The 136,068-nt window shown below is 39.0% G+C and overlaps 9 protein-coding genes, 2 long non-coding RNA genes and 2 pseudogenes across 24 annotated transcripts; 6 read left to right on the plus strand and 7 right to left on the minus strand.

Annotated features, from left to right (window-relative positions):
* Window positions 1-1,779: 1,779 nt before the first annotated feature.
* On the plus strand, window positions 1,780-5,708 carry LOC103722670 (uncharacterized). Of its 2 annotated transcripts, none has more exons than XM_088717069.2 (5): window positions 1,780-2,070; window positions 2,190-3,161; window positions 4,247-4,351; window positions 4,434-4,481; window positions 5,130-5,708. In XM_088717069.2, exons 2-5 carry the CDS (start codon window positions 2,895-2,897, stop codon window positions 5,367-5,369), a joined length of 660 nt encoding a protein of 219 aa, XP_088573195.2. In that variant the 5' UTR covers window positions 1,780-2,070; window positions 2,190-2,894; the 3' UTR covers window positions 5,370-5,708. The 2 variants fall into 2 exon arrangements, with proteins under 2 accessions (XP_088573195.2, XP_008811529.2); XM_008813307.6 differs by having other exon boundaries at window positions 1,921-2,070; window positions 2,825-3,161.
* Window positions 5,709-5,850: 142 nt separating this feature from the next.
* Window positions 5,851-9,382, plus strand: CNX7 (co-factor for nitrate, reductase and xanthine dehydrogenase 7). 4 transcript variants are annotated; one of them, XM_039118091.3, is made up of 2 exons: window positions 5,851-8,082; window positions 8,693-9,382. In XM_039118091.3, exons 1-2 carry the CDS (start codon window positions 8,064-8,066, stop codon window positions 9,019-9,021), a joined length of 348 nt encoding a protein of 115 aa, XP_038974019.1. In that variant the 5' UTR covers window positions 5,851-8,063; the 3' UTR covers window positions 9,022-9,382. The 4 variants fall into 4 exon arrangements, with proteins under 4 accessions (XP_038974019.1, XP_088573196.1, XP_008811531.2 ...); XM_088717070.2 differs by having other exon boundaries at window positions 8,723-9,382; XM_008813309.6 differs by having other exon boundaries at window positions 8,731-9,382.
* Window positions 9,383-12,761: 3,379 nt separating this feature from the next.
* On the minus strand, window positions 12,762-18,660 carry LOC120105526 (polygalacturonase At1g48100-like). The gene is made up of 7 exons (XM_089929257.1): window positions 18,307-18,660; window positions 14,454-16,644; window positions 14,202-14,369; window positions 14,069-14,113; window positions 13,741-13,948; window positions 13,569-13,650; window positions 12,762-13,471 (listed from the first exon to the last, which is right to left on the minus strand). The coding sequence occupies exons 2-7, from the start codon at window positions 14,847-14,849 to the stop codon at window positions 12,970-12,972; spliced, it is 1,401 nt and encodes a 466-aa protein (XP_089785383.1). The 5' UTR covers window positions 14,850-16,644; window positions 18,307-18,660; the 3' UTR covers window positions 12,762-12,969.
* Window positions 18,661-22,442: 3,782 nt separating this feature from the next.
* On the plus strand, window positions 22,443-59,351 carry LOC103698078 (uncharacterized). 2 transcript variants are annotated; one of them, XR_016399622.1, is made up of 3 exons: window positions 22,443-22,644; window positions 56,904-57,412; window positions 57,486-59,351. It is a non-coding gene; the product is annotated as an uncharacterized LOC103698078 (long non-coding RNA). The 2 variants fall into 2 exon arrangements; XR_016399621.1 differs by lacking the exon at window positions 22,443-22,644 and adding an exon at window positions 43,427-43,489.
* On the minus strand, window positions 30,076-34,857 carry LOC120105522 (putative disease resistance RPP13-like protein 3; annotated as a pseudogene). The gene has a single exon (XR_016399619.1). The product of XR_016399619.1 is annotated as a putative disease resistance RPP13-like protein 3 (transcript).
* LOC108511168 (uncharacterized) lies at window positions 53,627-55,476 on the minus strand. Its single transcript, XR_015988039.2, has 3 exons — window positions 55,343-55,476; window positions 54,710-54,816; window positions 53,627-53,789 (listed from the first exon to the last, which is right to left on the minus strand). It is a non-coding gene; the product is annotated as an uncharacterized LOC108511168 (long non-coding RNA).
* On the minus strand, window positions 58,947-63,505 carry LOC103723730 (putative disease resistance RPP13-like protein 3; annotated as a pseudogene). Its single transcript, XR_016399620.1, has 2 exons — window positions 60,526-63,505; window positions 58,947-59,202 (listed from the first exon to the last, which is right to left on the minus strand). The product of XR_016399620.1 is annotated as a putative disease resistance RPP13-like protein 3 (transcript).
* A 6,059-nt stretch (window positions 63,506-69,564) lies between these two features.
* LOC103723720 (shaggy-related protein kinase alpha) lies at window positions 69,565-74,703 on the minus strand. Of its 7 annotated transcripts, none has more exons than XM_088717075.2 (13): window positions 74,427-74,703; window positions 72,919-73,111; window positions 72,701-72,793; window positions 72,429-72,488; window positions 71,955-72,227; window positions 71,580-71,654; window positions 71,190-71,246; window positions 70,965-71,105; window positions 70,613-70,663; window positions 70,416-70,511; window positions 70,222-70,305; window positions 70,014-70,116; window positions 69,565-69,922 (listed from the first exon to the last, which is right to left on the minus strand). In XM_088717075.2, the coding sequence occupies exons 2-13, from the start codon at window positions 73,030-73,032 to the stop codon at window positions 69,840-69,842; spliced, it is 1,230 nt and encodes a 409-aa protein (XP_088573201.2). In that variant the 5' UTR covers window positions 73,033-73,111; window positions 74,427-74,703; the 3' UTR covers window positions 69,565-69,839. The 7 variants fall into 7 exon arrangements, with proteins under 7 accessions (XP_088573201.2, XP_088573202.2, XP_088573208.2 ...); XM_088717076.2 differs by having other exon boundaries at window positions 72,919-74,270; window positions 74,427-74,676; XM_088717082.2 differs by having other exon boundaries at window positions 72,329-72,488; window positions 72,919-74,270; window positions 74,427-74,676.
* Window positions 74,704-77,779: 3,076 nt separating this feature from the next.
* LOC103723721 (Galactosyltransferase family protein) lies at window positions 77,780-83,142 on the plus strand. The gene is made up of 7 exons (XM_088717083.2): window positions 77,780-78,763; window positions 78,965-79,200; window positions 79,284-79,562; window positions 80,972-81,100; window positions 82,049-82,225; window positions 82,318-82,425; window positions 82,535-83,142. The coding sequence occupies exons 1-7, from the start codon at window positions 78,025-78,027 to the stop codon at window positions 82,739-82,741; spliced, it is 1,875 nt and encodes a 624-aa protein (XP_088573209.2). The 5' UTR covers window positions 77,780-78,024; the 3' UTR covers window positions 82,742-83,142.
* A 1,257-nt stretch (window positions 83,143-84,399) lies between these two features.
* On the minus strand, window positions 84,400-90,798 carry VIP3 (Transducin/WD40 repeat-like superfamily protein). The gene is made up of 2 exons (XM_088717084.2): window positions 90,280-90,798; window positions 84,400-85,380 (listed from the first exon to the last, which is right to left on the minus strand). Exons 1-2 carry the CDS (start codon window positions 90,619-90,621, stop codon window positions 84,757-84,759), a joined length of 966 nt encoding a protein of 321 aa, XP_088573210.2. The 5' UTR covers window positions 90,622-90,798; the 3' UTR covers window positions 84,400-84,756.
* Window positions 90,799-97,171: 6,373 nt separating this feature from the next.
* On the plus strand, window positions 97,172-102,880 carry MTLPD2 (lipoamide dehydrogenase 2). The gene is made up of 2 exons (XM_008814739.5): window positions 97,172-97,689; window positions 101,393-102,880. The coding sequence occupies exons 1-2, from the start codon at window positions 97,432-97,434 to the stop codon at window positions 102,641-102,643; spliced, it is 1,509 nt and encodes a 502-aa protein (XP_008812961.3). The 5' UTR covers window positions 97,172-97,431; the 3' UTR covers window positions 102,644-102,880.
* A 1,978-nt stretch (window positions 102,881-104,858) lies between these two features.
* LOC103723724 (uncharacterized) lies at window positions 104,859-113,324 on the minus strand. The gene is made up of 7 exons (XM_008814740.6): window positions 112,800-113,324; window positions 109,765-109,864; window positions 106,777-106,872; window positions 106,645-106,697; window positions 105,528-105,576; window positions 105,370-105,417; window positions 104,859-105,272 (listed from the first exon to the last, which is right to left on the minus strand). The coding sequence occupies exons 1-7, from the start codon at window positions 113,024-113,026 to the stop codon at window positions 105,177-105,179; spliced, it is 669 nt and encodes a 222-aa protein (XP_008812962.3). The 5' UTR covers window positions 113,027-113,324; the 3' UTR covers window positions 104,859-105,176.
* Window positions 113,325-117,302: 3,978 nt separating this feature from the next.
* LOC103723725 (short-chain dehydrogenase reductase 3b-like) lies at window positions 117,303-118,410 on the plus strand. Its single transcript, XM_008814742.6, has 2 exons — window positions 117,303-117,440; window positions 117,558-118,410. The coding sequence occupies exons 1-2, from the start codon at window positions 117,427-117,429 to the stop codon at window positions 118,333-118,335; spliced, it is 792 nt and encodes a 263-aa protein (XP_008812964.4). The 5' UTR covers window positions 117,303-117,426; the 3' UTR covers window positions 118,336-118,410.
* Window positions 118,411-136,068: the final 17,658 nt, after the last annotated feature.

Consider the following 136,068-nt stretch of genomic DNA (forward strand, 5'->3'; position numbering starts at 1 on the left):
GCACACAGATGGGCAGGCTGGTGGACCTCATAGCGCAACGAACTTCTTGTGAGAATCTGTGTACGTACATGCGTGTGTTTAGTCTTACATTGGTTATTCACCGAAAAGATCTTAGATACATATACAGAATGAAGAAATTCAAATAATATCTTCCGAGTAGCATTTTGGGTGGAGTCTTGGATTATTACAAATGGTATCAGAATGAATCTGGCTAATAACATATGTAGATTAGGGGATACTGACGTTGGAGCTTGAACGGAAGAGTATGTGAGGATTCGTGTGAGGAGACATATGGACATGATGATGTGGCAAACCAGAAGAGAAGAAAGTGCCTGTAGAGATGACAGCACTAAGAATGCTCTACACCCTCCTTTAATGTATGAGATAAGATTTTCATGGAGTCATTTTTACTATTGAAACATTAGGTCCCGTATTTGATTCTCGATAAGTTTTTCTTGCAAGTGCAACACATGTAATTAAAATAATGCAGGCTAGCTGGCTTTGTGTTTTGTCCAATGGAGCATGATATTGTCCAATGTGGACATGGTTTTAAATAAATTGGTGCAATTTGACATAGTTCTTGATATTTTTCAAACTACATATATACAACCATCATGCCCTACGTAAGTCGCCACTAATAAAGCACCTAATAAAGTTGCTTATGATGTTATCATTGAATCTCCTGCCGCACGAGCTTTTAGCCAGAAATTTCTAAAAAGAACAAATATTTCTCTTTCAGTCGCGATCAATTCCATCATGATCAAAGGATGGCAATGTAAGTTTGCAACCACGAGCCTTTTGGGCAAATCCCATCGTCAAAATCGATGGGTCCAAAAACTGGCGCCCTTGTAATCCATCGGACATGAAATAAAGAAAAATTTTATATACGCCACACCGCCATTTTTCCCTCTTTCAATTCCATACAACGTGGCATTGATGCCACTGCCTTATGAAATCCCAGTCCCAATCCTCTCATGCCACATCGGATGGGAACCTTAGTGGTGCACAATCGTGTCCTCCAAAGTCCAGAAAGGATTTGCATTATTCCTCTCAACAACGTGAAGTTCACGTCAACAGATAGAAAATAATAAAAAAGATCACGCCTGCGTTGGTTGTCAAATAATCAACATGTAGTGGTCATAATAGAGACCAGTTTTGATACGTAATTATTGATGGCCTGTTGGTTTTATTGATAGGTGTTAGCTTTTTAGTTAGAGAGATGAGATCAAATAACTATGTGGTGTAGAATTGTAGGCGCATGATGTGAGGTAGGTGGGCACACAAGGTGGTTAGATTGACATCCCCACAAAAATGTTCACACACACACACACACACACACATATAGCTTAGCATGTGTGGCCATTGAAACCTAATCCACTCGTTGGCCCATAGGAAGTTTTTTTTTTAATTGGAGACAATGGCGCGTCACACATAACAGATGTGAATATAACTAACAAAATTAGAAAAAAGAAAATGGTACAAAGGAGATACAACAAACATGTAGTTGTTCTAGAGAAAACCATCAAAATGATGAGTTGCATAGCATGCAACTCAGTCGGCTGCATAGGGAGCATTGACTGTTGTATTGTATGAAGACACTGTGACTACCCTTATCTCGCCTCTAAGAATTACATCATTGTTAAGAAAAAAGAAGTAGAATCATTAATGCTCATTAAAGTTCAGCTAAGCAATCTTACATAAAATATAAAAAATGAAAAAAAAATCTAAAAAGGAAATAAAGGAAGTAATAAAGTAAAGGAATCATCCAAACAGTCACTTGATTCAAAGGAGGTTTTGCACTGTTCTCCTCATCTTTCTACTTTTCTATATTATTAAGATCTATTGATCATTTTTTACAATTACAATGGTCTCTGGCAGAGGCCCACAGCCACTACCATCTCTATCTCTTTCCCTTTTATATTATTGCTTTCCTCCGTCATCATAGTATATATCAGTTCTAAGCTCTATCCTCATCATCCCACCAAGCCAATCTCTTTGAAAAGGATTCACTTCCTTGACAGCCAACCCCCTCCCCCCCCAACCTCTTTCCCTTCATCTGAATCGTGAAAGGTGAGAGCTTTCATCATTTATATGTTGTTTTGCTGCTAATTGTTCTGTTTCATGCCTTCTTTTTCTTGAATTTTGGGTATTGGGATCTTTCATTGGACTAATTTGGTTCATCATTCCAGTTGGCGGTGGATCCTTCTGATTATTTGGAAATTTTTTGGCTATGGTCCTCTTCAATTATTCTTGTTCTGGATTGGGTTTTCATCCTATGATAAAAATTATGCTTAATAATTCCTGGGTTTCAAATGGCCGTCCCTTAATTTGGGTTGTGTTATTGTGTAGCCAGGCTTACATACTAATTCAATTTCAGATTTTGATTATGGTCTTAGCGAGCCCTTTCTTAGAAAAATATTGTGGCTTTGGTAACAATTTATCTTCTTTTTTTTTTTTTTCGTGAAGGAAACTTATTTTTAGCTTATTCTTCCTGTCATCTGACCTCTTGAATTTTATGATTGGTATTACTTTCAGCAATTCTTAATTCTTATATGATGGATTTTTTTTTTTTAAATTTCTCTTCTAATGATATTTTTCCATCACCTTACTTATATGTTTACTGGGACCCTTCTTTTTTACAATGTTGGCAACAATGTTTTTACCCTTTCAGATAGCCTGGTGTACCAATTCCTCCTCCATTTTGGTTTTATTGGTTGAGAGAATGCAATCAGTTCTCAGATGATATTTTTCTCTTTGATATCATTTCTATACTGCAATATTTGTACTGCTATACTAAGATTTCCCCCTTTATTTGCTGGAACAGATTTTTTTTCATTTATAACCAAGTTGCGAATAAAAAATACACTGTCAAGCATAGTTAATATTATCGATAAATGGGTTCAGAAGGGACTTCAGTGACAACAATTCATGTTACTGGATTCAAACAATTTCATGGGGTGTCAGAGAACCCAACAGAAACAATTGTAAGAAATCTGAAGGGGTATATGCAGAAGAAAGGATTGCCAAAAGGCCTTGTTCTTGGGAGCTGCAATGTTCTCGAGGTTGCAGGAGAGGGGGCACTTGGTCCTCTTTATAATATCTTGAAGTCAGCTGCAGCGGGCCTAGACGGTGAATCCTCAAATGCTGGGCGAGTTATTTTGGTCGGTTATCTATTTTCTTTCTTATTTCTTTAAGATCTAAGGCTTTCTATGATCATGATGATATTGGGCAAATAAGTATTTTCCAATGAAGTATAAAGAAAATAATTACCCTTAGTTTTTCTTTACTTTGGACAGCCTTTTTTTTTTGCTTCCTGTGAAGTTTGTTTGAAATTTTGTCTGCATCTAAACATGATAATTTATCCGGGTGTACTGTGTATCCTAATAAACAGGATTAGGTATAGAACCTTGACAGTTATTATGCACCATGAAAAGCTGGTGGTAGGCTGCTACCATTATGCACCATGAAAAGCTGGTGGTAGTGATTTTTTACACTTTACTTGGAAGGGAAGTGACCCACCTCCCAATTGCTTGTCTGCTTGCTTCTGTATGGGAAAACATTACAAACATCATAAGATTTATCACTTTTGTTACTTCGCTTCATTAATGCATCATGATGTTTTCAAGCCTGCCAATGTGCTTGACATAAACTATGTTCCAAAAAGATTTGAAGGTGCTATGGGTTTAAATTTCTGTCATCAGTTTAGTCCTACAGCCTCAGAACTTTCAGTAATTGCTATATGCAACTAACTGCTGAATTTTTGGACATACTGGCATGTTAACTTCTTCACTCAGAAAGTTTACTTCACCGTTCGGCCAACCCTGAGAAATTTTCTCCACCATAATCAAGATATGAGAACAACCTGGGCCTGTACTTATAAGTTATAACCTTTTCTAACTCCAAGACACAAAATGTGATGAATTTTAGGAAAAAAACATGCTCACTTTTTATCCATTTTTATACTATTTGCCCTGCTGACTTCAAACATATCAAGCATACCATCTTACTGTGCAATTCCTTGATAATCTGATTTATTTCAGTTGTCTGGGAAACTTCAATCAAGAACTAATATTTGCAATCTCTCACTGTCTATGTATTGGAAAATTTGTTCCTAAATAGCTATCTGCAAATGATGTTTCCCACATTAACATTGTGCATCGAGTTTCTTTTTTTTTTAAAAAAAAAAATATGCATATATTTAATTTTAACACATGCATGTTTTGCTTATTAACTGGTTATCCTTCAGATCCATTTTGGAGTTAACAGTGGTTCAACAACGTTTGCTATTGAGAACCAAGCAATCAATGAAGCTACTTTTCGTTGTCCAGATGAATTAGGATGGAAACCTCAGGTAAGATATGCATATCTTGCTTTGGTTTATCATTGAATTCACCAGTTATGATACGGACTTTGGCTCTTATTTTTTCTTGCAGAGAGTCCCCATTATCCCTTCAGATGGAGACATTTCACGAACACGAGAGGTATGGTGGCTATTACGGCTCATTTTAAATGTATCATCACTATAAACTCATGAATTATTAAGGAATGAAGATTCTAGCTTAAGATCATAAATTATTTCCTTGGAAAGGGGAGTACGCTATTGTTTTATCATTATTCTTATCTTACTATTATTTTCTTTGAAACAGCGGTAGCTTTCTTTCAGATGGTAGTCAGCAATTATTTAGGATAACTTGGAAATGCGTATTCTGCTTAAGCATTACATAAGGTCTCTGTGTTTTTTTTGCAAAAAAAATAAAAATAATGTTTCTTTAGATATGAATTTGAATGGATCAAGCATAATTTTGTTCCTTGACCAAAAAAGAAAAGAGAGTTTTCAGTAAGGCTTGAGTCCTCAAAGTTCCTTTAAGAAGTATCATTCTAAAATAAAGTATGTGAATACATTTGTCATAGTTCAGTCTAGATTAAGTTATCATCTCTTTTTTATATCTAATGCAGGTTCTGTCTATTTATGAATAGGGTCAAGTAGTTTAAGTGACTTGGCAATAATATATCTCGGCACGTGAATTCTAGGCTTCGATTGGATTATACTTATCATCCTTTCGCATACAGGTGAAATATTCTTTCTGTTTGGTAGCTAACAATGTGAACCTCTTGTTAATTAAATGCAGACTTCTCTTCCAGTGAATGAGATTACCAAAGCCTTGGCAAAAATGGGATACTTGGTGATACCATCAGATGATGCTGGCCGATTTGTGTGCAACTATGTTTACTATCATTCACTCCAGTTCGCAGAACAACATGGCATTAAGTCTCTTTTTGTACATGTTCCTCTTTTTCTGACAATCAACAAGGAAACCCAGATGCAATTTGCTGCTTCCCTTTTGGAAGTACTCGCTTCCTTGCCCTAGTACCTTGATCATCTTCTGTAACATTAGTTCCCTCTTCAAAGCTGTTGGGATTTATGGCGAACCAAGGTGTCAGGCATCATAGGTAAGGATGCTCATTTGCTTGTTAGGCCAAAATTGTCTCTCTTGAATATAATAATCGTGATTTGGTTGATTTGGTCAGTCTTCTACTCATGTGTCTTGGATAGATGGTCAATGGAATATTCATGTTTGATACAAGCAATGTACGGTTGCTTGAGGGTGTATATATTTGTGATCAGATTTTGCTCGAGTTTGTGCATCCTGCAAAGAACTCTGTATTTGCAGAAGCAAATGTGGAACAAGTTGTGTCATTTCTGCTGAGTTCCTGCTTATGGTTTGTATGAGTGCTAAGAATTCCCATCTAAGAGCTCAAATTATTGTTTTTTTTCAAGTTATAAGCAATAAAGTGAGGAAATTTCAGAACCTAAATTAATAAACTATAATAATAAATAAAATCAGCTGCTCGTAATCCTTTTACAAAAGCATATCGAACTTGTTCCTGTGAATATGGTCAAATAAACTCCATGTACATGGACAACTATAAGCTGGCAAATTTAAAAATTTCTGCTTGATTTATTCATTAGGACTTGTTGCTGGCTTATGGTAGATGCTTGGTGGAATGTTAAGCTCTAAAACATGTAATGGAATCCTAGGAAGATTATTATTGGATGAAACCTTCAAACCCAAGACTTCATAAGTTGTTTATGAGATACTCAACATTAATAGCCTACTGCAGTGCATCAAATACATGTGCAGAGAAAAATGCTTAACTATGAACACAAAGCCCCTGCAGTTGCCTAGGAGACCTAAGGTTTCAATCATCCAATAACATCAGGATTACTGCTTATAACATCAAGTCATTCTTCATGAGTTGCTGCCTTTGAGAGCAATTGCTTAATGCTTGGCTCTTCTTTGGCAGACTTGCCATTGAAAGTTCATCAAGGTAGGTGTCTGGGTGGTTCAAGTTTTGGTGATAAACAGTACTTATCAAGGAGACACCTGTGTATTTGGAGCTGCAGGTATAACTAAGTCTGGTTGGATGTAGTTCTTGCCTCATTGTTGTTTGAGAAAATTCCCCCCATCTTTCATTTGGAATGATTGCATATCTACGGTGGCAATCCAAATATCAAATATACTCCAGAACCCCTGCCTGAACAGTTAAAGTATCAAAAGGATACCATTAAAACAAGGGAGTTATAAAAATTTCTTTTGTTCAGTTCTCTCTCCCTCTCCAAAAACAGGAAAAAAAAATCTTTTGCTGATTTTATTCAAGTTGTTTATTGGAGCTATATAGCTTTCGGGAAAAAGGAAAATGTTGAAATCTTTATCATGAATTCAGTGATATGCAAAAATACGGTGTTATTTGAACAATTAAGTATCAAATGGATCCCAACAAGCAGAACAATCAGCATCTGAATATCAAAATATTAGACTGGAAATCGGTTGTAAGGCTTTTATTCCTGGTGATGGAAGCATATGAACCATTTTTCCTGAATTAATGATTATGTTCTGAAATTATTAGCAGTTTTTCATTGGCCCAGTGATTCTCCAAACTATTCTTTGGTAATTGAAATTGTCAGGGATTATTAATTGGTTTATGAATTTTACAATTTATCCATGGATTATCTGCGACTTGTTTAAGGGATACATTTGGATTACAGATTTGTACTGTTATCTGAACTGTTGGTGGTTCAATTGTTGCTTCATTTTTTCAAAATATCTAAATGTAGAAACATGTCAATTGAACCCACATTTTTTTTCTTAATATTCTCTTTCCTTTGTTAACCAATTTTCTTTTCGAAACTTTGGTGAAACTTTGAGATTTTATTCGAACTCCAAATCTTTGCCCTCAGCTGAATTTTTCCCAAAAAACAAAACTTGTGAATATGGTGGTGCATGTTGCAAAAATTCACATTATGAATGATAGCGGACATATTAAAGTAAAGCAAAAGACTTAAAATAAAGTAAAGCACTCCAATAAATCCAGCTTTTCCAACAACGATTTTTTTTTACCATGTGGGTATTTAGGTGATGAATGAATTCACCTCAGAATTATACTTCTTACACAATATTTCGATAGTTTTTCATAGATAACTAGAAACATTATAAAGGAGGGGTATAAAACCTAGATAGATAAATCAACATTTATACATCAAAGGAAGGGACAAAAATAAGAGCCATGAAATCAGAAATTAGTGACATTTTCTCTTTTTATATAAATCAAAGAGTAATGAAGATTTCTCACAAGTACCTGAATTCAATTGAGAAAACTCTAGAATGGATAATTTTGTACCTTCCAATGCATCGAAAAAGCCCTAAATCGAATCCGAGAAAAAGGGGCACGCGAAGTTGGGTGAAATGGAGAGAGCCAACCGAAAAACTAAGGGAGGTGTTTGTAATTTTTTCTCTTTAAATGGAGTTATATTTAAAACGTTCCATTCATAGGAGCACTAGTGGGAATTACATGGGAGTACTTTTATTGTTTACTCCCTCGATCATATAAAAATTACATATAAGTGGGACGTACTAGTCCGAGCTTTATAGGAGTACTTTTACGAATATAAATATTATACTCAACTTAGACCCGGCTAGCGGAGTACCGGAACAAAGGCTATATGCGTGATTTAAATATCACATCGGTTATTCCCCTTTTCAAGAGCGAGGGAGGTTGCGTCCATGGCAGAAGAATCCAAAGGTGAGATTTTTATCCTATTATCTCAGCTCAAATTCTAGGTTTTTCAGTTCCATGTCTTTCCCTTCTACCCTATATCAAGTTTCTCTTTTTGGTTTCCAGTCTCCATCGAATTCTAGGGTTTCCATTTGATTTTCGAATTTCCGGTGGATTATAGGGTTTTCATTTGATTTCTGATTTCCAGTCAGTTTTACGGTCTTGTTAACAAATATTTTTTATCTTGTAACTCGCCTTCAGATTTTTCTATCTATCTTGATTGCCCGTTAGCTTCATTTTTTGTTTTGTTCCCGTATTTTATTGGGAATTTATCCGTGCAAGCAATTTGGTGATTCTTATACTGATCTTTTAGCTTCCTTTCTGTTAGATAGTTCTTGATTATATGAATTCCAGGCTTTTGTTTTAACTTCTGGACCTTTGTCTGGGCTGTAGGATCTTTTAATCCTTTTTTCATCTGGATTATTAGGTCGTGGTTCATGGATTTAGTTATATAACGGACTGAAACATGAGAAAGTTATCCACTTTAATGTTTCTTCTTTAAAGTTAGTGATATATCAGATTGAAACATGATAAAGTTACCAACTTTAATGTTGCTTCTTTAAATTTATGCAACCAGATGCTTGTGATGCTAATAAAGCTGTTGAAGTGATCAAGATGCAGAAAACAAGCGACATGGCGGAGATGGAAGTGGGTCCATTGATCCAGGTTAAGGTCCTCTTCTTTGCGAGAGCTCGAGAACTTACTGGATTGACTGATATATCTCTTCTAATGCCACCACGAAGCACAGCCAGAGACTGTATGAGTAAGCTTTTAAATAAGTTTCCTAAATTAGAGGAAATATATAACTCCATGGTTGTGGCACTGAATGAAGAGTATGCTCCAGAATCAACAGTTTTGAGAAACAGTGATGAGTTAGCAATTATTCCACCAATTAGCGGAGGCTAAATAACATCATGGGAACAAATGCTTGGTTTTTGTATCATTGTTGAATCTTATTGCAAATGGTTGCCGTTAAAAGATTATGTTCTTTGATCATATCTATTAATTCTGTTATGTTCTCATGAAGAAGGATTGTCAGAATTTACCTTCCATCTTGTAATGGAAATTTGCTCAAATACTGTTGTTTATAGAAGGCAAATATAATGTGGAGGATTTCTTCTTATTTTTCTTTTTTTTTAATGAGGCATTTTTAAAAAGCTTTAGTTAAGTTTTTCATGTCATGCTCAAGGCTCTTGCAAAATGCCTTGAGGCTTATGAAAAATGATACAAGGCAAGTTATAAATATCATAAGAGAGGTTTGTGTGAATTTATGTCGAGTACACTAATTATGACTGATGTCTTGTTGTAATATGAGAGGAGGCATGCACATTAGGCTGGGAGTTTTCTCATTCATGCCCTTTTTTATGCCAAAGATGGGAAAAAGCTTATAAAACCAATTGTTAATAAAGATGGGAAGAAGCACTTCAAACCATTTGTCAATAAATTGAAACTTACGCCACAAACCTGCCAATGCATTAAGAACAAAAGGTCCCGGTGTATGGGCCAGGACTAGCAGTAGGTTGAAAAGGAAAAAAAAGAAAAATAAAGTAGAACTGAAAAATCAGGTGTCTGGGATAGGCATTTTTGAAAACTAGGATCTTCTTCCTTTTCCAAAGGCAAAATACTTCCATCCACAGTAGTGTAAAACAGTTGATATCATCAACCACCTCACTTTAATTCTTGTTTGATTATTGTATCTAGACTCGTGTTTCAAACTTAATGATGTAAAATATATGTTGGTCGACAATGACAGTTTTCATCGGGCATTGTAGTTTGTGATCTTGACAAAAGTTTCTGCAACCTAGGTATTATGGGTTCAAGACATGAAAACAATCTTTTCACATGCGGAGGTAAGGCTGCGTATGTCTGACACTCCCAAGACCTTGGAGTGGTAGGAACCTCTTGCACTAGGAGGTCTTCTTCTTTTTAAAAGAGATATAGAGAGAGACTTCTAATTGCCAAGCAGAGAGATGTTACCAATAGGATCAGTCCTAGGTCACATATAACCAAGTGTACGACAACACCTATTTTCCTTACCCTGCCCTTCTTTGATGTGTTCTTTTTAGATTTTCAAATCTTTCAGGAAAATCCATGAGGTCTATGCCTCGTTTCATAATGAATCTGAGTTCCTTTGCATTTTAGAAATTGGCCAAAGGCTTATACTTATTTCATATCTCATGATAAGGTAATGAAAAGAAAGCACTGGCAATTTCTTTTCTAAGGATCAATTGGCTTATAGTTTTGATGGATTTTGGTATAATAATCTTTGAGAAGATTTGACGGGCTCTTATTTTAGATATATACTAAATTGATATGTCAGTATTATGCAATTAATTTTTATTTATATAACCTTAGGATCTATTTTCTTTCTTTATTGTTCAGAATAGGACATCTAATTGTTTACCTTAAAAAAAGGTGACTTCATGAATAAGGAGGGATTCAAAAACATTTAAATGCCAATTTGGACCCCTTAAGAAAAAAAACTCTAAGAGACCCTTGACTTGCATAAAATTCTTTCAACCTTTTAGGAGGCTGCATGTAATTTTGTATTAATCATAAAAATCCAAGAGTCTTTCTTTAATTCGTTTTCAATAACATTCAACAGCTTTTTTTTTTCTTAGTAGTTTCTTCTCTGTCCGTCTTGTCTGATTTTTGTCACCCATTTGTTTTAGGCCTGTTTATATGTGCTTCTCTCTCTCCCCCTCTCTCTCTCTCTCTGTCTCTGCGCGTGCATTCATGCGTGTTCTATGTGTTTCCATATTAGATTTTCTGTGCTTTTCTGGAGGTGTAATTCTTTAATCTCTTTGTTATTCAGTAACTTTTTGGTTCTGTTAAGTTTCTTAGCTCCTGGTTTCCATTCTGTTTGTGCCCCTGCACTCAATTGTACAAGGTGGTTCTAAATGATTTTTTCGGTTTACTCTATACATGCAGTACCTTTCTTTATCTTAGGTGTGATTTTTTCTGTTTGTAATATATGCATAGGACAGAATCGAACAATATATATATATATATATATATATATATATATATATATATATATATATATATATATATAATTCCTGGTTATTTTTTAAAAGTTGCTTACTTTTTCCTCAAACACTTGGCATTTGCTAGCTACCAGTTGATGGTAGGATCCAAATAACTGATTGGAGCTAATGCTATAAGATTTGTTGTAGTATTGTTTATGTCTATTATTTTTTTCTTAATTGTTAAAGGCTTAAACCCTAATGAATGTGATCATTATGAACAAGTTAGTCTGCTGAATTTGAACTAGTCCCGTCATGCAGAGCGCCGAGACTAGTTTAAAGATGGGTGCTAATAGAACCATCAGTCAATATTAATCAGTAACAATATGTACAAATATATGAGCAGAAAAAATAGAAAAAATAAAAACTACTAGTCATATACCATGGACTAACACATAGACTAATTTTAGATGATTAAAGTGCGCGATTGGAGCTGCTTCTACTTTGAATTTTATTTTTGAAAATAATGTCAACTCTTCAAGCTAAAGAATAGCAATTAATGATGTGCAAAAAATAGCAGAGCTATCTGAATAATTAAAGTATCAAAAAGTTAGGAGACGCTGTTGTAGTTTATCATCGGAGGACTTACATGTAAAAGTTCTCGCGTTAAGTTCGAACTTGTCTCGGCAGACAGATTGCCGAGGCTGCTTCGAGCTTTTGGTCTAATTTTATGGATAACCCGCTAGGGAATGTTAATATTGCATACAAGTTAAGGAGTTAGATATGAACTAGTGCTTGCCAGGCCTAGCACAATCTTTTTATGAGTCCTTTTATGGATTAAACCCTAAAGAATATGCATTGTACAAATAAGTTGGTCTGTCGAACTTGAGTTAGTCTTGGCATGCGGAGTGCCGGGATTAGTTAAAAGATGGGTGGCAAAAAAATTATCAGTCAATACTAATCAATAATTATAAATACAGCTATTAGTAGACAAAGTAAAATAAACCATATATATCTAATCATATACCATGGACTAACCCGTACGGTAAGAAGTTTCCTAAATGCAACCATGTAACTAAGATAAGGAAAATTTTAGATGATGCCATGGGTTTCTTCGAGTTGCTTCTACTTTTCTATTCTTTTCTTTCCTTTTTTTTTTTTCTTGAAAAATACCATGGGGAAATCTCTACTAGAGATTGAATCTTGGGCCTCTCTAGGTGTGAGAATCTGTACGGTCGTGTATATAGTCCCATATTACCTATGCACTGAGTAGATATTGGATACTTCTACAGAGCTAAGGAACCTAAATAACACCTTCCGGCTAATCTTTTCGGATGAGGTCCTGGGTTGTAACAAATAACTTATGCGGGCTGGGGGACACTGTAGTATGGGTTCATGAGAGCTAATCACAGACCGATCATGGTGTTTGTGATTAGATTTGAATGGATTTGGGCCTTTAGATGAGGATGTCATGATTTAAATGGAAGGAGTGTGTGAGAATCCGTGCGGGAGTCCTACATCGGGTATACGTTGGATAGATCTTGTATACTTGTATAAGGCCAAGGAATCCAAGTAACATCTTCTAGCTAGTCTCTTTTCGGGGGTTGTGATAGGAGGATTGAAGTTGCTTCTACTTTTCTCTGCACCTTCCACAGGTGCACAAATATTTGCTGCTCAAACTACCTGAACTCATGACTCTTTGCAGTAAGCCCATACATAATATGTTCCAATCAATACATGAAAACGAACTCCATGAGGGCGCCCAAGCATGACTAAATCCCCACAACAGTCACACATATGAAAAAAATAAAGGGCTGACCATATGGGTCTTGAGCTCTGTCCATGTTTATTGTGTCTCTAAATTGCTATAGCTGAAGCACTAATAAGTTCAGCAAACTAATCTAAGGTTCTCTTTGACGGACTGAGGCTCCCCTTCCTGCAAGCAAGAGATAGGTGGAATTGTTAGTGTCTCCATGCTCCCATAGGCATTCCAACAAAAGGGGTCATCCACCAACTCTCCATCAAATGGGAGCAGCTCCACCTCAGACATGGTGATGTTGGTACACGGCACGGTGTCGCTGCATGCAAAGTGTATCGGCGGGCTCCTAACATCATACGTCCCCTTTATGTTCATGTACGAGACGTCCGTTACGTAGACCGCCGATGTTTGATTCATGCACTGCTTGGTTAGGCAGTAGTACTGGTCTATGATGATGCAGTTCCTTACATTCTCCATGATGATGTTCTCAAAGCTAATGCTTGTTACTGAGCCCATCCCACCCTGCCATGTCTTGATCCTGACCCCATTATCAGAGTTCCTAATCACTGCATTCTTGACGCTTATGTTCGAAACGCAAGCCTGCGAGTTGTGCACGCCGAGGCTCCCGATACTGTGTGATATCATTTGGATAATTGGATTGCAATGAGAAGATCATAGCAACAGATAGGTGGCAAAGAATTTAAATTCTGTATGAGAAGTTGGAGTACCTTATGCCATGGCTAGGCCCACAGGTAACATTTTCTATGTCGACATTAGAACAACCAGTACCGATGGAAATGCAGTCATCACCTGTTTTGATCGTCGAACACTCTGTTTAATAAATAATGTTTGCCGCTTGAAATGAATTCATTGTGTGATTGAGCTAAGGAGAGCTGTTACCATTGCCTATCATGGAATTGTAGATGCTGACAGACTTTGTGTTCTCGATGTGGATACCATCAGTGTTAGGACTAAGGGCTGGGGAATTTATTTTGATGCCTTCTATGTGCACTCCTTCGCAGCCATCAAATTTGATATGGAATTGAGGGCTGTTCTCGATCCGTAGGTCCTTCACAGTAAGATTACTGCTCATGAAGAACCTAATCAACTGTAAAAAGGAAAAGAGAAACCAAAAGTTTAACAGTTTTTTACACTGTTAGAATGAAACCCAATATGATTGGAAAGATCCAAAGAAACAGAAACAAATTATACTGAAATCGGTGCTTACCGCTGGGCTATCGCAAGGTCCAGGCAATGTAGTACCATGTGGCCCCTGATTTGGTATTAGATTACAGCATTAGTTCTCAATGAGGCTAGACTCCTACTTACATAATTTGCATGAGATCAAGAGTGTGACATACTCTGTGTGGTTTACATGGGAGGTTCCACCAATCCTCGCCATTGCCTTCGATGGTTCCTTCTCCCCTCAGAGTCAACCCGTCAAGTTTATAGAACACAAGCCACTGGTGCTTGCTATCAGATGCCGGCCAGCAGTCAGGACCATCAGGGGGCATCAGTACTCCATCCACCTATACTAATACAGCTACTATAAGATCTCAGTTCAATCTGAGAGAATGAAGCATTGCTGAGGGAGTTAAAGTCTATATGCTTACCTGAAACACAAACCCGGGCTTGCATGGCCCTGAAAAGATTGTCGAAGTGATCATGAAGTCACCATCTGATGGCACAAGAAGTATGCCGGATTCAGCGGCACACGCAGCCTTCCAAGCCGCTCGAAAGGCTTGAGTGTCATCGGTGGAACCATCGCCAGCAGCCCCGAAAGTCCTCACATCAAAAACACATGGCTCTGAACTAGAATTATAGAAGTCATCACTAGCTGTTGGAGGATCAGCAGGGGAGAGCTGAGGGGGCTGAGAGATGTAGTTTCCACTCTCTTCATGACTTTTCTTTTGCTTGTGGAAATGTTTCCTTCCACTTGAGCTCTGAAGACTTAATAGCAGGAATGTGATCGCAGTCAGAAGGGAAAATGACACTCGAAATATCGCCATTAGCTCCAGAGAATGAGAGGAACAATAGTTAAGGGACTTGGAAGATTTGAATTGAACGAGAGAAAAGGAGAGGAGGGAAAGAAAGTAGTATAGCTGGTAGAGGGGAGTAAATTGAAGGGAAGGAGTTTAGAGCTGAGAGGTGAAGGCTATCACAGGGTCAGGGTGCTATGTATGCCTCTGGGGTTTATAAGGGGGCAAAAGACTCCCCATGAGAGGGCGACATGTGTCTTATTGATTGGATCATCATTGTCTAATGTTCTGCTCCACTTCACATGAATCTATAGAATCTCTCTCGCTCTCTGCGCTTTTAGGCCTTGGTCTGAATGTGACAAAGACTATTCGCCATTCTCTTGGCTTCCAGACAAAAGACTACGCTTTCCAACTATAGACTTGTGTTGAAGAACAGGGCATGAGGTTATATTATTAGTAAGTGGTGGTACAAGACGACTCATATAGGTTATTTTCAAAATTTGAGTAGAATGGTAGAAGCTTCTAGGGATTCACAAGTGGTTATTATAGTTGGCTTTTTTGTTTTTCTTTTTGTAGTATCACGTTTTAGAATAATATTTCAAGAGGAAGCAGAAGATATATAGAGCTCATGACACACTAAAGTTGCACTGCCTTCATTACAATTTAGGAAACAAATTGAACAAGTTAAATTGGATATGCTTACCAGCAAGTGATACGTATTAAAATGCAATGCAGTGAAGTTCTTTTTCTTGTAAATAGAAGTTCTTCATTTAAGTTTCGCAAGCATGGCCGACTACATTTTGGTTTTTTATGAACGTAAATGATTAAAAAAAAAGGCATGCAACTTTAGCATATAATGACACATCTTTAAGGGTAGTGTCATCATTTACATAACACTGTCATCAGTTTATATCATTATCATTATCTGTAAAATTGCAGTTCATGTAATATTTTTAGTCTGGCCATGTATCATGCTCCCATTACCCATTACACTGATATGAACTGAGGTTACAGTGTATGCTGCTGCTGCTGCTGATGAAGCTATTACTATGACATATATTGAGAAGCAATTACCTAACATTTTTTTTTGATTGAAATAGTGCTGTGCACCAAAGATTTATTAAAATCCAGCATATTTCAAGGCTTGGTATTGTCATTTGAAGAGAAACGTAGGAATATAGAGGATTCCACAAAGAAAGAATGAAAGAGATCGACGGGGGGCCCTCTGTATTAGAAGAAACAGTGGTGGCCAAGTAATATAAGCCAGAGAGTCCCGTGACCTTAGGTCGTACTTCTGCCTCTCTCGTGGCCGAGAGCGCAGCAAAAGGTGGCAAGAAGAGACAACAGAATTGAACGAGTCACGGGCCGGCGGGGTCTCCGCATGACGAGATCCACTGAAAACTCCTTTACCTTGGCCTCCCCTGACATGCCCTGACACAAAAAGACTAATATACGTGATTAACAAAAAAAGATCGCGGAGAGAGAGAGAGAGAGAGAGAGAGAGAGAGAGAGAGAAGGGGGAAAGGCAATTCAATTCTTGAGGATGACTCGGCTACTGTGATAGACCGGATCCGAAGTGGGAGAGCCAAGACATATCTGCATTCTCTAGTTCGTGATATCTGCCGTATTCTAGAGGAGTCAAACTTTTTCAGTGTCGGGCATATATTTCGGGAGGCGAACAGTACTGCAAACTGGGTTGCCTCCTTTGCTTCACATCATATTGAAGCAGTCATATGTGGGACCTTGGAGCATGTGCCATTGGCACTAGAGCGTATTTTGTACTGTGATTATTCGGGGCATACTCACAGATGTATGTAGTGAGACGCTGTTATACCAAAAAAAAGGAAGTTAATCATGAGAGAATGTAGAGCTATAAATGAAAAAAAAAATATAATCATGTAGGCTTCTCTCATTAAAGTAGTAGACATGATAACAATAATACTGATGCAGCCACATGCAACGAATTTTACAACCACAGTGTGATGTGTGGATATCTTCTAACTTTAATTCAATCAAAGCTTGTCCAGGAGCATGCACTGGGATCACAAAGATTCTTATTCTCATAAACACTACTATTTTTTTTTTTTTTGTTGAGGAAAGAACTACTATTTTCCAGTACTATCTGCATCCACCACCTTTTGTTTGAAAAATTGAAGGGGTCAGGTGCATATTCTTTATGTAGCCAAAGATATGGGTGTGGTCTTTCTCACGGATGCTAGAGGTCCTGCATAAAATGCTTGTGTCTGTTTCTGAAGGTCACGGATGAATTGGATGATGTTAGGGAAGATGCTTGTGATTTTTTCCCACTTTTGTTGAGGAAATGCTTGTGTAGCTATCACCAATGGGCTGTCATGGTGGTTGGGCTCCCTCTCCTTTATTTAATAGCTCTAAGCTTAGCTTTTCAAGAAACTGATTCTTCCTCCCATACTTCACATGAAAGATTCTGAAATTCCAAGCTGATCTCTCTCACCCACCAACCATGCTGGTGCGGTCTTTTTGGTTCACGGGTCTAAGTGATATGGAGTTATGGACAGGTAAAAGGACAATAGGAAGGGTATCATAATATAAGGCTGGAACTCTTCATTTCAAGACATTTAGTAGTACATCAGATTGCCACAAAGCTAGTTTTCATTAGCAGTGTTCAGAGGGAGGATCTATATATATGCCTTCAGTTGTTGAAGCATAAGGTGGGGGGTGGGGTTTGGTTGTAGCTATGGAAAGTATGTAGGTCCATTTAAGGATATGTCATCTATTCACATGGACGGTGATTGATGTCGGCAATGCGCACTCTTCTGACATGCATATCAGAGTACTACCATTCATTTGATGATTCAGGACTTATATGGTGCTTGGTACATTGATCATGCTATGTATTCCAAATTCCAATGCTTGAAATCAGAATTTTGAAAAAAAAAATAAATTAAATGATCGATTTAAATGCTCAACAGGTGGTAGATCATAGGTGGGTGGGAGTAATTAGATTCCTTAATTATGTTACAAATTAATGTCAAATTGATTGTATATATATATGTTAGGGGTACCTGGGTTTTGTCGTAAGTGGAGGTAAGAATTTTCTTTGCATACTTGTATGAATGTTTAATTCTTATATATGAATGTACAGTTCCGATATATGCATTATAGAAAATATATGAGCTTGATTATGCATAGAAAATGACAGTAATATTGCATGTTGTGATGTGAACATGTTGTGAGTTCTGTTATAAAAAATATAAGTGTAAAGGCCCGCATGTGGTTGGGCCGGCCTCCAAGCAAGGCGGCCCAACGCATGAGAAAGGGGGGAGGGAGACTCCCGATTGGCTCCCTCCCCTGTTTTCAAACCCTTCTCCCCTCCTTCCGAATCCATCGGAGGGGAGGTTAGAGGGCGATAAAACCCTACCAGCAAGGATCTCCTCCCTTCTCTTCCTAGGGCATCAGCCGACAGGCTTCCACACACAAAAAAAAAGGGAGAAGGGAGATTGGGTTTTACCTTGCCGTGGGAGGAATCGAAGCGGTCGCCGTCGATCCGGCCGGGAGGATCTCGCCGGAGGCAAGGTGAGTCGTCCCTCCTCCTTTCTCAACCTCTGGATCCTTGTTCCTCTTGAATCCGGCCGGCGAGCCGTTGGATTTGGAGACAAGAAGCCCCGGTTGCCGACCGTCGGCGAGCCGTCGGTTTCTTCTTCCGTTCCGGCAGGCCGTCGCCGGGCATGGCACCGCCGGCATCGCCACAGGCCGATGACCAGGGGGCGTCGCCGGCCGTGGGCCACCGGCGGCCGAACCCCCTTCTCCCCTTTCCGTCGGGAAGAAGGAAGAAGAGAGAAAGAGAGAGGGTCTTTCCCCTCCCTTTCTCTTATTATATATTTTCTCTTATTATATTATTTGTTGTTGGGTTCCCTTCTTACACTTGGATCCGGGGAGATCATGGCTTTGAGGACTCTAAATAGTCTTGGGATGCTAGATTTTAGAGGACCCTTTAGAGGATTAAACAGGGGTCCTAGATCATCATATATCTTTGATAAATTTTAATAATGACTTGGTTCTGTAGGGGAACAATCAATTGGACGAGAGGACGCTGAGCAGAGTCCTGTGCATTCCGGTTCATAGATCACCGTGAGGGCGGGTGATTAGTTGTATGAGTTTTCAACAAAGGGTAAGGATCCTTGTACGCCAATCCTGCATGATATAATATTTTTATGCTTAGATATGTATGATATGCTATGATCCAGACAAATCAAAAATAGTTTTATATTAAATTATATTTTGATCGTGTTGGCTTGTGATTGGTAGTATGATGGATGCATGTATGTGTATAACTTATACCTGCATAATTGAATTTATGGATGTGGTGGTATGGACTAACCATGTTATATTGATTGCCCTGTCACGGGCCGGAAACGTGACCATGGTTAGTCTAGGCCGGAAATAAAGTGGAAAAGGGAATGGATGTGTGTTTGTGAATTGATTAAATGAACAGGGGCTTTGGGCTTATCTCGTTATTATTGATTGCCCCATCACAGGCTGGAAATGTGATATTATCGATTGCCCCGTCACAGGCTGGAAATGTGATACTATCGATTGCCCCATCACAGGCTGGAAATGTGATACCATTGATTGCCCCGTCACAGGCCGGAAATGTGATACTATCGATTGCCCCGTCACGGGCCGGAAACGTGACCGGGATGTAGCCCAAAGTCGGAAAGATAATTGATCCGGATCAAGTTAATTTAGAATGAAAAGAAAAAGCATTGAAAACAGAAATGAAGAATTATGAGCTATCATATGCTATATTATTCCTGTGACTGGACTTTCATTGATGTTGATATACATACATATATTGATTTTTGAGTCTTTTGGAAACTGGTTATGATTTCATGAAATGTGCATCGATTTGTCGTGGTTTTCAAATCTATATTATTATTGTGTTGGTGTGGATGTGTAGGGATTCTTACTGGGCTGTAAAGCTCACCCCCTTTTCTTCTTTTTTTTTATCAGAGTTGCAGGATGCATAGATTTGGATGGGATGGGCGCAGAGTGCGAGTACCAGAGTCATTAGTTAGTTAGTTAGTTTTTTTTTTTTTGATGTCGATGAACATTTGAAGATATTGTAATTGAACTAATGTGTTTATTTGGGCATGTCGGATTTGTCTATTTGAATTACTAAATTAGTTGTGGATTTATTGGATTTTTGTTTATCTTAGGCCTTGCATGATCTTTAGGGCACTGCTCTAGGGCTCATGCGGCCGGTCGCGTACCGGACCTGGATGCTGGGTTCGGGGCGTGACAATAAGAGTTCACAATTATGCTTAGAAATTGATAATATTTTACATTCTATAATATAAGCATGCCCAGGTACTTAACTAATAACTGAGACTTACTTAGCTGGATTATTGGATGGGTGATTTGACTGGCTAAGTTATTAAATTTTTATATTAATGATATTATTGTATAATAATATGTTATATATTATTTAATTACATTTTATAGTATTCATCATAATTCTTAATTATTATTATACTATTCAAACAGATTATTACAGTAATAATGTTACTATAATTATTATTACAATATTATATTATATTATTACACTGGATATGATATTATATTTATATTATTATTCTAGATATTAGATTTTTATTATCATTAGGATAATATAAATATTATTTACTGATATTATGATATAATATTATATCAATATTAAATATAATATTATGATAAAAGAATAAAGATTGTTGTTAATAACATTAATATAAAAAGTATTAGTACAAAATATTGTTTTGGTTGTAATAATATTAATACTATATTATATTTAATAGTTTAATATTATTATACCAATACGAACACTGATATAGTAATACTTACATATTACGTTATATGCTACCTATTTATTTTATTTTTTAGAAATTTACTTATCATACCCAAACACAAGAATCGAGCTAATTATTCTTGACGATGGATTTCTAGGAATGAGGAAACCATTTCTCCCCCCAGCCGAAGCACACACAAAAAAGAAAGAAAGAAAAAAAAGAAAAGAAAAGAAAGGATAACGAATGCTAACAAAGAATACAATGCAAAATGCCTTAATAGACAAGTTAGAGGAAGACATCAAATCAAGCACTTTTAAACAGATAATATGTGTGAGGTAAAACTATTTAAAAATTGAACATAATCGACACATATTTATGTGGTAATTAGAAAGTGGGAATAAAGAGATGTTATTAGGCATCCATATCACCTTTTAAGTAACAATAGAAAAGCCATCTACAAGTACTAAGATGAGGTTTGCATGTATCCAAATATTGGAATAGAAGTGCAAAGGCTGTACATAAATCTAAGCTTCCAGGAGGCCAGGAAGTATTTCCTAGCTATTCAAAAATACCTGGATGATTACAGTGATATTTGTTAAAAAAAAATATGAAAGTTGTTTTAGTTTTATCAGTAACCTGCTGGAAGGGTTTAGGGCTTATTTTGAGCTTCCTCCTAATGCACTTTTTAGCACTGTCAGAGAGCTGTTTTGGGGGGGTGGTTCTATATACACCCGGACACCCCCCAAAAATTAAAAAAAAAATTAGATACTCTCTACACCCCCCCATTTGCTAAGGACACCCCTAAAAAATTAAAAATTCCTAAATTACCCCCCACCCTCCCCACCCCCTCACCTAAATTGCTCTCTACACCCCCCCAAACCCCCCCCACCCCGCTTTTCCCCTCCAAAACACCCGCCGGCTTCTCCCTTCCGCCCAAAAAACCTCGCCTCAAGCACCTCGCCGGCGGCCAAACCTCCTCCGTCTCCCTTTGAACTGTTCCGCCCAAAGCACCTCGCCAACGCCCAAAACCCCCCCGTTCCCCCTTCTCCCTCTCGTCGCCGGCATTCTCCCGATCTCCGACCACCTCGCCGGCTTCTCCCGGAACCACCTCCCCGGCCATCTTCCGAGCAACGAGCACCTCGCCGGCGCCTCCACGACCACCTCGAGGTAGCTTCCCCCCCCGCCTCCCCACGACAAGCAACTAGTGATTTGGGACGAAGAATCGGCCGCAAAGGTACGTGTTCCAACTTGTTTCGAAATTTTTTTTTTCACGGTTCGTGCTCCGTTCGGCACTGGATCGCCGAACAAAAGGCTTCTGTTCGGCTGCACAGTGCCGGACAGAAGCCTTCTGTTCGGCACTGTGCAGCCGAACAGAAGGCTTTTGTTCGGTTGAGGGTTGCCGAATAGAAGGCTTCTCTTCGGCACTGTTCAGCCGAACAGAAGCCTTTTGTTCGGCGATCCAGTGCCGAACGGAGCACGAACCGTGAAAAAAAAAAATTTCGAAACAAGGTGGAACACGTACCTTTGCGGCCGATTCTTCGTCCCAAATCACTAGTTGCTTGTCCATGCTTCGAATGGGGCTTAAATCTCTTTCAAAGATCGCCTAAACGATGTAAATGGATCGAGGGGTTTAAGGGGGGTTTGAGGGGTGTTTTTTTTTTCTTTTCAAAACGAAACGGAGGAGGAGGAAGGGGGGGGGGGTGTACTGAGAAAATTTCAAGGGCAATATGGTAATTACACTAAAGGTTAGTTTGGGTATTTTCTTTTTGGTTTTTGGGGGTGTCCTTAGCAATAGGGGGGGTGTATATAGAACCCCCCGTTTTGGGGTAATGAAATTTAACTTTTTGACCAAAATGCCCGCAACAAATCTTGTAATCACAGTTATGCCCCCTTAAAACATAATGCACGAAATAGACTAGATTTTGCGAACGAAAGGAGGAGAGCGCCCTCAGGAGTTCTCAGGATCCCTAATGCACGAAAGAACCCTAATCAGCCTTGGCTCCCACCCTTCCCACGCGATTGAGGTATTGTTTCTTTCTTAATTTCTCTCCGGTTATTTACCTGTTTGGAGATTCCAATCTCTTCCTTTGAAATTCTTGATCTCAACGTTTCTTTCGGATTGTTCTTTTTTTTTTTTTGGAAAGAATTTTTTCAGATTGTTCTGGCTTTGTTCCCGTTTTATTTATCCGAAATAGTGAGATGCTTGTGTTTCGAGATGATCTCAATTCTCATGCTGTTTTAGATGAATCGGTGCATGTTTTCTGGGTAAGGTGTGGATGTGGAGTTGGTCTCGTAGTTGAGTGGTATTGTGCTTCTTTGAGACGATCTCGAAGATGAGTGATTGCTGGGATCCTGGTATTTATCTCAAGATTAAGTTTTTTGGCTAGTTGTGAAGAGTAATTTTTCTTCGAGAGCTGATGCGGGATCATCCTTGAATCACCACTACGATTTTGGTATTGATAACTTGTTTTCTTGAAGTCAACATCTTTCTTCTGAGTGTTTTTTTTGGTCACTTATGGCTATAAGTTTCAGATGGATATCTGAATTCATCTTCGGTATTATTAATCAATGACGAGATAAACATTATGGATAGGGATAAACAATATTAAAATTTTGACAACCTTGTCATCCAGCTTAGGAACTGTTGCGGGGACGGACGCTTTGGCCGGAGCCTCGCGCAACAGCCTAGCCCACATTAAGCTAGCAGAGAAAGAGGACTGCGTTCCTCCCGAGGAATTGTCCGTTTTGGATACTCCGGCCCGTGCGTCCAGCGCAGACGGGGGGAGACTAGTGTCCTCACGGTTTTGTCCCACAAAAGGGCCCTCAAGAGGAAAGGATTTCCACCCAACATAGCCCCCACGGCGGAAAGGTTCCGTGCCGGTTTTACCCGGAGGCCCCCACAGCCTGGAGGGTAGTCAATGGAGAGAGGAGGCGCCCCTACCTGGCGCGCCATCTGTTGCGGGGACGGACGCTTTGGCCGGAGCCTTGCGCAACAGCCTAGCCCACATTAAGCTAGCAGAGAAAGAGGACTGCGTTCCTCCCGAGGTATTGTCCGCTTTGGGCGCTCCGGCCCGCACGTCCAGCGCAGACGGGGGGAGACTAGTGCCCTCACGATTTTGTCCCACAAAAGGGCCCTCAAGAGGAAAGGATTTCCACCCCCCATTTAAGGCACAGAACCTTTCCGCTACTAGCCGATGTGGGACTAAATTCAAGGCCCCCTTCCCTCCCCACAACATAGCCCCCCAGCGGGAAGGTTCCGTGCCGGTTTTACCCCAGGGCCCCCACAATGCTGGAGGGTAATCAATGGAGAGAGGAGGCGTCCCTACCTGGCGCGCCATCTGTTGCGGGGATGGACGCTTTGGCCAAAGCCTTGCGCAACAGCCTAGCCCACATTAAGCTAGCAGAGAAAGAGGACTGCGTTCCTCCCAAGGTATTGTCCGCTTTGGGCGCTCCGGCCCGCGCGTCCAGCGCAGACGGGGGGAGAATAGTGCCCTCACAGTTTTGTCCCACAAAAGGGCCCTCAAGAGGAAAGGATTTCCACTTCCCATTTAAGACACAGAACCTTTCCGCTACTAGCCGATGTGGGACTAAATTCAAGGCCCCCTCCCCTCCCCACAACAGGAACTATTACTATGGCATCTACCAAGAGTGCGTGCTAAGATTCCAAACACAAAATACATCGAGGTGTATCTAAGTGAAATAGTGAAAGGCAGATGGCAGCTGTCCACTAAATTTCTGTGCTCTGAAGAGATGTTTTATTTCAACTAAGGTTTGGTGTTCTCCCCCTGCATCAAGATGGGAGGCAACTTGGTACAACTGCTGTAAAGCACAAACTGAGTTTCCACTGAAAGCCTGCCTACGATCTAAAGGCTGATCTGAGATTCATACGACGCTCTGTGTAGCTGAATATTTCAAAACATATCATATATTGGGGGCAAATATCGAGCAGAAACCCAGTAGCTATATAAGTAAAATAATTCAACAAAAACAAAAAGAGAAAAATCTTGTCATTAAAGATTTAAAAGACTCAAACAGAAATAGTTTTTCAGAAGGAACAGCAGCAGAGCAATCCATCCAAGTAGATAAAATTTCAGATATTAGGAGACGTCATGGTTGCCGAGACCTGCTCATCCTTAGCTTTCTTCTTCATTGCCGGTGAGTATCATCTCAAGAGTGAATTGTTGCATGGTGGTTGTCTCATTGGCCATGTGGATAATATTATTATGAGTTTGGGTCTGTCATTTTTGCATTTTGATTGTGTTTGGGGACATTAAGTGTTCACTGATATTGCTGAAGAACATTGACACTGCATACCTACATATCCACTAGTATATTGATATATAAGGCTGAGTTACAAGGATATGCCATCTCAGTATACTATATCAATGTTACCTTTTTTTCAGTGCTATGCCTTTATATGTTAAAGTCTGATATCCATAAGCTCACTCTATAGGCGTAGCTTGCAAATTCAAGTTAGCGAGCAGACTGTCTTGTGTTATGAATGGATGTGCTACATAGTACATGAGTACTACACTATAGTTTTATGCTTATTTTTAAGTGATTAATATCGAGCAGTTGTGAATTATCAATATGCTGATCTCAGATATTTCTTTGAATGGATATGTAGATGAAATGGATACGTATGTAAATTGGTGTGGCCAATGGTGATTTCTTGACATAGCAAGCCTAATGCTGCAAGGAATACACGGTGAAACTCAACTTGCAACTACCTCAGAAGGTTAGTTGGTGTGGGTCAACCCTGAAGGATCACATGGCTGTCCTCATCAAGTGCACATTTAGAGCCATTAGCCATCTTATGGCCTTTTTAACTTGCTCGCCTTGTATCACATTCAGTTTTATTGCCTTCTTGGCCTGATACCGGCTGCTTGTATCATATGATTCTTTCTTTGGTAGGATTCATATTATTCTTGTAGGAAATTGTGTTTGAAACTAAAATTTAGTAAGGGTGGGCCTTTGTTGAGCTAAGTCAAATACAAATTTGTAATGTTGGAAGGAAAAACAAAGAAAATTATAACCTTTGAATGTGGTTGCAGGCTGTATCCATGCCTACGGCCTCATATCTGAACCAATCAACAAAGGTCCCGGATTGAGTGGAAAATGGCAAATGGCAAACTGTAAGTAATTCAATGTTGAAGGATTTAGAAGGGATATCTCATCAATATGACTAAGGGCAGTTGATCCATACAGCGATACATCCTAAGCTTGGTGCACTTAATCTGCATGATGGTATCACCAATACTTGGTCCATGCTTCATCAAGGAAAGACTAACCAAGTTATTGGCTTGTCAGCTGGGATTAGGGTGTTGGTACTAGATACCCCATGTCAGTGTCGTGCAGCGTGTCGGGATTTAGCTATAGAGTCAAAGGTCCTAATAAGGGCAGATATAGTTTCTCCAGAAAAGTAAAAAAGGGAAAAAGAGGGCAGACTAAGTACAAGGCCAAAACTCGAAAATCACCTTAGACCAACTGATCATGCATGGTAGCATTTGTCTGAATTATTTCTTTGTTGATAGAAATGACAAGGTTCTACCTTACTAGTAGCAACAACAAAAGTGAAGGGCGGAAAGAATATGCCGATTACCTCGAAAATAGGAGACTGCATATCAGTCTTTTAAAAATGAGAGGAAGGAAACCAAGGTTCATGTTTTCTTTTGATTTGAGGTGTTAAAGGTCACCATCCAAGATATGCTATGCCTTCTAGCCTCCAAGTCTATGATGACATTTTGTGTCAGGACAGGAGGTATTCCCTCTCAAAGTCTTCCTTGGGCAGGGCTAGCTCCCCACAGAGCCAAATTCCACCTGCGTAGCTATTTGAAAAACTCAGTAGTCTCACCTTCTCCATAGTGTGCGTAGAGTCTCCAGTCTTCATATTTTTCCCCCCCCCGGAAGGATCCCGTCATCCTCCATTTCAAGTTAGAGTCCAAGCCGTCCACATGAACTTATATTAGCAAGAATCACCATAACCTTGTGAAGGAAAAAAAAAGTTAAAAAATCGAACCATTAGAAATTTGTCTGTCCATGGGCCATTGGACAAGTAAACACTGGAATAATAGATAAGCATCTTCTCGAGTGTTTTATCTCTTAGCACTGCATCAGAGCTTCTAATTACCCAAGCATAGCCTGTCTAATACCATCACCAATCATTCAACATCCTACCCAAACACCAATGCATGCCTCGGTGCTTGCAGTCACCAAGTATTCCATAGTCCTGAATCACCCTAGGTATTCTGTCAATCATGAACAGTGTAATGTTTTTAAGTGGATATGTTCTTGTTGATTTTCACAATTCCATTTAGATGTCACGATAAGACAGCCATTAGTCTCTCTTTCTTTTAACTTAGCAGCATCTCTTTATGGGTAGGATAAGGTCTCAAGGCTGTTATCTCAATCAACTAAAGAGCAATATTATCAAGGTTCATTTTTGTGATATTTTTCCATATTCTCTTCCCCTCTTCTGTTAGACTTCCACATCAGCTTTTTCATCTCTGTCATGCTTATCTCTTCATTGGTCCCTTCGGTCCAAGTCCAATCCCCTGATTATTTGTTCCTATGTATATTACCAAGATCTAAGACATGTCCTCTTGGGTACCTCTGAAGACGTGCCATTTAAGGTCACCAAGGGTCCCATCGTATACTTGTAAGACGGTGTTAGAATGTGCTTCTAGGGGCACTAAGGCCCTGTTTGGGGGAGCTTTTGGCACTTTCTGGCCCTCGAGCGTGGACCACGAAGAAGAGCCCCTGGACCGCGGAAAATTATTTTATGGAAAATTATGGAAAATAATTATGAAAAATTATTTTATACTAATAATTATAATATTTTATACCTTTATTTTTGTATTATACTATAAATATAATATCATATTATATTATATCATAATACATTAATATGTTATGTTAAATAATTTAATATTATGTTATATTATGGAAAATTAATTTATACTAATAATTATAATATTTTATACCTTTATTTTTGTATTATACTATAAATATAATATCATATTATATTATATCATAATACATTAATATGTTATGTTAAATAATTTAATATTATGTTATATTATGGAAAATTAATTTATACTAATAATTATAATATTTTATACCTTTATTTTTGTATTATACTATAAATATTGTATTATATTACATTACATTATAATACATTAATATGTTATTTTAAATAATTTAATATTATGTTATATTATGGAAAATTAATTTATAATATTAATTATAATATTTTATACCTTTATTATTGTATTATACTATAAATATTGTATTATATTACATTACATTATAATACATTAATATGTTATTTTAAATAATTTAATATTATGTTATGTTATGAGAAATTAATTTATAATATTAATTATAATATTTTATACCTTTATTATTGTATTGTACTATAAATATTGTATTATATTACATTACATTATAATACATTAATATGTTATTTTAAATAATTTAATATTATGTTATATTACCAAATATTAATTTACTCTAATAATTATCTTACTATTATGCTATATTAACATAATATTATTTTATATTACAATAATATTATACTATATCGTATATTTATGTATTAATTTATGTTATGTTTTATTATGTTGTGTTGTATAATACTATGCAATGTCCTTTATGGTAATTTTGTCATATAAAAGTACTTTCTCAGTTTGTTTACCAAACACAAAACAAAGTACCACAGCACTTTACGAATGTAGTTACCAAACAGCAAACAGCTTTTTATAACAGCTCTACTTCAGACAGCTCTACTTCCAACAGCTCTACTTCCAACAACTCTACTGCCAACAGCTCCCCCAAACAGGGCCTAAGACACCCTGCATGCACCAAGTCCGGTGCTTCGGACTGGGGACATGTTTGTGTTCCGCTGGCAGGCGACTAGATTGATTAATGACAACTAGATTGATTATCGCATGAATGTTAATTTTGATTGAGGCCGCTTAAATTTCTGTTGATCTTGAAAGTGCATTCAGTTTGATTGAGGCCCTTATCTTTTAAAATTTTGTCAGCATGTTTTGAATTTGGATTAGGGCTGGAAGTGGGCCGGGCCGGGCCGGGCCACACCTCTACCCGAGCCCAGCCCGAAATTATTTTCCGGGCTTCGGGCCGGGCCTAGGCCCGAACAGTTTTACAGAAACTCGGCCCGAGCCCGGCCCGAGCCCAATTGGGCCAGCCCGATTGGACTAAAGTCCGCTAGGCCCGATCACGAGCCCGAGGAGTAGCCCACTTCCTCCGCTAGGCCCGATCAGACGGATGGCTGTGATTGGCCGATCGGAGTCGGTCTCTTTAAATAACTCTCCTCTGTCCGTGTCTACGGTCTATCGCCCGATGCTGCCTGCTGGGGATAAAGCGATAAACTTTGGAGCTCGGAGACGAAGCCGCCATGGCAGCAGTTGCTTCCTGCCTCGATCTTCCTTGCAACCCGGCGGTGGAGAGACCCAGGTCTTCGCGGAGGTCCATCGTGTGCGAGGCCGGTACTCTTGCCTTTCCCCCACCGACCTCCTCCTTCTCCGCTCCTCCCTCCTCTCCCTCACCTCCGACTGCCCCTTCCCACCCTCATCCTCTTCCTTCCTCCGCAACAAGCTCGCTCAGGTCATCACCGCCCTCATCCGCTTCGAGTACCCCACCCTCTGGCCCTCCCCCTTCCTCCAACTCCTCCCCTGCATCCCATCCCCCGACGGCCGACCCTCTCGCTGTCGACATGTTCCCCTGCCGACCTCCTCCTTCTTCGCTCCTCCCTCCTCTCCCTCGCCTCCGACTGCCCCTTCCCACCCTCATCCCCTTCCTTCCTCCGCAATAAGCTCGCTCAGGTCATCGCCGCCCTCATCCGTCTCGAGGACCCCACCCTCTGGCCCTCCCCCTTCCTCCAACTCCTCCCCTGCCTCCCATCCGCCGACCCTCTTGCTGTCGACATGTTCCCTGCCGACCTCCTCCTCCTCCTCCGCTCCTCCCTCCTCTCCCTCGCCTCCGACTGCCCCTTCTCCCCGCCGACCTCCTCCTCCCCCGCTCGGGCTTGGGTTGGGCCCGGGCCGGGCCAATGAGATACCCGAGCCCGGCCCGAAATAGACATGGGCTTAATTATTCAGCCCGAGCCCGGCCCGAAATAGGAATGAGCTTAATTATTCAGCCCATAGCCTGGCCCGCGGGCGGCCCGACCCGATGGGCTTCGGGCCGGCCCGAGCCCACTTCCAGCCCTAATTTGGATTAACCTAGTCAGGGGCAGCGTTGAGGATGAGGGAGACAAGAAAGCCAGAGGGACTGCGATAACCATGGGATGAGAGGAAAGAATAGCTGCATCCACTGATCTTAATTTTTTGGGTTCTTGGGTGAGCGGGTTGGGGCATGGGGGCTCCAATAGTCTTATGTACCAGGATCAAAATTTTGTTGATCAGAGATTTTATGAACTTTGAAAACAATGCCTTCCCTCTCATTAGCTTTTCTTGATTCCTCCACTTTTTTAGGTTAAATAATACCTCCATTTATTGTGGATGAAACAAACTCTAATTTGAGTGTCGGGCCATTTGACCTATAATAATGTATACTTGATTCCCAACTCTTTGATAAGTTTTATAATGAACTGCAAATAAGTATATTTTAGGTTTTTCTCTCTAAAGGCAAATTTCTGCAGCAACAACTTTTATTTCTGTTTTATTAAGGTCATAGCATTGGGAAGCACGAATTCTAAACATTTGGATCCAAAAATAATAAGATAAAGTCAATTTCACTTGTTATTTAATTAGCTCTAGGTTTTATTGCATCTTAATTTTTGCATTTCTTCTTCTAATCTATTCAATGGATTTTTCAAATCCTGATTCAGATGTTTTTATGTCTTGTGGTTTCAATCGTATGGTTATTTTGTTTTGTTTATTATAACACCTTTTTTGGGCAGAAGGAGAAAGGAAACAAACATTCTGGCTTAGGAAGGTTGATGATATGTTCCCAGCTTCCATTAAAAGCCTTTTGACAAGCAGTATCGTTAAACAGCAGTTACAAGAACTACTTGTATCTGATACTAAAGACTAAGAAATGCATGCATGTTTCGAAACCCATTTTAATGGATGCCAGATCAAAGCCAAGGGCTAACAAACCCCGCATGCCTTCAAGGTGGACCTTATAAGCATGGAAGGCTACCCGATTAACCAACTAAATAAAATCTCAGTAAATTCAATTTAAAAGCAAAACTCACTCAATCTTCCAGGTATTAGGTAAGGAAAAATGTAAATAATAATTTATGCTCAACAACAATAATCCCAAGATAATAGTGTCACAATGTTCCAGCACATAATTTGATAACCAAACCAAATATAAAAGTAACATATACAGAATCCAACTAAATAACTAAAGAAAACTATATCTACTAGGAACTCGGAAGCAAGTCTATGCGTGCACTCCCCAAGCCCCATGTGATTCATGATTTAGAATCTGAAAATAGGAAAAAAAGAAAACAAAGAAAAAAGTTAGTGAGCAACACTAGCTCGGAAAGTAACATAATATTAGAAAATAGTGTCTAGATATGCTAAGCAAATGATAAACCAAAACAACAGTTTACAAACATAATATTAACTAGGAAAAAAAATTTATTTTCATTAAATCTCAATGAATGTCCTTTAGAAATTTACTTTTCATGAACTATTAATAAACTCAACATCAGATAATGGCCACATAACTTAGTGGCATGGATTAGATACTGAATAATAGGCATAACAGATATAAAGTACACTAGGTACCAGATAACAGATATCAAATAACAAGCATTACTCTAATTACTTGTGGCTCGATATTAAAATTAGTTTATCAAATTACAAATCGATAGAACAAATTAATTTAAAGCAAATTATTAACAAAAACACTAAGAAGTGTTATGTTACTTACTTGCCATAGCGAGAAACTCCAGCGCTCTCCTTCGCATGCGAAGCCTAGCATGTTCAATTAATCAATACAAATTCAGTGCATCGTTCATCAACCATCATAATAAATTATTTCTAAATTCCTAATTTCACCTTTAATGTCCAAATTACTTTTAGCTTTAATTTTTTATCCCACTTAATTTGAGACTACATAAATGAATAAAAAATTAGAGTTTTGACTAGAGCATAAAACAAGTAGATATAGTACGTAAAGAGTAATCACTAGCAAGGTCAGCAGTACTTCATTGAGTTAAATAGTCTTTTATCTTAATCTAGAGGAGGTAAAGAACTTTACAATCAATTTTCTTAAGTTCTGGATCAAAAGTGTTAAAACTCAATCAGAATTTGAGCAATTAGAACATTCAATCATGCAAGAAGTTTATTCCATTAGCAGTATCTCAAGGGATGGATATAACATAGGAAAGGGAGGGGAGAGGGAGCGACTTACATGAATTCAATTTCGTTCGGCAAGTCAAAATGAATGGAGGGGATGTGTCGGACCTTGTACGCATCCTCATTTCTGACCCTTTTGTTGAACTCATAGGACATATCTCTCAGGTCCAGTTCTCGAAGTGTGGTCACGTGCTGCAATCCCTCAGGAAGCATCTTCAACTTCTCGCATTTTGCGATAGTTAAGTGGGTTAGGCTAGGCATCGCCCCAGCCTTCACTCTCCATTCCTCTAAACTATGGACACCGAATAATACCAATTGTTGTAGTTGAGGAAAGCCTCTAGTAGAAGAACATGACATGCTCTTCCCTTTGTATGCATACGCATTTAGTTGAAGAAGCCTGAGGTTTGGTAGCTTGTCCAGCACCGGCATTGGGTCTTGCTCGAATTCAGAATGAATTAATACGAGCTTGGTGAGGTTTGGCGGGAATTGACTGCTATCAGGGCACTGCTGCTGTTGTTTGAGTAACAACCGTCCCCATAATGTCAATGAACGGAGCTGGTACAGGTTTGGTGTCTGAGCAAAAAGGACATCCCCAGGGATTATACGTTCGAGCAAAATCAGAGACAACGAGACGAGGTTGTCCATTTGCTTGAGTGCTTTTTCGAGTGACTCCTCAAACATTCTATCAACTGCTTTGTGAATCTCCTCTGTAGTAAAGCTTGGCGTAGTAACCGATTTTTTGATGAATCTTATGCCTCGTAAACGGACAATATCCATAGCATCCAGACCAAATTCAGACTCCTCGATTTGCAGAGTCTGCAAGTTTTTGTGATCACCACCTATCGGTGCGCTTAGAAACATGTGTAGATTAATATATACGTGCCTCAGTGTCCGGATTTTCCAAAATGATTTCGGAAGCCAATAAATGTATGTACCACTCACATCCAGAGTCTGCAGATTCAGGAGATGTCGGATGGAGGATGGCAGTCTCTTCAAACTAGTGTTTCTCAATCCCAGATATCGTAGATGAATCATGCTGCCGATCTGTTTCGGTAACTCCTTAAGATCTCTTGTGCCCTCGAGATCCAGCACCCTTAATAAGTTTAACCCATTCAAAAATCTTCTCCCATTAGTCAAAATCAAATTGAAGCCCAGCAGAGTGCGGAGATGTGGTGAGGAAACAGCAACCTCGTCATTTATACGATTGTGGAAAGCCGCACGATGACTCCATATAGATACTGCCATGTTGTCACTGCTGCAAATTTGAAGAAATCCATCCCTTCTGGCTTCCGATTGGCCAAATTCCCGTAACAGATCATGGATGCGTATGCTCTTAACCCGCCCGCCAGCCTTGCTTCTCTCGACAACCTGGATCATGCACCTCTGGACCAAATTATCCAACCAAACTCTAGCAGTTTCTTCCATTGTCCTTCTCTGCTCTTCCGGTATGAAACCTTCGGCGACCCACAACCTCACTAATTTGGAAGCAGAGATAATGGAGTCCTCTGGAAACGCAGCGATGTATAGAAAACATGGTTTTAACAGATACGGCAAGTCATTGTAACTTAAGCCCAATATATTGAAGCACTTCTTTCCATCTGGACCATCTTCCCAATTCATGCTCTGAGCTACACTCCACCACGCATCATAGGTAGAATCTTTTCTTGACAGAAGGCCCCCTAATGCCACCAGTGCAAGAGGAAGTCCACCGCACCTCTTTGCAAGTCTCTTGGCCAATTCCTTCAAATCAGCGGGGACATCTTGTTTTAGTGGAAATGCCTTCCTACACAAGAGTTCCAAACTCTGTGTCATCCAGAGTGTGCAGTTTATATGGAGGAAAGCTTGACCTGGCACGGTTTGCAACTTCCATCTCACGGGTAGTAAGCAGTATTCTGCTGCCGTTGTTTCCATTAGGAAAGAATGGATGCATTTGTCCCCAAACGTCAACACTCCATACATCATCCATCACGACCAAATACTTTCTGTCTCTTAGGAAATCACGGAGCTTCTCTCTCACTTCTTCTTCACCCATCTGCTCTAAGTCTTCTTCAGTAATTTCTGTAGTTGTTTCTTTCTTCTTTTTGATTCCCATTACTTTTTTCATGATGTCCTTCGCTAGCTCGATAACTCGGTAGCTCTGAGAAACTGAAACCCAAGCAGAGGTATCAAAATGTTTTTTAATTGCAGGGTCATTGTACACTTTACTTGCCAGGGTGGTCTTGCCTAGTCCACCCATACCCACTATAGAAATTACACATCGTGCTTTCTCATTCCCATCAAGCAATGGACACACTATTTCTTTCTTATCATTCTCGAAGCCTATAACATCAATGTCATCATCATCAGAGTGAGGAGAGGATTGTCTGAGTGATTGCGAAATTTCATCCACCGCACTACTTTTACCTAGATTAGCAATGCCATATGTGGCTCTGCTCTCAGAGATACCACGGATCTTTTCCTTTATTTTTTCAAGTTTACCACCAATTTCATGTAGGGTAATCAATTCACGAGGTTTGTGAGAGTACCTTGACATGGTGCCCATGAAGCCTCTCCTTTGGTGTCGCCTCTCGCCCATGTACTTGATGGTGCCTATGACGTCTTCTATTTCATATGCTACACCGCTCATCTGCCTTATCCAGATCTCCACTCTTTCGTCTCCCCTCCTCCTCCTGGACTCGGCATCTTTGAGGAAACCTTGCAATAGCTGCAGCTGTGGTTTCACCCATTCGACCTGATCTCTCACCCCACGCAAAAAAGCAGCTTCTTGTACGAGAAGGTTGGTAAGCTGAAAGACGACTCTGGCAACCAGAAACTCAGCCATATCTCCTTCCCTCTCTCAGCCCAGATGCTATCCGCCACTAACCCTCCGCCTGGGGGTTTTGGGGAGAAAACAGAATAAAGAAAAACTTTAATAAAGGGGGAAAAGAAAAGTAAGGAATATAATAAATTTTCTTCTCCCCTTGTTTGGAAGTTTTATACGGAAAAAGAAAGTATTTTCCTTTCTCTTATTTGAGAGTTCGGAGAGAAAAAAAAGGAAGGGGTAATTAATTCCCCACCCTCCAAAAGATCCTGCTATAACAAAAAAATCTAGTTGACCGGTCTTAAAATCTTCCGTCCAATATCATTACCAAGTTTAATTCCCGTTCCTTGAGCCCCTTCTATTTTAAAAAAAGGTCAAAAATGCCCCTGCCCTCCTCATCTCCCATTCTCAGAAGGAGAAGAAAAATACCCTCTCCTCCGACCACGGCCCGCCCCCGCCCGAGCTCCCTCCTGCGACCGCCTCCGACCCCCCTCCGGCGACCCCGCCCCCGCCCGAACCCCCTCCTATGGCCGCCACCGGCCCCAGCTCGCCCCCTCCCAAGCTCCCTCCTGCGGCCCCGCCCCTTCCCACGGCCCCGCCCCCTCAAATTACTGATAATCAACTTAAAAAACAATTATAGGAATTTTTACTAGAAAAGAACCCAAATAACAGAGAGTCGTCTAAATTGATACTCCCAAATAAAGGATATCAATTTCATGAAGTTATAAATAGACTTAATAAATTTAACATAAAAAAAAAACCTGCTTCTTTAGCAGACTTAAAATATGAAATAAATCAGTTAAAATTAGAAATATCTATGTTAAAACAGGAAAATAATCAGTTTTCTGCTAGAATAACCAGCTTAGAAAATAATAGAGAAAATCCTCAAAAAGAGTTTCTCTTAAAAGAAAAGAGAAAGGCTATAATTCAGGAAACAGATGACCTTCCTGAAAATTTAAACATATTGAATCAAATTACATACCAAAAATGGTATATAAATATTAATCTAGTAATAAATGGAACGTTTGTATTAGAAAATTCTAAGGCCTTAATTGATAGTGGAGCAGATTTAAACTGTATCCAAGAAGGACTAATTCCTACGAGTTATTTTGAGAAAACAGTACAGGCGTTAACCTCAGCCGGAGGAAATAAATTATCAATTAAGTATAAAATACCAAAAGCATATATATGCAATCAAGATATTTGTTTTAAGACGTCTTTTATTTTGGTTAAAAATTTAACACAAAATATCATTTTAGGAACCCCTTTCCTTAATGATATCATGCCAATAACAAAAATAGATAACTCTGGAATTTATACAGAGATACAGGGAAAAGAATTAGTGTTCTGGTTCATCACAGATCCACAAACCAAGATGGTTAATGAAATCAAGGACATACTCATAAAAAAGGAAAATCAATTAAATTTCTTAAAGAAAGAAATAAATATGTATGATATAGAAGAAAAATTAAAAAATTCTTACAATAAGAAGAAAATTAGAAAATTAGAAAATCAGTTCAAAAATGAAGTTTGTAATGAGCTGCCCAATGCTTTTTGGGAAAGAAAAAGTCATCAGGTTAGTCTACCTTATGAAGAATCATTCGATGAAAAGAATATTCCTACTAAGGCTAGACCAACCCAAATGAACCAAGAATATCTTAGATTATGTAAAGAAGAGATAGAGACACTCCTAGAAAGGAGACTTATAAGAAAATCTCATTCTCCTTGGAGCTGTACTGCTTTTTATGTCAATAAAAATGCAGAAAATGAAAGAGGAAATCCAAGATTAGTAATCAACTACAAGCCACTGAATAAAGTATTAAAATGGATAAGGTATCCATTACCAAATAAAAAGGATCTATTGGATAGATTGAATGAAGCAATTATGTTTTCAAAATTTGATTTGAAATCAGGATACTGGCAAATCCAGATTAAAGAATCTGATAAATATAAAACTGCATTACAGTACCATTTGGTCATTATGAATGGAATGTAATGCCCTTTGGATTAAAAAATGCACCTTCTAAATTTCAGAAGTTAATGAATGAAATCTTTAATAATGAAGAAAATATCATTGTCTATATAGATGATGTTTTGATATTTTCCAAAAATATAGATGATCATATCAAACAACTTAAACATTTTAAGATGTTAGTCCATAAAAATGGCCTGGTCATATCAGAGAGAAAAATGAGTTTATTTCAGACTAAGATAAGATTTTTGGGACATTATATTTCTCAAGGGAAAATAGTTCCAGTAGAAAGAAGCATAGAATTTGCATCTAAATTTCCAGATGAAATAATAGATACTAAACAACTTCAAAGGTTTTTAGGAAGTTTAAATTATGTATCTGACTATTACAAGAATTTAGCAGAGGATACTGCAATCTTATATGGGAGACTGAATAAAAGTCCAGTTCCATGGAGTAAATTGCATACCGAACAGTTAAAGAAAATCAAGTTAAAGGTAAGAAGTTTACCTTGTTTAGCAATAGCTAATACTAATTGGTTTAAAATTGTCAAAACTGATGCATCAGATATTGGATTCGGCGGTATTTTAAAACAATTAGATCCAAATCTCAATAAAGAGATACTTGTGAGATATACTTCTGGGAAATGGAATCCCACTCAAATGAAATATTCTACAATCAAAAAAAAGATGCTTTCAATAGTTAAATGTATTTTAAAGTTTCAGAGTGATCTGTTAAATCAACAATTCGTGTTGAGGATAGATTGCACAGCAGCAAAACAGATCATAGAAAAGGATATTAAGAATCTAGTTTCTAAACAGATCTTTGTTGGATGACAGGCACAATTGTTGTCTTTGATTTTAATATCCAATACATAAAATCTGAAGAAAATTCTCTTCCTGACTTTCTAACACAAGAATTTCTGTAGGGATGATTCCTCTCAGAGGAACATATGCTCGAGGAAGAAATTCTTCTCGAGGAAACAGGGGACGGAGTGCCAATGCACTTCCCATGAATACAGCGAATTTGCTGTTTCATAGAGAACCAGAAAGAGTATCACAGATAGTGGACTTAGCAACCTATCTTAATCAGCAAAAGCAAAGAGAGGTTGAGCAACAGCAAAATGCTACAAGAGAAAATCTCTCTTCTACATCATCTTCTAAACCGACGATGAAAGAGGTGCTTCAAGAAAGTACTATTGACACCTCATTCTTGCAAAATAGTTGTGAAAAGATTATCATGTATTTGGGTCAAAATGATATCCCGCAAATGGATGACCCATGGTGCATACGTCAAAAATATTTTGACGATGAAGGATATCCTTTAATGGATGGTAAAACCAGACAGATGATGGAGAAGATATTACTCCTCACTGAATCTGTGGAAATTACTCATAATTTCCATAATAATAATATAAATAATTTTATTAATTATAGTAAGTGTACTATCTGCAGGATTATACAACCACAAGAATGGGGACTGGATCCTAATAGGACTATGTTGATAAAAAAATATGGTCATGAAGCCACAACCACCTACTGGGACTACATCGAAGCTTTTACTAACATGTTCTATTATGAAAATCCCAAGAAAAAGCATTCTTGGTTTTTGCAGGTACATCCTGATGTCCTGGCCAAACCCATTCCAGGATGGTTCAACAAATGGTGGACTTTCTTTGGGCCTGAGATAAAAATATTGCCTAAAGAAATATCTAAGTTCTTTGAAGAATGGGTTGATATTCATCCAACCATCAATAAAATGATAGATGACCAGATATGTACTGGAACTTGCCCGATGATCTATTTCATTGAAAATAGAATCCCGTGGATATGGAAATGGACTTTGTCCACTGAATTTGATTGCGACAATATCCCAGTATTAAAAAGGAATGCTCTTTACAAATGGTGGGTTGGCATGCCCAAAGATAAATTAGATGGTATAATTATTACCATTAAGGAAAATCTTTCAAGGAGAAAAAAATATTTGATTCTCCTCAAAATTCCAGCCACACCGTCCGCACCTCCCAGCGTCCACGGCATCTTCCCATCGATCCCGGATCGCCTTCCATTCCATGTGCGATCCCGGATGAACACCTCCTCCTCCAGCAACTGTCGCGTGATCCCTGCGTCTTCCGTCCGTTCCAAGCCGCGTCAAATTTCCAGCAGCCCAAGATGTCATCCTCAATCCCAAAAGTCTGAAATCAAGGAGCTGCTCCAGACCCCCTCCATGGATCAGGCTCCCGTGTCCGCTTCGTGTCCTTGCAAATCCCCCCAAAACCCGCGACTGTTACTCCTCCATCAGCTCGAGCGATCTATAAAAAGGGGGGAGGTTGAGGTGAGGAGGAGAGCTGGGGGGGTAGCCAGCTGGTCCAAGGGAAGAAGAAGGGAGCTCGGCTGGTTCACAAGAGAAGAACAGAGCATTGCTCTGTTTCTTTCGGGAAGAAGAAGTAAAAAAAAAATTATTATTTTATGTAGTGGTTCACTGTGGGAGAGAAAGGGAAAGAAAATGATTTTCTTGTTTTTCTTTTATTTGTAGAAGGAGGAAGGAATAGGCTTCCAATCTTCATTTTATTTTTGTAAGTGTCCTTTTATGCAATCCATTATTGTAATTTTCTTTTAAGCAATTTTTGTTCTAGGGTCAAGTTAAATTCTGTTTTTTTAAGCAATACATTAAATGTTCCTTTATGCAATTTGTGTTCGCTTCAATCTTCTTGTCTTCATCCGTTTTAATTTATGCCAAAGCTTTTCTTTTCCATTAAATATATAAATACTTTTCGAATTTAAGTACCTGTCTTTTTGTTAATTTTAATTAGTAAATCATTCCATATCCCCAACATAATGTTTTTCTTTTATTATTCAAAAAATCGCTTTTGAATCCGAGTGAGCATTTTTATTTTTAAGCAACTCCAATTGCCTCCCTGTGGATTGACCTCTTACAACCACTATTCTTCAAGTAGGAAAGGTAAGAGTAAAATTGAATTTAAACTTTATTCGTCGGTTCTAACAATGATCTGTTTAGCATATTTTTAGGTAAACAGAAATCAGACGAACAGAATTTTGGCGCCGCTGCCGGGGAGGCAAATCGAGAAGCAAGAACGATCACGAAGATCACATCGAATTTTGGATTCCCGGAGTGAACGCACTCTGGTAGTAAGTTTTTATTTTTATTAATTTTTTCTATTTGGATAATTTCTAGTTCATAATTTCGTAGTTATTAAATTCTAAAATTTAAAATTCAAAAAAAGAGATAAAAAAATAAAAAAAATTCAAAATTCAAAAATTTAAATTCAAAATTTGAATTCTGAAATTCAAAATTTGAAATTTAAATTTAAAAAAAAATAAATAAAAAAATAATTAAATTAAAATAAAAAAATAAAAAAAATGAAAAATGAAAAAAAATATTATTTTTGCTAGTAATTGATAAGGTGCAATCCCTCAAGGTTATCATACCTCTATTGGGGCTCCTCATGGAGTAATCTCCATTTCTGCCTTTCAGTCTGTTTTCCTCTGAGAGTCGACTCTGGCATGATTAGGGTGTTAGATGTATGCCCTAGAAGCCAATCTGGCTGACACATTGTTAATTCTAGGGACATAATTTTATTTTTGACTATTTATTATTGAATAAATAAAAGGCATCTTTTCATTCATATTATTTATGTGTCTATGAATCGTCCAAGAAATTAATAAGATGATGATGCATATTCTCAAGAGTTGAAAATTTGAGCCATATATCATTGGTGATTAATTTCTAAATGCTCCTGATCCATGGATCATCACGAGGACGGTGATCGATCCGATCAGTGCACAGATCACTTTTCTTCTGGATGGACGAGACTTGAGTCCACAGTGTAGGGACACTGAAGTGATAGTGCAGGTGCTTGTTAGAGAACAAGGGTACTGAGCGTGACCAAGACAAGAAGTCACTTGGATGTCTATCCATTCGTCAGTGACTTGCTTGATGTTGCAGTAGTATGACTGGTCCTTTGACCTGCGGTGCTTCAGCTACTCACAGTGAGGTTATTGTAGTTTGACTACACGTATACATGGTCTCTAGTCATATGGGTCCTTGTAGTGTAGATTGGCTGCAGTAAGTTCACTGTAGGAGTAGGGTATGCACTCACATGGAATCTATCGACCTTGATAGAAGAGGAGTGATCCTATGTGATTTGTTAGACTGAGTTCTAAGACCTTGGCTAGGGCAGTAAATATAAAGTGGAGAAAGAGTTTTCCACTAACGAACTCGAGTCGAATAAATCTTGACATATGACAGACGAATGGGTTTGACGAGTTATCCATGACCTTCGTCCAGTAGGGATCCACGATAGTAGGACTGTATCACATGATAACTGCACCTAGAGGTTCATCATTCTATTCTACTGGATAGCCACTACATGCTGCTAGGTGTCACTGGTGGATGGTGGGACTCACAGGGATTATCTCGATGATCGATAAACCCTAATGAGTAGTGTTGGAATCGTTCCAATCCATTGAAAGGAGTTTTCAATGATATTATGATAGAGATCATAATATATCTCACTACCAGTCAGAGTAGAACCTATGGGGTCACACACAGTAGAAGTATTGACCGATCCGATGGTTGAATCGTGATTAGAAATCACAAGTAATTAATTAGATTTATATTCAGTTGAAGAAGGAACAAAGAGAATTAATTAATTAGACTTAAACACAAATCCTACTTCGAGTAGGATTCCTAGAGTTCTAATTGGATTAGGACTGGGAATCCTAGTTGGAGTAGGACAGGGATTCCTACTTGGAATAGGATTCCTACAATCCTAATGAGATTAGGAGTTTTGAATTAAAATTGGATTCCTACTTGGAGTAGGATTCCTAGAGTCCTAATCGGATTAGGACTTCGGATTCAAATTAGAGTTCTAATTAGATTAGGACTAAAATTAAATAAGTCCTAATTGGATTAGGGTTTCTTAAGTCCTAATTAATTATTAATCCAATGAATCAACATGACTCCTAATTGGGTTAGGATTGAAGAGTTCAATTGAGTCATGGTTCATTCAAGTTCTAATTGGATTAGGACTAGTATAGATTGAACCCAATTGATTCATGACTTGGTTAAACCCTAATTGGATTAGGGCTAAGCCAGATTAGAGCCACCCAATCCTCATTAGATGAGGATCAGGGCAACACAACTCTTGCTTGGTGCGGCAACAAGAGGGGCCGGCGCCCCTCTTGGAATTAATTCAAGGGAGCTCCTAAAAGTTAGGAGCTCCACTTGTTATTTAAAGGGGGCTTTTGGGGGGCTGACCTAATTGATGAGGAGCTCTCCCCTTGTGGCCGTACGCCCCCCTTCTCCTCTCCTCTTGGATCAGCCGCCAGCAAGAAGAGAGGAAGACCCTTGGCGGTCTCCTTCTTCCTCCTCCGTTTGGGATTCAACGCAAGGGAAGGGAAAGGCTGCATCTAGCCTTTTGGATCTTCTTCCTTGATCCTTTCATCTTCTTCCTCCTCCCTCTAGCATTCAAGGGTTGATTGAAAGGGAGAAAATCAGCCATCTAAAGTTGTCTCTGCAAGGGAGCTAGCACCCCGGGGAGACAAGGAAGCTTTGATCGGTTTCTGCTTCGTGTGGATACCTGTAGAGACCGGACACTTGAACGGCTTCAAGCGAACCTTTCATCCTAAACCACGAACATCAGTTTGCGGTGATCATCTACCCGCACAAGGTGAAGATCTGATCTTCTAATGTTTCAAAAAGGTTTTTAATCCTTATCTATCTACGAACGGTTTTTGAACAACGTTCATGCGATGAACGGTTGATCCCGCACATGCCTCTTCCGCTGCATCTGAATTTTTTTGAATTTCAGCGGCATGATCGGGGTATTCTAACAGTGGTATCAGAGCCTAGGCTTCGTAGATTAAGGTAAGGATTAATTATTAGTAGGCTTATTAGATCTGAAAATTGAAAGATTATGCATGCTGAAAATTTTCTGCATGCAGATTTTTTCTAGGATGCTGATTTTTGCATGCTGATTTTTATATGATAAGATGATGATTCTAATTGCATTGTTAATGGGATTACAAAGTTTAGAATCATGATTAGCATGATCAGCAACCTATGTCATAAGATAATCAATTAGTTTTCAGATCTGAAAATTATAATTGCTGCATGTGGTGATGATCATAGGATTCAAACCCTTTTGGTATCAAATGTAATGACCTGCGATGTGATCTGTAATGTCATGTAATTTTTCAGATGCTTGCATGCATCTTATTTAATGTTTTGAGAGGCCTGCGTGCCTCCTAAAAGGGAGATGTAATTTATTTTTGTTTTTATTTTATATCTGGTTGTATTTCTGTGATGTGATGTACGTCAACGATCAAGTCGAAGATGATGCATGAGATGAGCAGGGGTCTAAGTGGTTAATGGCGATTGGATCAAGAGTTGGTCAAGGATCGAATCAAGGAGGCTTGGAACCAATTCAAGAGTTGAAGACCAATTGATCGATTGACGTGCATGTGCTTGTAATACGACCTAATTAGAATCCATGATCATCACCCATTTAAAGTTTAGCTTTAATTATTGCTGCGATTATAACTGCCTGCAATGTGCCGTTTGCATGTGATGTGAATGAGAGTCGGGTAGATAGGTTTACATGTGATGTAGCAAACCCAATTGATACCTTAATTAAAACCTCCTCAATCAAGTCGAGAGTGAACCAACATGAGCAAGTCATATTAGATTAATTGATCTGAACCCTAATCAGCCTTGGCTCCCACCCTTCCCACGCGATTGAGGTATTGTTTCTTTCTTAATTTCTCTCCGGTTATTTACCTGTTTGGAGATTCCAATCTCTTCCTATGAAATTCTTGATCTCGACGTTTCTTTTGGATTTTTCTTTTTTTTTGGAAAGATTTTTTTCAGATTGTTCTGGCTTTGTTCCCGTTTTATTTATCCGAAATAATCAGATGCTTGTGTTTCGAGATGATTTCGTGTTGTTTTAGATGAATCGGTGCATGATTTCTGGGTAAGTTATGGATGTTGGGTTGGTCTTGTAGTTGAATGGCATCGTGCTCCTTTGAGACGTTCTCAAAGATGAGTGATTGCTGTGGTCCTGGTATCGATCTCAAGATTAAGCTTTTTGGCTAGTAGTTAAGAGTAATTTTTCTTCGAGAGCCGATGCGGGATCATCCTTGAATCACCACTACGATTTTGGTATTGATAACTTATTTTCTTGAAGTCAACATCTTTCTTCTGAGTGCATTTTTTGGTCACTTATGGCTATAAGTGTCACGCCCCGAACCCAGCACCCGGGTCCGGTACGCGATCGGCCGCATGAGCCCTAGAGCAATGCCCTAAAGATCATGCAAGGCCTAAGATGAACAAAAAATCTAATAAAATCCACAATTAATTCATTTATTCAGATAGACAAATCCAACATGTCCAGATAATCAAATTGATTCAATTACAAAATCTTCAAATGCTCATCATCATCAAGAAAGATAAACTAACTAGCTAGCTAATAACTCTGATACTCGTTCTCTGCGCCCAACCCATCCATGTATGCATCCTGCAACTCTGAAAGAGAAAAAAGAAGGGGGTGAGCTTTACAGCCCAATAAGAACCCCTACACATCCATACCAACACAATAGTAATATGAATTTTGAAAACCACGGCAAAACGATGCACACTTCATGAGATCATAAACCAGCTATCAAAAGACTCAAGTAATCAATATAAGTTTGTACGTCAAACATCAATGAAAGTCCAGTCACACAAGAATGATATAGCATAGGATAACTCATATATATTCATTACTGTATTCATTTTTTTTTTCCCATTCTATATTAACTTGATCCGGATCAATTATCTTTCCGACTTTGGGCCAAATTTCGGTCACGTTTCCAGCCCGTGACAGGGCAACCAATAGTGTCACACTTAGAGCCTGTGACGGGCAAACCAACATTGTCACACTTAGAGCCTGTGACGGGCAAACCAACATTGTCACACTTAGAGCCTGTGACGGGCAACCAATAGTGTCACACTTAGAGCCTGTGACGGGCAAACCAATATTGTCACACTTAGAGCCTGTGACGGGCAAACCAATAGTGTCACACTTAGAGCCTGTGACAGGCAAACCCATAATAACGAGATGGCCCAAAGTCAATATTCATTTAATCAATTTCACATCCACACATCAATCCCTTTTTATTTACAACTATAGACTAATCCGGTCACGTTTCCAGCCCGTGACGGGGCAACCAATATTAACAAGGTTAGTCTATAGCACCACATCCATAAATCCAATTATACAGGTGTAGGTTATGCACATGCATGCATCATAATATCAATCACAAGCCAACACAATCAAAATATAGTTTAATATAACAATTTTGATTTGTCTGGATCATAGCATATTAATTCGGATCGTAGCATATTATACATATATAAGTATAAAAATATTTATATTATGCAGGATTGGCGTACAAGGATTCTTACTCTTTATTGAAAAACTCAGACAGACTAAACACCCGCCCTCACGGCGATCTATGAATCGGAATCCGCAGAACCCTACTCAGCGTCCTCTTGTCCAACAGATTGTTCCCCTACAGAACCAAATCAATATTAGAAATTATCCAAGATATATATATATAAAAACCCAAAACTCTCTATGGATCCTCTTAAAGGTCCACTAGTATCTAGCGCCCCAGGACTAACCAACAGTCCATGATCTCCCTATATTGAACTAGAGAGAAAACAAAGCAATAAAAGGGAGCAACTAGAGAGGAAGAAAAAAAAACAAAGAATTGTTCTCTCTCTCTCTCTTTCTTCCTTCTTCCCGTCAATAAATTAACAGAGAAGAGAGAGTTGGCTCTCTCTCTCTCTTTCTTCCTTCCTTCCTCCCGATTGGAGGGCAAACTCCATGGCGGCAGCCCATGGTCGGCACCATCCCATGACCGACGGCCTCGGCAGTGCCGGCGATGCGCCATGGCCGGCAACGGCTGGCCGGAATAGAAGAGGAAGAAGTCGCACAGGGGCTCGGCTTCTCCATCAATCCAGCGGATTACCGGCCGTATTCCCAAAGAAACAATGGCCCTTAGACAAAGGAGAAGGAGGAGAAGGACCTTACCTCGTCTCCGGTGAGCTTCTCCGGCAAGCCCGACGGCGAACAACCCAAGCCTCTCACGGATCGCCTAGAACTCCAAATCTCTCTCTCCCCTTTTTTTTTTTTTGAAAGGATCTCTCGGTTGGTGCCCTAGGAAGAGAGGGAGGAGGTCTTGGAAGAGGATTGGCCCAAAATAGTAGGGTTTGATCCCCTCCTAAATCTCTCCTTCCGGTGGATTCGGGAGGAGGGGAAAAAAATTCCCGAAACAGGGGAGGGAGAGTATTCAACCGGAAGACTCCCTCCCCCTTTTTTTTCACATGTTGGGCCGCCCTTGCTCAGAGGCCGGCCCAACTCAAACGTGGCCTTTACATTCTCCCCCCCCTAAAAGAAAATTTCATCCTCGAAATTGACATACCTGAGGTTTCAAAAAGCTGCGAATACTTGACTCTCATCTCTTCTTCGAGCTCCCAAGTAGCCTCTCTTTCCGTATGATTATTCCATTGTACCTTCACAAAAGAAATAGTTCGATGTCATAGTACCTGATCTTTTCTGTCCACAATTCGTATCGGGATCTCCTCATAGGTCAAATCTTCTTGAAGATGTAATGGCTCATATGCTACCACATGACTCGGATCTGGAACGTATTTCTTCAACATTGACACATGAAAGACACTGTGCACACTGGATAAAGTCGGGGGTAAAGCCAGTTGATATGCCACCTCCCCAACCTTGTCCAAAATCTCAAACGGACCAACATACCTAGGGCTCAATTTGCCACGAATCCCAAATCTCATCACACCTTTTGTGGGTGACACTCTCAAGAAAACATGATCTCCAATTTGAAATTTCAGTTCTCTCCTTCTATTATCAGCATAACTCTTTTGGCGACTCTGAGCTGTACGAAGTCGTTCTCTGATCACTTGTACCTTTTCAACAGTCTGTTGTACTATCTCTGGGCCTAACAATTTTCTCTCGCCCAAGTCATCCCAACAAATAGGCGATCGGCACTTCCGGCCATACAACGCCTCAAAAGGAGCCATTTGTATACTTGCTTGATAGCTATTATTGTAAGCAAACTCTATTAGTGATAAGTGGCCATCCCACGCTCCTCCTAGATCCATGACATAGGCTCTCAACATGTCTTCCAAAATCTGGATGGTTCTTTCTGACTGTCCATCGGTTTGGGGGTGGAAAGCTGTACTGAAGCTCAATTTGGTTCCAAGAGCCTTATGAAGACTCTTTCAAAACTGTGATACAAATCTACTGTCTCTATCTGACACAATGGTAACTAGGACCCCATGCAACTTCACAATATGCTCTACATATAAACCTGCCAATCTCTCTAAGGAGAAACCGACTCTGAAAGGCAAAAAGTGTGCTGATTTGGTTAGCCGGTCAACAATTACCCACACGGCATCATTACCTCGTAGAGTTTTTGGCAACCTGGTCACAAAGTTCATGGTGATATGCTCTCACTGTTGGGAATTGTGTCCTAAAGCCAATTTTTTAGTTGTAAGAAATTGAATTATGTATATGTTTTATTAAAATGAATAAAAATTTATTCTGGCAATTTTCTATTCATCACAAGTATTGCATCTTCAAATTGAACTCCTGTGTATTGTGATGAAGTCCTTAGGACTAATTTAGTGGATAAAAGAGGTTTTATCATTTAGTCCTTAAACTAGTTCGCGACCAAATGATGAGCTGTCAATTGGACGATAGCTATGTCAAGTATAGGTTGTTGTGTGCCATTTAGTTGGTTGTCCTCTTAAACCAAGGAGTGTGGAGACACTGTATGGCATACAGGTGAGATGTAGGAGTACATCGTCACTGAATAGTGACTCACCTACGTAGCACTCCACTGTCGGGAGTTAGCTCGTAAAACGTATGGGCATAAGTACCCCTTAGACCTGAGACTGTCACGGTGACTTGCAAGCAACTCACTGTACTTAGGCACTGGATGACCTGAATTTCTAATTCAGGGATCGAAAAGATGCTGGGTGCAGTCAAGTACTCGCGAAGTCTGTGTATAAGTCAAGATGGGATTGACCGCTCCAGATTTTAGGAGTTGATGTCTCACTGTATTTCAATTCAGTAAAACCTTGGCCAGGGTAAACCAAGTGATAAGTCACTTGATTTGATTAATTGAAATACACTATGAATGACCGGACCCAGAGTTCGACAGTCCACTCTGAGGTCATCTTGAGCATCGATGGTCATAGGGATGAATTATGCAACAACCATACGTCTAGGTTCTTGAATGTTGCTTTGCATATTCGACCTATCCGGACGTCGGGTATCATTGCTAGATGGTCACCTCGATTAGTGCATGGAGTAGTCCATGTACTACCGGCTTAGTGTTCGAACCTATCGGAGTCACGCACATTAGTCAAGCTAAGTAGGAAGGTCTTGACCCAATTTAATTAAGAATTAAATTGTGGGTCATTTGGAATTTAGTTCTGTCTATGTTCCGCTAGCACTGAACATGAGGTACATGCTAAATTTCATGGATGAACAACTATTTAAGTCTGTATTTCGGGTCAATCAAGTTTCAATTAATGTAATGGAACTTGATCAGGACTCAATTGTTGAGATTGGATTTGATTGGGTCTAAATTACTGTAATTGGGCTCGATCATGATTTAAGTGGGATTTAATTTCGTATTTGTTCTGATCTAAGTCGGATTTGGATTGAGCCGAAACTGGACCCAATTGAATTCTCCATGAGTCGGACTCATGTGGAATTTTTTCTGAGTCAAAAATCATTTAAATCGGCTGTCAATTTGGATTAGAACCAAATAGGCTTGTTTTATTACAAAATAGGCTAACCCATTTCCTATTTGGCTAAATCCATTTCAATGGTTAACGGCTGACTTGGTTTTTAAATCCCATGGACCCGTGGACCACTTTCCCTCATGGACCCTTAACACTTTTCTTTGTGAGCCGCGATGGAGAAATGCTGGGAGGAGAAAACAGAGCCTTCTTCCTCCCAGCTTCGTCTCCACACAGCGCCACCGTCTAGCCTCCGTTTGGCTTGCCGTCTGGACCGGAATGTTCGGTTTTGAACTGGCTACATTCCGGTTCATTTAGATTTTTGAAATCTGGCATGTTTTCATGGATTCACTAGTTTTTTTCCACCGTTTGTTTTGAAACAAGCGTTATGAAATTCATCCATAAATGAATTCTTTAATGCTCGGTCAATAATGCCTCTTAACTCCTCTTAGCGTTGGCCTATTTGAGGCCACCGTATCATCTTGAAGATGTGAGGATGAGAATTTTCTTGAGAAAAAAATTGTCAGACAGAAGGGGAGATTTGCTTCTGTGAAGAAGAAGAAGAGAGAGAGGGAGTCCTTTCTCCTCCTTCCTTCCATTCCCTCTGTGATCTAGGGTCGGTCTAGGGCCGGTGTCCTCTCCTTCCTTCCATTCCCTCTGTGATCAAGATCAAGAGACGGGCATCAGTTCAGCTCAGGCGTATTGTGAAGAAACGGGAGGAAAGAAACCGAAGGAAGAAAGAAAGAGAAGAAATAAAGAAATAGGAAGGTCCTTTTTCTAGATTTCCTTTCTTCCAAGGGTCCTTTTGTAAAAGATTGTTTTGCACGAGTAAAGACATCATCCAACCTTCTTGCGAAGCTTGACGTGCGTGCGAAGTAGAGGGCTTGCAGATCCAGGCCTTGCAGAGCTACCTTCAGGGATCTAGATCCAGATCCAGATTCAAATTACCTCGACCAACTTCCGCTACGGACTTGAGGTAATTTTACATAAAAGTTAAATTTAATATTTATAATTGTTATAAATAAAATAAAAAAAATTTAAACTGATTTTTCATGCCTAGCGTTCGATTTTATCGGACAACTCGGGACATTTTCCCTTCACCCACTTCCATTGAGGGATAAGTAGAGACTGTAATGGTCCCGCAGGTCTCTGATGTTCTGCCTTTACCTGTTGACATACTAGACACTGAGCTACAAATTGAGCAATATCCTTTTTCATACCACTCCACCAAAAATGTTTCTTTAAATTCTGATACATCTTTGTGCCTCCTGGATGCATCGTATAAGCCGAGCTATGAGCCTCCTTTAAAATTTCATTTCTTAATTCTGGAACTTTAGGGACGCACAACCTGCTACCGAATCTTAAGGAACCATCCTTATGCACATGAAATTCGCTTTGAACACCAGACTCTACTGTTCCTCTTATCCTCTGTAATTCTGAATCCTCTTTTTGAGATGACTTAATCCTCTCAATCAGGGTAGGCTGCACCATAAGATTAGCAAGTCGTACTTGAGGATCATGCAGTCGTACTTCAATTTCATATCTCTCCAAGTCCAACAAAATGTTTCTTTGTGTAGTGATCAGAGCTGTTAATTTACTTGAAGATTTTCTGCTTAGAGCATCAGCCACAACATTTGCTTTTCCCGGATGGTAATTTATAGTTAGGTCATAATCCTTTAATAGCTCTAACCATCTCCTTTGCCTCAAATTCAGCTCTTTTTGAGTATAGATATACTTCAAACTTTTGTGGTCCGTAAAAATTTCACAATGTTCACCATATAAATAGTGTCTCCATATTTTTAAAGCAAAGATCACAGCTGCTAACTCCAAATCATGAGTAGGATAATTCAGCTCATATAATTTCAGCTGTCTAGAAGCATAGGCTATCACTTTCTCATTCTGCATAAGAACACAACCAAGGCCCCTGCGTGATGCATCACTATAGATGTTGAAGCCTCCTGTTCCAGATGGAATGGCCAATATCGGAGCTGTCACCAATCGTCTTTTCAACTCCTAAAAACTCTGCTCACAATCCTCCTTCCATTCAAATTTTACTTGCTTTTGGGTTAGGCGAGATAGAGGCATGGCAATTCGAGAGAATCCCTCAACGAATCTCCGATAGTATCCCGCCATTCCCAAAAAGCTGCGCACCTCGGACACATTAGTAGGTCTACTCCAATCAACTACTGCCTCCACTTTCTTTGGGTCGACAGAGATGCCATCCTTAGAGATCACGTGCCCAAGAAAGGTGATATTGTTTAACCAGAACTCACACTTCTGCAACTTGCCATAAAGCTCGTTTTCTCTAAGAGTTTGCAATACTATCCTCAAATGTTCCTCATGCTCTTGTGGGCTCTTTGAATAGACTAGAATGTCATCAATAAACACCACCATAAATTGATCCAGGTAGGGCTTGAACACCCGATTCATAAGATCCATAAAGGCTGCCGGTGCATTTGTTAACCCGAAGGGCATAACCAAAAACTCATAGTGTCCGTATCTAGTTCTGAATGCTGTCTTAGGTATGTCTTCAGCCTTTATTTTCAACTGGTGATATCCAGAGCGTAAATCAAGTTTTGAGAACATTTGTGCCCCTTGCAGCTGATCGAACAAATCATCAATTCTCGGTAGAGGGTATTTGTTCTGTACTGTTACTCCATTTATTTCTCGATAATCTATGCAAAGCCGAAAACTGCCATCTTTCTTTTTCACAAATAGTACAGGAGCACCCCAAGGAGAAACACTAGGCCTGATGAAACCCTTGTCCAACAGCTTCTGTAGTTGTTCCTTTAGTACTTTTAATTCAGCTGGAGCCATCCGGTATGGGGCCTTAGAAATCGATCCAGTGCCAGGAATCAAATCAATGGAGAATTCAACCTCTCTATCAGGAGGTAATCCTGGCAAATCCTCTGGGAAGACATCAGGGAATTCCCTCACAATAGAAATGTCTTCTAGTTTGAGTTCTTCCAGTTGAGTGCCCATTACCATAGCTAAGAATCCTTCATCACCTTTTCGAAGGAGTCGTTTGGCTTGTATAGCTGAGATTATTTTTGGCAGAGGTAACATTCTGTTGCCACTAAAAGTAAACTCTGGATGACCAGGGATTTGAAATTTTACTGTTTTTTTGAAGCAGTCAACAGTGGCATGGTATGCCGCCAGCCAGTCCATCCCAAGGATCAAGTCAAAATCCTTCATCTCTAGGACCAGTAAATCTGCTTTCATCTCCCTGCCTCTCATATTCAAGATACAATCTTTGCAGATAGAGTTAACTAGAATTACATCTCCACTAGGGATGGAAACACAAAATTCAGTCTCTAATGGCATGCAAATCATTGTATTATTTCTTCTAACAAAATCGACAGATACGAAAGAATGAGTAGCTCCAGGATCAATCAAAACATAAGCATTGGTGGATGAGACTTTAATCATACCTGTCACCACAGTGTTAGAGGCGTTGGCATCCTGTTGTGTAAGAGCATAGACTCGCCCTTGAGTTCTAGGCCTCTGCTGCCCTCCTTGTGATTGTCCATCTTGAGATACTCGATTTTCTGGTGCTCCCGAAATAGGCTGAGGTGTCCGTTGAGTCTGTTGCCCACTATTATTAGGGCAGATGTCCGCCTTGTGGCCCTGTTGGCCACACGAAAAGCAATTCCCTTCGAACCAGCTGCAATCCTTTCGATAATGGGGGCCGCCACATCTATAGCATCTTATAGTACCTTTTTGTTGAGTTTTATCACTCGCAGTAGTTTGTTTCTTGGGCCTTGATTCAGTATTTCTGTCCTGCTCATTTTGAAAACCAACCTGTCTGTTCCTCTTTTTCATAATCTTTTTCCTCTCTTCCTGAGTGTCATTCAAGCCCCTTTCAACTACTAAAGCTTTGTTAACCACATCCTTATAGGAAGAAAGCTCGAAGGTAGACACCTGTTGTCTGATTCGGACTCTAAGTCCACTTTCAAACTTCTCAGCTCGTTCTCTTTCATTCTCCACCTGTCCTGGAGCATACCTGGCCAGTTCTTCAAACTTTGCAGCATACTCCGCGACCGTCATGTTCCCTTGCTCTAACCGGGTAAATTCTCGAAATTTCTGCCGCCTCACACTTTGAGGAACATACTTGTCACGGAAAATCTCCTTAAATCCTTCCCAAGTCAAAGATGTAGTGTTCTGTCCCATCTTTCCTCTTTCCACATTCCACCAAATATCCGCTTTTCCCAGCAGCATAAATGTAGCAAATGTGACCCTATCCTCATCAGGGCATTTCAGGGCATTGAAAACTTTTTCCATTTCATTCAGCCAAGTCTCAGCCTCTAAGGGGTCAGAAGTGCCTTTAAAAGCTGAAGGTGCAAACTTTTTGAATTCGGCTAAACTAACATGATGTTCCTGCCGACTTGCAGCCCCCTGTAGATGCTGAGAAGACACCTGCTGCTGGTGCTGTAACTGTTGTTGCATAAATTGTTGCTGCTGTTCCATGAAGCGTTGTTGCATCTCCATCATTCTCATCATGTCTGATCAGGAAGCAGCTTGTTGTTGCATCATTGCTTGCATCATCTGAGAAGCACTCAGTGGTTCATTAGGCTGAATTCCAGGCTCACCCGAGGTTCCTGTCCTCGGAGTTTCTGGGGTTTCCATCTCCCGAGCACTACCAACAGGGTTGACGTGGTGTTCCTGCTGGTGCACACTCCTGGCCGGCGAGGGTGGAGCACCTTCTTGTTGTTCGGAGGGCGTCCACGCAGCAGAGCCATCGGCAAAGCGAGTCGGCCTCCTATTATGCCCACGTCTACTCCCTCGTGCCATATCAACCTACACAAGTTACTTTCAACATCTTAAGATTGCAAGGAAAAATATATCAAGAGTGCATTAGATGTCCCCCCCCACTCACACTCACTCGAATCTAAATCCTAGGATACTTTAACCTTAAGCTCTGATACCACTCTGTCACGCCCCGAACCCAGCACCCAGGTCCGGTACGCGACCGGCCGCATGAGCCCTAGAGCAATGCCCTAAAGATCATGCAAGGCCTAAGATGAACAAAAAATCTAATAAAATCCACAATTAATTCATTTATTCAGATAGACAAATCCAACATGTCCAGATAATCAAATTGATTCAATTACAAAATCTTCAAATGCTCATCATCATGAAGAAAGATAAACTAACTAGCTAGCTAATAACTCTGATACTCGTTCTCTGCGACCAACCCATCCATGTATGCATCCTGCAACTCTGAAAGAGAAAGAAGAAGGGGGTGAGCTTTACAGCCCAGTAAGAACCCCTACACATCCATACCAACACAATAGTAATATGAATTTTGAAAACCACGACAAAACGATGCACACTTCATGAGATCATAAACCGGCTATCAAAAGACTCAAGTAATCAATATAAGTTTGTACGTCAAACATCAATGAAAGTCCAGTCACACAAGAATGATATAGCATAGGATAACTCATATATATTCATTACTGTATTCATTTTTTTTTCTCATTCTATATTAACTTGATCCGGATCAATTATCTTTCCGACTTTGGGCCAAATCCCGGTCACGTTTCCAGCCCGTGACAGGGCAACCAATAGTGTCACACTTAGAGCCTGTGACGGGCAAACCAACATTGTCACACTTAGAGCCTGTGACGGGCAAACCAACATTGTCACACTTAGAGCCTGTGACGGGCAACCAATAGTGTCACATTTAGAGCCTGTGACGGGCAAACCAACATTGTCACACTTAGAGACTGTGACGGGCAAACCAATAGTGTCACACTTAGAGCCTGTAACGGGCAAACCCATAATAACGAGACGGCCCAAAGTCAATATTCATTTAATCAATTTCACATCCACACATCAATCCCTTTTTATTTACAACTATAGACTAATCCGGTCACGTTTCCAGCCCGTGACGGGGCAACCAATATTAACAAGGTTAGTCTATAGCACCACATCCATAAATCCAATTATACAGGTGTAGGTTATGCACATGCATACATCATAATATCAATCACAAGCCAACACAATCGAAATATAGTTTAATATAACAATTTTGATTTGTCTGGATCATAGCATATTAATTCGGATCGTAGCATATTATACATATATAAGTATAAAAATATTTATATTATGCAGGATTGGCGTACAAGGATTCTTACCCTTTATTGAAAAACTCAGACAGACTAAACACCCGCCCTCACGGCGATCTATGAATCAGGATCCGCAGAACCCTGCTCAGCGTCCTCTTGTCCAACAGATTGTTCCCCTACAGAACCAAATCAATATTAGAAATTATCCAAGATATATATATATATAAAAACCCAAAACTCTCTATGGATCCTCTTAAAGGTCCACTAGTATCTAGCGCCCTAGGACTAACCAACAGTCCATGATCTCCCTATATTGAGCTAGAGAGAAAACAAAGCAATAAAAGGGAGCAACTAGAGAGGAAGAAAAAAAAACAAAGAATTGTTCTCTCTCTCTCTTTCTTCCATCTTCTCGTCAATAAATTAACAGAGAAGAGAGAGTTGGCTCTCTCTCTCTCTCTTTCTTCCTTCCTTCCTCCCGATTGGAGGGCAAACTCCATGGCGGCGGCCCATGGTCGGCACCGTCCCATGACCGACGGCCTCGGCAGTGCCGGCGATGCGCCATGGCCGGCAACGGCTGGCCGGAATGGAAGAGGAAGAAGTCGCACAGGGGCTCGGCTTCTCCATCAATCCGGCGGATTACCGGCCGTATTCCCAAAGAAACAATGGCCCTTAGACAAAGGAGAAGGAGGAGAAGGACCTTACCTCGTCTCCGGTGAGCTTCTCCGGCAAGCCCGACGGCGAACAACCCAAGCCTCTCACGGATCGCCTAGAACTCCAAATCTCTCTCTCCCCTTTTTTTTTTTTTTTTTTTTTTGAAAGGATCTCTCGGTTGGTGCCCTAGGAAGAGAGGGAGGAGGTCTTGGAAGAGGATTGGCCCAAAATAGTAGGGTTTGATCCCCTCCTAAATCTCTCCTTCCGGTGGATTCGGGAGGAGGGGAAAAAAATTCCCGAAACAGGGGAGGGAGAGCATTCAATCGGAAGACTCCCTCCCCCTTTTTTTTCACATGTTGGGCCGCCCTTGCTCAGAGGCCGGCCCAACTCAAACGTGGCCTTTACAATAAGTTTCAGATGGATATCTGCATTCATCTTCGGTATTATTAATCAATGACGAGATAAACATTATGGATAGGGATAAACAATATTAAAATTTTGACAACCTTGTCATCCAGCTTAGGAACTATTACCATGGCATCTACCAAGAGTGCATGCTAAGATTCCAAACACAAAATACATCGAGGTGTATCTAAGTGAAATAGTGAAAGGCAGATGGCATCTACCAAGAGTGCATGCTAAGATTCCAAACACAAAATACATCGAGGTGTATCTAAGTGAAATAGTGAAAGGCAGATGGCAGCTGTCCACTAAATTTCTGTGCTCTGAAGAGATGTTTTATTTCAACTAAGGTTTGGTGTTCTCCCCCTGCATCAAGATGGGAGACAAATTGATACAACTTCTGTAAAGCACAAACTGAGTTTCCACTGAAAGCCTGCCTACGATCTAAAGTTTGATCTGAGATTCATACGACACTCTGTGTAGCTGAATATTTCAAAACGTATCATATAATGGAGGCAAATATCGTGCAGAAACCCAGTAGCTATATAAGTAAAATAATTCAACAAAAACAAAAAGAGAAAAATCTTGTCATTAAAGATTTAAAAGACTCAAACAGAAATAGTTTTTCAGAAGGAATAGCAGCAGAGCAATCCATCCAAGTAGATAAAATTTCAGATATTAGGAGACATCATGGTTGCCGAGACCTGCTCATCCTTAGCTTTCTTCTTCATTACCGGTGAGTATCATCTCAAGAGTGAATTGTTGCATGGTGGTTGTCTCATTGGCCATGTGGATAATATTATTATGAGTTTGATTCTGTCATTTTTGCATTTTGATTGTGTTTGGGGACATTAAGTTTGTTCACTGATATTGCTGAAGAACATTGACACTGCATACCTACATATCCACTAGTATATTGATATATAAGGCTGAGTTACCAGGATATGCCATCTCAGTATACTATATCAATGTTACCTTTTTTTCAGTGCTATGCCTTTATATGTTAAAGTTTGATATCCATAAGCTCACTGTATAGGCTTAGCTTGCAAATTCAAGTTAGCGAGCAGACTGTCTTGTGTTATGAATGGATGTGCTACATAGTACATGAGTACTACACAATAGTTTTATGCTTCTTTTTAAGTGATTAATATCGAGCAGTTGTGAATTATCAATATGCTGATCTCAGATATTTCTTTGAATGGATATGTAGATGAAATGGATATGTATGTAAATTGGTGTGGCCAATGGTGATTTCTTCACATAGCAAGCCTAATGCTACAAGGAATACACGGTGAAACTCAACTTGCAACTACCTCAGAAGGTTAGTTGGTGTGGGTTAACCCTGAAGGATCACATGGCTGTCCTCATCAAGTACACATTTAGAGCCATTAGCCATCTTATGGCCTTTTTAACTTGCTCGCCTTGCATCACATTGTCAGTTTTATTGCCTTCTCGGCCTGGTACCGGCTGCTTGTATCATATGATTCTTTTCTTTGGTAGGATTCATATTATTCTTGTAGGAAATTGTGTTTGAAACTAAAATTTAGTAAGGGTGGGCCTATGTTGAGCTAAGTCAAATACAAATTTGTAATGTTGAAGGAAAAACAAAGAAATTATAACCTTTGCTTGTGGTTGCAGGCTGTATCCATGCCAACAGCCTCATATCTGAACCAATCTACAAAGGTCCCGGATTGAGTAGAAAATGGCAAATGGCAAACTGTAAGTAATTCAATGTTGAACGATTTAGAAGGGATATCTCGTCAATATGACAAAGGGCAATTGATCCATACAGTGATACCTTCTACACTTGGTGCACTTAATCTGCATGATGGCATCACCAATACTTGGTCCATGCTTCGTCGGGGAAGACCAACCAAGTTGTTGGCTTGTCAGCTGGGATTAGGGTGTTGGTACTAGATACCTCATGTTGGTGTCGATGAGATCTCGGTAGGCGATGATGGCCCGATTGGGGGTGAGTTTGGGCGATGGTGGCAGCACGGGTACTAACTCCAGCCAGGCATGTAACAAAAGCATGCTTGATCACATACACCACTAGCAGTAACTCTGTACATGCTCTTGTTCTATCAAGGTTTCCTCATCTCTCTCTGTTCCTATGTTAACACTTTAATGACAACTAGATTGATTATCGCATGAATGTTAATTTTGATTGAGGCCGCTTAAATTTCAGTTTTATTCTCAAATCATATTGATTTCTAGGCCCTTATCTTTTAAAATTTTGTCAGCATGTTTTGAATTTGGATTAACCTAGTCAGGGGCAGCGGTGAGGATGCCAGAGGGACTGCGATAAGCGTGGGATGAGAGGAAAGAACAGCTGCATGCAATGATCTTAGTTTTTGGGGTTCTTGGGTGAAGGGGGTGGGGCATGGGGGCTCCAATAGTCTTATGTACCAGGACCAAAATTTTGTTGATCAGAGATTTTATGAACTTTGAAAACAATGCCTTCCCATTGCCTTCCCTCTCATTAGCTTTTCTTGATTCCTCCACTTTTTTAGGTTAAATAATACCTCCATTTATTGTGGATGAAACAAACTCTAATTTGAGTGTCGGGCCATTGGACCTATAATAATGTATGCTTGATTCCCAACTCTTTGATAAGTTTTATAATGAACTGCAAATTAGTATATTTTAGGTTTTTCTCTCTAAAGGCAAATTTCTGCAGCAACAACTTTTATTGCTGTTTTATTAAGGTCATAGCGTTGGGAAGCGCGAATTCTAAACATCTGGATCGAAAAATAATAAGATAAAGGCAATTTCGCTTGTTATTTAATTAGCTATAGGTTTTCTTGCATCTTAAGTTTTGCATTTCTTCTTCTAATCTATTCAATGGATTTTTCTAATCCTGATTCAATGTTTTTATGTCTTGTGGTTTCAATCGTATATTTATTTTGTTTTGTTTATTATAACACCTTTTTTGGGCAGAATGAGAAAGGAAACAAACATTTTGGCTTAGGAAGGTTGATGATATGGTCCCAGCTTCCATTAAAAGCCTTTTGGCAAGCAGTATCGTTAAACAGCAGTTACAAGAACTACTTATATCTGATACTAAGACTAAGAAATGCATACATGTTTCGAAACCCAATTTAATGGATGCCAGATCAAAACCATTTTTTGAGATGTCTATTGTTATACTCCCAAACCAAGAGCTAACAAATCCCGTATGCCTTCAAGGTGGACCTTATAAGCATGGAAGGCTACCCGATTAACCAACTAAATAAAATCTCAGTAAATTCAATTTAAAAGCAAAACTCACTCAATCTTCCAGATATTACGTAATGAAAAATGTAGGTAATAATTTATCCTCAACAACAATAATCCCAAGATGATAGAGTGTCACAATGTTCCAGCACATAATTTGATAACCAAACCAAATATAAAGCTAACATATACGGAATCCAACTAAATAACTAAAGAAAACTATATCTACTAAGAACTTGGAAGCAAATCTATGCGTGCACTCCCCAAGACCCATGTGATTCATGATTCAGACTCTGAAAATAGGAAAAAAAGAAAACAAAGAAAAAAGTTAGTGAGTCACACTAGCTCGGAAAGTAACATAATATTAGAAAATAGTGTCTAGGTATGCTAAGCAAATGATAAACTGAAATAGCAGTTTACAAACATAATATTAACTAGGAAATTTTTTTTATTTTCATTAAATCTCAATGAATGTCTTTTAAAAATTTACTTTTCATAAACTATTAATGAACTCAACATCGAACAATGACCACATAACTTAGTGGCATGGGTTAGATATTGAATAATAGGCATAACAGATATAAGGTACACTAGGTACTAGATAACATATATCAAATAACAAGCACTATTCTAATCATCTGTGGCTCGATATTAAAATTAGTTTCTCAAATTACAAATCGACAAAACAAACATATTATTCCTATTGGCAAGACCAAATCATAGCTATGCTGAGAATATATAGAAATACAAATTGATAAATTATCCCGTCAAGTTTTCAACTCTTTACTTAAAACAAGTCATGTGTCCAAAATAACATATTTTCAAGAGTTTCAAAATGCATACAATATTCTTGTATCATTTCCGATAGTAAAATAACTAGAATAGATAAAATTACATGCTTGACCCATTTATCGAATTAGAAATCAACGTTGTAAACAAACTTAACCAATTAATTGGAATCTTCCCAAATTTTTTTTTTAAAGCAAATTGTTAATAAAAACACTAAGAAGTGTTATATTACTTACCTCTATTAGCGACAAACTCAAGCACAGTGTTTACCAGTCCATGCCTAGCATGTCCAATTAATCGATACAAATTCAGTTCGTCCTTCATCAACCATCAACACAAGAAATAAATAAATTATTTCTAAATTCCTAATTTCAGTTTTAATGTCCAAATTACTTTTAGCTATATATTTTTTATCCTACTTAATTTGAGACTACATAAATAAATAAGAAATTAGAGTTTTACCTTGATTTAGGGACTAGAGCATAAAACAAGTAGATCTAGTAAAGATCAATACCAGTAAGGTCAGCAGCACTTCATTGAGTTCAATAGTCTTTTATCTTAATCTAGAGAAGGTAAAGAACTTTGCAATCAGTTTTCTTAGATTCTGCATCAAAAGTGCTAAAACTCAACCAAAATTTCAGCAATCGGAATATTCAAAGATCAGAGAGAAATAAATCGTAATACTCTGCATGATATTATGTCAAACATGTGGCGTGCTACAATTACAAGCTTTGAGACTATTCAATCATGCAAGAAGTTTGTTCCATTAGTAGAATCTCGAGGGATGGAAATAGCAGAGGAAATGGAGGAGAGAGGGAGCGACTTACTAGTACGAATGATATGATGTGTCTCATCGAGCTCATGTTCAAAAATAATGGAGCGGATGTGTCGGACCTTGTACCCGTCCTCATTTCTGACCCTATCATTGAACTCACGGAACATTTTAATCAGCTTCAGTTCTCGAAGTGTGGTCACGTGCTGCAATCCCTCAGGAAGCATCTTCAACATTTTGCATTTCCAGATAGTTAAGTGGGTAAGGCTGGGCATCGCCCCAACCTCTACTCTCCATTCCTCTAAATTGTCTTCATTGGCTAATATCAAGTGCTGCAGTCGAGGAAAGCCACATACAGAAGAACACGACATGCTCTTCCCAAAATATGAAAACCATAGTTCAAGAAACCTGAGGTCTGGTAGCTTCTCCAGCACCGGCATTGGGTCTTGCTCGAATTCAGAATTAATTAATACGAGCTTGGTGAGGTTTGGCGGGAATTGTCTGCTGTCTGGGAGCTCCCGTTGTTGTTTGTGTGACAACCGTCCCGATAGTCTCAGTGAACGGAGCTGGTGCAACTTTGGCGTCCAAGCGAAAAGGTTGTCGTCGGGGAGAATATGAAAATGCAGAGCCAAGGAGATGAGGCTATCTATTTTCTCGATTGCTTTTTCAAGTGACTTTCTATATATTCTGCCAGCTGTTCTCTCCATCGCCGCGTCGGTAAAGCTAGGTCTGGCACCTTCATCCATATCCACATAAATGTTCTGGATTTTCAGAGTCTGCAAGTTGTTGTGATCACCACTTATCGGTGCTAACAGAAACATCCATATATTAATAAAGACGTGCCTCAGCGTCCGGATTTTCCAAAATGATTTCGGAAGCCAATAAATATGTGTGTTTCTCACATCCAGAGTCTGCAGATTCAGGAGATGTTGGATGGAGGATGGTAGTCTCGTCAAACCAGTTTTTCTCAATCCCAAGTATCGTAGATGAATCATGCTGCCCATCTATTTCGGTAACTCCTTAAGATCTCTTGTGCCCTCGAGATCCAGCACCCTTAATAAGTTTAACCCATTCAAAAATCTTTCCGCATTAGTCAAAATTAAAGCGAAGCCCAGCAGAGTGCGGAGATGTGGTGAGGAAACAGCAACCTCATCATTTATACGATTGTGGAAAGCCGCACGATGATTCCATATAGATACTGCCATGTTGTCCCTACTGCAAATTTGAAGAAATCCATCCCTTCTGGCTTCCGATTGGCCAAATTTCCGTAACAGATCATGGATGCGTATGCTCTTAACCGGCCCACAAGCCCTGCTTCTCTCGACAACCTGGATCATGCACCTCTGGACCAAATTATCCAACCAAACTTTAGCAGTTTCTTCCATTGTCCTTGTCTGCTCTTCCGATATGAAACCTTCGGCGACCCACAACCTCACTAATTTGGAAGCAGAGATAATGGAGTCCTCTGGAAACGCAACGATGTATAGAAAACATGGTTTTAACGGAGACGGCAAGTCATTGTAACTTAAACCCAATATATTGAAGCACTTCTTCCCATCTGGACCATCTTCCCAATTCATGCTCTGAGCTACACTCCACCATGCATCATAGGTAGAATCTTTTCCTGACAGAAGGCCACCTAACGCCACCAGTGCAAGAGGAAGTCCACTGCACCTCTTTGCAAGTCTCTTGGCCAATTCCTTCAAATCAGCGGGGACATCTTGTTTTAGTGGAAATGCCTTCCTACACAAGAGTTCCAAACTCTGTGTGTCATTCAGAGTGTGCAGTTTATGTGGAGGAAAGCTTGACCTGGCACGGTTTGCAACTTCCATCTTACGGGTAGTAAGCAGTATTCTGCTGCCGTTGTTTCCATTAGGAAAGAATTGATGCATTTGTCCCGAAACATCAACACTCCATACATCATCCATCACGACCAAATACTTTCTGTCTCTTAGGAAATCACGGAGCTTCTCTCTCACTTCTTCTTCACCCATTTGCTCCAAGTCTTCTACTGTAATTCCTGTAGTTGCTTCTTTCTTCTTTCTGATTCCCATTACTTTTTTCATGATGTCCTTCGCTAGCTCGATAACTCGGTAGCTCTGAGAAACTGAAACCCAAGCAAAGGTATTAAAATGCTCTCTAATTGCAGGGTCATTATACACTTTTCTTGCCAGGGTGGTCTTGCCTAGCCCACCCATACCCACTATAGAAATTACACATCGTGCTTTCTTATTCTCATCGAGCAATTGAATCACTATTTCTTTCTTATCATTCTCGAAGCCTATAACATCAATGTCATCATCATCAGAGCGAGGAGAGGATTCTCTGAGTGATTGGGAACTTTCATCCACTGCACTACTTTCACCTAGATTAGCAATGCCAAGTCTATCTTTGCTAGCAGAAATATTCTGGATATTGATCTTTATTTGCTCAATTTCAGAACCAATTTTATGTAGGGTAATCAATTCACAAGGTTTGTGAGAGTACCTTGAAATTGTGCCCATGAAGCCTCTCCTCTGACGTTGCCTCTCAGCCATGAACTTGACCCTGTCTATGATGTCTTCCACTTCATATGCCACCTCTCTTATCTCACGTATCCAGCTCTCCATTCTTTCATCTCCTCTCTTCCTTCTGGAGTCTGCATCTTTGAGGAAGCCTTGCAATAGATGGAGTTCTGTTTCCACCAATTTGATCTGATCGCGCACACCACGCAAGAAAGCAGTTTCTTGTACAAGGAGGTTGGCAAGCTGAGAGACGACACTGGAAACTAGAGACTCAGCCATCTCTCCTTCCCTCTCTCTTACTCAGACGAAGAAGATTTTAGAGGATGGTCGAACGTATGCGCCACGAAGGAGAGTCAATCATCATTTTTGATGCCTTAGCATGATTGGAAGAAGGTAGGGGGTTCTGAAGGGAATCCTCCACCTTGCATTTACTCCACAATCTCCTTTATCCCTCTGGTTCTATGTGGGCCACCACAAGAGGAGAAATAGCATGTGAGACGCCTCACTCAGTCCACCCGGGCCCCACTGCCAACCACCGCGATAAGGAAAGCAAGGAACTCCCTTCTCTATGTGGGCCACCAGTAGAGATGGGCACTGGGCCGGGCCGCCCATGGCCCGGCACGAAGCGGGCCGTGCCAGCTACAGTAACGGGTCGTGCCTAGCACGGCCCATAATATGGGGCCGGGCTGGGTTACCATTTTCTGGCCCGCGGGCCGAGCCCGGCACGGCCCATAAGGGCCTGGGCTGGCACGGGGCCTGGGCCGGGCCCGGCACGGCCCGCGAGCCAGCCCGGAACGGCCCATAAGGGCCCGAACCGGGCCTGGGCCGGGCCAGGCACGGCCCGTCCCCCTTAAAATAAATGAAAATAAATTTTTTTAATAAATTAATAAATATTGAAAACTAAGGATTTATTAATATAAAGCCACCTTAATGGTGGGGGGTTTGGCATAGACCCCTACCAGTTTATTAATTTAAATCAAAATGGTACATGAAGGGAGGTTTGGACCTTGGTCTGACCTCTAGAGTCCAGAATACAATAAGAAAGGAGAAAAAATAGAGATGACTCACTTTAACAATTAAAAAAATAAAAATGTACAATTATAAAAAATTAAGAAATCTTACTAATCATCAGTGATTCAGTATTCACTATTCAGTAGTGTTTGTATCATCATCATCAGAGGATGTTGTATTATGTCCACCTTTATCTTGAAGTCTCGCCTCAGCATCCAACCAATCTTTGAAGCAGAGAAACATCTCAACCGTTTCGCCAGTCATCCTACTTCTCTTTTCGTCAAGAACACGCCGACCTGTACTAAAAGCGGATTCCGATGCTACTGTGGACATCGGCACAGCTAAAATATTGCGTGCAATTGCAGATATAACAGGATATTGATTTTTAACATTCTTCCACCAAGATAATACATCTAAACTCTCTATTTGATTTTCATCATATGCAGACTGAAGATCATTTCGTAAATAAAATTCTAGTTCACTACTTAAAGATGAAGAAGGTGAAGATGAACTTGAAGCATGTGTGTGTTTTCTCTATGCAATGAATGAAAAAATAGATGACGAACGAGAACTACTAGAAGAAGAAATAGAGCTTTGTACGGAGAATCTAGATCCACGAATTTTTTCATCATATATAGCATAAATATCATAAAGAAGTTGTTTTACCTCAATTTTAGCAGGTTCAGGATCTTGAATCATATTTTCACAGTATGCATCAAGTAAAATTAGCACGCCATTCAATTTAACTCTTGGATCAAATACAGCAGCTAAATTATGCATAGGACATATCTTGTCCTAATACTCATTCCATTTAGATTCCATTTGTTCAATAATAGGCATTAAAACATCATCAAATCTATGTTCTGCAAATTTTTGACTAATTATATATGCTTGTTGTAAAAATGAACATGAAGTTGGATAATAAATACCAGAAAGAACATTGGTAGCATTATAAAAACTAAGCAAAAAATCTTCCAAATTTTTTTCTTTATTCCAATCAGTTTCAGTCAATGTAAAGCCTAATCCACGATCATTAATATATGCACTTAATAAGTTTTTATATGGGTATGCATCATGTATCATGCTATATGTTGAGTTCCAACGAGTAATTACATCAAGTTTAAATTTTTTAAAATGTTTACCATGATTTATACATAGTTCCTTAAATTCTTGAAGTCTTGATCTTGAAGCATGAATAAAAGAAACTGCATTTCTAATTTTTGAAATCACATCTTGAATCATGCCCATGCCAGCTTGAACAGAAAGATTTAAGATATAACATGCACATCTAATATGCAATAAATTTCCATTTAACATGGGATGCAATGAGTCCTTTAATAATGTAACAGCAGAATTATTATTAGATGCATTATTAAAAGTAATAGACATAATTTTATCATTAATATTATATGAACATGCAGTTTGATAAATGACATTTGAAATTTGTTGCCCAGAATGTGGAAAATCAAAAGCACGAAAAGCAAGAATACGTTTATTTAATTGCCAATCATTATCAATATAATGAGCAGTAATGGCAATAAAACAATTACTACCTACAGATGCTGACCAAATATCAGAAGTTAATGAAATTTTTACATTTAAAGTAGAGAGTGTTTCAATTAAACTTTGTCTCATTGCTAAAAAGTTAGTCATAGCTACTCTTCTAAATGTACGCCTACTAGTTCTTTTGTAAGCAGGTTGTAGGTTTAATTGAACATATTCTTCAAAATTAAAAGATTCACATAAACTAAAAGGTAATTCATCCTTAACTATCCATTTTACAAGTGCTTTTCTTTGATTTTCTTGATTATATGCAAATTACCTACAAGTGATCTCCCTTGTATATTAAGGGTACTTTGAGTTTGAGCATGAGAATCATGCATCCTATGACTCTCTTGATGTCTTTTTAAATGGCCTGTTCCCCCACTACTACTACAACTATAAAGTTTGGCGCATTTTTTATATTTTGCTTTCCAGACTCCATCAACCATAATTCTATCAAATTCATTCCATACAGCACTAGTCCTCTTACAAGAAGAGGTTTGATCTTCACTCGGTTCACTAGTTCTAGAGGAACTAGGAACATGGGGTTGGGGATTAGTTTCTTCTCCCTCAGAAACAGGAGGAATGCCAAAATGACTTTCCTCAAAAGATGACATATCTAAATTGATGAATGCAAAAAATAAAAACTAACCACAAGGAGGAATTGAGTAGAGGGTCGGAGGGCAGAGGTAGAGCCGAGATTTCTGAGCTTCCTCTTGTGCTCTCAATAGGAGTGACCTTCTCTTCTCAACAAGAACCTCCTCTTGTGTAGCACTTGAACACTTGCTAAATGCAAACTAAAAATTAAATTGCTAGAAGAGCACTTTAGAAGAGAGAAATAGTAGTAGTAGAGAAGGAAAGAATAGTTGGTTTGGTGTGGTGAGAATGAAGGAGGAAAGGGGTATTTATAGGACTCCAAATATTTTTTCCCAAAATACCCCTCAAATTAGCCGTTTTTGGACTGTTGGGAGGGGTATTTTGGAAAAAAACCAAAAATAGCCATTGGAAACGGCTATTTTTCTTCCCCCTGCCAGACGGGCTGTTCCAGGCACGGCCCGTAACGGGCGAAATTTTTCTGACAGACGGGCCGTGCCAGGCACGGGCCGTGCCTGGCACGGCCCGTTTCGCGGCCCGTGATGGGCCGTGCCTGGCACGGCCCATCTCGTGCCGTGCCGGGCCCGGCCCGCCAAACCACGGGCCTAGGGCCGGGCCGGGCTTGGGTTTTAGGATAAGCGGGTCGTGCCCAGCACGGCCCGTTTACGAAGCGGGCCGGGCCAGGCCCGGCCCGTTACGGCCCGGCCCGATGCCCATGTCTAGCCACCAGAAGAGGAGAAATAGCATGTGAGACACCTCACTCAGCCCCCTCAGGCTGGACTGGCCTCCTAAAACCCGGGCCCCACCGCCGACCACTGCGACAAGGAAAACAAGGAGCTCACTTCTCTATGCGTATATGTCCATGGCAGCTAGGGATGCAAATGGATCGGATTGGATTGAATAATTTCAATTCAATCTAATTTTTTATTCGAGTTCTAATTTTAGATCTAAATTTAATCTAATAAAAAATTAGATTGGATCGATTCGGATCTACGGTTGCAATTTTTGATCCAACAAATTATTTGAATCGAGTCAGGTCTGAATTCAGTAAACTCAGACCTGAAAATAGAACGAGTCCAATTTTAAGATCCGATCTAGTTCTACGGATCCTCTAAAATGAGTCGGGTTGAAACTAAGTGGATCGGGTTGGGTCACGGGTCAACCCCAATCCATTTGCAGCCGGGCCGAACATCTCATCCTCCGACCGCCCACACCGTACCCTCTCTCCATGTGTCCCAACGTCGCGTCATCAACTTCTTCCCGGGTAAGCTGTCTGGTCTTGGACAGCAACCAGCCTCACATGATGAGGTGGCCAAAGACAATTGCCAACGTTGGCACAAAAAGGTTACTACTAAAGCATCATTCTGAATCAACTGCCAAAACTCACAGGCAAGATCAAAGTTGGCTCCTAGGAGTGGATTTTCCTCTTTGGTTGGCACTTGGGGAACTTCATTACAAACAACAACAAAAAAAAAAAACCCTCTCCCCACTTTTTTGTCTAAACAATGATGTCATAAGATCCTTTCTTTTTCGAGCATATGAAGTATGCCTACGGTTGTCTCAGTTCACCATGATCGTCCATTATAGTGTTACAGTAGCTGTTATAATTATAATAGTATTCAAAGATGGCACTCAGTTTGGAAACCACTACTAGATTCATAATGCGTTCAAGTTATTGTTGCACTCCATCCTCTTGAAATGAGAAATTTACTTATCTTAGGCAATTATGACAATAAACAAATTCTGATTTGCTTAATTTTCATTCATGATCAAAAGTTATTACCATATCCACAATCATCAAGCCCTAGATATGTGCCTGAGTAACAATAGAAACCAATTTTATTATATTATATTATTAACATTAATTATTGATTTAAAATATACTATAATAATTTATTATATTATATCATTATTAATTATTTTCAAAAATACACAATAGCAATTTATTATCTAACATTTATTACCTATTACATAAAATATTATAATGCATTATTTAATATTTCAAATTATCTGATATTTTAACTTCTACATTAATATTTGATATACAATATGTTCATAATACTTATTTTTTGATAGTATATAATTATCATTTTGTTAATAATAATATTTTATATGATATATTATATTTTTATATTAATTATAATATTATTGTATCATAATATATAATATATTATTAACTAATTTTATAGTAACATAATTATTATATAATAACTAATTTTATTATAATAACATAATTATTATACAATAATTATAATATTATTGTATCATACTATCTATCACGCTAATTTTATTATTATTATTTTAAAATATAATAATATTAGTCTTATATCAAATATTATATTATTAACATAATATTATATTATGTATACTAGTCATTTTAATATTAAATAAGAAGATTAATTTATTGTTTTAAGATTAATATTACTTTAAAATACGCATAGTATAACTGTTATTATAAACTATTTAATGATATATGTTATTAATGGTAGATTTTGTTTCAACATAATTATTAATTATTATTATATTATTCAAACATATTGTTATAACCACAATGTTACCATAATTATTATTATAATATTATATTTATATTATTACACTAGATATGATACTATATTTGTATTATTATACTAGATATTAGATTTTTATTATCATTGGGATAATATTGATACTATTTAATATTATAATATAATATTATATCAATATTAAATATAATATTATGGTAAAAGATCTAAGATTATTGTTAATAACATGAATATAAGAAGTATTAGGACAAAATATTGCTTTATCAGTTATAATATTAATACTATATTATTATACTAATATGATTGCTGATATAGTAATAATTATATATATTCTATAATATGCTTCCGGTTTGTTTCATTTCTCAGAAATTCACTTATCTTACCTGATCATTCTAGATTAATCCACACACACAAAAGAAAAGAAAGGATAGCAAATGCTAACAGAGAAATACAATGCAAAATGCCTTAATAGACAAGTTAGAAGATGACATCAAATCAAGCACTTTTAAACAGACAGTGCATGCAGGATAAAACTATTTAGAAAATGAACATCATCTACACATATTTATGTGGTAACTAGGAAGTGGGAACAAAAAGATGTTACTAAGCATCCATATCACCTTTTAAGGAACAATGGAAAAAGCCAACCACAAGTACTAAGACGAGGTTTGCATGGATCCAAATACTGCAACTGAAGTGCTAAAGCTATATATGAATCTGAAAGCTCCCAATGATACTAGTAAGCTAAATACTTTGATAGGGCCTAAGACAGGAAGCAAAGCTGTTAAATATGGAAATAAATGAACCTATCACGATAAAAACAAGCTTGAGTGATAACAATAGAAAATAACAAAAATATTAATAAAAGAGGTCGGACCCTTCTAAGAGCTGCATCAACGGAAGATTTGTATTTTTTTAAAAAAATTCATAAACCAAGCAGAAAAAGTATTGCTTCAGTAACGTTATAAACATGAGGCGTGGATCAAAGCAAGGGTTAGCAGAGAGACCATTGAGGTTTTGGGAGATCCACAGCAGACACCATTCTGCTTTACAGAACTAGGCAGCAGCCATAATACAATGGAAACAAGAAAAAAGAGTACTGCCTCACACGTGCAAAAGAAGTTCTTAGATCGCAATTTCTTTTGCCTTGCATAGGTACACATGAGCTATTCAGTAATAGTATCCAATTAAACAAATTACAATCCTAGGAAGGCGCATTGCTTTCTTGCATGCTCTGGAATCAACTTTGCTGCAATCTCCATGGGAACTCCCTTCAACTCTGCTCAATATAGTCAATAAGCAACCATGACTAGAGGGCAAAAAGACAGGCACAGATGGAACATGGGACGGTCATGTCATTTAGTACTTACCATGAGGCTTGAAGTTAAAGAGCGGGGGTAGAAACCGACCATTTGGCAGACGGGTATTTGGGTCTCTGAGCTCGTCAAAGAACGGATTAATTAATGCCTCCAGCTGCATCGGATAACAATTGTTCAGTTAACATCCAAACCATATATTAGAAAGATTAAAGGCCCTTTGGCACAAAAGCTACAAACAGTGTCTTGGATATATACTCACAGCTGTGCTCCGTAAATTTGGGGAGTACTGAAGAAGCCTCGAGACAAGATCGACAGCTTCAGGTGGCATTCTTTTATGGAAGATCTGATGAGAAATTGGAGAAGATTTGGTTGCACTTTTAGCAGGAGAAGACAAGTCAAAGAAAACAGGATAAAAACAAAAAAGGCAGTAACAAGCAAGGAAAATGATCATACCTTGTGCCACGGGTGAGCCTTGATCTGTGGAAATTTGAACTCCGTATAATTTGGATTCATGCATTTAATTTCTTCTCTTGTCGGCGTGCCCAGGATCTGGAACAGAAAATAGCCAAATTAAGAAAGAGGGGATCGGCCAGAATTTGTTTTGTTAGTATCAAATTACAAGATGCAAAAAGCATCAGCAGTCAAGTCACCTTAATAATTTCAACAAGTTGATCAACTCCACTCTCACCAGGAAAGAGAGGCTGTTGCCAGTCAAAAGAATAATAATTTTGCACATAAGTTAGGAAGATTTTTTTTTTTAATTCCAGACTGATATATGTAAGAATAGAGTACTGCTACCCGTCACCAACTAATGATCACCACTCAGTTCACCTGGGATGTGGCATTTGGCGATTGGTGCCAAACACAATGGGGTCGATCATTTCAGTCAGGCCCCGCTTGCCATCTGCCAATCATCAACTTCGACATCTCCCGGTAAATGGAGCAGTGATCAGTAGCAAGTGATCTATAGCTTTTTCCTTAAGAACATTACGTTGACTCTACCTGTCCTAAAAGGAGTTCAGCTAGAACACAGCCAGCAGACCAAATGTCAATTGCTGTTGTATACTCCGTGGCACCAAATATAAGCTCAGGAGCTCTGTAGTACCTAGAACAGATGTATGATATATTTGGTTCCCCTTTCACCTGTTAAAACCCAAACACATGGATAATTAATCAAGCGAAGTCAGCAAACCAACAACAAATCAGATTCCAAGGATGAACACATACCAAAACTTTTGCACTTCCAAAGTCACACAGCTTCAGCTGGTGTGTATGAGGGTTGACCTGTTACAGAGAGGATGCTTAGTTGTATTTCTGTAGAAGGCCTATGAAGATGAAGAATTGATGTAATAATAAAATCTGCATATGTATTTATGAATGATGTATAATAGCAGAGCAGTCTTCAGCCCATTTTAAATGGAGCAGGCATAACTGAAATCAACCTAAATTTCACATGTGATTTCTTTGTTTAAAAAAATCCTTCATTACATCCTCAAAAGATTAAATTAAAGCTTTATATAACCTCCTCCATTTTTTTACGTATCAGTAGGAGACTGGTGCTTCCAATACAAAAGAGGCATATATTGCAAATTCATTTCAAGAATATCCTAAGCATACCAGAAGATTTTGAGGCTTGATGTCTCTGTGGCACACTCCAATACTGCCATGAATATAAGCTAATGCTCTACAAATCTGTAATATATTAAAAGAGAATCAGAAATGTGCACCTCAAAATTTCCTCAATAGATTTTGTAACAGACTGGGCTGAGATGACATAAGGAACCACAAGCTAGACAGTCATTGATGGAAGTCTTTCAAAAGACAGAACAGAAAAAGTATAAAACTTTATCAGCAAAAAGAAAAAAAAATCACAGACTCGATTTTTTTTGTTGCTGTTTAATACCTGATAGAGGTCATAAGGCATAACAACCACCTCACAACCAAATAAATTTTCCAAATATAGAATGACATAGCAATATCAACCAATCATACCTGGTACATGTAAAGTTTTACATATATCAATGGCATCCGCTGATTCATCTTGTTGTAGTGTTTTATTACACGATGAACAGTCTCAGGTACATATTCAAGCACCAGGTTAAGGTATAGTTCATCTTTCTCAGTTGTCGAAAAGAAGCAATGCTTCAAAGAGACAACATTTGGATGGTCAAGCAGACGCATGGTTTGCAGCTCACGATTTTTGTACCTCTTATCTTGAAGAACCTTCTTTATTGCTACTGTTTCACCAGTCTCTAGACATTTTGCCTGAATATCAAAAACAATTCAAGAATGCTAAATTAGTATGGTTAGCCATAATATGAGAACATAACCCATCAATGATACATGTAGAATTGCAGCATTGGAACCTAGGTCATAATAAATGCACAGAAATGTGCAATTTCATCCTGTTCCCATCGATCACAATAGACAATGTTTGTTCCCAGCTCAAGCAACCAAAAGACCAACCTGGAACACGATTCCAAATGATCCATGCCCTACAACACGCTCAGCCATGTAACTTATAGTCTGCCAAATAAAAGAGTTAACTTTCATTATTAGAAAAATTCTGCAGTTTGTATACTATCCAGCAAGTGAAGTGAGCATATGTAAACAATTAATAGAAAAAAACAACAATGTGACATCATTTCTGTGACTAAATTTTTAAATAGATAAAATATTCTCAACTAAATCTTCAAATGTTATAGACTATAGAGTGATGCCTACTGCATTGCATCCACCTGTTTTGGCTGGCCATTTCTACCTCCAATAGTTGTTACTATTATATGACCTGTCTCTGTCCCATTTCCATCAACAACAGTAGCCTCAACTTCCTATAGAATAGCATCAAATTAGAGACAAAGGTAGCAATTCATTTGCCAAATTACACGAATTTACTTCAAAAGTTGTTTGTTAGGGAGAGAAACATAATTGTTATGAACTGGTGTTTTTCACTTACCTTATCATCTCTTATCTTCATATCATTCATTTCATCTGGCAACCTATCCACAGCAACACTATTGACATTGGTGTTTTTCAGTCCAGATGAGCGTGCCATACTCAGAGAAGCCATCTGCAGCAGACAGAAATCTGCAGAACTAATCCCAATTCCCTATATAAGCAATTTAGTCTTAAGCCACCTGGTCATTTGCCTGTTCAAAAATAAAAGGGTGATGCATGTCAGCAAAGAATGCTAGTGGAAAGTGGAAAACTGTTAGTAGACTGTCCTTAATACTTATTCAAAAAATAAAAATAAAAATAAAAATGTGAGATGCCAAGATATGTTTGTGCACACACTCGCACTGGTACATGCTCATCAGCATGTGAAAATGAATAATAATATAAGCACCCGCGTACACAGTGTGAATAAATAGGATGAAAAACATATAAGCACTGATGCATGTGCATAAGTACCTACATGAAACATTACAAAGATATCCATGGATATTTACACTACCAGAAGTGGACAGCACACTCAACAACCACACAAGACTGACAATAAACAAAAGTTCAGAGCACATATCAAAACCAAAGCATATTAAAATTTCAACTGAAGCTCCAAATCTGCAAGCCACTGAACTTATCTCCATTGTCTCTCTTCCATCAAAAAACAAACAAAAAAATCTCCACTGTTTCTGAGCACCATGAATTTTGCAATTCAGTCAACGCGCATAAACATGACAAGTTTGCTGTTCTTCAACTGATAATTATTATGCTACTATCTACACAAATTCAGCATAATGCAAAAATATAAAGCTTCGAAGGATGAGTACGACGCTAAGTATCGGGCTGCCCAGACATTAAGCCCCATGTACTTCATATGACGCAAAAATGAGCAAAAAAACGATGCAAAATGAGCTCGGATCTACAAGATCTATATAACAGATATTTCAAGCCAAAACATACATCAAAGAGCAAAAAAATCCATCTTTTCCTGCAAATTTTTGATTCCTCCTAGTAAGGACGCAAAAATCTAAAGGAAACACTCCATGATGCCGAAGTAAATGGCAGCTCAAACTCAAATGCAAGTTCACAATAGAGAGCGGAGAGATAGTTGTCGCTTCTCCATTCGAACTTTAAGACTCCAGAGCAAGAACGGAAGCTTGGAATCAAACTAGAAAACTCCCTTCAATGGCACAAGACCACATAAATGGAGCGAATCACAGAGCAGAGCAAGACCCATTTTTTTTTGGTACAAGAGCAAGACCCATTAAAACCATCCAAAAATTGCCAAAATCTACCACCCAATCTCCTTGCCTGTTACTTTTCCACAAATCGAACAGATCGCCCAAGAGAGATCAAGCCACGGATCTAGACCGGAAAAATCGAAACCAAAAGAAAATTAGAAAGAAAGCCGATCTGATCAAATTACCCCATGAAGCCCAACATCAAGGAAAAGTTCCCCAAAAAACAACGAATTAAGCAAAAAATTGCAGAAAAATAGACGATTCGGGACGAGATACTCACGAGATCAAATTTCAAACCTCTGATACTCGGATCCCCGTCGAAATCCGCAGCAAAACAACGGGAATGCAGATCAAAGAGAGAGGCATAAAGATAAAGAGAGAGAAATCGATCTCTTCTTCTTCTTCCTTGCCTTCACCCTCGTCGAATTCCTCTTGTTCCTCCTCCTCTAGGGCTCGAGGAAGGCGAGAGAGGTATGAACAAAGAAATCGCGGGTTTTCTCTCCTCTTGTATTTAATTAATTCACTTCTACGATTAATTAATCTAATCTGTTTTAGTTAAATTAACGAGCCTCAGGAGGGTGATCGCAGTCAAAGAAGAGGACGATGCTCCCCTATCGTACCAACCTCCCATCCAAACGCCCGTACAACAATTTCTACGTTTGCTCCAGATCTGCCGTTGCCGTCTCCTCTTGGGAAGCATCAGGAACGTCTATTCGCAGTATATGATGGATATGATGGGTCCGTCTACAACATGGACGGCAGATGCGATACCCGCGTAAGGTTTTCTATGAGAGCGGCCGTATGGTTTCTGGATTGGCCTGGACTTCTATCGTCTTTCGTTCTGTTGACTGTTCAGGCCACCCACCTTCTGTCTTCTGCGTTATAAAAATGTTTTCATTAAAAGCACCGACACTGGAAACCACTCCGAATTAACTTATCGCCAGCTAATGGGACCCACGAGACTGTGAGTGAGGTCTTTCCCGAAGGTGTGATTTTGTGTGCATTTAAGTTTACTTTCTCTTTTTTTCATCATGGGAGTACAGAGATGTTGTCCTTTCTTATCCTCAGTGAATATTCCACCTGAGACAAAGTTCGGGAAAAAATGTATCAATATAGAAAATCCTATGCAGGTAATCAATCTTAACCGTCCATGGTGTTTATGTGGCATAGTTGGACGGTCGATGCGACATATCGCGTATATTTAGTATGCGGAAACTTGTACCTAGACTAGCCCAATCTTTGAACACACCTTTTGCCCCCGCCGAGACCGGCTCGGAACTCCATCTAATCCATTGTATTATCCTTAAAATGACTAAAATGCCCTTAATTAAGGAGTTAAGCAGTAAATAATTTATAATCTCCTCCGAAATCCGGTCCAGAAAGCGATTCCCATCCAAGAGATCTTAAGAAACGTATTTCTCAGCGTTTCCCACGTGATTCCCCTCTCTTAAACGAGTTCAACGGCGTTGGGGAGAGAAGCCAACTTTCGGCAGTAAAAGTCTGTTTGGACTAGTTTGGTCCGGAGCTTTAAAATCACGGCCTCTGTTGAGATCTCGCCGTCGAGTCGAAATCTGACGGTTGATATTGGTGGAAATGTACGAAATTGCCCTTAAGATCAGACGGCTGGTCCCGATCGGCTCCACCGCTGGACATTGTAGTGACTCGTCACTTATTGTCGGCTTCGTGGACCCCAGGTAGGGCCTATAGGTGATGACCAGATCGGATGGGGCCCACGGAAGGGGATATACGTGGGAGATGATTGGTGGCAGAAACAAGAGGCCCACAGTGTAAAGAGGCCTGGGGCACACTATTGTGTGGTGGGCTTGCACCGATTCCATCGATTTCTCGCAAAAATTGCAACATTCTAACGTCATTTTTTTTTTAGTTTTTCTCCTTTGGAAAAATACTTCCATTAATGTTTCTCGCAAAACATGGACAAGTGATGAGAATTTAGGAAGAGTTTGGATGCTTTGTAATATGTGTATTGCACCATGTCATCTAATCATGAAGATGAACGGCTGTCAAACATGATATACCGTATTGCCTAGCAAATATGATGTATCCCATCAGATGCCAAACAGCTGTCCATGTTTGTGATCAGATAACACGACAGCTATCGAGGGATGTATGGTATTCTGCGGTGCCAAACATATACTGTAGAGGATTTCGGCTCATTTATAAATCATGGGAGGGCCGGTTTTATTGAGGTAGTAGTTTGGCATTAATAGCTTTTTTTTGTGGTTTGTGTTTGTAAGCAAAATTGCAAGTTGATTATGCATTACTATTGCCCATGAGTTGATTAGTACTAGACAATCTCCCTTCTATTAAATTTGTTAATAATAGATAATTTTGACTCACAAAATAACCACTCAATCTTAAACTCCTTGTATTGGCATATGTAGATTTAAATTAAGTTAAAATCCGATCAAAGTCTTCAATTCCATTTCTTTTAATCACACACATACTCTCACTCTCTTCGTCTCACTCATGCTGAACAATATGTCTTGTTCGTGTCCGCATAAAACATGCAACTAATTTGAGTATAGTTTCAATCAAAAATGTATATATCTTTTGCAGAAAGAAGATTTGACACTTAAGATAGCTCGAGGTTTGGCAAATTATCATATCCAAAGAGGGTTAGATGTACAATATCTTATCTTGCATGCAACAAAGCTATTTTCATATCCGAAGCTTGGGACCTCTAGTTACAATAAAACAACCTTACCTTTATCCAAGACTCGCCCTTAAAAAAGAATTTAATATTTGTATTTTTATAATAAAACTAATAACGGCTCTTGTATGTGCAAGTGGATATGAGTTTATGAGGGAGAGAGGTACCTATATATGTTTTTTGATACCTGGGAGAGAGAATCATTAAGTGTGCAAGTTTAACTTAACTCAATATTTTTAGCAATATTTTGACTTCTAATGTAAGGATAGTAGCATTTACTTAATTCTTAATTCAACACACAAAATTCACGGATCAGGAACTAGCTAGCTAAGTAGCAAATTCGATTGGATTCGAGCTAAAGTATCACAATCTGTCAAACCAAGTCAACTAACTCAGATAAATATATAAATTAAAAAATTTGAAAAACACAAGTTATTGAATCGATACTAATGTTTTTAGTTTGTAGCAAAATGTTATCTTGTTGCTAACAAAATGTGCACTTCACTAACTTTTCCTTCCAAGCAACAAGAGATAAATGAAGTACTATGGTAGTCCAAAGTTAACTAGCGAAAACTTTCTACTTTCTATATAAGGAATAGCCAAGGAGAAGATACCAGGAGTGAGTATTTAGCCACAATTTTAGACTTTAATTTATAGAAATTAATATTAAAAAAAATATTTTAAACATAACATAGCATCCTACTTTTCTAGGAATTTCCCAAACGGGTGAGTCTATTCTTATGTTCCTTCCCCGATCTTTTGTGTTTATTCCATGGAAAGGGGGAAAAAAACTGAGGCTTTCAAATGGTATAGAATCTAAAAAAATCTTTCTATTGTTTGAACTTTTGGCAGGGACAAGATCAAGTCTAAATCAGCAAGATTGAATCTAAGCTTATCAGCACGCTAACAGATAAGGTCAACTTGAGTTTGAAGTAGGTTGACATCTCTTGATGCAAGACACTGAACTAACTTGACCAGACCTATCGCGACCAAAAAAAGTAACCAGATCTATTTTGCCGATTAATAGATTTTTTTTTTCCTGTAAGAGATCATTTTATTCTTTCTTTCAGAAGTTGGCGGTGTCGGCAAGATGCCGACTTTAGTAAGAGAGATCGAGATTCCACCCCGAAAAACTCGTCTCTGAGCTTTGTTTCCCTTCTCCCTTCTTCTCTTCTTCTTGTTCTTCTCCCGCCGATGCCTGTGGGAGATGAAGAAATGGACCGGCGGCTCTGTCATCCTCGCTCTCGCCCTCCTCCTCTTCCTCCGCTACGCCCTTCTTCCCTCCTCCTCCTCTGCCGCCACCGCCGCCGCGTCTCCCCACCGCCAGCCCCGCCGGAGCCACCCACCACCTCGTCCTTCCCTCGCCCCTAAACCCCACCTCCTCCCCTCCCTCCCGGGCCTCGATGTCCTCTTCCCTTCCCCCAACTCCACTCACAGTCCCCAACTTGACCCCAGCTCGAAGCTCGCATGGGCCCACATGCGCCCCCTCCTCCTCCGCTCCGACGCCCTCCCCGCCACCGCCGACGGCGTCCGGGAGGCTGCTGCCGCCTGGACGGAACTTCTGGCCGCCCTCGGTGCCGAAACCGGAGGAAAGGCAGCGCCTTTCGGTGGTTCCAATGCCGAAGTCGACAGGAAAAGTTGCCCCTTTGCGGTTAATGGCAGCGGTAGCTCTTTGGAGATCCCGTGTGGGTTCGTGCAGGACTCTGCGGTCACCGTGGTCGGGATTCCCACCGGTCGGAATGGCAGCAGCAGGTTCGGGATCGAGCTCGTTGGGTCTCGCCTTCCGGACAGCGGTGCGGAGCCGCCCATTGTTCTCCGTTGCAATGTTAGCTTGGGAGGAGATGGCCCGCTCGTGGCTCAGAATTCATGGACGGTAGAGGGCGGATGGGGAGAATGGGAGCAGTGTCCGGCTCATGGCTCGGCCGCCGCCAATAGCAGTCTCAAAGGTAACTTCTTGGATCAAAATGGGAACTTTCCGAAGCATTAAAGAACTTCGAATAACCTTTTTTCAACTCAACATTGTACTTTAATTTTATTGTTTTTGGATTGATGAAACCTGATGTATATTGAAATACAAAAGTGTTGAGTATTGTCATAGAATCGTATTGTTTTTCAAGTAATGTGAACCGATATTGAAATGAATATAGTTGATGAGCTTGTTCGATGCAATGAGCAATTGGGCGAGAGTGTAGTTCCGGAGAATTTAAATGGGAGTCGGCCTGATGGTGAGAAGCCAGCTGAAAAATTAAAGCATTCTTCCCACCTGAGTGTTGGTTCCCCATTTGTTGAAGGGCATCCCTTTACTGCCACACTATGGGCTGGATTGGAAGGATTTCATTTGACAGTAAATGGAAGGCACGAAACATCTTTCGCATATAGGGAGGTAAGGAGCAAAGCTTACTTCCATTAGGTATAGGGAGATGTTAGCTATAGTTTTGAGTTGATGCTGCATGTTTATGTCTGCAGAGGCTTGAGCCTTGGTCAGTTAGTGAAGTCCGGGTATCGGGTGATTTGCGGCTCTTGTCCTCCCTGACTAATGGACTGCCGGTTTCTATAGATCTTGATTTAATTGGTGATCTTAAGGTTCTCAAAGCACCGTCGGTTCCCAAAAGAAGGATTTTGATGCTAGTTGGCGTCTCTTCAGCTGCAAACAATTTTGAACGTAGAATGGCTTTAAGAAGGTCTTGGATGCAATATGAAGCGGTTCGTTCAGGCAATGTAGCTGTGCGGTTCTTAACTGGTCTTGTAAGTGAACCTGACTCAATTTAAGATTGTCAAATGCTCAAGTATTTGAAAAAAAATATTAGGTTAACTATCTGCACTTTTATTTTTCATCAGCATTTGTTGTGGAACTTTTATTTCCATTTTCACAATCTTCATCATCTTTTACCACATGCTTTGTAGATTTGAATGCAGTTTGTCATGAATTGCAGTTGACAGACGATCGAACTGTTTAGGACAGGTTGAAAAATGGACATTAAACATTGTTGATGGAAATAGAATTCTATCTAAGGGAAAGTTACTAGTGAAAAACAAGATCGCTTAAGGACTTAACATACTTGTAGAAGATGATGCCCTTGCTGATGCTGAAAATATGCTGACATAAGAAAAAATTGCTCAATGTACCATGACCTTCATGTTGACAAAGTTTCCCTTTTTATAAGCATTTTTGTGATTCTTTTACTGTGACTGTGATAGGATATAGAGTTGATATTTGCAACTGTGATCCTGTTGATAGAATCCAGCTAAACATGAAAGGCATACTACGTCGAGTTATTTCAACTGGCTAGGATGTGTTACCAAAGGTATGATAGAATACCTATTGCAAATTACAAATCTGTTGGATGGGGCATTCCGATGGGCCGCACTACTTCAAGCTTTATAAAATTTGGCGTGCTTTATACGATAACTTTAATTACAGCAATATTATTCCATGTTAATTACAGCGATATTATTCCATGTTCTTTTAGCTGTGGCTAATTTTTATTCATCTGCATGATCTCAACCTGTTGTCAAATGCTTTCTGGAAATATTAAGCCTTATGTGATTTACTAAAGAGTAATAATTGATAAATTAAATAAAGACATACTGACTCTTAACGTTATCAACTGATATAGATATGATTTTAAGTAGACAGCAAGTAATATGTATTATCATTCTTCATGCAATTATATGACGAAAACATTCCGTTACACATAACTGAGATACCTTATCACATCAGTTATTAATATGGTCTGAAGTTCATCTTATTTCACCATTATTAAGGCCTTACTGGTCAGTTAAGCAAGCTTTATTAGTCAAACCCTCATTATCCTGCAGGAAACCTGAGTACTCAGTGTATGGGTGCCCCTCCTGGCACTCATTGCTATATAAGAGCTTTAGTAACATATGTAGATTTATATATTTAAATTGTTATAATGAACAGAAAGGAGTTTGTATTGTGATGTTATTATCATATTGTAGTGTTCTTTGAGATGATTTCCCTTTTTTTGCTGACCTTTTCACCGCCAACCCACAATCTTTTCCTTTTATAAGAGATAATCTCGCACCTGCCATGGCCCATATTATGCTATTCTCGCAAGCCAAGTTTGCACTTTCATGATCTTTATAACAACTAGTGCTGCTTCATGAGTTTATACATCTCCAACATGCAGCACAAGAACAAGCAAGTCAATTTGGAACTGTGGCGAGAAGCTCAGACATATGGAGATATCCAGCTGATGCCTTTTGTTGACTATTACAGCTTGATCACTTTGAAGACAATTGCTGTTTGTATCCTTGGGGTAAAAACATTTTCTTGTAAAATATAAGGTTTTCTTCTTTACCTCTAAATTAATATCCTTTTGAAGAACATAAAACACTTTTTTGAAGGCTTGTTGGCGGTGTCTGTGGTTGTGCACATACAAGTACACAGAACCACTATTTTATTTGGGCATATTATCAGTAATGCTAATGATATAAAACATGTTTATACATTGTACAATACATGGTTGTGTTAGTTTCGAGGCAGGCCATGAGGTCAACTGGAATCTGAAAGGTTTGACCTGACCTGACTCATTATTTGTGCAACTTTCTGATCCAATGGCCAATATGTACTCGCCTTACTATGTTAAAGTTTTTTCTATCAAAGGAGGCCAACCTATAACATCAAGGTTTCAAGTAATTTTCAGTTCATTCATATGATTGATTTTTCAATTTTATTTTGTCCTCAGTTATGTAAATTATTTTTTATTGGAAAATATGCATATTTAAACCTTGCATTTTCATATTATCCTATGGTTGGTGTTAAGGTTACACAAGTAAAATGAATCATTGGTTAAATTACATAAGTGAGGACTCTTTTCAACCATAGTAAAAACTCTCACAACCCATGTACCTTAATTACAAAGTTTATGGAAAAGGTGTTAAGGTTACACAAGTAAAATGAATCATTGGTTAAATTACATAAGTGAAGACAGGGGCAAATCTGTCTTTTCAACCATAGTCAAAACTCAAAACCCATGTACCTTAGATACAGAGTTTATGGAAAAGGGGTTTTATTGTAATTATCAGGGGTTTTCTGGTGTTACTTGGTAAATATGAATTAATGGTTTTTTTTTTCTTTTTTTGTCTGTGTGTGTGTGTGTTGGGGCCGGGTTGAGTATATTCCATACATGTTGCTGGTCTTCAAGTAATTTTTAGTTCATGCATACGATTACTTCTATAACCATATACTTTTTTGAAATTTGCAGACGAAAATTCTCCCTGCAAAATATATCATGAAAACAGATGATGATGCTTTTGTCAGGATTGATGAAGTGCTTTCTAGTCTCAATAAAAGTGTTTCCAATGGGCTCTTGTATGGCCTTATCTCATTTGAATCGTCACCCCATAGAGATAAGGATAGCAAATGGTTTATCAGTCAAGAGGTATGCATAGTCTTATAAAAGAACACTAGTTGGTTAAATAATTTTTAGCTGATCGAATGGATAATAACTTTCTCAGGCTCTCATTTTTGCAGGAATGGCCACATGATAAATATCCACCTTGGGCTCATGGCCCTGGATACATCATATCCAGAGATATTGCAAAATTTATTGCCTGGGGTCACCAAGAAAGAAATCTCCAAGTAAGGCGAGATTACTTCATGCTTTAATGCTCCTGAAATTTGTCTACAATAACTAGAAAAACACTTTTATCTTTCTTTTCTGTTGTTCTCATGTTATATTGTGTTTTAGCTATTCAAACTAGAAGATGTAGCAACTGGAATTTGGATTCAAGAATTCAAAAGGAGCGGTCAAGAGGTAAAGTATGTTAATGATGATCGGTTTCATAATGCTGGCTGTGAGTCCGATTACGTTCTTGCCCACTATCAAGGACCAAGGCTGATGCTGTGTCTTTGGGAGAAGCTACGGCAAGAACATGAAGCAATATGTTGTGAATAGTTTCTGCATTTACCACAGTTTTCTTTGCTTGGTCAAGAAGTGTGGTTTAGGAGGTGCCTAGCATCATTCATGTCAGAGTGGTATAAGCAAATGTTTTCCGAAGGGTTGCTACTAATGGAAGTTAAGTTCACAGCACATCATTTATTGTTGCAAGCGCAAACATGGATATTTTGTGAACTGGTGTGGGCTATGAATAGTAGCAGCCTGTTCTCGTAAGCTTTAATTCCCACTAAGCTGTCGATTTTATGTGGTGATTCGAAGTTCAAACCATGCTTGTATCGTTTCTTTTTTAGCAACATTTGTATGCAAGAATTTTATGGTTCTTTGAGTAATATGATCCAGAGTGTACCATGAGGAGATCGACTCTTTGATTTGCATCATGATAACACTTTGTTCCAAAATCCCAGTTATTTTGCTTATCATATACTTAAAACCAAGCTAGTATCATGCTCTTGTAACAACATTTGTATGTAAAATTTTTTTGGTTCTTCGAGTAATATGATCAGAATGTACCATGAGGAGATCGCTCTTTGATTTGCATCATGTCCCTACTTTGTTCCAAACTCCCAGTCATTTTGCTTATCATTTAGAACACATTCAAACTCATTCTATGGATCCATTACACAGCAAATTACCTAGAAATTAAAAGTTACCACTTAAGTGCTTTTGCCTAGGAATTTAAAATGTGTACACCAATTCCAATATAACCAGGCTTTCCTTCTATTACTCTCAGGACTTCAATTGTTTTCAGCTTATCAAGCCTTCGTAACCAGGAAATACAAAAGGTGGCAATGGAGGGGGGAAAAACGCTTTTTGGCTACCGTCTCGCAGCAAGTCTGCTTGGATGCAAGTCTACTACTTTAGAGCTTCTATTACCATTGTTCAATGCTCTTTCAAAGGAAGCTTGTCATTACTGAAGATCGTTCCAATGCTCCATATCTTATGTAGTTCTAAGTTGGAGAAAGAATCTCACTAGGAACCAAGGAAAAACCTATATATATATATTAATAGATAACTTCTAGCTTGCTAATAGAAGCTAGGTTGCATGAATGAATATACATGACTCCATGAGGCTATGGCTATAATAGAATAAGAATATGTAGCTAATAAAATCAACCTGGTTACTCATCTTATCTCACCTGTTTGTCTTGCTTCATCCAGCTTAAAGAGGTTAGTTGGCCAGATCTTTGGCGTTGATATATAAAGCCAGTATCAGCTTGAGACCAATATGTAGAAATTTCACAAACGTTGATAGATGAATGCAAGTCAACATTCCTCAAGGTTAAGGTTTTTGATTAACCAAGACAGAATGATTCTCAAATGTATGAGCCCCGAGACCACCATAAGCAACTGCTGGAGAAAATTGCAAAAGCTATCACTCTTGCAACCTTACCAAATAGCTACAGGTGGGCCTCACATATCAATTGCAATGTAGGATATTTCTCAAAAACGAACAGTAGCAGAACAGTCGCAGTATAGGCAAAACTCAAAACATACAAAGATGAAATAATCATCAATTGGCTAATGGAGCATGATAACCGGCATCCTGTTGACCTCAACTGTCCTGTTCATCTGGAGACTGGGCAAAGGTTGACAAAGTAATGCATTTTAACTCGGCAAAATCCATGTTTCTACATGAAGTAAATAAACTCATCATGTGCATCAAATCACCATCATGGCACACTCAAGTAACATTGCAATTATAGAAGGATTCTAATTAACAGTGCCAAGTAAAAAGAAATAGGTAAGATGACTTGTAGCTGTAAAACCCTAAAGCAACATCCAGTAAAAAAGTCATACTCAAGGATGTTTCCAATTTTCAGTCAGTGAAATTGCACTAGCACACCAACAGGTGACAGACAGCATACACAAACCAAACTTTCGGTTTGCACTCTTTCATGAGGTGTCAGATTTTGTATGAAAAAAGTATCAGTAAGCCAGATAGACAATGAAACACGAACACCTTACTGGCACTGCTTCAGTTAGCAAGCTCATGGTTATCATCTTTGTCGATATTATTGATAATCATACAATGAGATGCTCTTGTCATCAGATACGCTTGCAAGCCGCACTGCACGTACACCTGTCCCCCCAGGTGGCCGGAATGCTACACCCCACACCTGGGCCGAGTGGTTGGTCATTGTCTGCACTGCAGCTCTCATGGTGAGATCCCAAAGACGAACCGTCTTATCACTGGACCCAGTCACTATGGCCGCACCATCTGGGCTGGCATCTACACTCAGTACCCAGCTCACATGATCTGACATAGCTCCAACCATGCTCTTCCCATCTGCATCATATATGCGCACATGGGTATCATCACAAGCAGTGAAGAGCACACGGGGATCCACTGGGGAGAACACAAGGGACCTAACTGGCCCAGAGTGGCCCTCAAGGTGGTGGATGAACTTGGCACGAGCCACATCAAAGACAGCAATCGTGCCATCCATAGATCCACAAGCTAATCGCTTGCCATCAGGACTCCATGCAACAGAGAGCACAAACTTGCCACTTCCAGTCCTATCAGGTCGGGCTCCTTCTGGGCGCGGAACAGCAAGGTTGGCAATAAGCTGCCAAGTTGAAGTGTCCCACAGCTTGACTGAAGCACTGCCACCACCAGCAACTGCCAAAACAGTACCCTGCAGGAGACAATTAATTTGATAAGATTGTTAATAAAAATTATCTTACCATGGATATTTTTTGGGGCTGGAGGTGGGAGGGGGATCATATAGCCAAAATTTTGTTCAATGGAGGTTGTCAATGAAAAAGATAACATAATATTCAATATTTGAATTCAAAGATGATAAAACTAAAAAAATCATCAAGGGTTCATAAGAAAGTGTTCCAAAATTAATGCTTAAAAGCAGACGCATTGGATCAGGAATGTAGCTCAGATGTGCGAAGATAGCATTTCTAGCAAACAACATTTTGCAAATAAACTCAAGTCAACTAAGCCTTAATCCCAAACTTATTGGTGTTGGCTACATGAATCATTTTTCTCCAATCCGCTCGGTTTAGGGCCATATGTCAAATCCTCCTTTAATACTTCATCCCATGTAATTTTCGGTCTACTTCGACGTCTCTTTCCTTCTACACGTATCAAATCGTTCCTTCATACTGGTGCATCCCTCAGCCTAGGTTGTGCATATCCAAACTATCTTTTGGAAAATAGAAGAACTATTTAAAGAAATCAAATAAAATCTACATATTCACAAAATTTAAAGCATTCTTCACTTTCATGTTTAGTATGGTAGAAGTAACACACACATCTTCTATGTTTCTCATGTACCACTACGGGTAAATGTTCCAGACAAGAATACATCATTTTGAACTTTAGAAACTCCAAAATAGGTGCGAATGACAGACATGATATGAGAATACATGCACATTGAATTAATCAGTAATAAAAAAAGTTACAGGACTGTATATTTCCCACAGAATTTAATAATGGGATGTAAGAAACAAAAAAGTATAAATATGTAGAACATTAACCTTTTTTGGTTGTCCATAGAACATTAATCATAGATGCCAAAAATTGGCACAACAAGCCCATAGACCCATAGAAAATTAAGCATATAAATGCTAGACAACAACAATTCCTTAAGTGACATTAGCTGTGCCAATGAATCCATATCCACAGACCTTTGGGATCCTTCAGTCAATATGTGTGGAAATCCACAATTTCAAATGTAGAAGACTGCCAGATTTAATGGTGGCCCACTACCAGTATTGTAAGGACATATCTTATGTGTCCTCTTTCATGTAGAATAGATCATAAATACCTGTCTTATGCATGGCCTCGCAAAACGAGGTTATTTGCCTTCGAAAATAGACGTACAAGTATTGTACATTGGAAACACTAAAATATACAAAACCTGAATTCAGAAATTATTTATTTTGTCTCTAAGTATAACTCAAAGTATAGCCTACTATTATAAACCTTTAAATCATCTCTGCAATCAAACACCTCACTCCTATAAGTTTCTAATATCATACCTTTTTTTTCCCAAAAAAATGACATCTATGAAAGTAAGGAGCAGCATTTCCAAACGTCATCTAGGATATTGTATATGTGCCAGCATATGCTGGCATTGCCCGATGACTGGACTACATTGGGCCAATGCAGGTGCCTGGCTGCCTGCACGTAGCTGGGTCACCGTGGTCCACCAGGCATCTCTGCACAGGCCCAAGTAGCCTAAGTATGCACCCTAGTCAATCTATGTATCAAGCAGTTGCATGCAGATTGGGCAGGAAAATCAAATCTCACCAGCACAAGAATGAAACAAGCTTTAAAAGCACTCTACCAGTCACTCTCACCAGCCCCCTCAAACTCTGCTCTTTGAGAGAGTCAAAGAGGCATTGAGGCATACAATCCTGATGGATATTGTCCGCTAGTTGGCTCTCGGAAATGGATGGCAAACAGGAAGTGGGAAAACTCCTCCAGCAATTAGTAATGGCAATTTACGTAATTTTTTCCTTTTTTTCTTCTCTCCTCAGCCTCCTTCTCCATCTCCTTCAACTCCTCCTCCTACTTCGTCTATTAAAAGCTTATACGCCTTGTGCCTCCTCTTCCTCTACTTACCCCATGTCCCCCCCCCCCCCCCCCCCCCTCTTCCTCCTCTGCACTTGCCCTTCTCTCTCTCCCCCCACCCCCCACAACAAAAAAAGAGGACTTTGCACATATACACCTTGCAAATTTAGTTTATTGCAAATTTACGCTCCAAAAATCACCATATATATATATATAAGGGGGGAGAGAGAGCCACTCCTCGATTCATCCTATTTTTGCATGCATTACATTTTTAGCTGATGGAATGAAAAAATAACCATTCTAAGTTACACTTAATGCTATTACCCTTTTACATTAATGCCCTTGAAAACATTTAATATTCAGTTTGTATTAAAAGAGCTATATTTTTATACAATTTTGTCAAGGATATTACTGCAATAAGGATAATAAAGTCATTTAATATTTAAAGTACTAGTTTATTAACAACATTAGTTAAAAAAATAATGGGAGGGGTATCGATGCAAAAACAAGATGGTTTGAGTGGTCTATATGCAAATAATGTCATTTGGAGAGTAAATATGTAACAAGCTAAATTTGTAAGGTTATATATCCACAAAAATTCCCCAAAAAAACATTCCCCCAACTTCTCCCTCGGTCTTGCTCAACCATGTAAGCACTTGCATATTGCATATGGGCCCCTCAACCATCAAACAATATTTTTAGTTAAATTTAATTAAATCACTTATTTTTATTTAATAACATAAACATCAAATAATTAATTCGTATCAGATATATTATTTTTTGCTATTTATATTATAAATAATAACTAATTATTACCAAAAATATCATTCATTCCAATGGGAATGGGCATTCCTCCCATTTATGAGTGGAATCACTGTTCCTACAAATGAGGGAATGATCATTCCAAACCATTATCTATTACCATGGCAAGCATTGGAATGGGGCCAAAATTAAAATCCTCATTCCATTCTAGTGTTTTTTCTAGTGAACCAAACATAGAGTAAGTAATTTTCAATATTACTTGGACCTTGGCATGGGTTCCAAGTGTCTAAGTATCCTCCATGGCAACCTCCAAAAATATGTACAACTATGCATATGGAGTCTAAGTATACTTAAGCCGTTGTTATGATTTTTATCCCAAAAAAGAGGAATTGAAAAGGGGAAGGGGAGAGACATATGATATCTGATAAATAAAACAATAGAATGGTCATGAGTTTGCTCATTGTCTGAGTTATTCCTAACGTACATTTAAGGATCTTAAAGACGAGTTAAGATACTAACCATGACGACTCGATATTAAAAGTATAATTAAATTTCGCTTAAAGTGTCCAACACTTGAAACAAAGAATCTTCTGCATGATAGTCTAGAAAAAAGGTGCCAAATGTCAACACTTACTGATGAAAATGAGGCAACTCAAAGTGGAGTACCTAACCATGTTGCTTGTCTCGTGAGTTCCAAGAGTCCAAAAGTGTTATATTTTTAAAAATCTAAAAAAGAAATGTCTGGTTAAAGCAAATAATTTCATCATCATATATATATATACATACATACATATATATATATATATATATATATATATATATACACACACATACATACATATATACACATACATACATACATACATATATACACATACATACATACATACATATATACACATACATACATACATATATACACATACATACATACATATATACACATAAATACATACATATATACACATACATACATATATATATATACATATATATATATATACACACATACATACGTACGTACATACTAGGCTTCCGTCCTTCATCCGCTTCCAAATACTTCCACCTTGTTTAAGATTTTCTTTGACTCTAATCATTTATTTTTATCAATTTATGTTCGATGACAAACATCACATCCAATTTCTTCAATGCATGTAGTAAAGAATTTAAATAATTTTCTACCGTTTCCATGCTATTTTTTTTTATTAAAAAAAAATCCTTGTCCTCGTATCTAAACCAGTTCCCACTATCTATTAGACCCTAAAAGGACACCTCATCAAGTGCCAATCATCAACTAATATGTTGAAGGACCCAGCATGCAAGTTCTATTATCTCATTTCATAATTTCCAATGAAGGCAGGATGGTTCTTGGTAATGCTAAATGTGCGCACTAGATAGTGCGTGTGTCTAAGCCACAAGTAGGCCAGCTACGTGGTTAATCCTCGGGGTAAACACTGTCTTGCACCCATAATGAAGATTTGTCAAATAATGCCCTCGAACCAAAGTCCATTGGACTCCATTTGATAGGCCTTACTTGATCTAAACAAATTACAATCACCATGCACTAGATCTGTTATGTGTACAATAAGTATAAAGGAAATGAGAATGTCTATGTATGTGCAAGGCATGCATCAGGGGCAAATTAATGAGATGCCATGATTTACATCCCTGATATTTTTCTCAGCCAAAAGGGTCTGAAGGTACAACCTTTTTGAGGCCTTTGATTCATAAACCACAAATAAGTTACAGCCAACATACTCTAAAATGTGCCACAAATGACGGTAGATAAGAAGGCAAAATTTAAATTCGTTCATGGTAAGAAGGAATAATGGCCAGTGTTTGGGTGAAACGCCAATTTACAAACTCAACCAAGAACAGCCAATGTTCAAAAGCACAGCAGTTAGGTTCCCAGAAACCCTACCGTACTGGGCTCCTGAATGATACATTTCTACAACTTCAGAACCATTTGAAAAGTCTCATTTTTCTTTCTTATTCTTTGTTCCTGAAAGGAGATTCACAACTACAGTAATATCTGACAACAAGGACCAACACATCCATATATGAAAAAATTAATATACTAGAACGAGGACTTCTATATTATTTTCGTTAATTTGAACTGGAATTAGCACTAGTCGATGGGGATCAAGATCAATAGCACATCGATCATTCTACCGGTGGCACTTGCGATCATTCAAGAATGGAAGAGATGGAAGCCCTAGTCCCACAAAACATCAAAAGACCTCACCTTGGGGTCGAACTGCATGTTCCAGACCTCGGAGGGAGGGGCCTCGAGGGTGGCAATGGAGGCATTGGAGTCGACGTCGAACACCCGGATGAAGCTGTCGAGTGAGGCGGAGGCGGCCACAGTGCCGGCGGGGTGGGCGGCGACGGAGATCACCCCAAGGGCGTGGCCCCGGGAGGGCGGCCCGGCCGGGGCGAGCTCGTCGGGGCGCCAGATCCGGACCGTCTCGTCGAGAGACCCGGTCAGGAGAAGCGCCGGCCGCTCGTCCGTCGCCGGAACCCACGCCGCCGCCCAAATCGACTCGTCGTGGGCGTTCTCCACCGATTTCAGCCCCGCAAGCTTCATCTCGCCTCCGAAGTGAGAGGGCCTGGGAGTGGATCGTCGCTTGTTCCCGGAGAACCCTCGATTCGGGAGAAGGGGAATGGGAATCCTCGATTTCGAGATCGAGCGGACTAAAGATGGATCTTTTTGTTCTTCCACAAAACCCACGGGGGCTTACACCTTTTGGGAACCGAATCGAGTAACCGCCTTTTGCGGAGGTGAACTTACCGACCAAGCCACCGGTCCTGCCGGTAAGACAATAGGCAGCCGAGAATTACTCTCATTCCAAGTCAAGGTAACCTGAGACTTCTATCCTAGCCTCCTAAATCCCTAGCTTGCATCAAGATCAAATTTTGATGGTGGTATCATGGGTGGTGGGACCAATGTGGGGTCTTTGTGATCAAAGGTTCCTATTCGTCCTTGGTTGTAGCAATCAGTGTTCATCCAAATGTCATTATTGTGCCATTGGCTAAAGTTGAGAGTGGTATGGGAGGGCTTCGTGTATGCTACTACCATATTGAGAGCGATTAGCATCATATTAGAAGGGGATTTAAAAATAATGATCAGCTAGATTGAATGTTCGAAGACCTAATCAGAGCAGGATCATCTTTTTTTTTAGACCTTTGCCAACTTTGAAGCCACTCATATTTATAGAGAGGCCAATAGTGCAACTAATTGTCCAGGCCTAGTTATTTGGGACTCTAGCTCATCTATCCTACCAGTTTCACAATCTCTTATATTGTATTTACTCTAAAGTTGTTTAATATTAGCTGCCTTAACAAAAAAAAAAGGATAATAGGAAATTCCAACAAAAAGAATAAGCAAAAATTTTCCGCTTACTAGAGGATTAATTATTAATTCTTTTGTTCATTCTATATAAAAATAATATTTTTTATTTTTTTATAAATATATATTTTTGTAGTATTTTTATTAGATATGGTTTGGTATGCCATTGTCTCTAACCAAGGGTCGGCCAGTCATGTTATCAATTACCAAAGCATTAGAAGCCCCAAAAAATTTGAGATAGAGGTACCAAAAATATTAAGAAAGACTAGCAAAATAAATGCTCATTGGCATATAGTTTAGTTTCTAAGAATTAGATGGGATCCGACCTTTGAAATGGTTGCCATAACAAGCATGAGGAGGAAAATGTTGACTTACTTGGTAGCCTTTCGGAAACTCATTAGAACAACTCAAAAAATAGCTGATAGCCAGCTTTTATTTGTGCGACGTGCCGTGCATCATTTATTCTAAGATTTTTTTGCATACATATCCTCCTAAATATTAAAATTTTCATAAATACTTTTTTAAAATTGATATTTGCATGTAACCCTTATAAAATACTTGTTTTGCATGTATACCATTCTTTTTTCTTTTTTCTTGCATATGTGTCCACACCATCTAACGACATTCAAAAAATAATGATTTAAAATTAAAAATGACTGAAGTACCCTTAATAGACAGACATGTAAAAAGAAATATTTATAAGAGTGGACATGCAAATAGCAACTTTGCATCGGTATTTATGCAATTTCACATATTTAGGATGGTTTACATGAAAAAATTCTAATTCTATTTTTGTCTATTTCAACTTATTTTAACACTCGAATTTTAGTCTAGTATCTGCTCCTCAATATTTTCTATAAAAATATTGCTTAAAAAAAATTGATTCGACAATGTATTGTTATAGAATATTTATTGTAATATTTATTTATAACACTCGAATTTTAGTCTAGTGTCTGCTCCTCAATATTTTTTATAAAAATATTGCTTAAGAAAAAGATTGATTCGATAATTAGATAACAAAAAGAGTTATGGAAGTCTTTTCACTAATCATAAAATTATTCTACTTTATTCTTCTTCATTTATAACAACCACTATATTTTATTTTATCAAAACATAACTTGTAATATTTATTGTCATAGATGCATATATGAGGGCATGTATTAGAATAAAGAAAAAAATTAGAATTTCTTAAAAACAAATGATAGATTGCAATAATCAAGCTTCTTTGCTACTATTATGATCATAGGTGGAAGAACAATATCAATCATCCCTAAGTAAAATTTTTGAAGGACTTCAGAACCCTTCAAACTTATTAACAATCTCTGTAGCCATATGGTAGAAGGCTACCTCTTATTTGTATACCTTAATCTACTTTTTTTAGTGTTCAGATTTCTAGAAGAAGAAAAAAATTATTGTATGGGACCTGTATTATTACAACAATTATAAATCAGCTACCAGCCCATGCACGAAAAATTTTTCCGCTCTAAAAGATAAATATTGCAAGTCTCATATATTAAAAGATAAATATTGCAAATCTCTCGTAACACTTTCTTTTAAAATAATTCATAAAGCTAAAAGCAGGATCTGAGCATTTTCATGTATTAAAAAAAATAATGAAGGGGGAACTTTGGCGGCAATGGAAGAGACTCAGATTTCGGTGGCAAGAACTCTATTGAACGGAAGAGAGGGCGAAGGGCTGTCCATGGTGGAGAAAGGAGTTGAGAGAATGATTTTAATTCCAAATGAAAAAGTGAAAGAGAGGGCTAAGAGAGATTGAAAAATTTTTCAAAAGAGGCGAGATATTAATTTCCAGTAAGGCCTGTTAAACTATTACCCATTTCAAAGGTAAAAAGATAATTTTATAATTTTATTTAATTTTCATTTAAATAAATATAAATTTGGCTAATCAGATCAGCTGAATTGCCATGTTAAAGGTCTCTATACAAAAATAGTATTTCGTGAGGGCATGCACATAACTATCAATTTGGGAGGGTATTAATACAAATTTCAATATTTATGAGGATATTTATCCAAAAATCCAAGAATTTTTTTGTCTGTATACCCTCCTAAATATGTGAAATTGCATAATTACCCTTCTAAATTTCTATTTGCACGTATATCATTACAACCATTTTCTTTTGCATATTTACCCATTAAGGGTAATTTCATCATTTTAATTTTAAACTACTAACTTTTAACCAAGTTAGATGGCATAAGGTTACATATACAAATAAAAAAAAGGATATACATACAAAATAAGTGTTTGATGAGGGTATATATGCAAATATTAATTTTGGAAGAAAATTTATATAAATTTCAATATTTAGGAGGATATGTATGCAAAATTATCTTATTAGGGGACTCTAATCTAACAAATCCACCGTTATAACAACATGTGTCATTAATTAGCATCATCTATTGACTCTTTGGTCCTACTAACTAACGTATCCTAGGGTTTAAAATTAGAACTCTCTCTGGTGTTATGAGATCATTCGGAACTATTCCGTTAGTTGTCTAATGGAAAGCAAGACATCTTTTGATTGAAAACATTATATGATAACTTTCTTACAGGAATTGATCAAGAGTGGGTACCAAAATTACAAACAAGTTGAGAAATAGGAAGAAGATACTTATTTTCCCTGTGATTTTGAATAGCGGTAATTCTCATGCAAATAAATAATAAAGCAAGATATATGAAATGGAATTTCATAATAGTCTAGGTAATTAAGTTTGCCAAAATTTGCATTATAATGAGTAATCATTCTTTTTCCAATGCACTTGAGATAGGTTCTCCCAAACTTGCATTAAAATTAGTAATCGTTCTTTCTTTGACACACTTTCATCAACACACTTTTACCAAAATTTTACCTAACAATCTATTCAACAGCATGGAGTAGAAAGAAGGAACTGATTTCGACTGATTCGACAATGGTTGTCTACCTCATCGATTGTTACCATTAGCTGGACTCCCAAAAATTAGTGGATGAAATCAATTAGGATTTTGATTCTGTCCTCTCTCTTCTCTATTTCTATCAGGCTTCTCTTGGTAGCCAGTATTGGCGATTGTAGAGCATTCCTTTGTTGTAAAGGTGAAGCATGGAGACGGTCACCCCCTTTGGTGCGGAGCTGCGGGCTGCTTGGGAGGGCTTATCCTATGCCAGGCAGGTCCTTGGAGCCGAGCGAGTGTTCCTCGAGGGAGACTCTACGGTGGTGATCGATTGGATCCGGGGGATGGACAGGTACGGTGACGGTCACCCCCTTATTCGGGAGACTCGGAGGATGGCTCAGATGATGGTCGGTTTCCAGATTGGTCATGTGTTTAGAGAGGCGAACAGGGCCGCCGACTGGGTCGCCTCTTTTGTGGCCCGGCATTCCGGGGATGTTTTGTGGACGTCTACTATAGACGCTCCTTCTCCTTTGTTGTCTTTTATTTTTTCGGACAGGGCGGGTTGTACTCATGTTAGATCTATTTGAATGAGTAGCCGTTTTTACCAAAAAAAAAAAAAGGTGAAGCATGGAGATGTCAGAACACCGCTTACAAGTCCATCCATGCAACTGAGGGGCGAAGGGAAGATCATTAATAAGTTGGCCAAGGACCTTATTGATCAGATCATTACTTCAACCAACAAATGCACATATCAGACAATTCTAAGCTCGGAGGAACCGGTATAGGGTATTGTACTGGTTCTCCGGCGATATGAGTCGGTATGGGCTATGCTGGGCCTGTACCGACGGAGGAGAGGACACGGTACTATGGAAGAGAGGAAGAGAGAGAGAGAGAGAAGGGGAAGAGAGGGAGGGAGAGGAAGAGAGGCCAGCAAGGGTGGCGGACGCCGACGGAGGGCCTCGCCCGCCACGGCCCCCGCCACCCCCCCTGCGGCCTCCACCGGTCCTCTGCCAGCGTCCCGACCTCTCTCCCTCCCTCCCTCCCCGCTCGTTCTTTCTTTTCTTTTTTTTTTGCTTCGGCAACTGGTCTCGTTTTCGTTGCCGAAATCGTACCGGTGAGCCAATAGTATGGCTCGAAACGGTCGGAACCGCCCAGTTCGGGACGGTTCCGTAGACCTTGCTCCAATCAATCTCTTCTTCAAGACAAGATAATAACCAGTTATTTAGTTAAATAATAAAAATGTTGAAGGGATTTGCAGGATTTCTTTGCATGGTGTGTAAATATGTGCAACTTCTAGGAAGGTAGCCATTGACTATATCATGATTACTTCAAGCATCAAATCAATAAAGTATCTTGAAATTACTTCTCCTGGAAAAGAAAGAAAGAAAGAAAGAAGCTCGAAATTGGTCAGAACTGAGATGCCTTCAAATATAACCATTTGTCCACTATTGTGGAATTTAGATTATCGGTGCAATTGGATATACTAAAAAATCATCATTATCCCAAATTTTGCATAATCTCTGAGATAACAAAATTTATAAAACAAAATGTTTGACCATGCAACAAAACTTCATTGAATCCCTAGAAATCAAGAATAGGAAATTTATACATCGAGTAGAACTTCCAAATTCATAGGATAGCCTCTTTTCTTTTCTTTTCTTTTTCCGGGGGAGGCCTTATTGGTCCTCACCTAATCTTTCAATTCGTCAGACATCTCAATCAGCTTCAACTCTCATTGACATCTCAATTAGCTTCAACTCCCACAGGGTGGCTGCATGTCATAACCCGTCAGAAACTTTTGTCAAAAAATTGATAGTTAAGTAGGTGAAGCTAGACATTACCCTAATCTTCACTTTCCATTCCTTTACATCATACAAATACCATAGTATCAAGCATTGCAGCTAAGGGAATTCTCATGCATAAAAATACATGATCTCCCTTTCATATGCACTATAACTCAAGATAAAAACCCCGAGGTTCGACAGCTTCTCCAGCACTAGCATTAGGCCTTGTTCTAGTCTGGATTTTGATGATGTGAGTTTCATGAGGTTTCTTTGGTGGCAATCCTCCAAATAATTCCAACGTATGGAGATGATGCAGGTTTGAAAATGTGTCAAAGATATCAACAGAGAATTATATTACAACAAAAACAAGAGTCAGAGAGGCTAAGTTGTTCATATTTCCAATTGATCTTCTAAGTGAATTTTTCAAAACCTCCTCGTTCACCCAATCCTCTAGCATGATTTTTGATCAAAAATATAGCTAGGAATATAAAAACACGAATCACACCTATGAAATTGTGGATTAATAGTGCATATGAAAATATCAAAAATGTTAATGTAAAGGTGCCTCATTGTGCAATTTGGAAACCTTGTAATTTTTATTCCTCTCACATTAAGAGTTTGTAAATTTAGAAGTTGCCCTATGGAAGATGGAAGAAAAATGGAAGACTCGATCGGTGTTTCTTTAACCCTAGATTTTTTAGATGAACCATCTTGCTCATCTGTTTCAGCAATTTCATAAGATCTCTTGCACCTTCCAAATCAAGTACTCTTAGTAAACTCAAATCATTAAAAATCATTCGGTCCGATCTTTGAAGACAAAAATGAAGCTCAAAAAAAGTGTGAAGGTTTGGTAAGACTTTGATGTTGCAATCTGCCGTTCATTTATATGAGATTTCTAGGAGAAACAAGCATTATCCAAAATAAATTCTAAAACTAGTTTTTCTGAGAATTTCTTAAAATGTGAGTTTGTGTGAATGGATGGTCATGGATGAATCACCACCCGACAAATGGGATGGTGATGATAGGCTTCTTTGAGGACACCATTTTTTTGGACCATTGCCTGAGCCTTCCCCTCCGGAGGATAAAATGGGCACGTATTATCAGTTCCATGAGACGGCCCCGGCGTCACGAAATCCATGGTCCACAATTTGTTCTCGTGTACTTCATTTGATCCAACGGACCACTTTCACCTACACACGGCAAAGCGAGACCATCGGACGGTTGAGATTCCATGATCAGCCTTGATGGCATTTTAGTAAATTCCAGTATCTCATTGTCTCTTGCGTATCGATTCACCCGACTGCTGTCACCTCTCAGTTCTCTCTCTCTCAAGAAGAAAGAAGGAGAAGAAGAAGGGAAGGCGGCGGCGGAGAAGCGATGGCGATGGCGATGGCTTGCTTGGCGAGGCGGAGGGCCGGCGAGCTCGTTCGGCCGGGGGGGATGTGGGGTGCCGCCCTCTACCGGGGTTTCGCGGCGGCCGCGGCGGAGGAGAACGACGTGGTGGTGATAGGCGGCGGGCCCGGAGGGTACGTGGCGGCGATCAAGGCCGCACAGATGGGGCTCAAAACCACCTGCATCGAGAAGCGCGGGAGCCTCGGCGGCACCTGCCTCAACGTTGGTTGCATCCCCTCCAAGGTAAAACCTCGAACCCCTCTCTTTCTTTCCCCTCGTTTTTCTGATCCGTCTTCGAGCTGGGGTTTATCTTTTCGATCTCATTCTTTGTTTTCATTTGATGATCTGGATCTAATCGATGCTTGATTGAATTAAATCTGCTTACTTTTTTGGATCTGCAGCTTATTTTCCCCGTTCTTGTTCCCGTATAGATGGGATAAAGGCTTGATTCTCGATTCGTGGGTGGTGTTTGTTGTGATTTTGGTGGCGTTTCCTGAGTTGAATATTTGATCTGTCCACTTCCGAGTCTTAATAAAATACAAATCTGAGGTTTGGGCCACATGGATTGGATGATATCAGTCATGTAGATTTTTTTTTTTTCCATTTGATTTGTGTTTGGGAAGTTTGTAGATTGGTTTGACCTCCTGAAGGAAGGGCCATTTTTATGCATGAGCTAAAGGGAGGGTGAGGATGAGGGAGCGTATATTTGTCTTAAATAAATGTTTGTTTGTAGGTGAATTGGGAAGCAACAATCTAGATACTCGAAAAAAGGAAATGATCACTTGTTTACATCGATCATGGGCAATTTTTCTTTGACTCGTGAACTATATTAGGCTGATTTTGTGCTTTGCTCAACCGTCCTTCTATCTGGAAGAATAGGAATATTAATTTTTTTTAAGTAGATGCACTTTAAGGGAGTTTAAAATTGAAATTGAGGCCTTATTATAAAGTAAAAGATAATCATGGGTCATTATTTTCTTCATGTATCCTTGTATTTATTTTGCAAAATAATGCAGAGAAAATCAAGGCAACTATAAGGATTTTGTGGATATGCGGTAAAGGAAAGAATATAGGTTTAAGACAAATCATTCTAGAGAACATGTCATGACTGCATTGGTTGAGGATAAAGTGGAGGAAGTTTGATTTTGATGGTACAGGCCCACGAAATTCAGGCAGGAAAGACTATTTATGAAGGATATGCAGAAAAGTTCTGGTAGCCCTTAATAGGAACGAAGGACAAAGAAAAATTTACAAAGCATCCTTGTTGTCGGGTCTCTGTCAGTTTTGCTGTAATTTTTTGACAATGCCTAATACAGGAGGCAAGAGAATCAAGTTGCTTTTTTGAAGGGTTTAAGTTAAAACTAATCGCCCTAGAAAGAGGATGCAGGAGGTTAAAGATGAATTATTCTAACAAATATTTTTAATGTAACACCGGTATTGGTGTTAACTTGTTTTCAGATCTAAAAAGGTAATTCGAATATAATGGGTGTGAATCTGATCTTTCTTACCAACATTTCTTTGTGTTGATCAAGTCAATTTAGTTTCCTTGCATTATTGATAAGATCAGAAAAGGATAGAAAAATTATTCTAGTGGAAAGTGCCTGAAACCAAGATATGCTGAACTGGCCCATACCAGCCGGTTCAGCACGTACCGTACCAGTCCGGCTCCTGACTGGTACAGTAGGCGGTGGAAAACGGTTCCGGCCCCTTGTACCGGTGCGAACCAGACCGGCTCATACTGGTACGCGCGGTATGCACACCCGCGCATGTTGAAAACCACGCGAAAGTGCGCACGGGCAGTGTGCCTGTGGGCAGCACTCCCGCGTGGCTATAGGCAACAAATCGGTTCGGTATCGGTCTGAACCGGTACTGTACCGGTCTGCTAGGCAACTGGTACACCAACCGATACCGGTATGATATACCTTGCTTGAAACATAGAATATTGAATGTCTTAATTGTGAGGGTTTCTTGATTTGTGATGAAGGGTCAAGAAAGAGGAGGCGAAAAAATAAGAAATTGAGAATGAGATTTATGAGAGAGGATTTGAAAGAACTTTTAATTGCATGGACAATTTGGTTAGGAATGAATGCTGAAGCACTAAAATGCATATACACATCTTGACATATATGTCTATATGGAACTGCATGTGTATGTATGTATGTAAGTGTCTATGTATGCATCTATGTCTCTATTTATAGTTATGTGGACAATTTAAATTGAGGATTAACTCTATTGGTTTTGATCATCATATTTAAAATACTTAGAAATAAATATTTTGTTTATGTGTCCTATGCATGCATGAAATGGATACATAATGGACAATATTAATAAAGTGAATATGCTAAAGTATATTGTTGGTTGTAAATGTTGAGAATCCAAATTGTTGATCTTAGTCTAGAAATCTGAAGACACATAAACCAAAATATCACCAATATTTTGTCTCCATCTCTCTCTTCAAAAAAGAAAAAAATAAAAAAAAGGGTCAATGTGGGTGCTTCTAAACCACAAGCCAAATTGAAACATCGTATACTGCCACCAATATTGTCCAGTGTGGGACTGCATGATGCATAGGAAATGTCCAAAAGTAAGTGCTGTATATGATGCTTAGTAGTGTGGATTTTCAAATTTAGATGTTCAATTATTAATGTTGCACAGGTAAGATTTAAGCCTCTTTCTTACCATGAAGATACTAGCGCCAAATTTACTCATGTGTCTGCATGTTATAGATATTTCGAATAGTTAGATATATTTGGATAGACAGATAGACATATAGATAGATATATTTGAAAAGGTTACAAGCATATATCTAAAATTCCTCAAGCGAGAATGCATGATTCGTACACTGACTTGTTTGCAATAACTTAGTTGGTTGGGTTGTAGTTGGTTTGTTGTACTTGTCCTATGTGAATTTCCTTAATTTACATGCTGCGTTGATGTGGTGTGAAAAATTTTGTGCCATTTAGTGGGAATGCCTTGAATTTATGGAATTGAAATCAAGGTATGCCGTACCGGTACCGGTTGGCGCATCAGTTGTTTACCAGACCGGTACGGTATCGGTTCGGATCAGTGCCGAACTGGTCTGTTGCCTATAGCCGCGCGGGAGCGCTACCCATAGCGCATGGGCGCGCGTACCGGTCGGTTCGGGCTCCAGAGGAGCCGGAATTATTTTCCACTGCTGTATCATACTGGTCAGGGGCCGGACCAGTACGGTACGTGCTAGACCGGCCGGTACGGGCCGGTTCAGCATACCTTGATTAAAATGTAGGATTTAATCAATAAAATGAATCAATAAAATGTAGCTAACCATGGATAAGAAAGTCATATGAAATATGGGAATTAATTGTGGTCCAGTAGATGAGTTTCACGTTTTATGGGCCTATTGCTAAGGATTGATTCTGAGCCTTGAGCCTGCAGTTGATTAAGCAACTGCCAGTATGCAGAATGAGAAACACACAATATTTTTTTCTGGAAGATGTACTAGCTGATGAGAGTGAATACTGACTTGCAGAGAAAACTGGTGTTAAGTAGTAGTTAAAGTAGAATAGCATGTATGATATGTTAATAGGAGATGCCTCAACATTATCTGAATTTGGCAAAAATATGATTTGAATACAAACTTAAGTTATGATGGAATAATTTGGATGGAATCTACTATTAGGTTTAATTCTCTTTATCAGGCCTCCAAAACAAATAAACAATTGAAACCATAACAAGTAAGTCACCTTGGACCAGGGTTTCATGACAAGTATATCTTTTGGCTTTGTACGGTACTACTACCAATTTGCTAATATTCATTTAAAACTTCAATACGTATGGCAAGCTAGTGTTGTGAATAAGAAATTGCCAGATGAAGTAAATGTTGTGAGCAAGCTGACGATCAGATGGTTCTGGTTGAAAGCTTCATTTATGACACTGGTTTACTAGTATATTTTCTCTCAATTTTCAGGCACTTCTTCACTCCTCTCACATGTATCATGAAGCCAAGCATGCATTCTCAAGCCATGGTGTCAAGTTTTCTCAGCTTGAAATCGATCTTCCAGCTATGATGGCACAGAAAGACAAAGCAGTCTCTGGTCTCACCCGAGGAATTGAAGGCCTTTTCAAGAAAAACAAGGTAAACTATGTCAAAGGCTTTGGTAAGTTTGTTTCCCCCTCTGAAGTATCGGTCGACATGCTTCAAGGGGAAAATACTGTCGTCAAGGGCAAGCATATCATAATTGCTACCGGTTCTGATGTCAAATCCCTCCCTGGAGTCACAATTGATGAGAAGAAGATTGTTTCATCCACTGGAGCTCTATCTTTATCAGAAATCCCAAAGAAACTGGTGGTTATTGGTGCAGGATACATTGGATTGGAGATGGGTTCTGTTTGGGGGCGACTCGGTTCAGAGGTGACTGTTGTTGAGTTTGCACCAGACATTGTCCCAACCATGGATGGAGAGGTTCGGAAGCAATTCCAGCGCATGCTTGAGAAACAGAAAATGAAGTTCATGCTTAAGACAAAGGTTGTTGGTGTTGACACATCTGGAGATGGGGTAAAATTGACCGTCGAACCTGCAGCTGGTGGAGAACAGAGCACACTTGAAGCTGATGTAGTTCTTGTCTCAGCTGGTAGGGCCCCATTCACAGCTGGCCTTGGGCTGGAAACTATTGGTGTCCAGACTGACAAGGTTGGAAGAATACCAGTTGATCACCATTTCATGACAAATGTAAAAGGAGTATATGCTATTGGAGATGTGATTCCAGGACCGATGCTTGCTCACAAGGCAGAAGAGGACGGTGTTGCATGTGTAGAGTTTATTGCAGGTAAGGAGGGCCATGTGGACTATGATCTGGTTCCTGGGGTGGTATATACACATCCTGAGGTGGCATCAGTTGGTAAAACAGAGGAGCAGGTGAAGGCCTTGGGGGTGAGTTATAGGGTGGGCAAGTTCCCATTCCTAGCAAACAGCCGTGCAAAGGCCATTGATGATGCTGAGGGATTGGTGAAGATACTGGCTGAGAAAGAGACTGACAAAATACTGGGAGTGCACATAATGGCACCCAATGCGGGGGAACTTATCCATGAGGCTGTGCTAGCGCTCCAATATGGAGCTTCAAGCGAAGACATAGCTCGAACATGCCATGCACACCCAACTATGAGTGAGGCTGTGAAGGAAGCTGCTATGGCTACTTACGACAAACCCATTCACATATAGTGGTCACTTGCTAGCTCATGAACTTGCAAGATTTTGAAATAATTTTTGGATACATTGACAGAAAACCTCTTTAATTTTTCACCCTGTTTATTGTTGCTGTAAGCGCTTGTTTATAAGATCTTGCTCATGTTTCATACGTTATGTCATCTGCTTTCATGATTATTTCTTCTGGATCAGAATAAAAGCAGAAAACTATAGAGTGAGACACCTGGTAGGGCTCCAAGAAAATTCAGCAAACGCTGTGCTTCAGAACACAAATTTCAGTTATTTTATTTATTTTATTTTATTTTATTTTGGTTAGTGTCGTCTCTCCGCATATTGTTTGGATTTGGATAGAGGGATGCTTAGCAGATTAAGCTCCAGTTTGGAATGCTCTTACTGGTTTTAGTTGCCAGCGCTGAAAATACATGTTATGAAGACATTTGTTCTTGTTCTCGGGTTTCACCTTCTTTTGAATAAAACTGGACACCAGTTGGTTTAGATTTTGCTTGTATATTTAGAAGGAATGATTTGTTTGCCCTTAGCGCATCTTGGGATTATCAAATTTGCTGAATACATCTTCAACATTCTTGTTCTGGGTTTAAATCTCCAATTTGAATGATTACTGTGCAGGTACCAGTTTGCTTCTTTCCGACTCCCAAGTTTTAGCTCATTTCATTTATAAAGTGAAACTCTGGAAGACGAGAACTTTTAAATTCAAGGTCTCAGTTGCTGATATGCTAGGTTGTGAAATGATCGTGAGGAAACAGTGTGCAGCATTTCTCATTTTAAAAGCTTCAGTTTCCCTGCTGGCTTTGTGAATGTCAGATATTTTACAGGTGGCCAAGTGAAGAACTTGCTCGCGTGTTTGCGCTTGTGCACATTAGAGAAGTCACGCTGACTCCTGTACGGCCACGGAACAGGATTTTTATTTCTTGGGGGAGCTTCTGTTTCTCTTGATCAATAGAATTTTAAAGAGCCTGGCAAGCTTGGTACTACTCCAAAGCGAGTGAGTTGAAAGGATCGTTATATTGGCTACATAAGAACATCATGCAGCTAATTATATCTTTTGAAGGAAGAAATTAGTTAGATTAATAAAGATGGTAATCCATATGCATTTATAATTGAAAATTTGCATTCACGTACTGTTTAGATGAAGCAGCAGCGCATTATCTAAAAAACTCAATGGACACTGTAATTAGCAGAGCCTGTTTCAGATAAATGAGAATTGGATATATGCAGAGCCTTATGCAGTTAATTGAGCATTGGCTATATGTAGGGCTGTGAGTGCAATTGATTGATCCTTTTTAGAACCAATCCAAAAGTAATCCAGTCTATCCCCTACTGAAGTTATTTGGATTAAGTATGGATTCAAAAACACCTATAGCGATGGATTGCATTTGAAATACTAAATTTCCACGTAGAACCCAGATCAACAGAACCAATTTAAAACTAGTGTACCATATATTTCAGAACAGCCTGAATATAAGAAATTAATTTTATTTTCATTATATAGTTAGTCAATAATTTGGTGTTACTCATTACAATTATATGTGGTAATCTTATGTACAATGTGTTTTCGATAATATCACCATGTTGCTTATGATATAATTAAGTAATCAAATTATATGTGTATACCATGGCTTGTGTCTAGATTACTCTTGACCCCTGATTTGATCCAAAAAGCTGATGGATTGATAAAATGAGTAATAAACTTGATGTGATCCAATGTGAAGGGAATTGAATTAGGTTTGCGTTCACTTTTTCTGAATTGATCTGAATATAGATTGGATTTAGGTTGTGCTGGTTTCCAGCCCACTTGCAACCCTGGCTATATGGATCCAACTTCTATCCCTGGTGCCTATCCACGTTTCTGTTGAAGACACACATCTTGTCCCAGGTCACTCCTAAAGAAAATTTACAATTGGTGCATGCATATATAGGAAGTGTCATAAGAAAAGAAAATGATCTAGAACTTTCAATCAAAAGTAATTCACTGAATCGACGCTAAGATTATATATATATATATATATATATATATATATATATATATATATATATATATATATATATATATATATATATATATATATATAGGAAGCGTCATAAGAAAAGAAAATGATCTAGAACTTTCAATCAAAAGTAATTCACTGAATCGACGCTAAGATTATTTATATCTATATATATGTATGTAGATATACAAGCAAAGAAGGAATCAAAACAATGTCAGCATATATTTAGATAAGCACTCAAGGTCATGATCATTGCCAGAAACCATATTACTGTGCATGATATTCTGGATTTCCTGACAGATAGGCATTATGGATTAGTCCTAAAAATAATCTGGATATTCAAGTGATCAGAAATAAGATCAATCAAGATAAATCAGAATGAAAATTATCCATTAATATCAAACTTCTTGATGAATTGAGCTTCATATCTCATTTTCTTCAAATTGGAAGGCACGCATTCATGCCTTTTAACCAAATTAGCTGCATCTAGCATAGCATTATTGCTGTCAAATAATGGATTTCATATGGCAGCTCCTTGCAGGTTAATGTTGGGGGATCTTTCTTTGGTATTCTTTTGCAACAATCGCGAATCGCTCCAAACCATGTGCAAGCAACCCTTCAAGGAAAGGTTTCAGTGCCTGCAGAAATATAAAGTTCAATTGAAGGAAGCCTGCTGACTGTAGGAAGGAAAAATGCTTCACAAACTCAGACTGCTAAAGTCTATATGATACTCACTGATGCCACCGGAATTAAAATTTCAGGAACTTCATATGAAACAGTCAACTGCATCATGGAAAAGAAGCGAAAAATTTATATACTGAATGAAGACTAGCTCCTGAAGCAACTGACACTAGAAACAAGTGAGAGTAACAGATCACATAAAGCATGCTCACTTGTATTCTGCAGGAGGATCGGCCTCTAGGAAAAAATCGAACAGCACCTCTGCATGCATGAGAAAATGGTCACTCCAATGCTTATCTAATTAAAAAAAACATAAACGAGAAAGTGAACCACAGGTTTCCTGACATTTCTGTACAGCATCAGTTCATTTTGCTCACATTTTTATATAATGTGAGTAGTAAGAAATGCAGCTGAGCCAATCTCACATGGAACAGTCATGCATTCATGAAAGTCATTGTGATATCCTTGAAGTTTCAGAAGTTAGACTCAAGTTTCTCTATGTCCTTTCATATGCTATCTTGTTGGGAAGTTTGTAAAATGGCTTCAAATTTATGGGCTTCTTAAATTGGATGTTGATGATCAGTTCCTTGGTACATTCTCAGATGTTCTGGCTGGTTAGGATTACTATCTTGGTAATGTTGGCAAAGAAATTTGGTGTCTTACTTTTTTTAGTACAGAGACCGAGGCTGTGGTATCAAACACCTTTTTGGTGGAGATGGCCATTGAAAAGTTTAGTAATCATAAAATCTTTTAGATAATACTCCTGTCCATGGAAGTCAATTTTCTTAATGCTGATTTTTTTAAAAAATATTGGAAGAACGGCACCCTTTCTACCTTCAAAAAGAAAAATAATTACAAGAAAAAAAGAAAAATGCAAATCACTTGAATGAGTGATTAAGCTGCTTTCTTTCATGCTAGGGTCATGCTTAGAAACTAGGGTTCATGAGAAAGGTATAATTTCTAGGTTGACACTAGAACTGATAAACCTGATGAATGTCAAAGAGAGAACATTTAACAGGAGAATTGTGATGTAATTAAACAAGAAATCTAACTAATCACTCAATTTCCTGAAAAGCTTCAGCAGAGCAGTCACAGAATAGAACATGCAGACAGCTTAAACAATGAGCTGCCTACTGTCAGAAACTACACATCTTAGTTCAGTGAATATGTCTGCAGACAAAATCACTAGGTAAAGGATGCACTTTTTAGGGCAAATGTTTTGCAACACCACGGACCATGGTGCAGGAAAGCAGCATGTTCACGACGTGAAGTATCATAAACAGGAAAATATTACCATGCTCTCTATAATAAATTGCATTGTTGCCCTACCTGTTGGGAAGACCTTCTAGAGATCGCCAGTGAATCTTCTGATTAGGAATAGGCTGCAACACAAAGAAGTTTAAGAATTGAAACTATAATTACTTGTTATTTTCATTGAGCTGGACTTCAGCTGATCCACACCTGCATGTTTCGAGCAAGCCAAGAAAATTCAACATCACGACCAAACACCTCATACTTCAGTGACCAGCGTGATAGATCAGGCTTATCTTGTAAAATCTGTAAACAAAAAAACATGGAAATATTCTAATCTAAATCAAGATTGCTTCTCATGAAAGAGAAAGGAAAGTGCTTCCTTTTTACAATGAGCTTACTGCATAACCACAATAAACAAAACATTTATAAGAAATCACCATCCTCCATACAAAGGACAATAAGTTAGTTATAGTCATCCAACTCTGGCTAGGATCCAATACATAGAAGCAGGAAGTCCCAACTAAGACAACATGTTCCAGATCCCATAACATTTAGAGCTTTTGCATTGTATTTTCATTTTAAGTATTGACTCTGGAATGTGCTCCCTTGTATATATGGAAGAAGGAAGTATTGCCTTTGCATTAAATTGCCTAAACTTAACAAACGTCATTTGTTTGTTCATTTGTTTGTTTGAAGGTCCCTAACCTATGCATTAAGTCGCCCTAAAATTAACACCAAGAATTGTGCCATAAAAATTACATATAACATGGGAAGTCTTGATGCATTTTATACATAGGTATTTTAGTCCTTTTAGAGTACATCGAAAAATTTAGATATGCATTCTTCAACTCCCATGGTTTCTTTGTTGTCAACTGACTAAATATATTTTCATGCTCTGGAGGAGTAAGGTACTGTTGCTGGATAAGTTTAACCATAATCTTTTCTAGTGCAACTACTTCATTTAATTAATAAAAAATTCTGAATTTATCAAGTCAGAAATCTAGAAGAGCTTATTATACCTCAACCTTAAACCTATCGAGCATTGCATTCTAAGTTTTCATTAATCTGTTCTCCATGTTTTAAATATTCCCAGATCTCAGAATTGCTGGTCTATGTGGTAGAAACCTCATTTTCTTTGATATCATCCCAGTCAATAATCCACATTTCTCCATCATTATCAAGCATATTCCTTTAGTAGAAACTTCCATTTTTGCTATCTGCAAGTCATTTTCCATGACTAATATTTCTTTTGCACCAATCAATTTGTTGACCTATTTGGCTTGTTGCATTCGTCTCATTAACTTTACTCTATCTAAAAATTGTATCACATCTGTAATCACATTCTATCAAGGTTTCTAATATCCTGGTTCGAAGAGTTTGTCTGTGTTTTGTACAGAAGGGACCTATAGTGGGAAACCCATTACTGTATACCCAGATGACCTCCTTAGTTTAAATGGAGCCGATACCTATGCTCTGTTCATGAATAAAATTCTCTTTGACCATTTATTTTACAGTTTGTCAAGCATTTTTCCTTTTGCACAGTAGGTCATATTGGAAGCATTTCTAAGATCATTTCACAGCACTTTTATGAGTATAGCATGGTTATCAATTTAACAAGCAAATATTAGTACGTTATTAATCCACATATCAGTTGATTTTGTCATCATCGACTGTTTCTTCCAACATATCATTTTGTTTGATCTTTTAATAAACAGCTTGTGAAGCCTTTTGTCCTTGGGCAATGGACATGACTTAATTGGACCACTTAATGTGTCCAATACAGTAAACTACAAAGTGCACCTTCAATGGAATCTAGATATCATTCGGTTGCACTTATCTTGGCATATCACCAGATTATATTGCTGTCATTGACTTCTAGGTAGCATAGAACCACCTCATTAGCAAATTTGAACCACATTTCATGCTTCATCCATGACAAATTATTTTACACCAACAAGCCTTATCCTCACATGAAAAAGAAAAGAAGAAAAATCCACACGAAGAAGAAAAAATAGAAAAAAAATTATTCTCATATGTTTGAAGTTGGTGTATCTGGAACTGCCAAATAGGCAGAATTATGAATGATGTGAGCCAAGCAATAGGCATGGTCATGCCTTTTTTTTTGGTAACTACAGAGCTGGATACATATATGATGGATATTCAGTGATACACATTTTATCATGCAAATATTGTCATACTCAGAGCTCAGTATCAGAAGGGAAAAAAGTGGGGCATAAGAACTTGAGCAAGGCATGACCAGAACATCCTTGAAATAATGTGTATGACAATTACAAATAAATGTTGTTTGCTGAGCTAGCAGATAACAGTTGGTCTCCAAGTGTTTTATGCATATTAGAAGTTTCCAGGAGCTGAGAAAGACAAACTACAATGGGTGGTCTAGTTCAAGAAAGAAAATACAAATAATGCAACAACGAATATTTGTTCTCGATGCAATATTATGTTGTGAACAAAAGAAGGAATGAAATAAGAGAGAATTTTGATCTAAGCCCAAGTCTGTGGTTAGCTACTCTACAATCTCACTTGTACATGATCAGCACAAATGATCGATCATATTTCCGAAAAAAAACACCTTAAAACCTTTTTCATATTAAAAACTTAAAGCTTGAAATTTTTCAAACTGTATTTCAACAGCATTTGCATAGGAGGCTGAATTTTACAAATTGTAAATTCAGCAGAAGCATATTGAAAATTCTCTAGCAAGCATGAGGCTGACAAACTATGGTTGTTAAGAACTCAAACTGATAGGTTTCAGTTAACAAGGGATCATCGTGGCAAAATAAGCAGAGATAAACACACAACATTTTGCATCACTATAAGACAGAAAAGCATGCTGTCAAAACACAGCCTCATAGGATGCCATACACCTGTTAAGTGAGCATAGCATGCTTTAGGCCTGGGCTAACTATTTGCAGATGCTTCTAATATTTCAAAACAGTTTTTTTTTTTTTTGTCAAAGAAGGGCTTAAACAATTTAGCGGAAATGGAACACCTATAATGAAGCCTTTTAATATGCAGTATCTCAGAGGATCATTAACCTATATGCAAATTACCATTTCAAATCCATTATTGTATTATATATAAAAAAATGGTTAATGAACCACTAACCAAATGATGTGATATATTAGGCATTTTACACCTGAGAAATACAAACAGACTCAAAATGTTAGCAAGCACCTTGACAGATGATATAAATGGCATCCATCGTGGAATGGTTTCACGATCTGAATAACAGTCATATGCCACTGAACATGGAACATCAACTTCAATCTCAGAGCTGCATCCACATGAACATTCAGTTACCATATAATAACTTTTCTTGATCATATCATGTTCTAATTCAAGCTCATCAATCCATCAATTTTCAATTGGAGTCACATGAAAAAAGCTAATTATGATGGAAGCTAGGCTGGAAAACTATAACCTAATATAATTCAGCAAACAGCATAAATAAAATTTTGAAAACACATAGACATATACAACTCATTTCTCATGTAGAAAACAATTATTATATATCAAATCTGGTAAACTATGTGACAGTGATGCAGCATTGCAAATATAAGAACAATAAAGCTGAACGAGAAAGCAAGCAAATCTCACTTGTCCGTCCATTTGAAATAACTTCTCCTTATAGCCTTAGGAGCAAGATCTGCCGTACCGGTACCGATGGCAGCCCGTACCGGTCTGTACTGGTTCCGTACCGGTACGGTAGTCATACTGGCCAGTTTTCTAATAAAAACTCTCGGTACTAGATCCCACGTTGATCCGGTACCGGTCCCAACCCGGACCGATTCGTGCGGGCCCGTACGGGCCGGTACGGCATACCCTGCTTAGGAGTATTTATATCATGGATATCACATACACAAACAAGTTCCACAGTGAATCTGGAATTATGCAGTGTGCACATTGTTGACTAAGCATGCAAAATCTCAATAACTCAGTTAGTCAGCTAACATTACTCTCTCATAGGTTAGCCAACTTCCAGTCAGTTCAGCACACGTCAGTCAATACAACTGACGGAGGTGTCATATTCACTAGTACCTAATTATCATGCAATATAGCTAGACATCAAGATTTTTCTGTGAATAGATTATTTTTTTCACCAAATTCAAATCCAAATGCATGTGATATATTGCAAACACATGATTAACCCATTCCTCTGCAAACTGAACCTGAACTTGTCTAGGAACATATGTGGATGGATAGAACTGCAAAGAGAAAGTCTTTAAGACTCTGCACCTAAAAAAGATTGTGCAAGAGTTGTTGTAGGATGTCATAGATTAGCCATTACAAAGCCTAACCATGAAAACACATTTGGACTTTCCTGAACCAATAGAGACAACAATTATGCAAAGCATATCTTTGCAAAACATAGCCTTAAAACTGTATGATAATATTGAAATAAACCATGGGATTGCAAAAACAGTATTATGGAGCATGACATGACTTGTTGATTAGGAAATCATACTGCTTGAACATAAATTCTGACATGGAAATGAGAGTGAAAAAACAACCATGTCTTGATTTCATATTTGGAAACCTTATGGAGTATCTCATGACCTAATGATCAATGTATATGCAGATTAGTTTCTAACATAACCACTATAAATGTCCTTATTTGCATGGAATACACATACTGATGGATTTCTCTAGTGGATACACAGGACTGCTATAAAAATCATACATACCATTACAAAATGTCCTTTACTTCCTTGGAAAATATTTTGGTCATACTTTGGGTATTTGAGCCTTTCAACTAGACAATAGGACCAGAAATTGGAACCTTGACATTCAAATGTAAGCCCTCTGAGGCAGGTTTTAGAGTCAAATAGAAGTTTGTAGTGTTTCAGCATGCACATGATTGGCATGAAGTACAAGCTTGAACAACTTCATGAATTTATCTTGAATCTAAATCTTTTCTGCTCAATTTCACCCCAGCTTTTCCAAGGGAGCATCCCCACATTTCAAATTAAATTAGTTAAAAAAAGTGGAACTTCAGAGTTTTTTTTGCAGGATTAGATCCAATAACACAAGAAAACAATTACAAAGATATTATCAATTCTGATATCCTGTAAAGAGCACCAGTCTGAGCTATGTTGTAGAGATCTTTCTTCCGTATTAGTATCAACCTATTTGACATCCTGCTAAAAGAAGACTACAAAGAATAACTGTACATCTTCCTGGCACATAGTACTTTTGAAGATTAAGATCATGCAGCCATAGAAATAAAAAACAATAATTCAGACTTCGATAGTGATTACTCAAACACAATAATTAGCAGATGATCTGCCTTACAATAGCTTTTTCCACAGACAAATCATTCAGAGAACGACCTACTACTCCAAGAACAGATTCTACCATTAAACTTATTAACTCCAATAGACTGATTACAAAATAAATTGGACATCTGGATTATTGCACTGGGAACCAGATACCAAGGTGGTTAGGGAAAATGCGAGGAAAGAATATTAATTTAATGGCATTAACTCTGCATTGTGATGTAATGATTTGATATTCACTGCCCCCTTCAGTATTGCGGGCTTTTTAAGAAACCACTCTTTGAAAAACTAATAAGAGAATTTTGGAATAGAACAAATCAAAAAAGACATATTAATGAAAGGGGTAAAAGAAGAAAAATGAAACTGGAGCAAGTTCATGTATTTAAAAGAGGCCTCAAAGATCAAAAGCAGCATTCCAGGCTAAGTTCCACATTTTCTGCACACAGCCCATTGAGATCCGAAGTCTTACATCATAAGCCATTCAACAGATTCAGATATCAGAGACATAAAACAGGAAAAAATGATCAAAAAAGGACTGAACTCGATACATGTCCCATGGCAAAAAGAACAGCATTATAACACCAATCATTCAGATATACTATAAAAGTACAAAAAAGGGACTATAAGAGCCCATTTAACGGATCCGAACATTCCAGATATAAAAAGGAGAAATAATAAAAAAGGATTAAACTCGACACATGTCCGATGGCAAAAAGAACAGCATTACTACATTATCATTATGCTATAAGAAGCATAAAAAGGGATTATAAAAGCCAAATTTCCAAAATCCATACCACAAAGTTCTAATTTTTACGGCAATCGACATCAATTCAGAGCCTTACCAATCGATGCCCGCTACTAGATCAACAGATTACAGCATCCAAACAAAGACATAAAATTGGCAGATACGCAAGTGGGCGTCTGATCAAATACCTGCACTCCTGCCACTCCATGACAGGGGAGAAGGGTCTGATGCGGGTTGGGGCGGGCCTCCTCCTCCGCCCATATGATGAGCTCTTCAGGACCAGATCCCTGGGCGATGGCCTCAAGGCTCCATAAGCGAAGAAAAGAGCCTTTTGGTGGGAAAAGGTGGCTCCTTTTTCTCTCCTTTTGAAGTGGGACAGAGGGCTTGGCCCTGAGACATATGCAGTTGAAGCCATCGCTCGCTGCTCACCAGAAGCAGAAGGGAAGTCTCTCTCTCCCGGTGGAGGCGGTTTCCCGACGCAATCGGATCCTATGGAGGCCGTGTATTTCCGCCTTTGTTTCCCCCTGGATGAGATCTGGTCACCTACCTTTGGGCCGTGTATTTCCGTCTTTGTTTCCCCTCCAATTACTTGCCTTCCCAGTCCTCAAACATTTGATTTACCCCAATTTTTAAAGTTTCTAGGCTCACGAGAGGTGTGCTTAGCTTTGCCTCACCATTGATGGCAAGCCCGAGCGTGCATGGTTGGTGATCATTGGGTCTGAACATGTCATCTCCTAATAGACTGATCCATATATTTCATTTGCTTCGTGTCCCGATTGATTGGACCCTTTTTTTTAGCAATCATGCAATGAAGTAGATATTTGATCTTTTCACTTATGTCTTTATTGGGTGGTTGAAATAAAAAAGCATAACAAACATAAGAGGAAACTGAAATTTCCAATGAAGATGACTCGAAATTTAGAAAATGGCGGTTATACCTCTTTGCTTGGTAATTAGATATTTTGTATTTTAATCTTGAATGATGCATCCCAAAGTATGAAATTGGTTAACCTCGTCATTATTGGCAAATGCCACAATAGATAGATGGTAGATGCTGGTGCATGTGCGAGGCAAACAACTTCTCCTAGGAATTAGATCTTGAGTAACTATATTGCTAGCGGTCTCCCTCCCTTTCTCTTAAACTTCCGTTCCTCCAGAAAAATTCTTTAAATTAGTTTGTTGAGGTCGAGGTGAGGTCGGGCTCCGGCCCGCGCGTCCAGCGCTACGTGAGGATTTTCCGCCCTCCGACCTCACCATTAATGAGGTCAAAGGAGGTCGGCCTCCGGCCCGCGCGTCCAGCGCTACGGGGGAATCTGCCACCCTCCGACCTTGTTCCCACCGGTCTCAGATAGCGGAGGCGACTGCTTCTCCTCAGAGGTATTGTCCGCTTTGGGGAAGTGCGTACGTATCGCGCGACGCGTGTCGTGTGCAGTATTCCCCTCACGGCTTTGTCCTTCTTAAAAGGCGCCTCTGAAGAGAAAGGGGTTGCCCCCCTCCATTTAAGAAACATATCTCTCCGCTATCTAGTCGATGTGGGACTAAGTTCGGACCCTTTATTCCCACAACATAGCCCCCCCAGCGGAGGGGTCTGTGCCAGGGTCAATGGTTCCCAACGAAAGCACCATTGTTGAGGTCGATGTGAGGTCGAGCTCCGGCCCGCGCATCCAACGTTACAGGGGGATTTTCCGCCCTTCGACCTCACCATTGATGAGGTCAAAGGAGGTCGGCCTCCGGCCTACGCGTCCAGCGCTACGGGGAAATCTGCCATCCTCCGACCTCATCCCCACCGGTTTCAGACAGCGGAGGCGACTGCTTCTCCTCAGAAATATTGTCTGCGTCGGAGAAGTGCGTACGTATCGCGCGACGCGTGTCGTGTGCAATATTCCCCTCACGGCTTTGTCCTTCTTAAAAGGCGCTTCCGAAGAGAAAGGGGTTGCCCCACTCCATTTAAGAAAACAGACCTTTTCGCTATCTAGTTGATGTGGACTAAGTTCGGACCCTTTATTCCCACAACATGGTTAAATTGAGAAAGTTACAAAAAAAAAAGTTTTACATAAGTTTTTAAGTTATCGGGAATTGTGGACACCCACTTGCTTATTAATACTTTCCCTCAAAATCATTTAATTTCTTGAGAAGACAAATTTCAAAGCTTCTAAAGAAAACTTTCTTCTTTTATTTTCACAGCAAATTCTTTTCTTTTTCTAGATTTTGTTTTCACTTCTAAGTAACAAAAAATGGAGATTCTTTTTCTGTTACTAAGAAAATGACAAATGAAATTTTGCTAAAGAGAAATCTTCCTTTCAACTATTTGTTAACAAAAAAATTGTTTCTAAAAGACATGTTGGAGATCCAAGTTATAAAATTATTTTTTTTTCTTACATGTAAAATTTTTGAAGTTCAAAAGTTGAGATACTTTAGAATATGTTTGTATGCTAAGAGAAGAAACTTTGAGTCATATAGAATTATAAGTAGAGAAGAATACTAATTTGAAAAATTGTAATATATACAAGTGCCTATGATTTTATACCTTTTATAAAATTTTACATCCAAAGAACACATCCAAAGAAGTGTAAAAGCAAAAAACGCAAGTGGATCCAGCTAACCATATCCCAAAGTTTTCTCTCCAACTTTTTTTTTTCTTTTTCTTTTTTTTGCTTTTTTTTTATTTCTTTGGGAGGGGAGGGGGCAGGTAAACTAGTGGTCATACAAACTAAATTTCATTAAAGTAATGAACCAAGGATAAGGAGAAAGGACGAAAGCTGAACAAAAGAAAGACCCAAAATAGCCCTTGTTTCATCTTAGTTTAAGCAAACATGATATGCATATTTTCTTTTCTTTTTCTTGGTTTCACTTTCCCAGCAAGAAAATACACCACAAGTGATCTCTATTTTTGATCCTTTTGCTGATCCAATTCAACAAATAGCATATGCAACTTAAAAAATTCATATGCAAAACTAGCTAAAAAGAAAAAAATTCAAGTATACAACTCCGAAATGCCAATGCACACACGGGGAACCAAGGCAAATTCTTGACAAATTGCAGATGCACACATACACCAGAAAAATTAGCATCTAGCAGAACTGCTACATTTTTCTTAAAGAGCAGGTCCAGCTGCTAAATTATGTCACCTTCCATGAGTTTTGCAAAAAGAAAATCCTAAATATTGTGGAAGGAATTCTCTTTATCCAGTGCCTACCATCACAAAGAAGTGTTTGAACCAGCATGCTCGAGCCTTAGGGTGCATTGAGATACATCAATCTCGGAGATTTGAAATTAGAAGACAATAATATGAGAATAGAATGGCGAGTGAGTATGCTGATATAACATATGACCAGATGAAGATTTAGGTGGAACCATATGGAAATTGGAAAGATATACTAAACCATTTCATCTCCAACTCTTCAAGGAAAAGATAGGCTTCATCTTAAATTTTGCTGCAAAATGGTCACGATCGATTGACTCAAAAGGCATGAAAAAGTTGCAAGGCTACTAGATATTATATAAGCCGGTAAATGAAAGTTACTATATAGTTTCAGAGCTGGGAAAAATTCATTTGGCTATCACTTCTTTGATGGCTTGTAGCATCCACCACTGCAGCCATGCCAAGTGTCATGATGCAGTGGTGCGTGTGGGGGGCTCCACCACCAAGTCCAAATCACACCAACGAAGAGGTGGTGGTGCTTTAAATGTCGTAATGCATCCGAGGATAGGAACGTCTTGGACCCTGCCATTCTCAGATGGCTATACCAAAAGATTTTAAGGCTATCATAGTGCTTGTTTCTTTTGATGTAGACTTATTTAGATCAAATTTGTCAGGATTTCATACGTTCTCTCCACCTCGGTCGACGTGACTCCATGTGCACAAGTCGCAAGAGTGCTTTAAAAAATAGATGGTCATCATGAAGTACGAGCCCATTGCTACATATATATATACCCTCTTGATGACAATTATTGGAGTGAGATGTGACGCCTTTCTTAAACCATGGCCTGTTGATGGTGGCATTGGCAATGTTCCACTGTAACCACGAGGACATGAATCAATTGAAATCATAGTGTATCTGTGAAAATCTTCTTGGAACTTTAACTATTAAGAGAATACAAGTGTACTCCTAAGTTTGTAATAATACATGAGACATGAGAGGAGGAATGCCGTTTGATGAAGAAAAGGTTTTATAGACAGCATATTTTTCTCATTTCATGTTGGAAAACTCTAATTTTAAATACTTCTGCCAACTTCTCTTCACTCGGGCTCAGTTGACCTTGCCTTATATATAGAAGAAATGTACGATTATGAAACAAATGGAAGGGATTTTAGAGAGAGAGAGAAGACAGGGAGCATAAGAGCAGTTGCAGCTCTGTCCGTTAGCAGCGGAGGCGTGGATCAGGTGTGCCATCTACAAGGCCCATCATGATAACGAGCAAACTCATGGTAGTATCTAATTAGAGTGTAATGTGGGTCCTCCATCAAAGGACGACGTGTCGATTGCTGACCCATTTGTGACTATGGTTCGGTGTCTTAGATGCTACAGCAAGTTCACACCCACAGATTTTTTTTGGGGTGATGACACGGCACCACCTCTCAAGCCGTCCAAATTGGTATACAAAATGCATGCGATCCCATTTCTCGATACTTCTGTCTCAGACTTCGTGGGCACTCCCCAGCCTCGTAGCATCCCTATGCATTAAAATCTCATTAGTTTAACATCTCACTGTATGTGTGTGTGGTTGGTCTACAAAAGAGAAGGGGGCACCCATCTTTCCTCATAGCTTCAGTGTTTCACATCCAAGAGGAGCTCTGGGGATTTCATCCAACCAATGTCTAAGCCAAGGTGAGAATTCGCACTCTTTAACTTCACACGTCTTGTTCTAAAGGCTTTAATACAAATTCCAAAGCATGCTGGAACCATGACTTGCAAGTGACTTGTAAGCATGTAATCTGACTTCAGGCTGGAAGGGAAGGTGGCCATCATCACCGGGGCGGCAAGCGGCATCGGCGAGGCCGCTGCAAGGCTCTTCGCCTCCAATGGAGCGACCGTCGTCATCGCCGACATCCAAGACGAGTTAGGCACCGCCGTCGCCGCCTCAATCAGTCCCGGCAAATGTAGCTTCAAGCACTGCGACGTGACCGACGAGAAGCAAGTCGAAGAGACGGTGAACCACGTCTTGCGAACCCACGGCCGGCTGGATATCATGTTCAGCAATGCCGGAGTCCTGGGCACGGCGACACCCATCCTGGACGCGGACATGGGCGAGCTTGATCGGGTCATGGCGGTGAACGTCCGAGGTACGGCGGCGGCCGTGAAGCACTCCGCGCGCGCGATGGTGGCTCGTGGGACGCGAGGATCCATAATATGTACTGCGAGCGTTGCGTCGTGCCGGGGTGGGCTCGCGCCCGCGGCGTACACTGCGTCGAAGCATGCGGTGCTGGGGTTGGTCCGGGCGGCGGCCGGCGAGCTCGGGCAGCACGGGATCCGGGTGAATTGCCTGTCGCCTTTCGGCGTGGCCACACCCTTGGCTTGTGGGCTCAACGGCATGAGCCTGAGTAAGGTTGAGGACCTTTGCTGCGCCATGGCTAACTTGAAGGGAGTGGTGCTCAAGACCAGCCATGTTGCCGAGGCAGCGTTATTTCTGGCGTCCGACGAGTCGGTGTTCATCAGCGGACATAATTTAGTCGTTGATGGAGGAACCACGGCCGTTAATTCGAGTCTTCAACAGCTAGATTGAGGACTGGAGGGGATGGAGATGTCTTGGATTCTAAAAGCCGCTTTTACTTTTCTAAAGAGAATTTACCCTTGACAATCTTGTTGTGGATTAGAATGTGATGAGCAGAGCAGTCTATTTGTTTGATGCTAATTAATTGCTCATCGATCATAAAACGTAACTTTTCAGAGCATAGGTATTCACCTCTCCACCGCCGCTTGAAATCAGAATGCCAATCCACAGACACAAGGACAGTTCTCCATGCAGCAACAAGCCCTCGAACAAGCAGGTTCTTTCGAACTCAGGCGACCTTTCAGAAGACACATATCGCTCATGCTCAGCCATGATCGACATGAATCGGTTAACTGGATGGTGGAGGGGCATATGTTTCCATGAGCAACCCCCAAACCATGCATGTATGCTAAAGCAGAAAGCACCTGATAAATTAAAAATCTAATGTGCCAATCCGACTTCAATGCCTAAAATCATATGGAGCCTTAGCATGCAATAAATAATCATATGCAGGTGTTTTCAGAATACCTAAAACAGGGGAAATATTAGGATGTCTCACACTGGTAGGAACAGTGCCCTTGCTGAATGCAGGAAAACCAACTTTCTTTAAAAACTCTGGACCATATCCCCTAGTTAATTTTCCTTCCATTAGGAGATTTAGGGATGAAATCACAAAGTCTTCAGTCTATTCAGATGTATATTTGCAAATTAGATCTTTGATTGTGGCAGAGGAACCCCGGCAGACTCAATGCAGAGATCACTCTTAAACATGTTCCCTGATTGTAAGAAATGGTGGTGGAACCTTCAATATTGTGGGCCACCAGGCCTTCCTCTGAACATAGGGAGTATCTTCGGACTAAAATGGCATGCCATCACTGAGAATATGATGCGGGGAAGCGTGGAAGTTGGGATTCAGACGTCCTCAAACTGAAACAGCGGCTCAGATCGAGGGACAAATTAGGATCTCAACGGTGGCTGCTTGCTGGCTCGAAACAGAGCGGAAACAGCGGTGAAGATGATCAAACCTCCTGCGTTGAACCTGGTTCAAGATTCAGGAAACAGGAGATTCCAGTGCTCAAAGAAACAGAGCTTTTCATTCCTTCTTTAATGGCGGCTGAAAATATTAGAATAACAAGAAGGAGAGCACGGCTCTTCTAGCAATTCTTTTAGAGGATTACACACTCACCCTAAACCTACACAATGGGATCCAACACAAAGCAAATCCTAAATCAACAAGGACTCTTAATCCCAACTAAATTTAGAACAAAACATGACTAAATTCAGCAATTAAAAAAGAACTCTAAACCGGCTTGATTAAACCAAAATTGAGAAGCAACTAATCTGAGTCAACTCTCCTTGAGCGTGGGATTGATCTCTCCTTGAATAAAATTGATCCAAACACCCCCACGGAGAAAATGAATCAAGTCTTTATAACTGCAATGTCCTCGCTCGATTTTCCTGTTCCACGGCTCTGTTCCGTGGAAGGAATCTGTCCTGCATCAGTCCCCTCCACTTGAAGATAACTTGCCCTCGAGTTAATATTTGGATACAGCGGCTTCTCAGCTCTTGAGGCTCTAGCAGCCATTAGAATTACGGTGTCTGGGGTTACACCTTTTGCAAAAACCTCAATAAGGTTGTTGTCCACTGTTAGCTTGTTCAGAGTAAGAGTTCTTATAATTAATTTGTGATCCTATGGTTATTTTGGCTCTATAGTCTTAGTCATGTGGTGTAGCGAGTATTGGTGTAGGCATTATTTGGTTAATGGGCTCTGCAATGGGCGGACCCATTAACATTACTAATTAGGCTGGGTCTCCACTCCACTCTTAAATATATCTGCCTGTAGAGAAACCCTTAGGCATTAATATTTCTACGTTCCTAGAGGCACTTATCCCATTGAGAAGATAGGGATAAAGGAGAAGAAGGAGAGGAAGATCCATTCCATCTCTGTGCTTTCATCTTCCACAGAATATCGCTATAGTGATCAACAATGGCTGCTCAAGGCCATCAAGGTACGCTTCAATTTTCTTTGAATAGATTCACGGTTTGTTTATTTTGTGTTCTAATTTCTCGCATGTAGTCCATACACTGAGTGCAGGATCAGGTTATATCAGGTTTAGTCATGCCGGGACTATTGAGATAGATCCAGATAATGGGCCCTGCATGCATCTTTTTTACACGATCTTTCCTTACCTCTGGCAAGGCTGCAGACAATGGTAATATGGGGTAATGGAAATTTGATTTTGCTGCTTCTCGATCCACTTTTGTATAAATTTAGCTTAATATTTGACGGGATGAGATCCACATTTAAGAGAGGCATCTAGGTTCAAGTATCTTTATCGGTAAATCGGATTTATTAAACTAGTTTTGAAGTACTTCGAAATCGGAGAGAAGCAACAAAGAAATCTTGCATCAGTTATACTAGCTAGCTAGCAGTGCATTTTTAAGATAAGACGGGCAATAACTTGCCGCCAATATGATAGCATATTGTTCTCCAAGGAATATTATAAAAATGAGAGAATTCTGTAGGAAGAATTCTACTTTTATTTTTGCATGTGCATAGGCTTGTGATGTGCGTGCATCTGATGGAAGATGCTTGTATTCCCTAAAATCTTCCAGAAATCTGTTCGACTTATGATTTTTCTGAACCGCTAGGAGCAAAACGAGTATATATGAAAAGTGGGAGCAATTGGAAGCGATTGGATGGATGGAAGAGTGTTTGGGAGGGATGAGGAAGTATATTTAAGATGAGGGAGTGAAAAATAATTCGATACAAGCTAATGACAGTCTGACTCTCCTGCGTCTTAATGTTGGAATAAATGAAACCTCAAGTCCCATGAAAGAGTCTTGAGTATTGGAACAAATTAAACCTCAAGTCTTCAGCAGCTAAATTGAGGCCGGGAGGGGATGGAGATGTCTTGGATTCTAAAAGCCACTTTTACTTTTCTAAAGAGAATTTGTCCTTGCAATCTTGTTGTGGATTAAAATGTGATGTGCAACAACCCAGGACTTCACCCAAAATGGCTAGCCGGAAGGTATTTTTTGGGTTCCTTAATCCTGTATAAGTACCCAAGATCTACCTAGCGAATAACTGATATGGGACTAAACACACGCCCGCACGGGTCCTCACATACTTTCCCCATTTAAATTCTGACGTCCTCGTCAGGCTAAGGGTTCAAATCCATCCAAATCTAATCACAAGCATCACGATCGGCCCGTGGTCAGCCTCAATAGATCCGTGTTGCAGTGTCCCCTAGTTTACATTGGTTCTGGGCTGGGTTCGCTCTGATACCACTAAATATGTCGCGCCCTGAACCAAGAACGTGACAGACGCCGCATATTTGTATGGCGGATCATACGAGCATGCAAGGCTATATATCATATCAAAACAATAATAATTCCTAAAAATTTATTGCATCAAAAACTTATCCAAATGGTTCTTATAATAGTTCCAAAGTGACATGAGTCAACATATGCTAACTACTAACATGACTCAAATAAGATGTTCTAACTAGACTGACTAATGCTCCAATCACTGAAAGTATCTTCGCAAAAACTAGTGCACTCCCCAAGTCTCTAGCAATCATGCATCCGGATCTGAAAAATAGAGTGTTGACCCAAAGATTGATTTTGATGATTACAAAACCTTGAAGTATAATTACTAATGTTTGTGTTGCAAGAAGATAATTTTTTTTGCAAGGAATATAGCAAGTTGGAAGAATGCAAGAAGGCCTCAAAAGCTCTCAAGAAAAGTTGGAAGAAAATCACACTTCATTGGCCCAAGGTTCAAGTTCAAAGGATACAAGTTGGAGGAGCAAATTCCAAGAAAAATTCAAAAGGAACAGTCCTCAAGTCGACTTCTGGAAGTTTGGAGTTGACTCTGGCACTATGGAGTTTCAAAGCACTGCGCTCGAGTCGACCCCAGCACTTCAAGAGTCGACCCCAACAAAAGATAAGTCAACCCCAGACAACCCGCAGGAAAGAAACAGAAAGAGGCTTCTGTCAGACTTAGACCGAGCCGACTCGAAGGATTCTCGAGTCGACTCGAGTCAATCACGAGTCGACCCCAGAAGTGTCTCCGACGAAAGATAGAAGGCAGCTGAAATCGCCAAGCCTTAGAGTCGACCCAACATCAACAAGAGTCGACCTCTAGACAATACGAGTCGACCCCGGAGCAAGTGGAGTCGACCTCTTAAGTTGCACAGAACAAATCCAGAGAGCAGCTAAAGTCGCAAGCAAGCAAGAGCCGACTCCGGGACTTACCGAGTCGACTCGTAAGGAACACGAGTCGACCCCTGAAATCAGGAGTCGACCCCAGGCGACGGGATGAAGCTGCAACAGCTAGTTTGCTTTCACTCCCAACGGCTCTATTTTGTCTCTAACGGCTAGATCTTTGTTCCCACGCCATCCAAAGCTATAAAATCAAGGGGAGAGCAAGGGGAGAAAAAAAGAAGTGGGAGAGAACACATAGGGAAGAGATTTCAAAGGAATTTTAAGAGAAACTTTTCAAAAGCACAAAAGGGCCATTCAAAGCAAGAGAGAGAGAGAAGAAGAGCATCTGAGTGAATCCTAAAGCTTCCTCTCCAACTATGTGCTGCCTCAGCGATCCTCTACCTCGTGCGAAATTAGAAGAGGGTCAAGTAAAGGAGAAGCCGAGTTCTCTTGGGCTGCATATCTGGGCAACACAGAGAAAACATAATAATAAGCTACACTAGCCCAGTAAGCAATATAATACCTCATAGTGGGGTCGAAGCATGTCAAATAATTTAGTTCAAAGCACAAAATATTGACCGAAAAATAAATAATCTCTCTCAAATAATATATATTTCTTTTAAAATATTCCATAGTTTTTCACCAGAAATACCATGAACCAGATATCAGAAATCAGAATCAGAAATCAGATGTCAAAAATCAGGCTATGGCCACGTAACCTAGTGGCATGAGTCAAAATGTACAAAGTGGCAAAAACCACTATTCTTAATCACCGGTGGCACGGGATCCCAAAAACACTATTTTAGTCATCAGTGGCGTGGTATCGAAATTAGTTTCTCATAGATTACAAGTCGACGGGGGTCAACAAATAATCCTTATTGGCGGGCCAGAACAGATCATAGTCATGCAGAGAATGCATATTTATAAAATAGATTTTTTCTAAATGTGCCCATTAACATTTTTCAGATTTCATAACATAGCACAATAACATATTTTAAAATAATCATAACATGAACATGTGTGACCCGTTTAACTAAGTATAAAATAGATATCATAATTAAATTTCTTCAACTAATTATTATTTTACCAAAAATTTGGAAAATACATTTTAAAGCATTAGGTTACTTACCTCTTATCACTTCAAAAATTCCACTTCAATTAGATGAGTCAGGTGATAAATTTCATCATCATTCGAGAAGTCAAGTGAAGTCAAAATTAAACACCACTGTAGAACGGCCTCGTGCCCCCAAATTAGGTCGGTCAAGTGACAATGCTTGACTGTTCAGGTCGGTTTGAGTAAGGAGAGTTTAACGGGTCAGGTGAAGATCAAAAGTAGCCAAATCTAATTGGGGCTGAAGTAATGGGACGGTCTTCCGCCCGGATATCGGGGCGGTTCAAGGCCTCCAAACTAGGTCAATTTGGATCCAAGAAACAAGGAGAGCAAAGCTTAACTAGGATCCCTAAGCTTGTCTCTATTTTTGATCCTTTTGCTGATCCAATTCAACAAATAGCATATGCAACTTAAAAAATTCATATGCAAAACTAGCTAAAAAGAAAATTCCAAGTATACAACTCCGAAATGCCAATGCACACATGGCGAACCAAGGCAAATTTTTGACAAATTACAGATGCACACATATACCAGAAAAATTAGCATTTAGCAGAACTGTTATATTTTTCTTAAAGAACAGGTCCAGCTGCTAAATTATGTCACATTCCATGAGTTTTGCAAAAAGAAAATCCTAAATATTGTGGAAGGAATTCTCTTTATCCGGTGCCTGCCACCACAAAGAAGTGTTTGAACCAGCATGCTCGAGCCTTAGGGTGCATTGAGATACATCAATCTCGGAGATTTGAAATTAGAAGACAATTATATGAGGAGAATGACGGGTGAGTATGCTGATATAACATATGACCAGATGAAGATTTAGTTGGAACCATATGAAAATTGGAAAGATGTATTAAACTATTTCATCTTATTACACTACAAAAGAAAGGATATTTTTCGGCGCTTTATTTGGTCTTTACCGACGCTTTTAAGCGTCGGTAGAATTTCTCCCAACGCCCTCCAAAGCGTGGGTAAGACGTCGGACAGGTGGAGGTGGGCTCAGTTTACGCCGACGCTTGCATGTATGGCGACGCTTTTAAGCGTCGTTCATCTGTGAGTTAACCGAGCGTCGGCTAATATGGACCGACGCTTGAAATCATTGGTTTGTGCTTTTTCCTAGCATCGGCATTTAAGTGTCGGCTTTTTTCGCTTTTACTGTAGTGTTACGATCATCTTAACAAGAATTTTGTTGTAAAAAGGTCACGATTGATCGAACTTAACTGCTGCTGCGCTAAGGCATGAAAAATTTGCAAGGCTACAAGATAATTTTCATAATCTTAAAGCATAAAGGTTATATAAGCCGGTAAAAGAAAGTTACTTGTTTGAGGATTGGGAAAAATTCATCTGGCTATCACTTCTTTGATGGCTTGTACCATCCACCACTGCAGTCATGCCAAGTGTCATGATGCAGCGGTGCGTGTGGGGGCTCCACCACCAAGTCCAAATCACGCCAACGAAGTGGTGGTGGTGCTTTAAATGTCGTAATGCATCCGAGGATAGGAACGTCTTGGACCCTGCCATTCTCAGATGGCTATATGATCTTATCCTAAGCCAAGTCACGGGAGATGAGGCCCTCCCTTTCATATCAAAAGTTTTAGGCTATCATAGTGTTTGTTTCTTCTAATGTAAACTTATTAGAGCAAATCTGTCAGGATTTCATATGTTCTCTCCACCTCGGTCGACGTGACTCCATGTGCACAAGTCGCAAGACTGCTTTAAAAAATAGATGGTCATCATGAAGTACGAGCCCATTGCTATGTATGCATATATACCCTCTTGATGACAATTATTGGAGGTGAGATGTGACGCCTTTCTTAAACCATGGCTTCTTGATGGTGGCATTGGCATGTTCCACTCTAACCATGATGACATGAATCAATTGAAATTATAGTGATCTGTGAACATCTTCTTGGAACTTTGAACAATTAAGAGAATTCAAGTGTACTCCTAAGTTTGTAATAATACATGAGACATGAGGAGAGGAATGCCGTTTGATGAAGAAAAGGTTTTATAGATAGCATATTTTTCTCATTTCATATTGGAAAACTCTAATTTTAAATACTTCTGCCAACTTCTCTTCACTCGGGCTCAGTTGACCGTGCCTTATACATAGAAGAAATGTACGATTATGAAACAAATGGAAAGGATTTTAGAGAGAGAGAAGACAAGGAGCATAAGAGCAGTTGCAGCTCTGTCTGTTAGCAGCGGAGGCGTGGATCAGGTGTGCCATCTAGAAGGCCTATCATGATAAACGAGCAAACTCATGGTATTATCTAATTAGAGTGTCATGTGGGTCCTCCATCAAACGACGACGTGTCGATTGCTGACCCATCTGTGACTATGGTTCGGTGTCTTAGATGTTACAGCTAGTTCACACCCACAGATTTTTTTGGGGTGATGACACGGCACCACCTCTCAAGCCGTCCAAATTGGTATACAAAATGCATGCGATCCCATTTCTCGATACTTTTGTCTCAGACTTCGTGGGCACCCCCCATCCTCGTAGCATCCCTATGGATTGAAATCTCAATAGTTTAACATCTCTCTGTCTGTGTGTGTGTGTGTGTGGTTGGTCTACAAAAGAGAAGGGGACGCCCAATTTTCCTCATAGCTTCAGTGTTTCACATCCAAGATGAGCTCTGGGGATTTCATCCAACCAATGTCTAAGCCAAGGTGAGAATTCGCACTCTTTAACTTCACACGTCTTGTGCTAAAGGCTTTAATACAAATTGCATGTAAGCATGTAATCTGACTTCAGGCTGGAAGGGAAGGTGGCCATCATCACACTACAAGAAAACTGGGCTATCCCGGTGCTTTTTTGTCGCCAAAGCGTCGGCGATACCAGAATGGCAATTTTTTTTGCCAACGTAGGAGCAAAGCGTCGGCAAAAACAAGGATTTGTCGACGCTTACGTAGCGTCGGCGGTAAGCCGACGGTATAAAGTTCTCACGGTTTTACTCCTGGTTTTCGCCGACGCTTTCTTGCGTCGTAAAATACCGACGCTTTTTTGCGTCGACAGATCCTGCATGTGAAGCATCGGCATAAGCGTGCTGGTGCTGTGCCGGAGGTCTTTTACCGATGCTTAAAAGCATCGAAAATTGTTTTTTTTTAAAAAAATAAAAACACCAATTCATATTATAAACCGAACATTACAAAACATACATTATAACAATATAAACCTGTATTACATTGATACATTGACACAAATACTCAGATCATTCGAAATATGAATATTGTCATATCTGATTAAAAATTTGCTTAATAAGTTTCAAATTACAATGTACTCTGAAAAATAAGAAACATATACATATCAACTACAGGTGGCGCGTGCTCAGACTGGGATCCGGATTGAGTATGGGGCTCATCGGGCTGCTGGGAACGATCAGAAGTAGATCCCACGGATGTGTGCTTGATGACCCAAAGATTGATTTAAATATTGATTTTGATGATTACAAAATCTTGAAGTATAATTACTAATGTTTGAGTTGCAAGAAGAAAGATAATTTGTTTTGCAAGGAATATAGCAAGTTGAAAAAATACAAGAAGGTCTCAAAAGTTCTTAAGAAAAGTTGGAAGAAAGCTACACTTCATTGGCCCAAGGTTCAAGTTCAAAGGATTCAAGTTGGAGGGACAATTCTAAAGAAAAACTCAAAAGAACTATCCTCGAGTCGACTTCTGAAAATTCAGAGTCGACTCTGGCACTCTGGAGTTTCAAGAAACAATGCTCGAGTCGACCCCGGGACTCTGCGAGTCGACTCCGACTGAGAACAGAAAAAAAGACAGAGAGTTGATTTTCAGCGCTACAGTGCTCGAGTCGACTCCTACTTCAGCGCTACAGTGCTCGAGTCGACTCCCAGCTACAGTGCCGGCAAACTCTTATTCATGAGTCGACTCCTACTTCAGCCGAGTCGACTCGAGCACGCTGGAAGGCATAACGGCTAGTTTTTTCTCAACTCCAATGGCTCTATTTTTGTCTCTAACGGCTAGATCTTTGTTTCCACACCATCCAAAGCTATAAAATCAAGGAGTGAGCTAGGAGAGAAGTTAAGGAAGTGGGAGAGAACACTTAGGGAAGAGATTTCAAAGGGATTTCAAGAGAAACCTTCCAAAAGCACAAAAGGGCCATTCAAAGCATAAGAGAGAGAAGGAGAGCATCTTAGTGAATCCCAAGGCTTCCTCTCCAACTGTGTGTTGCCTCAGTGATACTCTACCTCGTGCGAAATCAGAAGAGGGTCAAGTAAAGAAGAAGCCGAGTTCCTTCATCTACAAAACTTGTTTGAGGGCTTCTTCTCTTTACTCTATTTGTTTACACTATTATATCTGCTTGTTTAAGAAGCTTGTATTTGTTTTAAACTCTTATTCTAATATCTTGTAACTTGATTCAATCAAGGGATTGAATCAAGGGGTTAAGGTTTGTTGGTGAGCCAAAAGAAAAACCAACGGTGTAAGGTTGTGGTTGGTGAACCGGAGAAAACCAACTGGGTTTGATTGTGAACCCGGAAAAACAATCAAGTGGTTCTAGTCGGTGAGCCTGTGAAAACCGACCGAGTTCATTGTGATCTCATGAAAATAACAAGTTAGGTTGTGAGCTTGTAAAACAACCGGCTGTAATCTGAGGGATTATAATGAAATTCCCAAGAGGTCTTGGGAAGTGGATGTAGGTGCTGGGGTGCACTGAACCACTATACGTTTGTTGTGTTTGTGATGCTTTCTTTCATTGTTTAATTTTCTCACTTACTTACTTAGATAAATATCTAATTGAATTGCTTGCTTAACTCTTATCCGCGCATCCTTTTTTTTGCAAGTATATTCAAATTGTTTAATCAAGTTTCATTTAATAAAACTACATTAAGATTCATTGTATTGAAATGCTTGCTTGAGGAAATCTAGACTAATTGTTTATTGAGTCCGCTGTTTAATAGTTTTAATCTTGATCAGGTTAGAATTAAACTGTTGCTAAGTTTAAATTCCATTGTGCATCTATACAACTTAGCTTAATTGATTGAAAAGTTTAGAAGTAGTTGAAAAGTTTTAAAAGACCCAATTCCCCCCTCCCCCCGTCTTGGGTTATATCTACTAGGCAACAAGTGGTATCATAGCAGGTGCTCTAAGGTTAATTGTTGATCTCACGATCAAGAGCCAAAGATCATGACAACTCAAATAGGTAGTTTTCTAGAAGAGGGACAATTAATTGATAAACCTCCACTATTTAATGGCATAAACTACACACATTGGAAAGCACGCATAAGTATTTTTATTCAATCACAAAACTATGATTTATGGAATATCATAATAAATGACCTTCACACACTCTCTCAAACTGTTGATGAAAAAGACTTAGCACAATTGAATGTTAATGCTATGAACATACTATATTGTGCTATCCATGAAACTATATTTAATAAGATTTCTGCATGCTTATCTGCTAAAGAAATCTGGGATACTTTAAAAAATATTTATGATAAATTTCAGATTAGCTCACATGTGCTTTAATTACATACTAACAATGAGACTGCAGAAAAAGATGTTGAATCTCCTACATCAGCTGAGTCGACTCCTAGTTTGTCCGAGTCGACTCCCAGAGGAAAACAGAGAATCAATTTTCCGGTCTCTGAGAATGAGACGTCTCCCGAAGATCTCGAGTCGCCTCTCAAGTCAGTCGAGTCGACTCCGAGTAAACCCGAGTCGACTCGAGGAAGAAAGAACAACAAATAAAGAATTCGGTGATGAAAACAAGGATTCATTCCCAAACACCAAAAAATTCAAAAGCTTCCTAAAGACAAAGAAGAAGAGGAAGCAAGAAGAAAGGAAGAAAGAAATAAATGCAAGAAAGCCTGGACCAAGGAAGAGTCAAGCAAGAAAATGAAAGTTAGGAGTAACAATGATAATATTAGCTCCAAAGAGCTACAAGAGGTAACTAACTTATGCTTTATGGCACAAGAAGATAAGGTAAAATCTGAATCTAATTTTACATCAAATGATTTTCAAGAAGAATTCTCTTATGATGAATTAAAAAGGAACTAGATTCAACCCGGTTCTTAGGCACCTAAATCAGTCACACTGATTTTCCTTATAGGCATGGGTCAACTTGAATAATTAAGTGATCTAATCAAAAAATGATTGACCAAATCGGCCAGGTTAGTGAGATCGGTAGGAGGGATATGCCATTAACTCGACAAAGACGAACCAGTGTGAATAGCTCCCAATTAACAACCACCGGCCAAAGCTGCCAAACTTACCTTAGACACCGACTGATTAATCAATTTTGATTTTGACCATCCTAATGACTCAGGCTCAACCACTGAGCCTCAATCAAGTTCCATTTGGTCTAATCAAAGGCATGAACTTGATCAAGTATAACTATTGTATTTGATTAAGTATCCTTGACCTAATCTAATTACTACTTAGTTAGATTTGATCAATTACTCCAATTAGTCCATCTTTGATTTTAACCCTAGGTCTAACCCAGTTCACTAAAACTTGATTTGAGCTAACCCAAAAAACTCTAAGATTTATACAATGTCAATTAGATTTCAATTCACAATTCTAAATCACTTAATTCTTAATTAAGTGTAGGTTTATAAAAAATTTCAGATCATTGCATAAGTCTTGAATCCCACGTTAATTACAAACTTTTAGTTCTTAAAACTTATTTTCATATCTGATTTTGTCAATTAAACATGCTGATTTCAGATTTAATTCATGTTTAAATCTTATTTGATTTATGTTCATACATCATATATACAAACTAACATGAATTTAATCTAAACAACATACATCATATGCATCTGATTTTCAGATCTATTTTATTATGTAAAAACAGCAATTAAATCAATCATAAATCTCTTTTAGATCTAATCTAAACATATCTATGATTTTAGATTTAATTACAAAGATTAAAATTACTTTTAATTTTCTTTTCATGGTTCATCTTCAAGGATTGGATCACAGTGGCACCCCTACACGCCATAAGAGATTCCATTGAATGGGAAAAGAGGGTTATAAACCCTTCTTTCTCCTATGATCGGACGGCCTAATGATCATTTCAATCGGATTACTTGACTACTAGGATTAGAAAACTTGTTTTTGGTATAAATGTTTAAACTACTTTGAATTTGTGGATCTGATACCACTGTTGGAAACCCTAGTGGTCGCATGCGTATATTTTTATAAATTTTACAGCGAAAGCATGAATTAAACTATTTAATTTTTATGCATGCTAGAGATCATATCTCTACAATAAAAATAGATCCAGAATTTTAAACATTTATCCTAAACAAGTATGCATGATTCTATATCTAGCATGTAATCATGCAGAATTTCAGCAACCTAGTTGATTTCTAATCCTAATTTCTAATGTAATCATGCAGAATTTCAGCAACCTAGTTGATTTCTAATCCTAATTTCTAATGAGATCAAATCTCATACCTTTTTTGCTTTGAGAACTTTGATGATGCCTTAATCACCTTCTGTAGCTGCACACGTGTCCGGCCTCTACGGATAGTCCACGCGAAGCTCCAGGAAGATCTTCCTTCGCGGAAGTGCTAGCTCGTGCAAAGGTGCTGCAATGGCTGAACTTTTCTCCTTCGAAGCACTCAACCTTTGATTTTTCTTCAAAGGGATGAAGGATTGAGATGAAGGAGAGGAAGGAGAAGAAGTGGACGGTTGCTTCTCAGAATTTTTCCGGATCCCTAACTCTCTCAAAAGTTGGCTTAAAGAAACCCTAGGCGTGGAGGTCCTTTTATAGCCAAAGGACCCCCCACGCCTCACACCCTTTTTAGCCAACTTATTTGGCTGATAAAAATCCTAGAAAATTCTGGTGAACCGGTAGCTAAGAGGAGATGATTATTCCTTTTTTTGTGCACTTTGAATCTCCAAAAAATCAGAGATTCATGTGCCCGAACTTCAGCCGCATGCCACCCTTTCTTTATGCGCCATACATCCCTACAAATTAGGGATTTCATCCTAATCTCTTTAGAAAGGTTTGAGGTGCCATTTTCTAGAAAAATATGGTCACGGCTCCTGTGATTTCTCATGCTAACAATTGGCCAAAAATAAGAGGAGAGGTGCCACCAATTTTGGGAATAAGGATGAGGTGTCTTTCTTCTCCAAGAAAGAAAGCTAGGATCCTAAAATTTAGAAATTCTTCTCCTTATCAATTTCTGAATTTAATTTTGAACTTAGAATCCTTAACAAATAAGGGCTTTTAATAGACTCGGATCAAGCCCAATCCAATTGGATCAAGTCTGATTAATTAGGTCGAGCCCAATCTACTCAGATCGAACCCAATCTAATTAGGTCAAATCTTGATGAAGCCCAAATTGAATCTTATTCAATTTGGCTTAATCTAAGCTCAATCATTCAATCAATTAAGTTCATTAGCAATCTAATTTCTAATTAATCCTTCAATAATTTAATAATTATTTTACTACAACTTTTGCATAGGTAATTTGTCAATCGAATTGACCGATGTACCCCTGGATGATTCTTAATCGTTGATCAGTCATTTGATCAACCTAGAAACTTCTATGCATGTGATCCCATAGGTTCAAACCTAAGCCGATAGCATAAAAACAACTTAGCCTTCCATCACTGAATTAGAAATTCAGATAGTCCGGTACCAAAGTGCAGTGAGTTGCTTGTAAGTCACCGTAGTGATCTCAGGTCTGAAGGATACTTATACCCATATCCACTCGGAACATCTCTTAACAGCAGAGTGTTCCGAAACTGGTCACGTATAGTGAAGTGTACTCCTATACTTCACTTGTATGACATATCAGTGTCTCTACACTCCTTGGTTAAGAGGACAACCAACGTATATGGCACACAACGACCTATTCTTGATAATGCTATTATCCTAGTAATAGCATATCATTTGGTCACGAACAGGTTTAAGGACTCATAGATAAATCCTCCTTTATCTTTTAAAAGAGTCCTAAGGACTTTATCACATTTCAAGAGTTCAAGAAGATGTACAAAATATGTGCGATGAATAATGCCAAATAACCTTTTATTAATTCATTAATCCATATACAATTCAATCATCAACAGGCTGACGATTGACTTTCAGGACACAATTCCTAACATACTTTATAGTCTTTATCACAAAATTGACTAATGCTTAGCAGATTATATTTTAGTCCATCAACTAATAAAAATTTTCAATGAAAGAGGATGGAGTGATTCGAATGTTACCTATACTAATTATTTTACCTTTGCCAGTATCACCAAAAGTAACCATTCCCCCATTTTTCTTTTTAAGGGTGATGAACTGAGTTTCATACCCTGTTATGTGTCTAGAACATCCACTGTCTAAGTACCATCTTCTGTTGAATCCTTGGGTAGCTAGACACACCTGCAAAATACCAATCAAATTTTTATCCTAGGTACCCATGCTCTTTTGGGTCGTTGCTGGTTTGCAATAATGATTCCTTTTGGAACCCAGACTTTCTTAAAAGATATGTTGCTTACAAGATTATAGGATTTCAGATTACTAGGTGTATATTGTAGTGTGTTCTTGTTGAATCTAAATAGGATGGTTTCAGCATACACAGATGACAAATTTTCAGAGATGTTTTTAGCAGATTTCTATTTCTGCTTATCAGATTTGTAGTAAATTATTTCAGGATAAACAGAGGAGGATTTAACAAAAATATTTTTGAGTGATTTTTGTTTGTTCCAAGAATGATATCCCAAACCAGCCTTGTCAAACACATCTCTTTGATTATCTAGAATTAAGTTCAGTTTTTCAGAGCTGAGGGTAAATCTTTCAACAAAAGGTTTTAACTTATTAACTTCTTTATTTAACTTTTTATTAATTTCTGAAAGCTGCTCATTATTTTTCTAAATTTTTACATTGCTTTCAGTAAGAAGTTGATTTTTTTGTTTTAATTCTTTATTTTTTAGAACAAGTTTTTTGTATTCTAAGAGAAGATCAGAAAAGGCATCATGAAGTTCTTCAAATGAGAAGTCAATTTGAGTTTCAGCACATACCTCATCTTCATGTGCCATAAAGCATAGATGTGCAGTTTCTTGTTGTTGCTCTTCTTCTTCAGAGCTTGTTTCATCACTGTCACTCCAAGTGGCCATCATGGCCTTCTTTTTATACTTTTTAGGAGCCTTCTTGAGCAGTGGGCATTCAGTTCTGAAGTGACCCGATTTCTTGCATTCATAACAGGTCACTTGTTGCCCCTTTTCTTTTTCTTTACTTTGCTCCCCCCTGATCACTGGCATTTTTTTGAATCCAGATTTCTTCTTTCTGAAGAATTTTCTAAATCTCCTTTTGATCAAGGCCATTTCCTCACTGTCTTCAGAATCAGAACTATCGCTCTCATTTTCAGCTTGAGTTGACTTTAGAGCTATGGTTCTGTGCTTCTTGGATTCATCCTCTTCCGGGCTCTGTTTCATGGAGAGTTCGTGAGTCATCAGTGAGCCTAAGAATTCTTCCAACGGAAGTGTGTTAAGGTCCTTGGCTTCTTGGATGGCAGTGACCTTTGCTTCCAAAACTCTTCGAAGTGACCTGAAAACCTTACGGACAAGATCACTGTTAGTATAAGATCTGCCAAGACTTTTCAGACTGTTAATAATATCAGTAAATCTAGAAAATATTTTAGATATAGACTCACTGGGTTCCATTTTAAACAATTCATATTTGTACACTAATATGATAACTTTAGATTTTTTAACCTGGTTAGTGCCTTCGTGTGTGACTTCCAGTCTATCCTAGATTTTTTTTTTGCAAACATGCAGATGGATATGCAATTAAATTCACTAGCATCTAATAAGCAGTATAAAACATTCATGGCCTTTGCATTCAGCTGAGCCATTTTCTTATCATGATCATCCCATTCTCCTTCAGGTTTGGGTAGAGAGATGCAATCAATGATTTTCGTAGGCGTGTGCAGCTCATTGACTATGATGTTCCATAAATCATAGTCAAGTACTTGGATGAATATGCGCATGCGTGCTTTCCAATATGTATAATTTGTGCCATTAAAAAGTAGTGGTCTATTTGTGGATTGCCCTTCAGCAATAGAGGTTCCTAATGGCACTGCCATGATTTTTAACTCTTGATGGTTAGATCAAAAGAAGTTGAGTACCGAGCTCTGATACCACTTGTTGCCCAAATATGCAGCCCAAGAAGGGGGTGAATTAGGTTTTTAAATTTTTTTCCTAGAATGCAGCGGATATACTATAATTTCAACTTGAAGAATACAATATGCTTTAAGCAATGAATGAATAAAGGCAGAAGTTAAAGTGCAATAGTGTAAAGAGAAAAGTACACACAAACACAAAGAATTTATAGTAGTTCTGTGTAATCCACACCTACATCCACTCTCTAAGACTCTTGAAAATTTTACTATAACCACCTAGATTATAGTATGGTTGTTTTTCGAGCTCACAACCCAACTCGCTATTTTTCCAGGATCACAACGAACCCAATCAGTTTTCATAGGATCACCAACCACAACCTTAACCCGTTTATTTTTCGGGTTCACAAACAACCCAGTCGGTTTTCATAGGCTCACCAACCAAAATCTTACACGATTATTTTTCAGGTTCACAAACAACCCATTCGATTTTCATAGGCTTGCCAATCAAAATTTTAATCCTTGTTGAATCCCCTGATTCAACAACTTTCAATTAAGGTTTAGAAGAACCTTTCTCAGTTTCAAAGCAAATTTAACTGTTACAGCAAAAATGAAGCTAAGTGATAAATGTTGTAACAAGGTAAATAAAGCTTCAAAATAAATGTAACAATAAAAGTAAAACTGAAGCTTTGATGATGGTCGTTGGCTGCAGCTGAAGATCTTGAATGCACAGCAGCAACTTCTCTATTGTATATTTCAACTAGTTTTCTCACAATATGGTTTTTCCTAGAAGGCTCTTTTGTAAGGATTTTTCTTTTGAAGCTTGGATTTTGGGTGATATGATATTCTTGCTTGATCCTCTCCCTCGTTTTCTTTTTTCCTTGGTGTTACTTTGAATTTATAGACTATAAGCTTCTCAGAAAGTACCAGATAGCCATCATACCAAGAAACTATCCATTGTCACCCAGAAGAAGTACTGTTAAAAATAGTCGTTGGAGCTGTCAGGATGCCATGGGTCGACTCACCAGGTTCGGGGGTCATCCCGTATACAGAAGGAGATGGCTCACTAAACATAGGAGTCGGCTCTTTCCTTCAATCCATATAAAGTTCTTGCATTTGCTCTTTCAAACACAAGAGTCGCCTCATTCCTTTAGTGCTCATAGGTTACCTGCGCTCCCCCAAGGGTCGACTCAATAATGTCGGAGGTCGGCTCAGGCATAAATTGAGTCGCCTCCTCAAACACGAGAGTCGGCTCATGTAGTTGGTCTCAGGCGGTGATTCTTCTCTATTTTTCTTGAACTACACAAGGGTCGACTCAGTTTCTGTATGGGTCGACTC

Source organism: Phoenix dactylifera, chromosome 2 (assembly GCF_051530095.1).
Source record: "Phoenix dactylifera cultivar Ajwa chromosome 2, Ajwa_hap1_PhDact_Kaust_v1.1, whole genome shotgun sequence".
NCBI lineage: Eukaryota > Viridiplantae > Streptophyta > Magnoliopsida > Arecales > Arecaceae > Phoenix > Phoenix dactylifera.

Excerpts from the sequence above, each read along its gene's own strand:
- LOC103722670 (XM_088717069.2), top strand. The coding sequence starts at position 2,895 with ATGGGTTCAGAAGGGACTTCAGTGACAACAATTCATGTTACTGGATTC. Across the intron at positions 3,162-4,246 it reads ATGCTGGGCGAGTTATTTTG|ATCCATTTTGGAGTTAACAG; the intron begins GTCGGTTATCTA and ends GTTATCCTTCAG. Across the intron at positions 4,482-5,129 it reads ACATTTCACGAACACGAGAG|ACTTCTCTTCCAGTGAATGA; the intron begins GTATGGTGGCTA and ends AATTAAATGCAG.
- LOC120105526 (XM_089929257.1), bottom strand. The coding sequence starts at position 14,849 with ATGGCGATATTTCGAGTGTCATTTTCCCTTCTGACTGCGATCACATTC. Across the intron at positions 13,949-14,068 it reads GACCTTGCGATAGCCCAGCG|TTGATTAGGTTCTTCATGAG; the intron begins GTAAGCACCGAT and ends TCCTTTTTACAG. Across the intron at positions 13,651-13,740 it reads CAATTCCATGATAGGCAATG|GTGATGACTGCATTTCCATC; the intron begins GTAACAGCTCTC and ends CGATCAAAACAG.
- LOC103723720 (XM_088717075.2), bottom strand. The coding sequence starts at position 73,032 with ATGGCTTCTCTGAGTATGGCACGCTCATCTGGACTGAAAAACACCAAT. Across the intron at positions 72,794-72,918 it reads TGAAGATAAGAGATGATAAG|GAAGTTGAGGCTACTGTTGT; the intron begins GTAAGTGAAAAA and ends GCTATTCTATAG. Across the intron at positions 71,106-71,189 it reads TTGGAAGTGCAAAAGTTTTG|GTGAAAGGGGAACCAAATAT; the intron begins GTATGTGTTCAT and ends GGGTTTTAACAG.
- LOC103723721 (XM_088717083.2), top strand. The coding sequence starts at position 78,025 with ATGAAGAAATGGACCGGCGGCTCTGTCATCCTCGCTCTCGCCCTCCTC. Across the intron at positions 79,201-79,283 it reads CATCTTTCGCATATAGGGAG|AGGCTTGAGCCTTGGTCAGT; the intron begins GTAAGGAGCAAA and ends TTATGTCTGCAG. Across the intron at positions 81,101-82,048 it reads TTGCTGTTTGTATCCTTGGG|ACGAAAATTCTCCCTGCAAA; the intron begins GTAAAAACATTT and ends TGAAATTTGCAG.
- VIP3 (XM_088717084.2), bottom strand. The coding sequence starts at position 90,621 with ATGAAGCTTGCGGGGCTGAAATCGGTGGAGAACGCCCACGACGAGTCG. Across the intron at positions 85,381-90,279 it reads ACATGCAGTTCGACCCCAAG|GGTACTGTTTTGGCAGTTGC; the intron begins GTGAGGTCTTTT and ends TGTCTCCTGCAG.
- MTLPD2 (XM_008814739.5), top strand. The coding sequence starts at position 97,432 with ATGGCGATGGCGATGGCTTGCTTGGCGAGGCGGAGGGCCGGCGAGCTC. Across the intron at positions 97,690-101,392 it reads TTGGTTGCATCCCCTCCAAG|GCACTTCTTCACTCCTCTCA; the intron begins GTAAAACCTCGA and ends CTCAATTTTCAG.
- LOC103723724 (XM_008814740.6), bottom strand. The coding sequence starts at position 113,026 with ATGGCTTCAACTGCATATGTCTCAGGGCCAAGCCCTCTGTCCCACTTC. Across the intron at positions 106,873-109,764 it reads CATTTATATCATCTGTCAAG|ATTTTACAAGATAAGCCTGA; the intron begins GTGCTTGCTAAC and ends TTTTGTTTACAG. Across the intron at positions 105,577-106,644 it reads CTAGAAGGTCTTCCCAACAG|AGGTGCTGTTCGATTTTTTC; the intron begins GTAGGGCAACAA and ends TCATGCATGCAG.